Raw genomic sequence first — 144179 nt, 5'->3', positions numbered from 1 at the left:
GAAAACTGGCGGGCATTCCGGCAAAAGTTTGAAATCTTCCTGCTGGCAGCCGAACTAGAAGACCTGGCTGATCCTGAAGAAACAGAGCTTCTCCTCACCATCGCCGGTGCCAGAGCAGAAGAAATCTTTAAAAATTCAAGTTCTCCAAGGAGCAAAACAGGAGCGATTTCCATACATTCCTGGATAAATTCGGCAAATACTGTGAGGAAAACACACTCCAACCAGCAAGGAAAGGTAAGAGAAGCGCCAGTACTCACCTCGAGGCCGAAATCCCAGAGCAGAGAACGATTTTGGTCAGCGGCCATCTTTCTAAAGGGACTGTACTTGCGCAGTTGTGCGACGCCGCGCATGCGCAATCACAAAAACGGCCATCAGTAAAGGAACTCCGATCTGCGCATATGCAAATGCATCCTACGTGCTACGTCATACACATAATCAGGTACATTCACTACACGATATTTATTGTCACACAGGCACATATTCTTTATATAAAGGGGGGATGTCATAATATACACCAGTATATCATGGTGCAGACACACACACACACTGATGGACATGCAGTGGGACCAATCAGCATACACAACACCGCAGCCAATCAGCAGTGAGAGCACATGCACTATAAAGACAGGGGACAGGAGAATTCCCATTCATTCTAGTAGCAGCCAGCTCAGAGCACAGAGCTCACAGCCTGCAACACAGACATTCACCATGTGCTGAGTGCATCACCTGGTTAGGACTAGGCAAGGGTTAACAGTTAAAGCTGGTATTGCATTTTCCCACAGTTCAAGTATGTTAATATAGTTAATTTTATAATAAAATAGAGTTGCACCACTTCCAGTGTTGGTGACCTGTTTGTGATCCAGAACACCCAACACATCAATTCACTCAGCACTGTTAACTCCAGCTTTGCCAGTGCCTTAGTGATGTTCCTACGATGACGACCAGCACTATCCTCATTCACTGTGTACAAAACATACAGGCAGGTTTGTCCTCCAATTCTTTGCTGCTACCTGCCGTTATGTATCAACTTCTCCAGCGAGGAAGAGGGAAGTCCATCAGCTAGTGTCCGGCATTATACTTTGGTGATGTGTTTCTCACTAACTGCCAGGGCTTGTGAGTTGTAATTTGTGGATATGAGGCTTGCAATAGTCCTAAGCATGGCAATGATAAATGAAATGAAATGAAAATCACTTATTGTCACGAGTAGGCTTCAATTAAGTTACTGTGAAAAGCCCCTAGTCGCCACATTCCAGCGCCTGTTCGGGGAGGCTGGTACAGGAATCAAACCATGCTGCTGGCCTGCCCTGGTCTGCTTTAAAAGACAGCAATTTAGCCCAGTGTGCTAAACCAGCCCCTGTTAAAGTAAAGTATATGAATTTTAGGGCTGATTACTTATTTATCTAGATTTTTGGCAGGTATGTGATGGGGCACAGTGAATGGTGGATTTGCCTTTGGGCAAATCTGATTACCCAGCGGCTCTCCGAGGTGAAACTTCCTTCCGTCAATTGGTAGAAGTCCAGCCTTCTATTAATCAAAGAGCATGAAGTGGCATGGGGCCAGCTGGAGTCAGCTATTCTGGCCCATGTAAAAGAACAAACAGCTCCGATTAAACATTCTGCTATGAATGGTGCCAGTTTAATCACATACCACAACCTCCATGCCCAATTTCAGGAGTGGAGAGGTTCACTAATTTCTGGTCACCATCGCTTTATGTGATGAATGATAACTGTACGCTTAATGTAATGATCCCTTTAAGACCGGGCTTGGAAGCCTAGGGGACTCCGGCTCCGGCTCCGCCCCCCCATGGAGCCATATATCAGGTAATGTTCAGTGGGCAGCGTGCAGTGAGCACACTCCTCGGCAGCTGTCTGGTTCTCTGCTAATTAAAGCCTTTGTATTACCAATCATCTCTCTCGAGTTGTAATTGATGGTATCTCAATTTAATTAGCAGATTACTTCGAGATGGACAGCGGTCTAAAGCCGGAGAAGCTCAATCTGGACGCTCAGTCGCCGGAGTCTGCTGAAATTTTGAAATACTAGCTTCGGTGCTTTGAGGCCTACCTGAACTCCTCAGAGACTGCAGTCGACGGACCTCGCAAGCTGAGCTTACTACATGCCCGGGTGGGCCACAAACTCTCCTCCGTGATCGAAAAGGCTACTACGTACGAAACAACGGTCAAAATCCTGCAGAAGAGCTTCGCTAAGCCGATAAATGAGGTACACGCCCGGCATTTGCTCTCGACCTGCCGGCAGCACTCCGGGGAAATGTTGGACGAATACTTGGAGAGACTCACCGCGCTCGCTAGGAACTGCGACCATAAGGATGTGACGGCAGAAGTCCATATGAACTTGCACATTTGAGATGCTTTTGTGTCCGGTATACGATCCACATACATCAGGAAGCGACTCCTAGAAGACAGAGCAAAGGATCTCCAAGGCACAGTAACGCTCGCCTCTTCTCAGGAAGCGGCTCACCATAATCTCCGCACGTACTCCGCGGACCTTGCGAACCCCTCTCGATCCCCTCCAGACTCGGCCACGCTACAGGCCTGCACTGCACGGCGACCCGCTCACACCGACGGCACATCATGCTATTTCTGCGGGCAAGGTCAGCACCCACGCCAGTGTTGTCCAGCTCACTCCACTATCTGCAATGACTGCGGAAAGAAGGGACACTTCGCAAAGGTCTGCCTGGCTGGGCGCAAAGGCCAGAAACAAAACTCTCATCAAGCCCAAAAATCGAACTCCCGGGCCCACAGGCCCCGCAACGTGGCTGCGTGCAGGCCGGACACGCCCACTTCTGACGTGTCATCGGCCTCGTGCGAGTCATGGGGTGGCCATCTTGGTGGCGGCCATCTTCAACATCCGACACGTGCGACTGATGGCGGTGGACATTTTGTGACTCCCGATGGCCATTTTGTGAGTCCGACTCAACTGAAGACTCTGACTACCCGCAACTGGGAGCGATCACTCTCCATCAATCACGGCCGAAGCATCTGCGGAACTCAATGATGCAGGTCCAAATCAACGGTCGCGACACCCCCTGCCTTTTTGACTCCGGGAGCATGGAGAGCATTATTCACCCAGACGCAGTAAGACACTGCTCATTGCGCACCTATCCCGCCTCCCAAACTATCACCCTCGCATCTGGGTCCCACTCGGTCCAAATCATGGGGTATTGTGTCGCAAACCTTGCTGTCCAAGGTGCCAAATACACCCGTTTTAAACTTTATATCCTCCCTCACCTCTGTGCCCCCCTGCTGCTTGGTCTGGACCTTCAGTGCAGCCACTGGAGCCTGACACTGAAGTTCGGCGGACCCCTGCCCCCACTCACGGTATGTAGCCTAGCAACACTTAAAGGTGCACCACCACTGTAAGCCCGTCGCCACCAGGAGTCGGCGGTACAGTGCCCAAGCCATGACTTTCATCAAGTCAGAAGTTCAGCGGCTACTAAAAGAAGGGGTCATAGAGGCTAGCAACTGCCCTTGGAGAGCACAAGTATTGGTAGTCTGGTCTGGGGAAAAGCAATGAATGATAGTGGACTATAGTCAGACCATAAACCGTTTTACGCAACTCGATGCATACCCCCTTCCCCGCATAGCAGAAATGGTGAAAATGTGTTCAGTCGAGGGAAAGATCATTTTGGCTGACATGAACAACTCATTTGAGACAGGTCATCTAGGTGAAGGGACAGTGGATCCTCAACTCTGTGGCACAGGCCAACCTCAATGTCGATTACTGTTCTATCCTCGGTCAACCCAACAATCTCCAGGGCCAGTTCCTCATAGGGAATGAAAACTCTGATGTCTGGAACTCTGATGCCTGTCTGGGCCCTTTCATGCCCATTATGGGTTAACTTCTCCTGTGGAAAAAAAGAGAGGGCATTGTCAGCTGCACAATTGATACATCATGCAGGCATTGGCAGGTGGCATGTGTGAACACCACTCCTGGGCATGGAAGGGTTTTGCTGGTGCGTGCCAGGGTGTGCTGAGTGCCAGGGTGTGCTGGGGCACAGGCATGGTAATATGCTGAGGGGGTTGCGAGGTGCCAGCTGGCGACTTGGGAGGGGTGGGGGGCTAGTGCAGAGGTCAGGGTGGTGGCAGGCAGAACTGATGCCATGCGGCCGGTGATAACTTACCCTTGCAGCCTGGTTGAGGGCATGGTCTTCTCCGTGCACTGGACGGAGGTCCTCCTGGTCACGCTGCCCGAATTGATGACCGATGCCACTGCCCCCCCAGGAGGCAATGACGGCCCTGAGGCTGGTCTTCCGATCTCTTCGGTGGAACAGGATGTCCCTTCTCACCTCCATGGCATCCTGCAGCCTGGCAGGGATAACTTCCCTGAAGCGTGGAGCAGGTCCACTTGGTGGCGTGGCTGTGTGCAGACTGGAGTGTGGTCGGAGGGAGCGTTTATGAGCAGCTCCTCATTGTTAGTGTGGTGGTGCCGGGCGGGGTCCAGGTGAATCAGCTGGCAGGACAGCCATTTCCGCCATGGAGCCCAACGGGATCATTTCCGACAGTAAGTGCCATTAAATACGGACCATGTTGGACGTCGGGAAGCACCTGGAAAGTGGTGACCGCGATAGCACTTACAACTTTTCCAGTTAAATCGTGCCCAATGTTTCCATCATTCAAAAATCAACACTTCCCAAACACTCGGAATAAAACGTTTTGATTTCTTGTCAATAATGTTCTGCAATGCTACCATTCTCATCTCTGGTCAAATTCTCCATCTTTTTAGCCCATTTTAATCTAACATAAAACATGTAAAACTTTTGGAGTGGAATCAACACTGAACTGATTAAAACATGAGGCAAGACAGCTTGAAACTTAAATTGTATTTTCAGCATGAAAGACTCGGGGATTCGTACCTGCTTACTAACCAATCAAATATGTACACATTTGCTCTCCGCTAATTTATTGTAAAATGATATCTGAATGTCGAGGGATGAAGAATTCTATCATTTAGAAACATATAAGGCACAAACATATCTGACAGTGCATTTAAACCAGTGACTTTCTCACTGATACCATTCCCCATTCGCCCTCTCTTCTCCACATCAAAGCAAGAATTTTCATCAATGTTTTCTGTCAACTTGCACAGGAATTAAAATTAATCTGTTCAGATAAATAAGGTCTCATTGCTCAGCAGAGCATGCTAACTGGAGATCACTGGCATAAATTAATACTCTCAAAATTAATTAGGTAACTAACATTTTTCACCTGCATCACCTTTTCCCCTGTCATAATTAATACTGAATTAGTCTTTGTCAACGTTATACATATACAACCATCAGTGCATTATAAATTCCATTACAGTTCCATTACAGGTACATGAGGAATAGTGATCTATTTTATAAAAAGGATGGATATGTACAAGTAAGGATAATGGAGATGTAGAAAATACTGATGTCTGAATGTGTTCATCTTCGATAAAGAATGATTCGGTGTTAATTGGGGTCACTACAACAAAACAATGGAGAACGAGCAGGTTAGTGGAATTAATTTCACACAGTTGGTGCAAGTACAGTGGGCCAAATGGTTTCCTTCTGCTACTTGACAATTCTATGATTCTCTGGGCATGCTGGGAAAATACATATACTTGAAAGTTTATTTGCTGATAAACAATATTTGAAAGGAAAGCAAGTATGCTTTAGATATCTTTGCATCACATTCATTGTAGCTATATGTGATAAAGAGTATAATTTCAAATTTTGAAGTTGACTTTATGTTTAAAAAATGGCCCTTTATCTGTTAGAGATCACAGGTGGAATCTTGTGGATATGACTGGGGCCGACCTGAAGAGCTGGTGAGAGCATCACGTTGCCTCTTTTAGGGAAGGCCAATCTTACCTTGTTCCACTCAGGCACTTCTCAAGGTCAGCTGTAGGCCTTCTCCTGGGGTCAAGGATTCTGGGTGTGGAAGTCCTGCCTGCTGAAGAATGGCAGGCAATCAGAGGTGGACATCGCTATTGAATGACAGAACCAACAAGGAGTTGGCAGTTGCTATCAGTGCAAAACACAGAGAAGGCCTAGCATCATTGCTGGGTCCCAGGCCAGAGGTGAGTGATGGTGAGTGGGGGAGGAACGGGGTATGGTTCTCATGGCATGCGGGTCAGCAGCAAGGACATTGAGGTGGCTATTACCTCCCACTGAATGTGTTTGAAAGAGGGACCCTGCCTCTCCCACCCCCACCGCAGGGAGACCTCAATCCAACATACCAGCGTTTACTTGTTGTGCTCCCTGTATAGATGCTCCAATGTCTGCCCTTCAGTTAATACAAACACCAGTAGGATTAGGCACTTAAATGGCCATTAATTGTACACGTAAGAGCTTTAATTGATGGTGGGGCAGGAAGGCCATCCAGGGACCTGACTGCAACTGATATAATCAGAGTGGATAGGAAGATGGCTGGTCACACTCCCACCAGATTAAATTTGCCCACCACCAAACCTGCCGTGGGGGAAGGCACCTGATCCCAGGCTACATTTCAATGTGTAAAACAGCGCTGCGATGAACAGGTTTGATGGAAATGTGCTCAGCATTCAGACGGCTGGTGGGTGCATTTTACCATTGTAGGCTGACTATAATAGGGACCTGATTTACTTTGTAAGGTACTGTTCCAAACATTGGCATTCCTGCCCAATTCGCTCATTTAAAATAAGTCCTTTTCAGCACTCTGAAAAATCACCTCATGTGCTGAGCAAACTTCAAACCAAGTCATTATAAAGAAATAACTACATTTATAAAAGACGTACATTTTGATTAAAATTTATTTAGTGAATTGAAATACCCTGCAAGTAAGTCAATCTATTTCTATTGAAGTGGCAAAGGTATGCTTAAATTAACAATCTTAAAATATAAAGATGAGGAACAAGAACAAAGAGAACAAAGAAAATTACAGCACATGAACAGGCCCTTCGGCCCTCCCAGCCTGCGCCGATCCAGGGGCGGAATTCTCCCTAATAGGCGCAATGTCCGCCGACGGGCGCCAAAAACGGCGCAAATCAGTCCGGCATTGCACCGCCCCAAAGGTGCGGAATCCTCCGCACCTTGAGGGGCCAAGCCCTAACCTTGAGGGGCTAGGCCCGCGCCGGACTGATTTCCGCCCCGCCAGCGGGCGGGAAAGGCCTTTGGTGCCCCGGCAGCTGGCGCGGAAATGACATCTCCGGGCGGCGCATGCGCGGGGGCATCAGCGGCCGCTCATGGCATCCCCACGCATACGCAGTGGAGGGAGTCTCTTCCGCTTCCGCCATGGTGGAGACCGTGGCGAAGGTGGAAGGAATAGAGTGCCCCCACGGCACAGGCCCGCCCTTGGATCGGTGGGCCCCGATCGCGGCCAAGGCCACTGTGGGGGCACCCCCCGGGGCCAGATCGCCCCGTGCCCCCCCAGGACCCCGGAGCCCTCCCGCGCCGCCTTGTCCTGCTGGTAAGAGAGGTGGTTTAATCCACGCCGGTGGGACAGGCATTCTAGCAGCGGGACTTCGGCCCATCGCGGGCCGGAGAATCGCCAGGGGTGGCCCGCCAACCGGCGCGGCGCGATTCCTGCCCCCGCCGAATATCCGGTGCCGGAGAATTCGGCAACGCCGGGGGCGGGATTCACGCCAGCCCCCGGCGATTCTCCGACCCGGCGGGGGGGTCGGAGAATCTCGCCCCAGATCCTTTATCGAAACCTGTTGCCTATTTTCCAAGGATCTACTTCCCTCTGTTCCCCGCCCGTTCATATATCTGTCTAGATGCATCTTAAATGATGCTATCGTGCCCGCCTCTACCACCTCCACTGGCAAAGCGTTCCAGGCACCCACCACCCTCTGCGTAAAAAACTTTCCACACACATCTCCCTTAACCTTTTCCCCTCTCACCTTGAAATCTGGTCTGAAACATCACTCGTGAGCAATTAAAATAGAATAATGGCACAAAAAGGCTAAGTTAAACTACTTCTCGATAATACTGCTTTGGAATTAACCCAGTAAAATTTCCTGAAAAGTGACATCAAATTAAGAAGGAAGGATGATTAAAAACAGTAAATCGCCTTTTTTTAAAATTCATTCAAGGGATGTGGGCTTCATTGGCTGGGCCAGCATTTGTTATCCATGCTTTGAGTCAGAATACTATGTACTTCAATCCTCTACATGTACTTACATGAGTTTTCAGCATAGAACAGGTTATTAGGCCACATCAGTCTGTCCAGCCTTTATGCTCCAAATGAGCCTCCTCTTCTCACTCTATACTGAACATTGTATCTATCCTTCTATTCTTTTCTCCTTCATCTAGCTTTCCCTTAAATATTATCTTCCTCAACCACACTATGTGGACTTTGATTCTTCATTTCTTCACGCCAACGGGATACTCCGTTCCCACTGCAGTGAATGGATATTTGGCTGTGCGCCAAATTCTCTGTCCTCGCTAGCAGGGGTAGCGAGGCGGGTTCACAATGGAGAATCCCGCTCGTGGTAATGATGTTCACATTCTGACTGCTCTTTGGGTTTACTTTTATTTATTCTACGTATGCTAACAATGCTGGTGAGGTCTGTACTTATTGCCCATCCCTAATTGTCCTTGAGAATGTGGGGACGTAGTGAAGGAAAACCCTCACAATGCTGGAAGGTGAGAAGTTCCAGGCAATAAAACAAAACTGCAATGGTTTAAAAGAAGAAATTAAGATTTAAAAATGTTTTAAAAATCAAGTCTCCCAGCAAAGCATGGGAAAGCTCAGCTAACAACTGAGTGAAAGCAGAACAGTGACAGCCTGAAAGAAGAAATACTCTGAAAAGTGGCAACACATTTAAAGAAGCAACTACAAGAAGTAGCAAATGTCAATGGTGAAGAAAATTAAAGACGACTGCAGACAGAGGGCATCTCTCAATGAAGCTCCATAGACAATGAAGACCTCGAAGGAGGCAATGAAGACCTCAAAGAAGAAACAATAAAATATCTCAGAAAGGAGGAAATAGGAGACCCCAGAAAGCGCACAACAGGAGACCTCAGATAGGAGAACAATGTAAGACCTTAGATAGGAGAACAATCAGAAGAACAGAAACCCCTAGAAGGAGGGCAATGAAAGATTCCAGAAGGTGGGCAGCATGGTGGCAAAGTGATTAGCAATGCTGCCTCACAGTGCCTTGGATGACTGTCTGTGTTGAGTTTGCACTTTCTACCCGTATGTGCTCTTGTTTCCTCCCACACTCCAAAGATATGTAGGTTAGGTGGATTGCTCACGCAAAAATTGCCCCTTAGTGTTCAGAGATGTGCAGGTTAGGAGGATTGGCCATGATCAATTGCCCCGAAATGTCAAATCGGTTAAGTGGGGTTAGAGAGATAGGGTGAGGCATTGGACCTTAGTAGCATGGTCGTTTGAAAGGTCAGTGCAGACTTGAGGAGCCGAATGGCCTCCTTCTGCACTGTAACAATTCTATGATTCTATGAGGGTAATGAAAGATCCCAGAAGGAGGACAACAAATGATTCCAGAGGCAAGGGAGAAAGTTAATGCAGAAAAGGAAGAAATTTAGAGTTTAAAGACTTTCAGAAGAAACATGATATTATTGAATATTACGAGGAATCAGCTATGGGTACAGATAGAATTAAAGCTCTGGAGAAGACATTACAACAATAAGATGAAATGGCTGACTGCAAACTTGGAGAAAAAAGAAGAAAGTTCAAAAAAGTTACAAAATTAAGTTAAGAAGAAAAATTGATGAAGGCAATGAACTCCATGAAAAAGCAATTTGAAAATAAGAACAACTTCAGTGAAACATTGAATCAGGAGAATGAGAACTTGAAGAAGAAGACATTTATAAAAAGAATTAAGCAGCGCAGTTCTTATACAGCTGAAATAGAACAATTGAGTTTGGAAATGTCAAGTCTCAACAAGCAATCTGAAGAAACTATGCAAGCTTGACAATTGAAAGTTAACTGAAAAGGTAAAACATTGAAATTCGCAGCAGGATCAGCAATTCGGACACAGAAAGAAACTGAGATTCTGTGCAAGAGCAAGATTGCTGAAATGGTCACACTAATAGAAAAACACAAGAACCAAAATGATAAAATGGTCAGTGAAAAATATGCTGAATCAAAATGCTGGAAAGAAAAAGATACAAATGTCAATGTATCTAAGAAACCTTTGGAAATTGAACAATTTTCTTTCAAGAAAGTAACTGAGGAAAAGGAAGTTTTGCTTGGCAAACTAAGGCAATGAATGATTCAGTCAAATCTTAGAAAGATGATTTAAAGAAGAGAAAGGCTAACTTCAGTTTACAAGATCCCGTTAATAGAGAAAAACAATGGGATTCTCCACCGGCGGGATTCCCCGTTGCGTCGACAACGCACCCTTGTCCACGTCCATTGGTAGATGGTGGAAACAGATAATCCCGCTGCCGGCGAGGGCGCGCAGCCCAGGAAAATGCGGCTGGCGGACCGGATAAGTATCTTTCTCACACAACCTCAGTACCAGGAATACCGAGTACTACTACTACTCCTTATCATTGGACAGACTGAGGTGTGAAAGAGCTATTAAGACTTCAGACTGTATTTCATTGTGATGGGAAGTAACATTCTATTATATTCTCTGTTAGAAGGGAGGAAAGATTTTGAAAAAGAAAGTATGGTGACATGTGCCTGCATGCATTATAATGTAAAGGTGCTCGGCAGACCAACGGTTAACGTGGAATTGGAAACTAGCACTGCCAAAAGTGTGATGTATGTCATCACAGGGTCAGAAAACAGTCGACAAGAAAATCTGCAAACAGCTAGCCTACATGGTGGAAGCATCATCATGAATAACTATACTTAGAACTGCAAACAATTAATCCCTATGACAATGGTGTTTATGTTTAAACACACAAGTCTCAAGACCTCATCAATGAGCCGCCATCAGAGCACACAAATAACTCATATTATTCTAAAATGGCAACTGGGCTTCTGTCTCCCAATTTGTTATCAAAAGGACAACTGAGAACAGGCTGTTGCTTTTGCCCAATGGTAATCCCACATAAAAGTGGGAGAATTAAAGTAGCTCAATCAGATTCTCAGGGTGCTGAGTGCACTGGCCTTATATTACACACATAGAAACATAGCAAATAGGAGCCAGAGGAGGCCATTTGTTCCTTCGAGCCTGCTCGGCCATTCATTCTGATCATGGCTGACCATCCAAATCAATAGCCTAATCCCGCTTGTAGCCATGTAAAATGGCTAACTCTCGATTAGAATGGCCAAACCCCGATTTAAAATGGTGAATGAAAGAGACTGATGGGAAAATCAGTCAACAGGACTCAAACAGACAGCTGCAGGTAAAACAGTGTATTCGCCTCTGGGGAAGCCAGACGGAATCGATACCTGCAGCCATCAACACAACAACACCACCAGCCATCTGCATAGTAAGTAGCAATCCCGGGAACAATATGCTACAAATTAGTAACACAAAGCCGACCCAGACATTTCGGCGCCAGCAGGAGCTTACACAAAGAGAGGTGAATGACCACCCCTCTATCAAGGAATAGCTCCAGCATTGGAGAATAGCGAACCAAGTGATTGGGACCAAGCCCAATCACTTGGAACCAGGTACAAGGTCTGCCCCGAGAGTCGGGGAGCCCCTGGGGACTATAAGAATAGGGGCCAAGTTCAAATCGAGCCTTCGTCCCTTCGTCTCCTCTCCGCACCCTTGGAGACCCTTCTGCTGACCCTCTACAACAGCCGCAAGAAACAGTAAGTCTTACTCCAACGCTCGCTACGAGATAGGCACTCCTGACTATCGACCTGTACCAGCTTTGAATCCCGCAGGCTCAGAACCCATATGAAAGGCCATTCGTTTCCCTGACCTGGTGGGCCATTTCCAAAGTTAAGTATCGGCCTGTTATTTGTAGGAAGTAGCTTAGAAGTAGAATTAATGTATAAGTATTGACTGCTGTATGTAATAAATGTGCGTTGATTTAACTCTTACTAAGCGGTGTGTTGGATTATTGATCATTACTCGGACTTGAACCACGTGGCGGTATCAGAAAGATACCTGGCGACTCAAGAGCAAAGGTGATAGAACAAGAGCAATTAAACTAAGGCTAAAACGAGCAACATTTTGGCGACATCCTGACTGGACCCGATCTAGAAGTGGAAAACCACTCCGGGAGAACCCAAGAAATTTGAATTAGAAACCCAATTGGAAACCGAAAACCGCAAGTGTTCAAGCAGTTCTGACCAATAGTCATAATTCGGAAGTGTGCGTATGCATGCGTAACTAACAGGGCTATAAGGTAAAACTGATAGAGTTTTGTTGCGTCAAAACTGTCGGAAGTCTGCATTTTCGGAAAATAGCGAAAGCCGTACCCGCATTTACAACACCGCCTTAGCCCCCTGTTCCAAATTTAGAAGAAGCAGTCGGATAGGAAAGATGGCAATGCAGCGCCTCATGAATCCTGAGGAATTTGTGGTCGCAGCGACCAGCAGCAGTAGAGTGGGATAGTGTCCCATTTGGGAGGAGGAAATCCGGAAATATCTCAAGGGGAAAGGGTGTTCCTTGTGGAATGATTTCTGTAATAATGAGGAATCAGGTCCCGGAAGTATAGGGCATACTTGGTGGGAGAACCTGAGCGAGATAAAGAGCTTGGGAAAAGCTTGCAAGCCGATGGCAATCATGTCCTGTTTGGCAAAATTGCGAGGCACAGAGGACGCTCCGGAAAGAAGTTGAGGGCATACATCGGATGAGTAATGTCGATGTAAGCAAAGTTGAAAAAGAGAATTTAGAATTAAGGAGGAAATTGGCAGCAAAGGATGAAGAGGTGGCTGACGCCAAACGGGGTCACCAGCCTTGTCTGGCGCATTTAAGCAGTTTCCAGTCGCAGTATGAAAAGGCCTACCAGGACACGCAAGTCCAGAACGTGCAGTCCTGGTAAGAGAAGAGACAGAAAAACAGGTAGAGATGCTACAGAAACAGTGTAGTGATCTCAAGGCAGCATTAAGTGCACTCCACGCTGCCACCACAGAACAAAGACAGAGCACCATAGATCATGCAAAGTGCCGGAAGCAGATTGCAGAGCTGCAATCACTGCTTTCTGTTCAGAAAGGTTTTCAGGAAACCTTTGGGGAAGTTAGATCAGGAAGACGGCCCTGATTGGGAAGAGTTACAAGAAACAACGCAGAGATATGTTCAGGGAACATGTGCGCAGGGAACGACCCAAAAGAGAAAAGCACCCCAACCCACCACACAGCAGGTAGTTCAGGCTCCAATGAACCCTGTAACCACCCACCGCACAGCCACATCGGACGATGCGGAATATCTATATTCCACCCCCTTACCAGTGACCCAATTACAGGACGCATGCGAGAAGATCACACCGTTCCTCCCCGCTTCAGACCCCCACCATTTCTTTGCCACAGTTAGACATCAGGCGAACATGTACGGCCTGCATGAGAGAGAGCAGGTAAAGCTCATGGTTTTAAGTTTAGATCCGTCAGTAGCAGCAACCCTTCCCGACCCACAGAACGTAGGAGGAGGCACCCTTGCAGAAATGCATCCTGGATGCGATCGGGTATAACCGGGGTGACCCCATAGATGGCAGAAGAAATCTGAGCACCCCACAGCGTTCGCTGGACGCCTGTGGATTCACTTCGCAACAGTCTTCGGAGACGTAGACCGTGCCCATTTGTCCCCAGGCAACATGGCCAAATGGACCCGCACCATGGACCTCTCATGCCACAGATGCAGGACAGAAAGCCTGTACGAGTTATGATCCCTCAGAGGAGGCCCATAACGAGAAGTGAGTAGTTAAAAGATTGTCTCGCGTTTGGGAGCAATCTGTTCAGAGCAAACCCGACCGTTAAAAATAGCGAGGAAAAGCAGGCCACCGCAGACATGCAGGCAGTAAAAACAACACACCAGAAACCCGCGTGGGTAAATGAGGAAAAGAACAGCCCCCCACCCAAGTCACAGGAGTGTTACAACTGCGGACAGTTGGGACATTTCGCAAAAGAGTGCAATGCCCCTAAAAAGCCACAGAGAGCCGAACAGACAGGCACTCTGAGTAAGAAAAAGACTGAGCCCATTCATAGCGTTAGCGCCCGTTCGGATCAGACGGACTTGACCGGAACGGACTGACGGTGTACGGGCTCCGCCAGTTGGGTCTGCGACACCCTTTGGGATAGGTCAGGACGACCCGTAGTGGCAGCGAACATTCAGGGACAGCCGATCGAATTTCTCTGGGACACAGGAGGGTCCCGCACCACCATAAATTCCTCCACCATGTTCCAAAAAGACACGTGGCCCACTACAGCCACTATCACCCTCAGCGGCTTCACAGGCCACTCACAGCAGGGACACATCACAGCCCCTGTACCCATTCAAATTGGTAACATTACCACCAAGCACCCTGTGGTTTTAGTTGACCTGCTCCACACAGCAGAACACATTCTGCGAATTGATTTAATGAATTCCCACCACCTTTCATTCGATCCAGTCAACCAGTGTGTCTGGAAGATGGCGAAATCCGCTAGAGCCCCCGCAACGCTCAACATAGGCGAATATATGAACAAAATTAGCGCCGTAGGCGAATTTTGGTTCAACCCAACCACGCTTAGCACGGACAAGCAGGTTAGGGCAGTCCTGCAAAAGAACAGGGCAGCATTCGCGACCCACAAGCACGACTGTGGACGGATGACTGGCTCCGTACAGGTACCAGGACCTGATCCTAGACCCCAGAAACAGTACGGATTTCCCCAAGAGGCAGAGGGAGAAATCTTAAAAGTAAGAGAGAGCTTATTAGAGCAGGGCGTACTTCGATCAGTAGCCTCCACTAATAATGCCCCGATTTGGCCAGTGAGAAAGCCCGATGGATGATGGCGACTGACCATTGATTATCGGGAACTCAACAAAGTCACCCCTGCAGCAGCCCCCACCGTAGCAACAAGTCCCGAGACCATGCTCAAGCAGGGACTCAATTCCCGCTACTTCACGGTTTTGGACATCAGTAATGGATTCTGGTCCATTCCATTGGCAAAGGTGTGCCAGTACAAATTTGCCTTCACCTTTAAAGCACAGCAGTACACATGGACATGCCTGCCACAAGGATTCCACAACTCCCCCTCCATTTTCCACCGACAGCTGGTAAATGGATTAGCAAACTTTTCTCGGCCCGAATGTCTGGTACAGTATGTAGACGATCTACTACTGCAGAGACACCAATGAAGAGCACATTGAGCTTCTGTCCAAACTCCTGGAATTGTTACATTCAATTGGTTGTAAAGTCAATCCCAAAAAGGCCCAGATTTTGGAAGAAAAAGTGACAGGCTGAAAATAGATAAGTCCCCGGGGCCTGAGACAGGCTGAAAATAGATAAGTCCCCGGGGCCTGATGGGATTTATCCTAGGATTCTCTGGGAGGCCAGGGAAGAGATTGCTGGACCATTGGCTTTGATTTTTATGTCATCATTGGATACAGGAATAGTGCCAGAGGACTGGAGGATAGCAAATGTGGTCCCTTTGTTCAAAAAGGGGAGCAGAGACAACCCCGGCAACTATAGACCGGTGAGCCTCACGTCTGTAGTGGGTAAAGTCTTGGAGGGCATTATAAGAGACAAGATTTATAATCATCTAGATAGGAATAATATGATCAGGGATAGTCAGCATGGCTTTGTGAAGGGTAGGTCATGCCTCAGAAACCTTATCGAGTTCTTTGAGAAGGTGACTGAACAGGTAGACGAGGGTAGAGCAGTTGATGTGGTGTATATGGATTTCAGCAAAGCGTTTGATAAGGTTCCCCACGGTAGGCTATTGCAGAAAATACGGAGGCTGGGGATTGAGGGTGATTTAGAGATGTGGATCAGAAATTGGCTAGCTGAAAGAAGACAGAGGGTGGTGGTTGCTGGGAAATGTTCAGAATGGAGTTCTGTCACAAGTGGAGTACCACAAGGATCTGTTCTGGGGCCGTTGCTGTTTGTCATTTTTATCAATGACCTAGAGGAAGGCGCAGAAGGGTGGGTGAGTAAATTTGCAGACGATACTAAAGTCGGTGGTGTTGTCGATAGTGAGGAAGGAAGTAGCAGGTTACAGAGGGATATAGATAAGCTGCAGTGCTGGGCTGAGAGGTGGCAAATGGAGTTTAATGTAGAGAAGTGTGAGGTGATTCACTTTGGAAGGAAAAACAGGAATGTGGAATATGTGGCTAATGGAAAAGTTCTTGAAAGTGTGGATGAGCAGAGGGATCTAGGTGTCCATGTACATAGATCCCTGAAAGTTGCCACCCAGGTTGATAGGGTGGTGAAGAAGGCCTATGGAGTGTTGGCCTTTATTGGTAGAGGGATTGAGTTCCGGAGTCAGGAGGTCATGTTGCAGCTGTACAGAACTCTGGTACGGCCGCATTTGGAGTATTGCGTACAGTTCTGGTCACCGCATTATAGGAAGGACGTGGAGGCTTTGGAACGGGTGCAGAGGAGATTTACCAGGATGTTGCCTGGTATGGAGGGAAAATCTTATGAGGAAAGGCTGATGGACTTGAGGTTGTTTTCGTTAGAGAGAAGAAGGTTAAGAGGAGACTTAATAGAGGCATACAAAATGATCAGAGGGTTAGATAGGGTGGACAGTGAGAGCCTTCTCCCGCGGATGGAAATGGCTAGCACGAGGGGACATAGCCTTAAACTGAGGGGTAATAGATATAGGACAGAGGTCAGGGGTAGGTTCTTTACGCAAAGAGTAGTGAGGCCGTGGAATGCCCTACCTGCTACAGTAGTGAACTCGCCAACATTAAGGGCATTTAAAAGTTTATTGGATAAACATATGGATGATAATGGTATAGTGTAGGTTAGATGGCTTTTGTTTCGGTGCAACATCGTGGGCCGAAGGGCCTGTACTGCGCTGTATTGTTCTATGTTCTATGTTCTATATATTTGGGAAAAATTATCACGCACGGTAAACGCGAGATCGAGCATAAAAGAATTGACTCGATTGCTAAATTGCCCCTTCCCCAGAACGTTTCAGCCCTCCGGTCATTTTTAGGACTGGTCGGCTACTGCCGAAACCACATTGATGGTTTCGCCAGCAAGGCAGCGCCCCTCTCAGACCTCCTAAAGAAAGGAGACCCCTGGGAATCGCTTCCGCAGCATACGGATACTGTGGACTCTTTAAAACAGGCACTCATAGCAGCCCCCGCACTACAAGTTCCAGACCCGTTTTTCCCTTACTCCATAGAGGTAGCGACCACAGACCCCACCCTTTCAGCCGTGCTCCTCCAGGAACGGCACGACCAGTTAAGGCCCGTAGCTTACGCCTCCCGACTTTTAGATGCTGTGGAGCAGGGATTTTCAGCCTGTGAGAGGCACCTGCTCGCAGTTTTCTGGGCAGTCCAGTGCTTTTCATATATTACCGGACTGAACCCCATCACAATTCTGACCGAACACACCCCCACCAAACTTTTACTGGACGGACGACTCAAGGACGGTACAGTAAGCCAAATAAGAGCAGCCAGATGGACCCTTCTCTTGCAGGGACGGGACATCACTGTTAAAAGGACAAAGATACACACCTACTTAGCCGACAATTTGCAATACCCCGGAACCCCCATGAATGTGAGATTATCTCTCCACACCACAACACAGGCCCCTTTATCGCTAAACCACCCCCAGAAAGATAGGTAATTCAACTCAGAGCCCCCCGCACACGGACACGTGTGAGCCCATAAAGATTTATGTGGATGGATCTTCCACAGTCTTGGATGGGAAGCGCATAACAGGTTGCGGGATTTATGTCGAGGTCGCGCAGGGGCGCGCCCTCGAGGAAATATCGTTGAAACTACCCGGACACTTAGGTGCGCAGGCAGCAGAGCTTGCGGCCATCGCGTATATAGTTGAGCACCCAGATTCCTTCCCCAGCCAAGCAGACATATACTCGGACAGCCTCTATGTCTGTAACAGCCTTACAGAATTTCTGCCCCTGTGGGAAGCAAGAGGATTTGTTTCCGCAGATGGAAAACCCCTCCCCTCAGCCCCATTGCTCCGCCATATTTTAGAAAAAGCCCAGAACTTTTTGGCATCATCAAAGTCCGCAGCCACCATCGTTCCTCCCCCCCCGGAAATGTAAAAGCTGACACGCTGGCTAAGGCAGGTTCCAGGTACGGGTATTTTTGGAAACCCCCCGAAAGCGCGCAAGTGTTCAGGTCAAACAGACTAGGATCGAGGATCTAGTAGAAGCCCAGAAGCAGGACACCAATCTCAAGGAGATTGTGAAGGGAAACTATCCGGCTCCCTATGAGAGATTTAGAAATACACTGACCACACATGACGGTGTGGTGTTAAAAGACACCCTTTATGTGGTTCCTGAACAGGACAGGAACCAATTGATTTGTTTGTTCCATGACGGTCATGGACATCAGGGAATCAATCCCACGACAGCCCATCTCAAACAGCTTTGGTGGTGGCCAAATTTAAAGGAAGATGTAAGCCATTACTTAGAAAATTGTCTTATCTGTGCGCGGAATAACCCCGACAGATATGCCAAAAAGGCCCAACTCAGCCACACCCGACCAATGGCCCATGGACTAACCTCCAGATTGATTTTATAGGTCCATTGCCCCCTTGCAGGAATGGCTATAAATATGGACTTGTGGTCATAGACATATTTACAAAATGGGTGGAAGCATTTCCAGCCCGCACAAACACTGCAAAAACCACAGCCAAGATTCTAACCCACCACATCTTTACAAGATGGGGACTCCCCCGCAGCATTGAATCCGACCAAGGTTCCCATTTTACGGGACGTGTCAGGCAGAACGTCCTCACGATATTTGGCATCACCCAAAAATTCCACATAGCATACCACCCACAGTCTAGTGGTATCGTGGAGCGCATGAATCGGACCCTAAAAACCACCCTCAAAAAAATGGTCCAGCAGAACAACACCACTTGGGACTCAGTCCTCCCTTTTGCGCTGATGTTTTTGCGTAACACTATTTCTACATCCACAGGTTACACCCCACACACTCTCATGACCGGACGCCCCATGAAAGGCACAGAATACTTGTTAGGTTTAGAACTGACCAGCCCCGAAGTAACGGCCCTCACACACGAGAAAGCCATGGAGCAATTAGTTGCAAATGTTAAAACGGCTCAGTTAGCAGCGGCAGTAAAATTGGGCACCAGAAAGAAAGAGAGCAAGGCTTGTTTCGACAAGACAGTGCATGCGACTGAGTATGATATTGGACAGCAAGTGATGCTGTCTGTATATAACCCCAGCACATTCCTGTCACCTAAATACTCGGGTCCATATTCCATTGCGGACAAAGTAAGCCCATCCGTTTACAAAATAAAGTACCCCAATGGCAAGACTGCGTGGTTTCATATAAACCAGTGAAAGGTTTATGGAACACCGTCGAACCACGTGCACCACATCATGCTCGACGCAGCACACCACACCACAGCCAACATAACCCTCCCAACCCCCACCACGTCCAGCCCACTCGACCTCGACTCCACCGCCGAAATGTACACTCCGCCCCGGAATGCCCACAGACTGCAGCAGCAGAGACAGCAACTGTGACTCGGACGATAGCCACAGCACGCCTCCCTACTATCCCCATGCAACCGGACCCACACCCAGCGACTCCGCCTACGATCCAAGTGATCCCCCCCTGATCAGTTTTCTAAATAAACCTCACCACCGACCACCGAACCACACTGACGACCCCAATTTTGTCCCCACCCAACTAGACACCAATTACTGGCACCATGACAGCTCATACCGACTCGTCCGCAACGACGAGAGCAACCCCAACTCACACCATGCAGCCCTTTCAGCCCTAATCCACTCCAGAGTTTGGCACCCGGGAGAAGAGGACGACCTTGGGTCTGACTCCCAAGCCACCAACCCCTTTGCGACCCTGTTCGCAACTGAGAACTGAGGGGTCCAGATGATGTTTTAAAAGGAACCGCTTGGGAAAAGTGTTGTCCTTTCTGATGGAACCTGCAGAATGTTTTATGTTTGTAAGCTTGTTCAATGTTGTATGTCCGGCAGGAGAATTTTTCTCACTGCCACACGCGTGGGTTTCCTCCGGGTGCTCCGGTTTCCTGCCACAGTCCAAAGACATGCAGGTTAGGTGGATTGGCCATGATAAATTGCCCGTAGTGACCAAAAAGGTTAGGAGGGGTTATTGGTTTAGGGGGATAGGGTGGAGGTAAGGGCTTACGTTGATCAGTGCAGATTCAATGGGCCGAATGGCCTCCTTCTGCACTGTATGTTCCACGTTTTACGTTCTATTTAGAATCGAATTCCTTCAGTGCAAAAGGAGGCCAAAGGCCCATCGAGTCTGCACCGAATCTCTGAAAGAGAAACATACCTGGGCCCACACCTCCATCCTATTCCCGTAACCCCTAACCTACATATCTTTTGACACGAAAGGGCTATTTAGCATGGCTAATGCACCTAACCTACACATCTATGAACTGTGGGAGGAAACCGAAGCAGCCGGAGGAAATCCACGCAGACACGGGGAGTAGTGTAAACTCCACAAAGACAGTCACTCAAGGCTGGAATTGAAGGTCGGTCCCTGGCGCTGTTAGACAGCAGTGCTAACCACTGTGCCGTGGTGCCACCCTAAAGAGACAGTGGACATGTGGTTACTGAAAGGGAAGGATCATTTTGCCTGACATGAACAATTCACTTGAGACAAGACATCTGGGTGAAGGGGCAGTGGATTCACACCTCTGTGGTGCAAGCCAACCTCACTGTCAGTGACCGCCCTCTCCTCAGACAACCCCGATTTCCAAGGCCCATTCCTCATAGGGAGTGAAGACTCGGATCTCCGGCAAACTGCCTCCCACCTTGGCCCTTTCCTGCAATCATAGTTAAGTGAACACTTCACACATCCTGGGCGGAATTCTCCCGAAACGGCGCGATGTCCGCTGACTGGTGCCCAAAACGGCGCCAATCAGACGGGCATCGCGCCGCCCCAAAGGTGCGGAATGCTCCGCATCTTTGGGGGCCGAGCCCCAACATTGAGGGGCTAGGCCGGCGGCGGAGGAATTTCCGCCCCGCCAGCTGGCGGAAACGGCCTTTGTTGACCCGCCAGCTGGCGCGGAAATGACATCCCCGGGCGGCTCATGCGCGGGAGCGTCAGCGGCCGCTGACAGTTTCCCACGCATGCGCAGTGGGGAGAGTCTCTTCCGCCTCCGCCATGGTGGAGACCATGGCGGAGGCGGAAGGGAAAGAGTGCCCCCACGGCACAGGCCCACCCGCGGATCGGTGGGCCCTGATCGCTGGCCAGGCCACCGTGGGGGCACCCCCTGGGGTCAGATCGCCCCGCGCCCCCCCCAGGACCCCGGAGCCTGCCCACGCTGCCTTGTCCCGCCGTTCAAAAGGTGGTTTAATCCACGCCGGCGGGACAGGCAATTTATCGGCAGGGCTTCAGCCCATCCGGCCCGGAGAATCGAGCGGGGGGGCCCGCCAACCGGCGCGGCGCGATTCCCGCCCCCGCCGAATCTCCGGTGCCGGAGACTTCGGCAACCGGCGGGGGCAGGATTCACGGCAGCCCCTGGCGATTCTCCGACCTGGCGCAGGGTCGGAGAATGACGCCCCCTAAGTGGATTCCCATGGGTGGGCATGTGGGAGTTATTGCCTAGCATCCCAATCAGACAATAATGCCTGGACACTGTATCTGAACACTGTGGGAAGCAATATCACACATGCAACAGCCAGCATCCAAACACCCAGGTGATGGGCTTCAGATATTGGACGGCGCCACCTGGGAGGCAGTGACAATGGCTCTCAGTTTGTCCATGGCCCGAGGGTGGGTGAGTGCAATGGGAACGGGAACAGTGCCCGGTCCAGGTAACGTTATGTGCAGATGTCAGGGGTACAGGGTATGGGGTCCGATGAGCACACACCCATATGGCCTGGTACGCATGGGCAAGGCGTTCTGTCTGTGGGCGAGGGGGCGATTAATGGAGGAATTGAGGGCCCTGAGGTGGAAGACATTGCTGTTTGTCAGTCTCACACCCCTCCTAATTCCTTCCAGATATCGAATAGTATGGAAAATATGTTGGACCCCGCGAAACGTGCCCTAGTGGAGCTGCTGGCAGGCCGGGAGGCCAGGCACCGGAGACGACCGCAGCAGCAGCATGGACAGAGGCTCGAGGCAGCATCCCATGTGCAGGGCCCCACCCCACACCCTGAGGACCCGGCCGCCCATGAAGCCAGGGTGAGACCCAGAGGCGGAGGCCCACGATGGCCTAGGGCGTACAAGCGTCACTGGTCTTTCGAGAAACTGACGGGCAGCGGATGCCGCAGGAGGCTCCGCATTGACAAGCAGATGGTGCAGCCCTTGTGGCATGTCCTTGTGGACGTGGCACCACTGGAGGAGGAGGACACCAGCTCTCAGTGGCCGTAAAGGTCACTGCAGCCCTGAACCTTTATGTCTCAGAATTATTCCAGGGCTTGTGCGGCATCTCAGGTCACAGATACCCTGTTTGCCCACGCAGAAAATTATACGAACTTTGACACAGACCAAGCCCAACAAGATGCCCAGGCAGCAGGATTCTCCGCCATCACTGGGATTCCACAGGTCCAGGGGCTGATTGACGGCACGCATGTCGCCTTGCACTCACCGGGCCATCTGGGAGTGCCGTACATAAACAGGAAGGGGTTCCTCTTCCTGAATATCCAGCTCGTGTGCAACCACAACTTAGGATCATGCACGTGTGTGCACGCTTCCCAGGGCGTGTGCACAACAGCTATATCCTGGGGCAGTCAGACATCCCTGGCCTCTTCGCGGACCACCCCAGGCTGGCCGGCTGGTTCTTAGGCAATAATGGGTATCCACTTAGGACCTGGCTAATGACACCAGTACGGAGGCCGGCGACTGTATGCCCAACTGGGCTGTCATTGAGCGGTGCAACAGACTGCTCAAAAAGTGGTTCCGATGCCTGGACCACTCCGCTGGTACCTTGCAGTACTCCACCTGTATGGTTGCCCCCTTTGTCATGGTCTGCTGTGTGTTCCACAACCTGGCACAGCAGCGGGCGCCGTGCTGGATTTGGAGGATAAGGAACCGTGGCCACCAGTGTGGAGGAGAAGGATGAGGAGGAGGCATTAGACCAGCAGGGGCCGGAGGACGATCCCAAGGAGGTCCCCCATGCCTGGAGAGATGGGGCAAGGGTTCGGAGGTCGACCTGCATTGTGAAAGAAAGTGAGAGGCATCATACTGTTTGGGGTGAAAGATTTGTCATGAATCACACAAGTGTCCACCACTGGCCCCCTCTCCTGATGGTGCCACCCCACTCTCCCCACCAACCCCTCAATCCCTCCACCCCCTACCCACCCAACATACACTGACCGCCTAACCCCTCCCTACCTACCCCCCTCCCTCATTCCTCCTCCCCAGTGCCCTCTCAGAGATCCTTGATGTGCTTGGCCTTACTTGCTCTACCGCTGCGTCTAGCTGTTTCGCCATGATGCACATCATTGGTGGAGGAAGCCAGCTGCTTACCACATCCTGAGGCCTTCGATGCCTCTAGCAGATGTACTCTGGGGGCTCTGGACGCAGTGGGCCCTGGCGCATTTGACGGCAGCACATGCACAGCCGTGCCCTCCTGTCTGGGTGCTGACTGCGAGATGCGGTGGCATCAGAGGGATAAAACGCGGGGGAGATGGTGGCCACCGTCACCACTCCATGGGACAGGTCCGGGCTGGCTCCCAGAACCCCCTCCTCTCAGTCGGTGCCCATAGGGCCCTGGATTTCACCTCGGGCTGGAGGAGCAGCTGGATTGAGCCCCGGCTGCCCCTGCATCATCTGGCTCTGCCAGCCCTGGCAGCTCCCCAATGTCTGCACCATCGTGTCAATGCCCTCGACGATGCTCCTCAGTTACTGGGACATGCTCTGCAGTCCTTCAGCAATGCCAACTTGCGACTGGGTCAAACCCCACAGTGCCTCGGCCATTCCCATCTGAGACTGGGACACGTCCGGCAGCGCCTCATCAAGGTCCGCCTGATACTGGGCCACATCCCGCAGTGAGTCTACCGAAGCCTTTATCCATGATTGTCACTGACTGCATCATGCCTTGGACACCTCTACTCATGCTGCTGACATCGCACACCAAGCTCTCCACTGTGAATGCCACCTAGCAGTGTTGGCCTCAGTGCCACGTATTGCTGACAACATCTTCGGCGCCCGTAGCCTCTGGGACTCCTCCAATCAGCTGTGGACCTGCTGGAGGGTTGTTGACTTCCCCCTCTGATTTTCAGGGCCGCTCCCTAATGTCTGCATCAGCTCTGGGATAGCCTGGTCAAGAGGCTCAACATCCTATTGGGGCCCAGCTCCGTCCTGGGATCCAGCAAACCTTCGACTGCTGTCCTTCCTGTGGTTACTGTCTCCACCTGATGTGCATCTGCAACTGTGTGGTGCTCACCAGATTGTACCCTAGAAGCCTGACCACTAACGTTGCCCATCGATGTGCATGTCTCTGCACTGGTGGAGGGTGGTGATGACAGCTGTGACACGTCGATTGTGGCATCCTCAGAGCTCTGCTCGGAGGTGTTCTCCTGGGAGGAGGGCGGGGAAACCCTAGAGAGCCAATGCCGTTGGCTGGAGGTCCTGTGGGAGAATTGACATTTGGTCAATGGGAGGGATGGGTCATTCAGTATGGCAATTACAACTGACGTTTGACAGTCCATCTGGGTGGCGCCCAGTGGATCCTCATCTCTGCGTCGTGTGCCCACCTCAGCTTTGGTGACTGCTCTGTCCTAGGGCCACCGCCATAACCTCCAGGGCCCATTCCTCGAAGGTGGCACTCCGCCGCCAGGCCTTCTCCCGACAATTGTGCGACAACATCTCCTGCGGAGATACAGAGAGGACATTGTTAGCCAAACAAATGGTTCAGCGTGCGGGGAGGGGGAACGGTTCTGGGAGGGGTGCTTGATAGGAGGCTTGGGGAGGGAGGGGGAGAAGAAGGTTTCGGGAGGGGTTTGGAGAAAGGCGACATGGGTGTGCCAGAGCTCAGCATGGTGCTGGGCGGATGCAGTGCCAGATGTAGTCTCTTAGGGGAGGGGGGTGGGGAGCTTTCCAGTGCCAACTCACCCCTGTGGCTTGACCTTCTTGCGTCACTGGGTGCCGGTCCTCCTAGTGATGCTGCCCGAGCTAATGGCCGCTGCCACTTCATCCCAGGTAGCACTGGCTGCCCTGTGACTGTCCATCTGGGACCCGCAGGGGAAAAGGACATCCCTCCTGGCCTTGACCACCTCTAGGAGCTTCCCCAGATTGGCATCTCCAAATCTCGTGGCTGGTTGTCTGGACGCTATGGCTGCGAGGTGAGTGGGGCTGGCTATGCAAGAGCTGTTTATGTGCTGCTCTACCCTATTAGTAGGGATCTGGCCAGCACGGTCCTGGCAAATCAACTGGCGAGCCTTCATTTACGCCGTGGAGCCGGTGGGGCCTCATTAAGTGTATCAATTCACGTTGTATTGGGATGACGGTCTTGCTGGGCCGAGCAGTGGGAAGCTCGCGGCAGTTCCCACTCACCACCACACTAAGAAATCTTTTGTAAGAATCATGCCCAGAGAGTAAAAGAAAAGAGGAATTTTCAGCGCGTTGAGGACAACGGATGGAATGCAGCAAGCGTCAGAGCTTAGGCCTCAGTTATTCATGATCTATATCAATGATTTAGATGAAGCGATCAGCTGTAATATATCTAATTTTACTGACAACAATCAAATAAAACCAGTTGGTAGTATAACCAGTTGGTTACAACTGCTCTCTGTTGGAATTAATGGGTCACATAGCGTTTCAACTGGGCACAGCTTGGATAACTGGAGCTTATAAACTGGACACCAGTTGGCCAGCTGACTTTAAATATGACCAATTGAATCTTACTGATGCTAGTTGGCTCCAGTCGGAAGAAGTTCTCAGCTACGTTGGAACAAGTGGGATAGATTTCAAAGAGGTCTGGCCACACAAGACTGAACATCTATGAGATGCAATGGACCATTACTAGCAGCAGAATTGTATCCAAACACAATCTGTAACCTCATGGCCCGGCATATTCCTCACTCTACCAATGCCACCCAGACGGGACTTCAACCACGGTACAAGAAAGAGTACAGGAGGACCTTCCAGCAGAAGCACCGGGTGTACATAAAAATCAGGTGACAACCTGATGGAGTCCCAACTCATGACTACTTGCATATCAAACAGCATAAGCAGCATGTGATAGACAGGGCTGAGAGATCCCACAACCAATGGATCAGACCTAAGCTGTCCTCATTCAGTTATGAATGATGGTGGACAACTAAACAGCTCCACAAATATCCCCATCCTCAATGTTGGTGGAGCCCAGCACATCATTACAAAAGATAAGGCTGAAACGTTTACTACAATGGAAGGGCTAATGCAGGTAGGGAATATACAGTGAATGGTAGAACCCTCAAGAGTATTGAAAGTCAAAGAGATCTAGGAGTACAGGTCCACAGGTCATTGAAAGGGGCAACACAGGTGGAGAAGGTAGTCAAGAAGGCATACGGCATGCTTGCCTTCATTGGCCGGGGCATTGAGTATAAGAATTGGCAAGTCATGTTGCAGCTGTATAGAACCTTAGTTAGGCCACACTTGGAGTATAGTGTTCAATTCTGGTCGCCACACTACCAGAAGGATGTGGAGGCTTTAGAGAGGGTGCAGAAGAGATTTACCAGACTGTTGCCTGGTATGGAGGGCATAAGCTATGAGGAGCGATTGAATAAACTCGGTTTGTTCTCACTGGAACGAAGGAGGTTGAGGGGCGACCTGATAGAGGTATACAAAATTATGAGGGGCATAGACAGAGTGGATAGTCAGAGGCTTTTCCCCAGGGTAGAGGGGTCAATTACTAGGGGGCATAGGTTTAAGGTGAGAGGGGCAAGGTTTAGAGTAGATGTACGAGGCAAGTTTTTTACGCAGAGGGTAGTGGGTGCCTGGAACTCACTACCGGAGGAGGTAGTGGAAGCAGGGACGATAGGGACATTTAAGGGGCATCTTGACAAATATATGAATAGGATGGGAATAGAAGGATACGGACCCAGGAAGTGTAGAAGATTGTAGTTTAGTCGGGCAGTATGGTCGGCACGGGCTTGGAGGGCCGAAGGGCCTGTTCCTGTGCTGTACATTTCTTTGTTCTTTGTTCTTTGTACAATCTTCAGCCAGAAGTGTCGAGTGGAAGATCCATATCGGCACCTCAGACTGAAGGAACGATCCTTTCAAACTGAGATAAGGAGGAATTTCTTCAGCCAGAGGGTGGTGAATTTGTGGAACTCTTTGCCGCAGAAGGCTGTGGAGGCCAAATCATTGAGCGTTTTTAAGACAGAGATAGTTAGGTTCTTGCTTAATAAGGGGCTAAGGGGCTATGGGGAGAAGGCAGAAGAATGGGGATGAGAAAAATATCAGCCATGATTGAATGGTGGAACAGATTCGATGGGCTAAATGGCCTAATTCTGTTCCTACATTTTATCGTCTTATTTTCCGGAGGTCCCCAGCCATCACAGATTCAGTCTTCAGTCAATTCGATTCACTCCACATGATATAAAGAAATGGCTGAAAGCAATGGATACAGCAAAGGCTACGGGCCCTGACAATATTCCAGGAATAGTCTAATAGACTTGTGATTCAAAGCTTACCATGCCTCTAGCCAAGTAGTTCAAGTACAGTTACAACACTGGCATCTACCAGGCAATGTGGAAATTTGCCAGGTATTTCCTGGACACAAAAAGCTGGACAAGTCCAACCAGGCTAATTGTGTCCCATCAGTCCACTCTTGATCATCAGTAAAGTTATGGACGGAGTCATCAACAGTGCTATCAAGTGACACTTACTTAACAAACACTGTTCGCTAATAGTTTGGATTCCCCCAGCATCACTCAGCTCCTGACTATAATGGTATGTATAATCTAAGGAGGGTAAAGGGTTATGTTCATGTATCTCAACACTAGATGGCATCACTGAGTAGTCTTATAAAAGGCTGCGTCTCTAAGCATTCTGGAAGAAGCTTATGGAGAAGGATATTGCGAAGTTGAGATAGAGTGTTGGTTGTATTAGAAAGGCATAATAGATTACTGTAGCATAGATTTAATTTGTTTTGTTAGCTATTACTCAGTAGAGTGTGCTGTGCGAACAATTTAAAGTATGTAAAATAGACCAGCTTTGTTTTAAACACATAGTTTGATGTTCTTTGTGAACACTATGACTTTTAGCGATCTTAGAGAACTAGACTGATGTGTTGGGTGCTCTGGATCCGTGGAACACATACAGGTCACCAACACTTAAAATAGTACAACACTATTTTATTAAGTTAGAAACTGTTGAACATACTTTCACTGTGGGTTAACACGATGTTAGATTAAACTAAAGACCTATGCCTGTCCTAACCAGTCTATGCACTCAGCACATGGTGAAGATCTGTGCTGTAAACTGTAAGCTCTGTCCTTCTGAGAGGCTGCATCCCGAATGAGCGGGAACTCTGATGCCCCCCTGTCTTTATAGTGAGTGCGCTCTAACTGGTGATTGGCTGCACTGTTGTGTGTGTTGATTGGTTTTGCTGTGTATCCATCAGTGTGTGTCTCTGCACCATGATATACTGGTGTATATTATGACATCCCCCCTTTTATAAAATAATGTATGTGTGTGGCAATAAATAATGTGTGGTGAGAATGTTCCTAACTACGTGTGGGGTGCGAAGACATATTTACAGGACTACAGAGATGAGAACTAAGCTATTTACATGGGAAGGTGCCTGGTGCAGAGAAGCAGTATGCAACAAGAGTAACGAACTCAACACTATATACAAACCAGGGAAACGATCAAACAAAGCAACGAAACAATTCAGAGAGTCCATAAATGCGAAAAGTTCATAAATTTAGTCTCTGAGGTGGGCGACAAATTCTGGTTGACTATAAGGGTGGCACATCACTCATCATCCGGATCGATGCTGTATACCGATAGAGGCTGGATTCTTTGCTTCGGGGAAACCCTGTTTTTTGTAATGATACCGACTCGAAAAGGCGCCTTCGGGTCCTCGGTGTCAATATCGGGTAGCAGGTCCGAATCGGGCTCGGTGACCGTGGGTTGAATGGCCCGGACATTCCTGCGAGACTGGCTGGAGTGACGAGAGTTGGCAGGCTGAGCTGATCTGCATAAAGTAGCATAGTGGCCAAGTTTGCCACATCTTAGGCATCGTCGGGATTTGGCAATACATTGTCGCTTTAAGTGGGCGGAGCCACACTTGCCACACATTGTAGCGTCAGTACGTTCACTGCGGTAGTACGTGGTGCGCACTTGCGCAGTACGTTAGTCGACGTCGCCGTCCCTTCGTACGGTGCGCACAAGTGCGGGAGTCCGCGAAAAGCGCGCAAAATGGCCGCCCTCATCCAGGCTGAGGCCCTGGAGTTGCTCGATTGCTTGGACCCATTCTACCTCGTGGGGACCTTGCCGCGCTATTTCAGCTGCTTGGATGTGGGAATACCGACTAGTGGCGTGTTCATGTAGCAAGCAGGTCTCGATGGCAATCGCTAGGGTGAGCTGCTTTACCTTGAGGAGCTGATGGCGTAGGGGGTCCGACTGAACACTGAAAACGATCTGGTCGAGTATCATCGAGTCGGAGGTGGACCCGTAATTACAGGACTGCGCAAGGATACGGAGGTGGGTGAGAAAGGACTGGAAAGGTTCATCCTTACCCTGCAAACGCTGTTGGAATACATAGCGTTCAAAACTTTCATTCACCTCAATGTCGCAGTGACTGTCAAACTTAAGGAGGACCGTCTTGAATTTTAATTTATCTTCACCATCAGCAAAGGTGAGTGAATTGAAAATGTGGATGGCATGTTCCCCGGCCATGGATAGGAAGAGAGCTATCTTCCTGGTGTCTGAGGCAGCTTCCCGGTCTGTGGCTTCAAGGTAGAGCTGGAAGCGTTGTTTGAATATCTTCCAGTTGGCCCCTACGTTACCGGTGATGCGGAGTGGCGGCGGCGGGCGGACGCTGTCCATTTTGCAGGATGGCTGTATGCTGGTGGAAGGCAGATCACTTGCAGGTAGGTGTAAGAAGTTCTAACATCCCTCAACTACGGTACCATGATGTGTTGGGTGCTCTGGATCCGTGGAACACATACAGGCCACCAACACTTAAAATAGTGCAACACTATTTTATTAAGTTAGAAACTGTTGAACATACTTTCACTGTGGGTTAACACGTTGTTAGATTAAACTAAAGACCTATGCCTGTCCTAACCAGTCTATGCACTCAGCACATGGTGAAGATCTGTGCTGTAAGCTGTAAGCTCTGTCCTTCTGGGAGGCGGCATCCCGAATGAGCAGGAAATCTGATGCCCTCTGTCTTTATAGTGAGTGTGCTCTAACTGGTGATTGGCTGCGGTGTTGTGTGTGTTGATTGGTCTTGCTGTGTATCCATCAGTGTGTGTCTCTGCACCATGATATACTGGTGTATATTATGACATAGACAAGGAACATCACACTGACCTCATTACAGTCTTGGTGCAAACATGGACAAAAGAGTTGAACTCCAGGAGTGATGTGAGAGTGACTGCCCTTAACGACAAGGCAGCGTTTGACCAAGTGTGGCATCAAGGAGCCCGAGCAAAAGTGGAGTCAATGGGAATCAATTGGTAAACTCCGCTGATTGGATCATACCTGGCACAAAGGAAAATGGTTGTGATTGTCGCAGGTAAATCATCTCAGCTCCAGGAAACCACTGCAGGAGTTTGTCAGGGCCCAGCCATATTCAGCTCTTCATCAATGACCATCCTTCCATCATAAGTTCAAAATGGGGAGGTTCACTGTTGAAAGAACAATATTCAGCACCATTCATGACTCTCAGATAGTGAAGCAGTCCATGCCCAAATGCACACAACACCTGGACAATATCCAGGCTTGGTCAGAAAGGTGGCAAGTAATATTCATGCTACACAAGTGCCAGGACCATCTCCAACAAGAGAAAATCTAACCATTGGACCTTTGCATTAAATGGCATTACCATCACTGAATCTCCCACTATTAACATTCTGGGGTTTACTATTGACCAGAAACTGCACTGAACTAACCACATAAACACTATGGCTACAAGAGGCTCAGAATCCTGTGGCGAGTAACTCACTACTTGATCCGCCAAAGTCTGTCAACCACCTACAAGGCACAAGTCAGGAGAGTGATCAAATACTCTCCACTTGCCTGGATGAGTGAAGCTCCAACAACACACAAGAAGCTGGACACCATCCAGGAAAAGCAGCCACTTGATTGGTAAGCCATTCACAAGCATTCACTCCCTCCCTCCTGGCACAAAGGAAAATGGTTGTGATTGTGCCTGATGCACAATGGCAGCAGTATGTACCATCAACCAGCACTGCAGGAACGTTCCAGTGCTCCTCAAACAGCACCTTCCAAACCCACGACTGCGACCACCCCAAAGGACAAGGGCAGTAGATACATGGGAACTCCACCGCTTGGAAGTCCCCTCCAAACCATACACCATCCTGATGTGGAAACATACCGCATTTCCTTCACTATCGCTGGGTCTGAATCCTGGCACATCCTTTCTAACAGCACTATGGCTGTACTTACACAACATGGACTACAGTGGTTCAAGAAGACAGCTCACCACAAGTGCAATTAGGGATGGGCAATAAACACTGGCCTAGCGCCCACATCCCAAGAATGAACTTTTAAAAAGTTGCTGGTACTATATAAATACAGTGGGAATTTTAATTCTCTGTGGACAACTCCAGTAATCACAATAATGATTCATCCTCATCCATTCAAAAAACATTCAAACTGTACAATGATGAACATTGTGAAGGCTGGTTACTGATGTAAGTCAGCACAATTCAAATATCAGCATGCATTGACTATTTTTGGGTTTACCATGGTGGCATTGTACTTAAAATTGAATCAATCTTCAATTTAATTTTCTTTAAAACTACTCTATTCCTCTTTTATGCAGCCAATCAAATGCAACTTTAATGCTTTCAGAATTGATAAGAATGCATGTTTCAGTCAGTCATTCCTCATAATTTAACTGACTGTTTGCTTTCAACGTAAATCTCAATTCATGAGATTCTTGTCCCTTCTACAAAACGAGATGGATCCTAATGACGGAACAAAAAAAGATATTTATGCTCCAATTATCACAAAGCTCTCAAGAAAACAGAGCTGATCTATTGTATTTGACCTCTTATTTTACAAATGTGTGTCAAGTTTTGTTCATGGACATCATTGAGAAAACGAAAAGCCACTCAGCAGAATCACATGAAAAGAGTGTCATTAGTCTATTCCTTTGTTCATTATGCATGGTGGATCCTGGGTTGAGGATGATGAGCCCAAGAATGCCAAAATAAGAAGGGCTAAATAGTTTTGTCAGTTGCCCATCTAGTTTGTTGACTTCTTAGGCAGAAGAATGATCAAAGCTCAAAATAGCCGTCAAATATATAAATTTGACTCTTATAGGGTGCGATCCTCCAGCCACGCTGTGGTGGAAAAGCATCTAGCTGGCGCAGCGTATCCGATGAAAGCCGGGAGACCCTGCTTCCGGGATCTACCCGGCTCACAATGGCTCACGAGATTCAACGCGATTTCGCGAGACGTTGCAAAGGGAATCACGGCCACAATGGGCGGGATTACATTTTTATTAGAGCGAGACAGTAAGCCTTACTCTAATGTGCAGATTCCCAAGGTACCTGAGGTTCAATCCCTTCACCTCGGGCAAGCACCAGTTGGTACTGGTCCCCACAAATAGGGTCCAAACGGAACGGCACTCGTAAGGTTTTCCAATGGGATCGGAGGTCCCCAACTGAATGCCCTTTCAGCAGGGTGGTTTTCTGGTACTGCTGGTGTTATGTGGGCACCCTGGCAGTTCCAGCCTGGCATCCTGGCATGGCCAGACTGCCACCCTGGCAATGCTGCCTGGGTGCCAGCCTGGCACTGGCAAGGTGCCAAGCTGGCATTTCTTGTGTGCGTGCAATCGGGCCGGGGTTGCCTGCTGTGGTGTTGGGGGTTTGGGGAGGGGAGGGGGACCCTCTCATGTTATGTTCGGGCTGGAGGGCTGGGCGAGGGTTCTTTTAGGGGCATCGGCGATTGGGACACTGTTTTTAAATGGCGTCTCAATTTCTCGCTGCAACAGAGAGTTCCGGCGAGCGGAGCTCCCCATTGTAAAAAGCGGGACCATATGCGGCCTCTGCCGCGCATTATCCATTTAGGCCCCTTATTCAAAGCGAGTCACGTTGAATAGCCATGTGTTTCTCGGCACTGTGATTGCCGGGAAACACGCGGCTAAACGCGCTTTCTCAGGGACCTTGTTCCCTTTTGGGAAGATTGCACCCATAGTCTTGCTGATACATTAAAATACACGTATAAAAGCTGATCTACGCAATGTTTAATCATATATGATAACTATAACTACAATGCTCAAAAAGCAGGTTAACTTCGAAGGTAATGACATCCTGGAACTATACAAAGGACCCCCATTCTCTCACATAGAATTAACATATACATTTTCCTGTAGCCCTGATATTTGAGACATAGCTTTTATTAATTAAGAGCTGAACAAGTCAATTACAGCTGAGGAGATCAAATTACTCATTCTTATTTGTCCTATCAAAAAGGGTTTCTAGTCAGAATGTCAGTATGATCTGATTCTTTAAAACATTGTACATGCCCAATGGTCTTGTAGAAATTAGTTTAAACCTGTACTTTCTTGTTGATCCACTCACCTACCCCTCCCCCCCACTTCAATGAAAAGTTGCAACAAGGAATATAAAAAGACAATTTGGATGAGGAACAAGATTACCACATACGTTTTAGCAGTGATATCAGAAGAAAAACAAGAGATATGATGAATATGAGTCCAGTAAACAAGGTTGATTCAGGTTAATAGCATAAAAAATCATGAAATCTTTTGAATAATTACTTTGGCTCAATCTTCATAGTTAAGAAAGAAGATTATGGGCAACATCTTCTCGCTGTTCACGTTGGCAGGATCATCCAGTCCCACAGTTGTCAATGAGATATCCAGGACCCTGAAGATGAGGGATCGGTGCGGTACCCTGAACTGCAGGGTGTTAGTGGGGAATTGAACCAACTGGCCAGCTCCTCCAAATTGTTGGATTTCTGGTGAAATCTCCATCCCAACTTCTCTTCCCTGTTCATGAGTTCTGGAGATGTATGGTTGGGGGACTAATAGCCTGTTGGGTTCTAAAGCATGGCTGTGAGATTAATGATTCAGTTCCTCCAAGCCCTGTACTCATAGATTTCATAAAATTTACAGTGCAGAAGGAGGCCATTCGGCCCATCGAGTCTGCACCGGCTCTTTGAAAGAGCACCCTACCCAAGCCTACATCTCCACCCTATCCCCATAACCCAGTAACCCCACCCAACACTAAGGGCAATTTTGAACACTAAGGGCAATTTGTCATGGCCAATCCACCTAACCTGCACATCTTTGGATTGTGGGAGGAAACCGGAGCACCGGGAGGAAACCCACGCACACACGGGGAGAATGTGCAGACTCCGCACAGACAGTGAACCAAGCCGGGAATCGAACCTGGGACTCTGGAGCTGTGAAGCAATTGTGCTAACCACCATGCTACCGTGCTGCCCTGCTGACTCCCCCTTCTTGTATTTGCTGGGAAGAAATCAGAGTGTCGATAAACCACTTATGGGTCTGCTCTTCAATAATGGACCCTTGGTCTCTGATTCTGAGGGCATCAGTGCCGAGGCCCAAGACAATTTGTGGGCAGCACGGTAGCACAAGTGGATAGCACTGAGGCTTCACAGCGCCAGGGTCCCAGGTTCTATTCCCCGCTGGGTCACTGTCTGTGAGGAGTTTGCACGTTCTCCCCATGTCTGCGTGGGTTTCCTCCAGGTGCTCTGGTTTCCTCCCACAGATGTGTAGGTTAGGTGGATTGGCCATGATAAATTGCCCTTAGTGACCATAAACGGTAGGAGGGGTTGTTGGGTTACGGGGAGGGGTGAAAGTTAGGGTGTAAATGAGTCGGTGCACACTCGATGGGCCGAATGGCCTCCTTCTGCACTGTATGTTCTATGTTCTATGTAATTACTGGCTCTCAAGAATAAAGCTCCTGGAGCTGAATGGGCTAACTATGGAGTTCCACAGGGCTTTCTGAGGCCAAGCCTGATGACTGGGAAGATGCCCCTCTCCTGGCACAGGACCAGTATTATTCTGCTGCCAAAGAGAAGCAATTTCCATTTGCTTAAATACAAGTGTCAGTCTCTGTCCTTGGGATGATCTACAAGATCATTGCCAGGGCCATGTTTGTTCACCTTGGTGCCCCCCACATGACCAGTCCTACATAGTCCCAGGCAAAACAAATCATGTCAACCACTATTTGGTCCAGGATTGTATCCACCATTCTCAGATGGCTGGTCTGGCAGCCACTTTCCTTTCCTTGAATCAGGACAACATGTTCAACAGGGTGAATCATGAATCCGCATTCACGACTCTGCGGGGATTTGAATTCAGGTTGCAGATTAGCCTTTACAGAAATCAACGATTGTTTCATTCCTGAGACCATTTTTCAGTGGCAGTTTATTTCTGAAGCAGGTGAGTATGTTTATTAATTGAATTTGCACTCCACCAACTGCCTTGATGGAATTAGAGCCTATGCCCCAGTAGCGAGGCCTCAGAATTATTAGTCCAGTAACATTACTATGATGCCACCGTTAAGTTGTATGCAAACTTCATCTCAATCTCATTAGAATATGTCCAGACTTATAAAGGACATAATGCAGCAGTAAAAAAATCAAAGCCCAAGAAAACGCCACACATATTTCTTCTTTAGGCATGAAAATTTAAGTTACAACTCACTTCACTATCATTTATACACATCAGGCACAAAAGCTGCAATTGGAGAAGCTTTTCCATTTTTAATGAGACCATAAAATTGCATTTAAAGAAAGAGGAAATGCAGAGCAGGTCTCAGAGAGGATATATTAATTTTAAAAGATCAAAGAAAATGCAAGAAAAACACCAGAAGGATGTCTTTCTTTACTGCTGCTCATAAAAATCTGGTCTTAGTTTTGAGAGAACAAACCCCTGAACAATTGCTAGGATGAGAGTTTGTGGTGTGACCAGTCTTGTGGACACAGATTTGTTTGAATGGGTGTCTACAAAAGGTCATCAAGTTTGTAATTATGCGGATAACTCACATAGGTCTAAACTCCCACAATTTTTTAATGTCACCTGATTGGTTGGTGCTGAGACCATGTATGCCCCTGGGTGCAACTGCAGAATAAAGTTTGGTCAGTTGTACATAATGTGCAGTATTAATGGCTATTACTTCAAGTAATAATCTGCAGTGTGTATGTTCATATGTGTGAGTTCTCAGCCTTCTTTGGCAGTTTTGCTTCTGATGATTTCCATTTGTTTCATTGTTTTTTATATTTCAACATAATCTAATGAGGAGTGGGGTTCTCCGGACCCCGGCGCCGTGTTTCCCGGCGGCACGCTGACCGTGGGTAGTGGGATTCTCCACTCCCATCGCTTGTTAATGGGATTACCATTGAATCCACGCCACCAGGAAACCCATGGTCATGGATGCACTGTTGGTGGGAAAAGTGAATCGCGATGGCTGGAGAATTCCGGCCGAGGTTTGTAGTAAATTAGGGTGAAAATTGGCCCCAAAAAAGGGTGTTAAAATGTGTATTATATCCCAATTGCATCTTCACTTGGAATTCAACCACAAATGAAATCTATGTTATGACAGCCGCAACACTTCAAATAGCACTTAATTGGCAATAAGCTGGTTTGAGGTTGTGAGAGTGCAATATAAATACAAATTAATTTACTTTTGTGGATTAAATCGGCGTGATGACAATATTAAAGGTCTGATGGGGTCACTTGTTCTCATGATACATATTTATGGGTTTTCTCTGGAGATCCTTTCTGGTAATTAGACAGTGGTGCTCTCTGAGTCATTCCCATGCATATGCATAACATATTCTCTTCATTTTTATATTTTTGTGCGCATTGCTGGCAAGGCCAGTATTTATTGCCCATCCCAGTTTACCCTTCAGACGGCAGTGGTGAACCGTAGCATTCCATGTGGTGTAGGTACACCCAAGTGAAAAAAAACCAACTTCTTCAGTGACAAGTCTTGCATGAAAGCACCAATCAAACTCACCCAAAAAATGATGAGAATTAAATTTAACATGGTCGCCCCCTCACCCATTTCTCCTTGAGAATGCTCAGAGAAATGGAAATCAATTTTCAATTGTTGCCTGCCCTCTTTTTCAGCAGTGGGTGGAGGAAGATATTGGAAGGTGATGAAAAGCTTAGTTTAAAAAAAAATGGATCTTCAGGAGTTGTTGAAGAGGAGTAGGGAAAAACTTGAGATAGAGGATATTCTATCTCACTGGAGGGATTCTATTATTCTATTATATCTTCCTATTCCCATACATAGGAACAAAGCCTTTGTTGAGCTTTGACAAAGAGTCATCTGGACTCAAAATGTTAGCTCTTTTCTCTCCCGACAGATGCTGCCAGACCTGTTGAGACTTTCCAGCATTTTCTCTTTGGTTTCAGATTCCAGCATCTGCAGTAATTTGCTTTTATCCAGTACTCTTTCAAAGATGCAGTGTCCAGAACTGTACGTAGAAATCCAGATGTGATTTAACAAGGGCTTTACAGAGCTGTAACAAACTTCCTGCCCTTTATATTCTAACCCTCTAAGCTACAAAGGTAAGTATTCTCTTAGGCTACTTCTTTGCACAAGACACCTGCATTCTAGTAACCAGTGTGTATGGAACACTGGGCGAAATTCTCCCCCAACGGCGGGATGTCCGCCGACTGGCGCCAAAGCCGGCGCCAATCAGACGGGCATCGCGCCGGCCCAAAGGTGCGGAAGGCTCCGCATCTTTGGCGGCCTAGCCCCAACATTGAGGGGCTAGGCCGACGCCGGAGGGATTTCCGCCCCCCCAGCTGGCGGAAATGGCGTTTGTTTCCCCGCCAGCTGGCGCGGAAATGCGGCGCATGCGCGGGAGCGTCAGCGGCCGCTGTCAGTTTCCCAGCGCATGCGCGGGAGCGTCAGCGGCCGCTGTCAGTTTCCCGCGCATGCGCAGTGGGGAGAGTCTCTTCCGCCTCCGCCATGGTGGAGGCCGTAGCGGAGGTGGAAGGGAAAGAGTGCCCCCACGGCACAAGCCCGCCCGCGGATCGGTGGGCCCCGATCGCGGGCCAGGCCACCGTGGGGGCGCCCCCCGGGGTCAGATCGCCCCGCGCCCCCCCTAGGACCCCGGAGCCCGCCCACGCCGCCTGGTCCCGCCGGTAAATACCAGGTTTGATTTACGTCGGCGGGACAGGCAATTCCTGGGCAGGACTTCGGCCCATCCGGGCCGGAGAATCCAGCGGGGGGTCCCTCCAACCGGCGCGGCCGGATTCCCGCCCCCGCCCAATCTCCGGGAGCGAAGACTTCGGCGGGGGCGGGGGCGGGATTCACGGCGAATGACGCCCACTATCTCTTCAAACCTCCATTGATCCTCACATTTCACCATTTAAAGTACTCTGGTCTTTCTTATTTAAAATTCAATATGGGTGACACAAGCTTCCCTGCCTTGTCCCATGGCATTGCTTCACTCACTTTATCTACCAGTGTCTTTTGTTATTTTATGCTGCCCGCTACATGTCTTGCTATGACACCAACCTTTGACAAGTTTGGATGCATGGTTCTCTATTATGTTATCCAAGTCATTAATAAATATAGTGAGTAGTTACGGCCCCAGCATAGATCCCTGTGGGACAACACAAGTAATTTCATTCTATTCCAAGTGCTTCTAATCCATTCTTCATATGTTCTTTTTGTGTCTGATCAAGCCTCTTGTTAACTTTAATTTTAAAACTAACAATCCCTTCGGTGGACATTCCCCTGTCTACTTCTTTAGTTACTGACTTAAAAAATGCAATTAGGATAATTACGCATGACTTACCCAGTAAAACCGCATGCTGGCTCTCTCCAAACAAATTAGGGCTCTCTAATTGATCAGTCCACCTGCCCTTAATTATGGATTTTAAATTTCCAAAAACAGATGTTGGTTAAACGGGTGAATAAATTTTGGTTTTCTCTCTCACACTTTTTGAAAAATTTGAGAGATATTTGCAATTTTCCAAATTAAAGAGGACACTTTCTGAATTGAGAGAAATTTGGAAAATTATAGTGAAAGGACTACAAGTTCTCCCTTACTTTCTTTACAACCTTGGTTTGGAGAACTTCAGATTTTCAAAATTTGGGTCAATATTTTTTCTTCTTTTTTGTTTTTGGTATCATTTTTGAATTCCAGTCCTTGATTCATTGTAAATTTCACTGGCATGTCAGCTATATTGGGCGAGATCTTCCAGCTGGTCGTGCTGACGGAATCTTCTAGTTCCGCCGATGGCGCATTCCCACCAAGGATGATGCACTCACAGGTGTCAATGGAGCCAAGAGGAGTGCACACTTCTTCAAGCTTACATAATTACTAGGTGAAGTGGCCCGTTTCCCCATTTTGAGGTGAAGTTAGCAGCCTGGCACAGACCCCTTAACTGTCAGATCTTAAACTGTAAATGTGGGCTGGCAAAATAACCACCCGCCTATATTGGAGACGATTTAGACACCACCTTGCCACTCCTGTGTCACACGGCCTTGCCTCCCCAAAAGATATGAGCTTCTTGCAGGAAGCACATCACATTATTGCCCTCCTTAAGGAGCGAAAAGTTAAGAAATCAATGGTGTGTCTCTCTGCGGTTATTGATGTTCAGGCTGGCTACAGTTTATTCTTTATTTCTTTATCCTGCAGGGTGTATGGGCTTGGAGGGCGATAGTGGTTCTACTCGTGCTCCATCACAGCGCCACACGGTGACTCTGGAAAAAGCTCCAGCGCCAATACCCCCGGTGTTGGGAATAGAAAGCATCAGGGTGTCAGAGCTGGTGAAAGGGATCCTTCTTCTCCCCCTTCACCATCCAGTCACCCAGAATATTTTACCTGAATCCTTCAAGAATGGGGCGGAAGGCTATCAGGTCCTTGGCAGGGTCAGCAGGCTCAGACATGGTTCATGGGACAGGACTGGAGTCAAAGGACTGGGAAAAATACAGGGCATCAACCCAACTCAGAGGGGGACTGCTATCGTGTGGGAGATGATCCCTAGGAAACCTGTCATGTTTGGGAGTCTGTGTGTTTCCTGTATAACCAAAGGGAGGACATTCAAGCATGTTGCCACACACGCCAAAGCAAAAACAGATAACAGCAGTGCTCAGCACCACTGAATATAGTGGAGAAGCATTCTGAAGAAGAGCATGCAATGCATCGGTTAGACGCAGCCCAATTGAATAAGAGGGGGTGAATTTAAATTGTCTTTAGTGGAAATGGTAAACCGCTAAAACAAAAGTCAACACCGGGGCTTCAGTGACCATAGTGAACTGTTGTAACAGTACGACAACCAAGCTTTCCGTGGATACGGGGGGAACTTTGAAGATACTTTGAACCATCAATAGACCAGTGGCGTACAAAGGTCAGGGCGTCAATCTGCCCTTGGTTATTGTGAAAGGGCATGGATCCAGTATGCTGGGACATGACTAGTTGGCGAAGATTAAGTTCAATTGGCTGGAAATTTTCAAATCATCCAATGGCGTCCCCCAAGATGTCCAGTGCCACAGACCCTGGAGTCCCAACACAAATGAATTAACCAATAATTCTTAAAAGGTTCAGGGATTCTTTGGCCCTTGACTGCTCCACTGACTTACAGGCACCAGGGGCGAGATTCTCTGACCCCCCGTAGGTCGGAGAATCGCCGGGGGCTGGCGTGAATCCCGCCCCCGCCGGTTGCCGAATTCTCCGGCACCGGATATTCGGCGGGGGCAGGAATCGCGCCGTGCCGGTTGGCGGCCCCCCCCCCCCGCGATTCTCCGGCCTGGATGGGCTGAAGTCCCGCTGCTAAAATGCCTGTCCCGCCGGCGTAGATTAAACCACCTACCTTACCGGCGGGACAAGGGGGCGCGGGCGGGCTCCGGGGTCCTGGGAGGGGGCGCGGAGCGATCTGGCCCTGGGGGATGCCCCCACGGTGGCCTGGCCCGCAATCGGGGCCCACCGATCCACGGGCGGGCCTGTGCCATGGGGGCACTCTTTTCCTTCCGCCTTGGCCACGGTCTCCACCATGGCGGAGGCGGAAGAGACTCCCTCCACTGCGCATGCACGGGAATGCTGTCAGCGGCCGCTAACGCTCCCGCGCATGCGCCGCCCGGAGATGTAATTTCCGCGCCAGTTGGTGGGGCACCAAAGGCCTTTTCCGCCAGCTGGTGGGGCGGAAATTAGTCCGGCGTGGGCCTAGGCCCTTAAGGTTGGGGCTCAGCCCCCCAAGATGCGGAGCATTCCACACCTTTGGGGCGGTACGATGCCCGTTTTGGGCGCCAGTCAGCGGACATCGTGCCGATACCGGAGAATTCCGCCCCAGGTGTGTAAATGAAACACGACAACTGATTATTTATAAAAAAATAGAGATAAGACATGCAATAATTATAATTGGATAACAGTGAGCAACATTACTACTAAGTACCCCCCCCCCCCCCAGCCTTTTATCATCTCATTCCCTATCCAAATACACACAAGACAAATGCACAGAGACGAAAGGAGAGCAGTAAAAATAAAGTGCATTAATATGAAATGGAAGATGAGTGTCCTTGCTTTGGATGTTGAAATCGTTGCAGCAGTAGGCTGTCCTCCCAGGATGCAGAGTGATTGTAACGACCGGTTTGATTGCCAACAAGGACCTTCTGGCAAGTGCATTCAGTCAGAACCCCCAGTCTGTTGTTTGTTTCTGGGGAAATTACTTTAAATTTTACTACGCTGGGCTTTCACACAAAATAACAGCCTCAAGCCTGTGTAATTCCTATTTGCTTCCAACACCACCAGAATGGCAAACAGCTGTTTTGAGATAAGAACAGAGTTCCCCCCACAGGATTTTAAAAAGGGGTTTTAAGCAACTGACATTGACTGTTGTTGGCTGAATTGGAATTTCTTTGCAATTCAATCATGCTGTGCGGAGAGAAAAGTCTTTATAGGTGAGCGAGAGAGCAATCGGGGCTGTGACCCTCCAGCTTCTGTTCAAAATGAAACTAAAAACAAGCTGAAGCCTTGCTGCCTTGGCAGAGCATTCCAGAATTGTCAGCACCAATTAGATAGATTATCAGCTAAGCCCCGGCAACCTGAAACAGTCGATTGGCTATAGCCAAGTCCATCAAGAGGTGTCATCACTGATGTCAGACCAAACAGTTCATCTTAAAGGCTTAGGTTGTGGTTAGCACTGCTGCCTTACGGCACCGACGTCCCAGGTTTGACCCGGATCTGGGTCACTGTCCATGTGGAGTTTGCACATTCGCCCCGTGCTTGCTTGGGTTTCGCCCCCAAAACCCAAAGATGTGCAGGGTAGGTGGATTGGCCACGCTAAACTGTCCCTTAATTGGAAAAAATGAATTGGGTACTCTAAATTTATTTAAGATTTTTTTTTTTTAATCCCCTGGAAGAAAGGGTAAAGGATATAAGCATAGTCCCTGCACCAAAAAATGTCAGTGAGCTCAAATCCTTCCTCTGTATGTAAAATTATTATAGAATGTTCATCTCAAATTTAGCCGCAACATTGGATTCATTACACCGACTGCTAAAGAAGCATCAGTGGTGGCAATGGAGGGAGCCCGAGAGAAAGCCTCTCGAGTTGTGAAGCAAGCCTTGCAGTCCTCGAACCTCTTGGTGCATTTTAACCTGAGGAAACCGATCATGCTTACATGTACTGTGTCCGCTTATGTTATAGGGGCAGATTTATCCCACAAAATGGGAGATGGTTCTGAGCGCCCTATCTCTTTTGCTTTGAGGACACTTTAAGAAGTGGCACATGTTACGACACCCTGGGCTGGTGCGCACTCAATTCCAGCCACACTTGACCTGGGCAGAAACCCAGCCAATTAATCAAACTTAGCCTCACCCGATCTTGTTCTGAGAAACACAAGGTTTAGGTGAGGAACTGAAGGAAATTAGTTTTAGTAGAGAAATGGTTTGGGGGAAATTAATGGGATTGAAGGCGACTAAATATTCAGGGCCTGATAATCTTCATCTAAGAGTACTTAAGGAAACAGCCCGAGGAATAGTAGACCCATTATTGGTAATTTTCCTAAATTCTTTGGACTCTGGAATGGTTCCTACAGATTGGAGAGTAGCTAATATAACCCCACTATTCAAAAAGGGAGGTAGATAGAAAACAGGAAATTATGGGCCAGTGAGCCTAACGTTGGTAGTTGGGAAGTTGTTAGAGTCCATTATCAAGGATTTCATAGCACAGCATTTGGAAAGCAATGGTGTAATCAGACCAAATCAGCATGGATTTACGAAAGGGAAATCATGCTTGACCGTTCTATTGGAATTCGTTGAAGATGCTTTGTCAAGCGGAAGTCATGTCTGACACATCTGTTGGAGTTCTTTGAGGAAGTAACAAGGAAGATAGACAAAGGAGAACCAGTGGACGTGATTGATTTAGATTTCCAGAAGGACTTTGACAAGGGGCCGCATAGGCGACTGTTAAATAAGTTAAGAGCCCATGGTTTTAAGGGTAAGATCCTGGCATGGCCAGAGGGTTAGCTGACTGGCAGAAGGCAGAGAGTGGGGATAAAAGGGTCTTTTTCAGGATGGCAACCGGTGACGAGTGGTGTACCTCAGGGGTCAGTGCTGGGACCACAACTTTTCACAATATACATTAATGATCAAGAGGAAGGAACTGAAGGCACTGTTGCTAAGTTTGCAGATGATACAACTATCTGTAGAGGGGAAAGTAGTATTGAGGATGCAGGCAGGCTGAAGAAAGACTTGGACAGGCTAGGAGAGTGGGCAAAGAAGTGGCAGATGGAATACAATGTGGAAAAGTGGAGGTTATGCACTTTGGAAGGAGAAATGGAGGCATAGACTATTTTCTAAATGGGAAGATGCTTAGGAAATCAGAAGCACAAAGGGACTTGGGAGTCCTTGTTCATAATTTTCTTAAGGTTAATGTGCAGGTTCAGTCGGCAGTTAGGAAGGCAAATGCAATGTTAGCATTCATGTTGAGAGGGCTAGAATACAAGACCAGGAATGCACTTCTGAGGCTATATAAGGCTCTGTTCAGATTCCATTTGGAGTACTGTGAGCAGTTTTGGGCCCCATATCTAAGGAAGGATGTGCTGGCCTTGGAAAGGGTCCAGAGGAGGTTCACAAAAATGATCCCTGGAATGAAGAGCTTCTCGTATGAAGAACGGTTGAGGACTCTGGGTCTGTACTCGTTGGAGTTTAGAAGGATGAGGGGGGATCTTATTGAAACTTACAGGATACTGCATGGCCTGGATAGAGTGGAAGTGGAGGAGATGTTCCCACTTGTAGGAAAAACTAGAAGCAGAGGACACAATCTCAGACTAAAGGGACGATCCTTCAAAACAGAGATGAGGAGGATTTTCTTCAGCCAGAGGGTGGGGAATCTGTGGAACGCTTTGCCGCAGAAGGCTGTGGAGGCCAAATCACTGAGTGTCTTTAAGACAGAGATAGATAGGTTATTGGTCAGTAAGGGGGTCGGGGTTATGGGGTGAAGGCAGGTGAATGGGGATAAGAAAAATATCAGCCATGATTGAATGCCGGAGCAGACTCGATGGACCGAGTGGCCTAATTCTGCTCTTATGTCTGATGGTCTTATGCAACTAACTTCGAGCAGCCTCCTCGAAGGTCAACCCACGGAAAGCCACTGGCACGGATGGGGTACCCGGACTGAAGTTCATACTGCCCATATCCTCGGCGAGGCTGCAACGTTGAGCCTTGCTGCCGTTGATGGCCTACAACAATGCTTTCCAGCACCGGCCAGGTATGCAAATGACCAATACGGATGCATTCATTCATCCCCCCTTGCCAAAGGTCATTCTGCTGCCAACAGTACCCCAGGAGATCATACTGGCTTTGAACCTTCTAGAAACTCTGCCAGTGTCCGCTGGACACATTCGTAATTGGATGCAGAGAGAGCACATAGTATCAAAGTTGACTGGGTGGTGCTGCGAGAAGTCTGAGCAACTAAGGCCCTATTTCACTCATCAGGTCTGGTTGACCTGCGAAGATGATGTCATTCTGTGGGGATCACAAGTAGTCATTCTGCCTCCAGCCAGGGAGACCTTCCTACATAAAGTAATATTGAATCTGTCTAGCAGTAATCAATAATCTAGGTAGTCACTAATAATAACCTTGTGTAACTCTCTCTAACCTAATCTTCGTCGAATGCTGTTCTCTTGCTTTCTCCTTCACGAACACTCTTCTAACTACCCAGTATTCCCTGAGGTCTGATTTATATACAGAGAAGTGGTGGTGCCTGCTAGTGTTTGAGTTACACAGAGATGTAATAATTAACCCTTCACTGACTTGCCTATATACATATCATTACAGGCAATCCCTTTACTGGCGATGATTTTCAGGTTTTTGCACGAGTAAATGGCATACGACACTCCAGGCTGGCTCCGTATCATCCAGTGTCCAACGGATTGGCTGAGAGGGCCATTCAGACCTTCAATGATGCAATAAGAAAGCAATCTGATAAACCATTTCACCAGCAGTTGACTCATTTTTATTGTTGTACATTTCAACCTCCCACTCCACCACCAGGGGCGAGATTCTCCGACCCCCCGCCAGGTCGGAGAATCGCCGGGGGCTGGCGTGAATCCTGCCCCCGCCGGTTTGCGAAGTCTCTGGCACCGGATATTCGGCGGGGGCGGGAATCACGCCGCGCTGGTTGGTGGGCCCCCCCGCGCGATTCTCCGGCCCGGATGGGCCGAAGTCCCGCCGCTAAAATGCCTGTCCCGCCGGCGTAGATTAGACTACCTACCTTACCGGCGGGACAAGGCGGCGTGGGCGGGCTCCGGGGTCCTGGGGCGGGCGCAGGGCGATCTTGCTCTGGGGGGTGCCCCACAGTGGCCTGGCCCGCGATCGGGGCCCACCGATCCGCGGGCGGGCCTGTGCCGTGGGGAGGTCAACAATTCCCACCAGTATCGTGAACACTCCTGTAACTCTATCTGGCCAAGGAGGGACTCCTGAATCTTCTCAACTAGTAGCACCTGTCGAGGACGGTGAGGCCAGTTCAACTGTCGCAGAGGTGGTGCCTTCTGAGGTGACACTGACTGTTGGTAAATGGATTACCCAGAAGGGTGCCGAGTTTGTGACAGGGCTGCGAAGGTTCAGTAGGACCTGAAAATTTCCAGACCAATTGACTTTTTTGATGGACTCTGTTTCCCCTATTATAACGTTTGTAAACTTAATATATAATTCTTTTGGGGTAGTTGTAATAAGGGTCCTATGGGGGAGGTATGTGGTAGCGCAGCCCCTTTAAGCGGTTGGGCTCATGGACCACATGACAGGTAAAAGGCTATTTTAATGTAAATATTAAAGCCCAGTTTTAATACCCATTTTAAAGGATTATAAGGATTTCAGTACTCATAACCTTAGGTCATGACAAAACACATAACTTAAACAGAAGCACAAAAGCCTGACACATCCACAAACTAATTGGAGATAAAAACAACATTTTTGCTGACAATATGAACAAACTATTGTTCTAATGAACAAATTTCAAAGTGAGTTTCATGTTAAGAAATTAACTGTACCAGTAATCAAGATCAAGGTCGAAATAAGCACCATAACAATATTGAAGACACCATTGTTCAGAAGAGGCTCAGTAGAGGCTCGTTCATCAAATGTTTTTAAGATAAAGATAGATAGTTTTTTGAAGAATAAAGGGATTAAGGGTTATGGTGTTCGGGCCGGAAAGTGGAGCTGAGTCCACAAAAGATCAGCCATGATCTCATTGAATGGTGGAGCAGGCTCGAGGGGCCAGATGGCCTACTCCTGCTCCTAGTTCTTATGTTCTTATGTTCTAATATGGATAAAGAAAAGTCAGCAGAACACCAGTAAAAAACAGTCTTGATAACAGCACAAAATCGCATTCCATAACATACACAAATATTCAAACATGAAACATTCAGAACATATGCTGCACATTGAGGATTGGCAGTTAACTATTGAATCAAATGTATTTGATTCTCACCCAAACCAATTAGGATGACATAGAGGTGTAGACAGATGGCTTCAGACTGATAAAATTCTTAACGGTCCGCACAGCCATTTTACTCCGGGATCACTCTATCCTTTGATCTAGCTACTCGCTATCTTTATTTTCATATTTTCACTTTTCCACTCGAACTCTTGAAGTTCATGCAAGATGTTTTGCCGTAGGCAAGAAACCATGGCGGGATTCTCCGACACCCCCATCGGGTCGGAGAATCGCCAGGGAGTGGCGTGAATCCCGCCCCCACAGGCTGCCGAATTCTCCGGCGCCGGAGATTTGGCGGGGGCGGGAATCGCGCCGGCGATTCTCCGGCCCGCGATGGGCTGAGTGGCTGCCCGTTTTTATGTCGGTCCCACCGCCGTAAATTAGAGTAGGTCCTTACCAGTGGGACCTGGTGGCGTGGGCGGCCTCCAGGGTTCTCGAGGGGGCGCGGGGGGGATCTGGCCACGGGAGTTACCCCCCACAGTGGCATGGCCCGTGATCAGGGCCCACCAATCCACGGGTGGGCCTGTGCCGTGGGGGAACTCTATTCTTCCGCATCGGCAGCTGTAGCGGTCTGCCACGGCTTGTGCGGAGACGAAGCCCTCTGCGCATGCGCTGGGTTGACGCCAGCACACGCTGGCGTTCCCGCGTATGCGCCAACTCGCGCTGGCCGGCAGAGGCCCTATAGCGGTGGTTGGCACGGCGCCAAGCCGCTTCCCCGTCGGCCGGAGCGGCGCAAACCACTCCGGCGTCGGCCTAACCCCTGAAGGTGCAGAGGATTCTGCACCTTTGGGGTGGATCGACGCCGGAGTGGTTCACGCCATTCCTTCCCGCCGGAGTTGCCAGCCCTGCCGATTACGGCAGAATCCCGCCCCATTACTGTATTATTTTGAAAGTTAAAAGGCGGGATTCTCCCAACGGGCGGCCAAGTGCCGACGCCAGAGTAAAAACGGGATTCCGGGACTCCATTCTGCAGCCCACACGGGGCTTGGACGGCGCTGGAGCGGCCTACACTGCTCCAACTGCCGATCCCGGCCTGAACCCGGCTCCGCGGGGTCCGCGCATGCGCAGTGCCCTTTTTCCCCGCGCCGGCCCGACGCCAAATGGCGCAGGGTTACAGGAGCCGGCACGGAGGAAAGGAGGCCGGGGGGCAGTGAGGCTGGCTCACCGATCGGTAGGCCCCGATCGCGGGCCAGGCCAGTACAGGGCCCTCCCTCCCGGGGTCGGACCAGCCCTCCCCCAACAGACCACCCCCGGACCCTTCACCGCCGAGGTCCCGCCGGCTGAGAGGATGCTAGAACAGCGCTGGCGGGACTCGGCTTTTTGTTGACGGCCACTCGGCCCACCCAGGCCAGAGAGTCGCCGCATCCTCCGACCGGCACCGCGCCAACCACACCAGCGCCAAAGGTGGCAATTCTCCAAACTGCGGAGAATTGCTTCCCGGCGACGGGGCGGCGTGGTGCGATTCGCACGGCGCCGCGCCGACGCTGGGTCGGAGAATTCCGCCCAAATTGTTTTATAAATTACTTCTCTTTAAGTCCTTTGCTAGCAGGGCTTTATTGAGAATAGATTTAAGTTTCTCTCAATTGTAATCAGTAGAGGCAATAAAAGACTCTTATTTGCATCCGAGAAGTTGAACTCAAATTTCTACTGCATTTTAGTGTTGCAAGACTTCACTAAATCCGCATGGTAGATCTCTACACCTGCATCACGCCGCCCCAAATGTCGCAAAGTCTCCGGCCCGGAATGGGCTAGCAGTGACGTGACGCGATCCGCGCTGGCTCACGTGGCTCACGCCGTGCAGCGTCATACGGCGTGACGGCTCATTAAGGACGCGCTGCTCCCCCCACCCGACCAGAACACCCGACCGGATGGCCGCCCGCCGCTCAGCCCCGAGGTTCCAGTCTCGTGACATTGAGGCGCTCCTGGACGCAGTGGAGCAGAGGAGGGACGGCCTGTATCCCGGGCACGGCCGCAGAGTTGCCCCACGCCACAGCCGGCGTCTGTGGAGGGAGGTGGCAGAGACCGTTACCGCTGTGGCCCTGACACCACGGACAGGCACCCAGTGCCACAAGAAGGTGAACGACCTCGTCAAAGCAGGCAGGGTGAGCCTCACCCCCCTGCCCGATATCCATATCCCCCATATCCCCCATATTCCCCCTCCCATATCCTCCCTCCCCCATATCCCACATACCCCCCTCCCCCATATCCCCCCTCCCCCATATCCCCCTCCCCATTTACCCCCTCCACCATATCCCCCATATCCCCCTCCCCCATATCCCCCCTCCCCCACATCCCCCCTCCCCATATCCGCCATATCCCCCCCCCCATATCCCCCATATCCCCCTCCCCCATATCCCCCCTCCCCCATATCCGCCTTCCCCCATTTCCCCAAGTGAATCCAGCCCTAACCTTAACCTCTGCAATACACGCGCAACCGATGGCGTGTGTTCATATACCTGTCTAACACTGTTGCCTTTTACCCCTGCCCCCACCCCCCACAGGAGAAGCGCGCACACAACACCAGGGAGCATGTGAGGACTGGAGGAGGCCCCGCTGATGAGAGGCCACTGACCGAACATGAGGGAAGGGCCCTGGAACTGGCTGGCGGACCTGAGGACCGGGAGGTTGCAGATGCAGAGGTCGGGGGCGTACTGGCCACCGACAGCCCGTCCCCACATCCCCCCTCCCCTATATCCCCCTCCCCAATATCACCTGATCACTGCCTGCGTGTCTAACCATGCATGCTTCATTGTGTATCGCAGGAGCAAACGTCGAGGCACCCATCCCCGCAGATGCAGACCGCCCACATGATGCCCCTCTGAGACCACGGGGGACGGAGAGACCCGGACCCTCTGTCATGCGACGCCCCCAGGATGCCCCTTGGAGACCACTGGAGATGGAGAGACCCGGACCCCAGGACACCACTACCCAGGAAACTGAAATACAGGACAGTGACACAGATTGGATGGGCGGTGACGAACTGCCACCCCAAAGTGCCATGGACTCAGAGTGGGACGATGCGCACGACACAACGCCACTGCTGTCACCAACACCCTCCACCATCACAGAGACGCTCACCTCGGTTGGGCACTTTAGTGATGAGGCGTCTGGTACACTCACTGGTGCGCACAACACAGTCGTCCCGGTACAGCAGGTGGAGGTAGGAGCAGCAGAGGGGCCGGGCGGTCGGAGGGCAGCCCAGCCCAAGCGAACATCTGCCGCCCAGATGGATCCCGGGTTCCTAGAGTTACCACACCCACACATAGATCCGATGCAACCGCCGAACCGGAGACGAGCGAAGAGGGTGACGGCCGGCTTGCGGCGGCTGCAGTCGCAGGTGGAGGAGTCCACCCACGTCCAGGAGCTGGGAGTGGTGCCGGTCATGTGTGCCACCCAGGCCGACACCGCACGGGTGGCGTCCGCGGTGGAGGCAATGGGTGCGACGGTGTCTGACATGGGGAACGGTTTGCGAGGCCTGGGGCTTTCCGTGCAGGCGGCGTCTGTGGCCCTGGACATGGCTGCCCTCTCACAGGAGGCCATGAGCCAGCGCCAGCGGCAGATGGCAGAGGCGCTCAACGCCATGGCCTAGTCTCAGCAGGCCATCGCTGAGGGCATCGGCGCCATTGCCCATGTGCGAGCCGGCATTGCACAGTCACAGACAGGGGGCGGAATTCTCCCAAAACGGCGCCAATCAGACGGGCATCCCGCCGCTCCAAAGGTGCGGAATGCTCCGCAGCTTTGGGGGCCGAGCCCCAACATTGAGGGGCTAGGCCGGCGCCGGAGGGATTTCCGCCCCGCCAGCTGGCAGAAACGGCGTTTGTTGCCCCACCAGCTGGCGCGGAAATGACATCCCCGGGCGGTGCATGCACGGGAGCGTCAGCGGCCGCTGACAGTTTCCCACGCATGCGCAGTGGAGGGAGTCTCTTCCCCCTCCGCCATGGTGGAGGCCGTAGCGTAGGCGGAAGGGAAAGAGTGCCCCCATGGCACAGTCCCGCCCGCGGATCGGTGGGCCCCGATCGCGGGCCAGGCCACCGTGAGGGCACCCCCCGGGGCCAGATCACCCCGCGCCCCCCCCAGGACCCCCGAGCATGCCCACGCCGCCTTGTCCCGCCGTTCAAAAGGTGGTTTAATCCACGCCGGCGGGACAGGCAATTTATCGGCGGGACTTCGGCCCATCCGGGCCGGAGAATCGAGCGGGGGTCCCACCAACCGGCGCGGCCCGATTCCCGCCCCCGCCGAATATCCGGTGCCGGAGACTTCGGCAACCGGTGGGGGCGGGATTCACGGCAGCCCCCGGCGATTCTCCAACCCGGCGGGGTGTCGGAGGATGACGGCCAGGGTTTGCCAATCCCCTGAGCTCCATGGCTGCAAACCTGCAGACCCCTGTCGATACCAGCACGGGCCTCCAGGACTGGCAGTGCCAGATGTCGGGGGGGCGTCGGATGGCCAGTCCGCTCGCATCCCCCACCCATGTAGAGGCCTGGGGGCCATTGGGCACCCCGAGGGAGGAGGAGGTTCTGTGGTCCGTCCCGGGTCCCCCTGTAGGGGAGGTCCCGGAACACCATGACACCTCGGACTCCCCCCCTTCCGTCCCAGGTGCATTGGGTGGGCAACAGGCAGGACAGGCTGGCAGCTCGCCATCCCAGTCATCCGGGCCGCAGCCTGGCCCATCTAGGCCAGGACGCCCCAGGAAACGGCCGCCAAAGGGATCCCGTGTCAGAGGGCAGGAATCACAGGAGTCCACCTCCAGTTCTGCTGTACCATCTGGGGAACCACGTAGACGTAGTCATAGGGTCCGTAAGGCCAAACAATTAGACACTGAGTAAGTTGGCATGGGTGCAGGGCACAGATGGGTTTTAGGGGCTAGGGCACGTGCATGAACTCCTTTCGTTATTAAATTCAATGTTACACCTACCGAAGCTGCCTTTGTGCTCTGTCCAAAGCGTGCGGGGGTGTCATGTACGTTGAGCGCAAGTGTGTGTGTGAGAGGTGGTCTTACCTCAGCCCCAGGTGAGTCTGCCCCCTTCCCCCTGGGCCGCCATCAACATCCCCCCGGGCAGAGGACGGGACCGTGCGCTGCAGTGTCACAGCCGCATGCAGGGATGGTCCGGGTGGATGGTGGTACTGTGGCCATGGGTCAGACATAGTCCAACGATGTGGAACCAGGAGCTTATCGCAGGGCGGGTTGTCATCATCCTCCATGGCCTGCAATAGACACGCGTCCACCGGCAACTGTGTGAGCCCGGCCGTTGTGCCGCAGGTGGATCGGCAATGGGGGGGGTGGTGTGCATGCAGGTGGGGTGGGTGGGGTTGGGGAGGGGGGGTGAGGGTGCTGGGTGGGTGGATGGGTGAGGGTTGTGGGTGGTCGGCTGTTGCCATGGTGTGCGGTCTGTGGCCATACTACCCGATTCCCACGCCCATCTAGTCAATGAAGCGGGCGGCTATCAGCCTGTCCCGTGCCCGCTGGTAACGGTGGACAGCCACCCGCCCGTGTCTAGCCCGTCTGCCCTGACCATTGCCCCCATCCCCCTCATCTGGAGAGGACTGCGCCTCTTCCTGCTGCTCCTCCACTCCGCCCTCTTCTGCCTGCGGCACATCGCCCCTCTGCTGGGCTACATTGTGCAGGACGCAGCACACCACAATGATGCGGCCGACCGTATCTGACCGATACTGGAGGGCGCCCCCAGAGAAATCCAGGCACCTGAAACGCATCTTCAGCACGCCAAAGCACTTCTCTATCACTCCCCTTGTCGCTACATGGGCATCATTGTAGCGGTTCTCAGCCTCATTGCGTGGCCTCCGTATAGGCGTCATCAGCCCCTGTCGCCAAGCAACCAGCCACTCAGCCGGGGATGGCGTCCCTCGTACATGCCGGTGATGTTTGACCGCGACAACACTTATGAGTCGTGTACACTGCCCGGGTAACAGGCGCAGACGTGCAGGATCATCATGCGGTGGTCGCAGATCACCTGTATGTTCATCGAATAGGTCCACTTCCTATTGGTGAACACGGCCCTGTTATCTGCAGGTGGCCGCACGGCGACGTGCATCCCATCAATCGCGCCCTGGACCATGGGGAACCCGGCCATGGCAGAGAAGCCCACGGCCCGGGCATCTTGGCTGGCCCGGTCCACAGGGAAGCAGATGTAGCGGTGCGCCATGGCATATAGGGCATCTGTCACTGCCCGGATGCACCGGTGCACCGATGTCTGCGATATGCCGGACAGGTCCCCACTCGGTGCCTGGAATGACCCCGTTGCATAAAACTTCAGGGCCACCTTAACCTTGACGGACACGGGGAGAGGGTGTCCCCCGCCAGTGCCATGCGGTGATAGGTGCGCCAGCAGGTGGCAGATGTGTGCCACGGTTTCCCGGCTCATCCGGAGTCTCCTCCTGTATTCTCGGTCCGTGAGATCCTGGTATGACTGCCGGGGCCGGTACACACGGGGCGCCCTCGGGTGCCTCCGTTGCCGTGGGGCCACGACGTCCTCCTCCCCTCCTCGTCCTGTCGGTCAGGTGTCCCTCCAGCCTGGTCGGCTGCCGCCTGCCCCTCTGCGGCAGCCTGCGCCGCCTCTCTGGCATGCTCCTCCTCCTCATCCAGGGCAACATGGACATTACATTAGCGGCTGCCACTACGGCGGCCAACATCGCTGGCTGATCAGAAAACATGACGGCCTGGGGCGGGGGGGGGGGGGGGAAACGACGGCATGTCATCATTGCCCATACCCCCTCCTCCCCCCAGCCAGGTGGCATGGACCGCATGGGTCCGACTGTTGGAGGCTGGCACCTGGCCAGGTGGACCAACTCACTTGCCCCCCCCCCCCGCCACGTCCCTCCCCAGCACGGACCCCGTCCCCCCAATCCCCTCCCCGGCACGGACCCCATCCTCCTCCCCGGCACGGATCCCATCCCCCTCCCCGGCACGGACCCCATCCCCCTCCCCGGCACGGACCCCATCCCCCTCCCCGGCACGGACCCCATCTCCCTCCCCGGCACGCACCCCCCCATCCCCCTCCCCGGCACGGACCCCATCCCCCTCCCCGGCACGGACCCCATCGCCCTCCCCGGCACGAACCCCCCCCCCATCCCCCTCCCCGGCATGGACCCCATCCCCCTCCCCAGCACGGACCCCATCCCCCGCCCCGTCACGGACCCTACCCCATCCCCCTCCCCGGCACGGACCCCATCCCCCTCCCCGGCACGGACCCCATCCTCCTCCCCGGCACTCACCCCCCCTCCCGGCACTCCCCTGGAGCCCAGCCCACTCTAACCACCCCCCCCCCACGCCGCACACACACACACACAACCCTACACACACCTCTCCCCCACACATTCAGACTGCGGCCACGCCATCGCCTCTCCAGCGGCCAACCCCCCAGGCCGTCACCCACCTCCACGCTGGTCGGCTTAAACCTTGAGCACTGGTTGACGCCGATTGAAAGGTAGATTGATTTACGCCGACGTGACCCGTCATCACGTCGGCGGGACTTCGGCCCATCCAGACGGGAGAATGTCGGCAGCCCCAAAATCCATTGCCTTGCGCCCACCCGTGCCATTCTCCGAGGTGTGCGGCGCCATTGACGCCCAGCCGACTTTTCTCCCTTCGGAGACTTCGGCGGGCGGCGGGGGCGGAATTCACGGCGGCCAACGGCCATTCTCCGACCCACTGGGGGGTCGGAGAATCTCGCCCCTGTTGTACAGTGTTCTGTGTCTGTAACTTAACTGCCTTTGTCCTTCATCAATAAAACCTTTTGTTAACTACGGGAAGCCTTCAGTGTCTTTCTCGATCTACCTCAACCTATTTGGATGGATTCAGCCTTGTCGATCTCATTCACTTCAATCTCCAGGTTGCCTAACCTGACATCGAATGATTTGGTCAATTGGAGTAGGCCCTCCACCTCTCCCATCACCAGGCATCGGCTTCACTGCCAAATTTCAATCGCCTAATGGAGACAAGGGGTTCTCCGACCACCCACCGGGTCGGAGAATCGCCGGGGGCCGGCGTGAATCCCGCCTCAGCCATGTCCACCGGAGATTCGGCGGGGGCGGGAATCGTGCCGCGCCGGTCGGCGGAAATCCCCCGGCGATTCTCCGGTCCGCGATGGGCCGAAGTCCCGCCGCTGTCAACCCACACCAGCTGGCGTGCATTGAACCACCTTTCAAACGGCGGGACAAGGCGGCGCGGGTGGGCTCCGGGGTCCTGGGGGGGGCGCGGGGCGATCTTTCCCCAGAGGGTGCCCCCACGGTGGCCTGGCCCGCGATCGGGGCTCACCGATCCACGGGCGGGCCTGTGCCGTGGGGGCACTCTTTTCCTTCTGCCTTCGCCATGGTCTCCACTATGGCGGAGGCGGAAGAGACCCCCTCCACTGCGTATGCGCGGGGAAGGCGTGAGCGGCCGCTGATGCTCCCGCGCATGCGCCGCACGGCAAAGTCATTTCCCCGCCAGCTGGTGGGGCGGAAATCAGTCCGGCGCGGGCCTAGCCTCTCAAGGTGAGGGCTCGGCCCCTCAAGATGCGGTGAATTCCGCACCTTTGGGGCGGCGCGATGCCAGACTGATTCACACCGTTTTTGGCGCCGGTCGGCGGACATCGCAGCGATTGCGGAGAATCTCGCTCAAGATCCACAAGGGGCCCAAATTCCTCTTTTGCGGGGAAGCATCATTTCAGGCTGTCCCCCACTTCTGAACAATGGCACCTTCTTTATTACTGGGAGAGAGGTGGTGGAAGTGACATCTCTGTGTCTGTTGAGGCCTCTGACTCCAGACCGTTCCTTTCTCCCTTGTTGCAGCCGGGAGGTAGAAAAGTATTTCACACGTACCTCACTTCCTTACAGACGTGACACACTGTCTGACATATGGAAATGCAGTAGATAGCCTAATCCTGAATGGAAGCACAAAGTCTGAGACCTCCTCCCACACCATCTCTAAAATCATTTGTCCCAAAAAGAGAAGAGAAGACTGGTCGCCCTGATACCAAGCCGGATTGACACTATTGCAAACCTCACCTCCTTTGGTTAGTGATGATGGGGATGAGGAGCTCACCTGGGATGTTTGAAATGACAATGCACAGCCCGGAAACGATTCATTGGCAGGAAGGCCCCATCACTGTGAACTCGCCTCGAGGGCAAAGATTGCAGAAAGAACACAACCTCCAATCTCTAAGCGCACTGTGGGTGTACCTGCATTACATGTACTGCATCAGTTCAAGTCTCACTGCCACCTTCTCAAGGGTAACGCAGAACGGGCAACAATTTCTGCCCGAACCAGCAATATTCACACCACAAAAATAAAGCATTTTGAAGGTTGAAGGGACGACAACCTCAGCCATGGTTTTGATGCACACTTTGATTGTCATGTTGGGCTGCGTGTAGCTCTTCACCCCATGTTTTTGGTGCTTAACGTGATTAGTGATCGGGTTACAGGAGCTGTGGGGACAGCAGAAGCAGCCACTCCTGTGTCGGTCCCCGCAGACCCCCCCCCCCCCCCTCCCCCACTGGTAATGGTGGAATTATAGCAACTTTAGAAATAAGAGCAGGGGTGGGCCACTTGGTCCCTTGAGCCTTCTCCGCCATTCAGCTCGAACATGACTGATATTCTACCTTAACGCCATTTGATTTGCACTATCCACATAATCCCTTGATATGTTTAATAACTCAAAAGCTATCAATCTCTTGATTGAACCTCCACAGCCCTCAGGGGTACAGAAATCCAAAGATTCATCAAAGATTTCTCAGCTGCACTCACTCCAAGGCTTAGGCCTGTTGACAGCCTTTGACTGCCAGAGCAAAAGGAACAGGAAAAAAATGTTTCTCCCTTAGATTGGCATGAGATTGTGGCTCCCTCCATTCTGTGCAATTCAAAGGTACAATAGTAATTAGTGAGGCTGCAGCCAGTTGCCTCTCAAAGTGGGGTAAAAGGGGAAGGGAGGAGAAAGGTTCTAGGATGGTGTCACCATTCAAAGTCAGGCCGGGTGGGTGGGTTGATGCTGGGATGCACTTTAAGTCTCTTGGTAGTGAGCGAGAGATTTATTTCACTGGGCCAACCAGACTGTCCAGGCACTGTCATCTATCAGGCCTTTTCAAGGCAGTTTAAAGAAGAATTCATCCAGAAGATCCAGCTGTCCCAGGCCAGGCAATGAGGGAGGTGAGGCTGGGGGAAGGGGTCTTTATGTGCCAGCTAGACGATTTTCTGGAGAAATCAGTTTACTCACCCTCTCATAATTTTCTGACCTCTATATCGTTTTCGCCTTGCACCTACTAGTAACAGTCTCTGTTGAAATGTGTGCCAAACACCCATTTCGTTTTGTAAAAGTCGGACTCTCTCACTGTGTCTTCTTCCACCATCTAAAACAGATATTTTTAATTGTTGATGTTGCATTTTCTTCACTCACCCTCACTCCAATATAGTGTCAAAGTAACTCAAAAATATTCCATTGGACCAGGCTCCTTCATTCTTGCTCCTCCAGGTCCCTTCAGGCCACATCTGCAGCAATTCCCCTCCTCTACTCTCGCCAGCATAGAACATAGAACATAGAACGATAAAGCGTAGTATAGGCCCTTCGGCCCACGATGTTGCACCGAAACAAAAGCCATCTAACCTACACTATACCATTATCATCCATATGCTTATCCAATAAACTTTTAAATGCCCTCAATGTTGGCGAGTTCACTACTGTTGCAGGCAGGGCATTCCAGAGCCTCACCACTCTTTGCATAAAGAACCTACCTCTGACCTTTGTCTTATATCTATTACCCCTCAGTTTAAAGCTATGTCCCCTCGTGCTAGCCATTTCCATCCGCGGGAGAAGGCTCTCACTGTCCACTCGATCTAACGCCCTGATCATTTTGTATGCCTCTATTAAGTCTCCTCTTAACCTTCTTCTCTCTAACGAAAACAACCTCAAGTCCATCAGCCTTTCCTCATAAGATGTTCCCTCCATACCAGGCAACATCCTGGTAAATCTCCTCTGCACCCGCTCCAAAGCTTCCACGTCCTTCCTATAATGCGGTGACCAGAACTGTACGCAATACTCCAAATGCGGCCGTACCAGAGTTTCGTACAGCTGCAACATGACCTCATGACTCCGGAACTCAATCCCTCTACCAATAAAGGCCAACACTCCATAGGCCTTCTTCACCACCCTATCAACCTGGGTGGCAACTTTCAGGGATCTATGTACATGGACACCTAGATCCCTCTGTTCACCCACACTTCCAAGAACTTTACCATTAGCCAAATATTCCGCATTCCTGTTATTCCTTCCAAAGTGAATCACCTCACACTTCTCTACATTAAACGCCAAGCAGTGGTATAGTGGTAATGTCACTGGACTAGTAATCTAGGAGAAGAGCCAGTTCAAATTCCACCATGGCAGACTCTGAAATTTGGATTCAATACAAAAGATTCTGGAATTAAGAGTAATTGTTGTGCTTTGTACTCTGGGATAACACAGGTTGCAACTGGATGCAGCTTTAACCAAAAGATACTCCAGACCTTGCAGTTAGTTCAATCTGATTTATTGAACCAATAGCACAGTTAGCACAGTTCTCTATGAGTTCAAGTCTCTGCTAACCTAAGTGTGGTTACTCTGTCTGACTGAACCAGACTAGCTCTTAGCCACGTGCTGGAGGTGTGATACTGTAAATACACCCTGACTCACCCTGTAGATGTTCATCAGTGGAAAGAGGCGGAGTTGAGTGCCTCGTGCCTTTTATAGTTAGATACCACCCCTGAGTGTCCTGCCTGCTTATTGGTCATGTCCTGTTCTCTGTGTTCATTAGCTGCCTGTCTGTGCCTGTCTGTATATCATTATCTGCATGTCTGCATATCATGGCAGTAATGATGACCACGGAACAATTGTCGATTGTGGTAAAAACCCATCTGTTCACGAATATCCTTTAGTGAAGGAAATCTGGCATCTTTACCTGATCTGGCCTACATGTGACGCCAGATCCGCTGCAATGTAGTTGACTCTCAAATGCCCTCTGAAATCGGCAATATGTGCTTGCCCCAGCCAGTAATGCCCACATCCACTGAATACAAACAAATAGGCAGGTTAGCAGCAAGATTTGTCTTCAACCGAGCCTCAATAAACATAACCCATGAGGGACAGTAGACATTTCTCTCAGTTCACTGCAATTTTGTGCACCGCTGTCATTCCTCCCTCGACTCAGTTTCTGACGTTGTCCACCCATCCAGCCCTTTTCTGACCTGGCCTTTTCTTTCTTAATGCTTCAGCTTCTGTTGTCGCCAACACTAATTTCTTAGCCAGCCTTTTCCAGGTGTTGTACTATCTCAATTTCAGGGGCGGAATTCTACCGAAACGGCGCGATGTCCGCCGACTGGTGCCCAAAATGGCGCCAATCAGACGGGCATCGCGTCGCCCCAAAGGTGCGGAATGCTCCTCATCTTTGGGGGCCGAGCCCCAACATTGAGGGGCTAGGCCGGCGCCGGAGGAATTTCCGCCCCGCCAGCTGGCGGAAACGGCCTTTGTTGCCCCGCCAGCTGGCGCGGAAATGACATCCCCGGGCGGCGCATGCACGGGAGCGTCAGCGGCCGCTGACAGTTTCCCACGCATGCGCAGTGGAGGGAGTCTCTTCCGCTTCCGCCATGGTGGAGACCGTGGTGGGGGCGGAAGAAAAAGAATGCCCCCACGGCACAGGCCCGCCCCCGGCGATTCTCCGACCCGGCGGGGGGTCGGAGAATGACGCCCCAGATCTTCACTTCAGTTAAAAGCATGAGATTCTGATTTTCCTGTGGACAAGGCCACTGGTTATTCACTCATTCTAGCTGTTTTTGAGGTCCTTTCATGAGAACTGCAATTCAAAAGCTGTCACCTTTTCATCAGCCTTAATGAGTACCTGATCTCAACCAATATAGCGCAGATGCTCTATCCCGCAGACTTTGCAAGTGGCATTTACAAGTGCAGGTCGATGTTTACTCTTCTCCACCTTTCATTAGCTGTTAAGTTGTAAAGTGAAAAATTGCAAGCCTTGGCTTGATTTCAGTGCTGCTGTTCCTACTTGTGGCCACTAACGATCTTAGTAATTGAAATTAAGTGATGTTCGCAATGGTTGCGGACTGAAACACCACACCATGAATTGCCATTGAGTATGTTTTGTTGCTGTTAATGTTCAACACAAACCTCAGATTTACCTCTCCTCACCAGCCACTCTTCTCTTCTGGAAAGCCAGTTGGTGAAGTGTGGAATTGGAGTCAATCGTTGTACACTCTAATAGAATTGATCTGCAACCTAGCAACCACAGTTTCAGTCTGTGTCGACTTATACTTCACTGGATCCCTACAGTGTAGGAGGAGGCAATTTGGCCCATTGCATCTGAACCGACCCTCCAAAAGAACACCCTGCCTCATCCCACTCGCCTGCCCTGTCCTCAAACCCCTGTAAGCCCACATAACATTTGGACAATAAGGGACAATTTAGCATGGCCAATCCTCTCAACCTGCACATGTTTGAACTGTGAGAGGAAACCGGGGCGCCTGCCTGGAGGAAACCCACGCATTGCTAATCACTATGCCACCCCTTCTTTTGCAATATCACCAACAAGCCAGACCAGGGGCGAAATTACCCGGAAAAGGCGCGATGTCCACCGACTGGCACCCAAAACGGCGCAAATCAGACGGGCATCGCGCCGCCCCAAAGGTGCGGAATCCTCCGCAGCTTTGGGGGCCGAGCCCCAACCTTAAGGGGCTAGGCCGGTGCCGGACGAATTTCCGCCCCGCCAGCTGGCGGAAACGGCCTTTGTTGCCCCGCCAGCTGGCGCGGAAATGACATCTCCGGGCGGCGCATGTGCCGGAGCGTCAGCGGCCGCTGACGGCATTCCCGTGCATGCGCATTGGAGGGAGTCTCTTCTGCCTCCGCCATGGTGGAGACCGTGGCGGAGGCGGAAGGGAAAGAGTGCCCCCACTGCACAGGCCCGCCCGCGGATCGGTGGGCCCCGATCGCGGGCCAGGCCACCGTGGGGGCAACCGCCGGGGCCAGATCGCCCCCCCCCCCAGGACCCCGGAGCCCGGCCGCGCCGCCTTGTCCCGCCGGTAAGAGAGGTGGTTTAATTTACGCCGGCGGGACAGGCATTTTAGCGGCGGGACTTCGGCTCATCCGGGCCGGAGAATCGAGCGGGGGGGGGCCCACCAACTGGCGCGCCGCGATTCCCGCCCCCGCCGGTTACTGAAGTCTCTGGGTTTCCCATCGGTGTGAGGTGGCCATAATGGGAAAACACATTGGCTAGCTGTGCGAACGGAGAATTCCGCTGTCGGGGGGGCTGCACCATGCCGGAACACACGGCCGGCCAATCGGAGAATCCCACCCATTGCTTCTTGAAGCACATCAGTGAAGAACATTTTACAGTATTCCAGTAGTTGCAATCCTGATTAATTTAATGAATTAAATTCTCTCACTGATATGTTTGTGGATGTGAACTTATGGTTGTGGATCATTAGTTCAAACCCCTAATTTTCTAGCCCTGTGAAAAACCACAATGCTTCTACAACTCATCTAGGAGCACATACAAATCCCCAGTTAATATCCACCATGTCCCGGCAATTGAACATTATTAATATAAAATTAACATTTCTCCAATAAAATTGCATTCAAAGAAACAGAAAATTGACTGATAACACAGTCTAATTTCTTGGAATAATATACAGGTTCCCCTTGGAGCTCTATGCAGAAAAATAACGATTTAAATTGATGAAATTCTAACAATAGCCAGATAAAATTGACACTTTCATTAAATGTACAGCATAGGCAAATGTTTCTAATCACGGTGAAATCCAAATAGATGCATGTGCAACCACCTGAGGTCGAGAAACCATTTGTTTTAACTCAAATGTATTGACACATCTCCTATGAAATTAAATTAAATCTGGCCCAAAAGTTTATTTTGTCCTCTCCCACAGGTTTTTTATATGGGGAAGTGGCAGAGTACATTATGTTTTATAGACCACAAAATTTTGTTCTGTAGCCGCTGTCATGATATTCAGATGAACATCACAGCACATACATACACACATAATGATGGACAGATCAACGGACCAATCAACACACAGAACACGACAGCCAATCACGGACAAGAGCATACACAGTACAAAGCAGGGAACACGACACTTCCTGGGCACTCGAGCAGGACAGGACTCAGGGCACAGATCTCATTGCCAGCCACTCAGAGGTTCACCATGTGCTGAATACCAGAGTTTAATATGTTAATAGTTCATTGAAATAAAACTGCGTTGGACCATTCACAACCGTGTTGGTTCGTCTGTGTATCGGAGTACCCAACATTTCATGATACCAGGAGTGATTTGACATCTACCCACAAATCTGCCATCCTGCGCCATGGACACCGTCAACACACTGCAGCCACTGCAAGTCACTGGCATAAATTGGAAGTTGTTCAAGCAGCGCTTCCAGCTCTTTCTGGAAGCCAACGAAAGAGAGAGCGCCTCCGACACCAGAAAGATCGCCATCCTCCTCACCACCGCAGGGCAGCACGCCATCTATGTCTACAACTCCCTGGTGTTCGCGGAAGGTGAGGACAAATCCAAATTCAATACGGTCCTTCTCAAGCTCGACCAACACTTCAACGTCGATGTCAACGAAAGCTTCGAGAGATATTTCTTCCAGCAGCGCCTGCAAGGTAAGGATGAGCTCTTCCAGTCATTCCTTACCAATCTCCGCATCCTCGCGCAGTCCTGCGGTTACGACACCACCTCGGACTCCATGATTCGGGACCAGATCGTTTTTTGGGGTTGCCTCAGGCACCCTATGCCAGCAGCTTTTAAAAATAAAAGGCCTCACCTTAGCCTCCGCAATCGAAGCCTGTACCCTGCACGAAAACGCGACTAGTCGCTATGCACGATTTTAGGCGACCGAATTGGCGCGGCGGGGGTCCTACGCGGCCGGATCGGCGAGCCAGGTGCCCCACGAGGCCGAATGGGTCCAGGCGATCGGGTTCCTCCCGGCCCGCGGCCCGGACGACGTCGGCCATTTCGCACGCTTTTCGGGGCCTCCCGCGCTTGTGCGCGCCAAAACCTACGGCACCACTGAGGGCCATGATGCGCAGGCCACCCGACGCAAGACCAAACTGCGCATGCGCAGTGGCGCAACGAACGTCATGATGTCACGACGTGCGGCAACTGTGGAGCTGCACATTTAAAGCGGCAATGTCCCGCAAGAACCCGACAATGCCTACGCTGTGGCAAGGTGGGCCACTACTGTTGAGCAGCTCAACCTGTCAATCTTCCACAATTCCGACAACCTCACAGGGATGTGCGGACCATTCAGCCTCCCCATTACGAATCTTGCCCAGGCGACATCCAGACCGGTGACACAGATGACCGAGACGCCTTCCGTGTTGCGCTCATTGATGGGAATCGAGTTAACACGATCAATCCAGGTGATGAATGGTGTGCCACCCTGACGGTCAACCGATCGGCGATAACTTTCCGCCTGGACACTGGAGCCTCCGCCAACCTCATAGCATGGTCAGCCTTCTACGCCATGAAGTGCAGACCACCAATTCGGCCGTCCCGGTACAGGATGGTCGACTACAACGGGAACGTTATCCCGGCTATGGGATCCTGCCAGCTCCAGGTGACATACAACACCCACACGGCCAAACTCTCATTCGAGATAGTCGGCTCATCAAAGGATTCCCTGCTAGGCGCACAGGCATACAAGGCTCTCCACCTCGTGCAACGAGTCCACTCTCTCTCTCCAGACGGAACGTCTGACTTCCCGGATGCAGAGTTTAACGCACAGCTCCAATCGCTCCTCGCCCACAACCAGGAGGCATTCAAGGGCATGGGAACACTGCCATACACCTATAGAATTCGGCTCAAACCAGACGCCACCCTGGTCATTCACGCACCTCGCAGGGTCCCTGCGCCACTCAAAGACCGCCTCAAGCAGCAGCTGCAGCATCTCCAGGACCAAGGGGTCCTATCCAGGGTCACAGAGCCCACGCCGTGGGTCAGCTCCATGGTGTGTGTCAAGAAGCCCTCCGGATCAGTATTGACCCAAAAGACCTCAATAACAATATTATGAGGTAACATTACCCCATACCCAAACGGGAAGAGATCACGAGTGAAATGGCCCAGGCAAAAATATTTACCAAACTGGATGCCTCTAAAGGCTTTTGGCAGATCCAACTAGATCCGTCCAGCCGAAAGCTGTTCACTTTCAACACCCCTTCCGGCAGGTTCTGCTACAACCGAATGCCATTTGGCATCATCTCGGCATCCGAGGTCTTTCATAGGATCATGGAGCAGATGATGGATGGCATCGAAGGGGTGCACATCTACGTGGACGACGTCATCATCTGGTCCACCACACCACAGGAGCACATTTATCGTCTTCAACGCGTCTTTGCACGCATACGTGAAAACGGCCTGTGCTTCAACCGAGCCAAGGGTTCGTTCGGCCAAACCGAGCTGAAGTTCCTGGGGGACCACATTTCCCGGTCAGGGGTCCGTCCGGATGCAGACAAGGTGAGCGCCATCACAGCCATGCCGCAGCCGGCAGACAAGAAAGCAGTACTACGCTTCCTTGGCACGGTCAACTTCCTGTGAAGGTTCATTCCCAACCTTGTCTCCCACACGACAGCTCTGCGCCACCTCGTCAAAAAATCCACGGAGTTCCAGTGGCAGCACACACACAAGCAGGAATGGGAGGAGCTCACATTCAAGCTCACCACTGCTCCGGTACTGGCGTTTTTCGACACGTCTCGTGCCACTAAAATCTCGACTGATACCAGCCAGTCTGGCATTGGGGCAATGCCCCTGCAGCGGGATGACACTGCGTCATGCGCCCCGGTCGCCTATGCCTCGGCCATGACCCCCACAGAGCAACGCTACGCGCAGATCAAAAAGGAGTGCCTGGGCTTGCTAACCGGTTTAGACAAGTTCCATGATTATGTGTGTGGTCTTCCCCGGTTCACTGTTGAAACTGACCACTGCCCCCTGGTCAGCATCATAAACAAGGACCTGAATGAGATGACCCCTCGCCTCCAGCGCATCCTACTTAAACTCAGGAGGTATGACTTCCAACTGGTCTACACCCCGGGGAAGGACCTTACCATTGCGGATGCCCTATCGAGAGCAGTGAGCACGCCACCAGATTCGGAGGGGTTCGTATGTCAGGTCGAGGCGCAAGTGGCCTTCACATCGGCAAATCTGCCAGCTGACGAAACCAGTCTGGCCCGCATTCGCCGAGAGACTGCGGCCGACCCCCTTCTACAATGCGTGATGCGCCACATGACGGGAGGGTGGCTCAAAGGGCAGTGCCCGCAGTTCTGCAATGTCCGAGACGACTTGGCCGTCATTGATGGTGTCCTTCTGAAGCTGGACCGGATTGTGATTCCGCACAGCGTGCACAAGCTGGCTCTTGACCAACTACACGAAGGCCACCTGGGGGTCGAGAAGTGCAGAAGGAGGGCCCGAGATGCGGTATACTGGCCGGGCATCAGTGACGATATTGTCAATATGGTGCTCAACTGCCCAACCTGACAAAGGTTTCAGCCGGCTCAACCTCCTGAAACGCTTCTGCCCCATGAGCTGGTGAGGTCCCCATGGGCGAAGGTGGGTGTGGCCCTCTTTCACGCGCTCGGCAGGGACTATGTCATCATCGTTGACTACTTCTCCAACTACCCAGAGGTCATACGCCTACACGATTTGACGGCGTCCACTGTCATAAGGGCCTGCAAAGACACCTTCGCTTGCCACGGCATTCCGATGACTGTCATGTCGGACAATGGGCCCTGTTTCGCCAGCCAGGAATGGTCATCGTTTGCTGCCTCGTATGGCTTCATACACGTGACGTCTAGCCCTCTGCACCCCCAGTCCAAAGGAAAGACGGAGAAGGGCGTTCACATTGTCAAGCGGCTCCTCTGTAAGGCTGCTGCTGCAGGATCGGATTTCTGCTTCACCCTGCTGGCCTATCGCTCGGCCCCACTAGCCACTGGTCTATCACCAGCCCAGCTGTTGATGGGTCGCGCCCTCAGGACTACTGTGCCTTCCATTCTGGCACCAACATTCGACCATGCTCCGGTACTGCACAGGATGCAACTGCAGCGCGGACGCCAGAAGAGGTCACACGGGCACACGGGCAACTGATCTTCCCACCCTGGCCCCTGGAGACGAAGTCCGCATCTACCTACCAGAAGGTGGCTGGTCAGCACCTGCCGAAGTTCTCCGACGCGTGGCTCCCCGCTCGTTCCTGGTTCGCATGCCTGATGGATCCGTTCGTAGGCGTAATCGCCGGGCTCTTCGCCTGATTCCACGTTCGCTACGAGACCTTACACCGACACCGTGCCCTCCTGTTGTTCCTGATTTCGACTTCGTGGAGCTGCCTCCTACCATGCCCCTTCCGTCATCACCCGTGGCCAGGCCCGTTCCTCAGCCGGTGGTTCCAGACCTACCCTTGAGGCGGTCAACCCGAATTCGTCGCCCACCTACTAGACTGGACTTATGAGACTGTTTATACATTGAACTCATGCAGCCATTTTGTTAATATGTTTATGTTCTTATCGTTACAGGAATTCTTTTTATCGTTCAACATTTCCCCGTTCTTTGTTTATGTTACAACCTCGTTGTTATGTCACACCCAACATCGCCCCTTGTATACAGTTAAGCCCCAGGTACATGCTGTAAATATTGCACACACACACATTTAGCTACACTCAGTACACATCTCTATTTATAACCACGTAGGCACATAATCCTGTAGAAAAGGGGGGATGTCATGATATTCAGATGAACATCACAGCACATACATACACACATAATGATGGACAGATCAATGGACCAATCAACACACAAAACACGACAGCCAATCACGGACAAGAGCATACACAGTACAAAGCAGGGAACACATCACTTCCTGGGCACTCGAGCAGGACAGGGCTCAGGGCACAGACCTCATTGCCAGCCACTCAGAGGTTCACCATGTGCTGAATACCATAGTTTAATATGTTAATAGTTCATTGAAATAAAACTGCGTTGTACCATTCGCAACCGTGTTGGTTCGTCTGTGTATCAGAGTACCCAACACTTCAGCCGCCAGTGTCTCAGTCTTAAAGACACCATTTTGGAATTAAAATGGTGCCCACGTTGTATGACACACCGGTGGCATGGACACCATCTTGGTCAGGTCATTAGCACTAGCATTTGGGGCACGGTCTGCAAGTACATGCAGAAGGCAGATTGTGACATCAGGCAGTATGTAAAGCTAGTTTGATGCTAGGGCTGCCTTTAGAAACATATAAAATAAAAGCAGAAGCCGGCATTTTGGCCCTTCGAGCCTGCTCCACCATTCATTATGATCATGGCTGATCATCAAGTTCAATACTCTGATTCCGCCTTCCCCCATATCCCTTGATCCCTTGAGCCCCAAGAGCTATATCTAACCTCGATGCTCTAGCTAACAGCCTCCCTTAAATACACATAGCTAAACAACTGCCAATAGTGCTTAAAGAGGTCATCAACAACTTGCAATTTGTTTTTGAATAATCTCTTGTTGCTGAATAAACTCACACTTCTCACAGGACGTTGCCACCTCTTACAACCAGAGCTCCAGTTTAAGAATTGAATAATTATGTTCCGGTCAGCATCTGCAGGCGTCCATGGCCCGTACTCTCAACATGTTGCAATATTCTAGGCTGGAGCAAGCAATGTATTTAACATATCTCTGATTGCCGTCCACTGCTGCATCAGAGAAGTGACAGGTAGTCCTTTACCCTTAGAGGAAAATTCACTGTTCTCCCTGAGTAGACAGAAGCAGGTGGAGTATCATAGATTATCATAGAAATTACAGTGCAGAAGGATGCCATTCGGCCCATCGAGTCTGCACCGGCTCTTGGAAAGACCACCCTACCCAAGGTCAACACCTCCACCCTATCCCCATAACCCAATAACCCCACCCAACACTAAGGGCAATTTTGGACACTAAGGGCAATTTATCATGGCCAATCCACCTAACCTGCACATCTTTGGACTGTGGGAGGAAACCGGAGCACCCGGAGGAAACCCACGCACACACGGGGAGGATGCATGTGGTTTGCCTGGACAGCAGCATCCACATGGTGCCGGATACCATTTAATACACGCAAGGGGTGGGAGGGAACACCATAATGTTGATACATATCTCAACTGCAATGGATACTGTTGTGATGTCGCTTTAAGAGAAAATATGCTAATGGGCAAGTAGTCAGGATGTAAACTGTGTGACCAGCGGGCATTGTTCTGAGGAACTTTTATTTCAGCTGACAGCACGTGGTGTGCAGCTGCACTTTTCTGTTAACAATAGCTGATGAATATAGTAAATCTGTCTGCCGAGCATCTTACAAATGAACATAGAACTTAGAACAGAGAACATTACAGCACAGTACAGGCCCTTCGGTCCTCGATGTTGCGCCGACCTGTGAAACCAACCTAAAGCCCATCTACACTATTCCCTTATCATCCATATGTTTATCCAATGACCATTTCAAGGCTCTCAATGTTGGCGAGTCCACTACTGTGCACACTGGGCTAAATCGCTGGCTTTGAAAGCAGACCAAGGCAGGCCAGCAGCACGGTTCAATTCCCGTACCAGCCTCCCCGAACAGGCACTGGAATGTGGCGACTAGGGGCTTTTCACAGTAACTTCCTTGAAGCCTACTTGTGACAATAAGCAATTTTCATTTCATTTCATTTCACTGTTGCAGGCAGGGCATTCCACGCCTTTACTGCTCTCTGAGTAAAGAACCTACCTCTGACATCTGTCCTATATCTATCTCCCCTCAATTTAAAGCTATGTCCCCTCGTGCTAGCCATCACCATCCGAGGAAAAAGACTCTCACTGTCCACCCTATCTAATCCTCTGATCATCTTGTATGCCTCAATTGTATGCCTCAACAGAATTTACATTTAGTTTACCAGCCCTGTGTGAGATTTGTAAGATTGTATTGAGGAAACATAGAGGTACTACAGGAACTGTTTTGTGAATGCCGGTTAATGGATGGCACGCTCAGCATGTTATAGCGATGAAATCCCACATCCTGGAAGCAGTCGTTACTGCTTTCATTCTGCACCAGTCCACTCATCCATCAGCCTTTCAGTATATCAAACTGGAGGGCTCTGCACCGGGTGACAAGGGCTATCCGTTTTATAGCTGACTCATAACTCTGCCCTGCAACACAACCACACTATTATGTTCTAGTGCATGGATAATGATTGAGTCAGTGCACCAAAGAACATCAGGGGCGAAATTCTCCTACCCGCCCCGCCACATTTCTGCCCCGACCCGCCGGCAGGAGTCTCCGTAACACTGGCCGGTCAATGGGGTTTCCCATTGTGGGGCAGCCCCACGCCGTCGGGAAACCCCCGGGCGACGGCAAAACGGAGACTCCCACCGGCGGAGAATGACGCCCCTAGTTCTAAACTAGTCAAATTTATTATTGTATGACAAACTGTGAGTTGGAAACTAATACTAACAAGCTGGAATAATATCAAACACATCTAACCACCACAACGTCTCCTACAGACTCCCCCTCGGTTGCAGTGTCACATGGTATAACATGCCTGCAATCTAGTGGTCAGAGGGCAAACATATTTATATGTACAAGTGCTTATGCATAACATGCATCCCCTTTCCTTGAGACTTTGAACAAAAATATACATACCTGGTGCGAGATTCTCCGACCCCCCGCCGGGTCGGAGAATCGCTGGGGGCTGGCGTGAATCCCGCCCCCGCCGGTTGCCAAAGTCTCCGGCACCGGAGATTCGGCGGGGGCGGGAATTGCGCCGCGCCGGTTGGCGGGACCCCCGCGCGATTCTCCGGCCCGGATGGGCCGAAGTCCCGCCGCTAAAATGCCTGTCCCGCCGGCGTAAATTAAACCACCTACCTTACCGGCGGGACAAGGCGGCGCGGGCAGGCTCTGGGGTCCTGGGGGGGCGCAGGGCGATCTGGCCAAGGGGGTGCCCCCACGGTGGCCTGGCCCTAGATCGGGGCCCACCGATCACCGGTCTCCACCATGACGGAGGCAGAAGAGACTCCCTCCACTGCGCATGCGTGGGAAGCTGTCAGCGGCCGCTGACGCTCCCGCGCATGCGCCGCCCGGAGATGTCATTTCCGCGCCAGCTGGCGGGGCACCAAAGGCCTTTTCCGCCAGCTGGCGGGGCGGAAATTCGTCCGGCGCCGGCCTAGCCCCTCAAGGTTGGGGCTCGGCCCCAAAGATGCGGAGCATTCTGCACCTTTGGGGCGGCTCGATTCCCGTCTGATTTGCGCCATTTTGGGCGCCAGTCGGCGGACATCGCGCCGTTTCTGGAGAATTTTGCCCATTTCAATAAATATTGGGCGGAATTCCCCCCCCCACGCCGGGTGGGAGAATTGCCGGGGCGATGTGCGAGCCCCGCCTCACTGCCCCGGCACCCACACGCGATTCTCCCCCCCCCCCCCAAACTGGCGAGAATCACGGCTGGCCGCTGGGAGAAACGCCGCTCGCCGGTTGTAATGGGCGAGCGGCGATTCTCCGGCCCGGATGGGCCGAGCGGCCTGCCCAACACGACGGCTTCCCGCCGGCGCCGTCCACACCTGGGGCGAAATTCTCCGGTATCGGCGCGATGCCTGCCGACCGGTGCCCAAAACGGCGCAAATCAGTCGGGCATCGCGCCGCCACAAAGGTGCGGAATCCTCCGCATCTTGGGGGGCCGAGCCCCAACCTTAAGGGGCTAGGTACGCGCCGGACTGATTTCCGCCCCGCCAGCTGGCGGAAAAGGCCTTTGGTGCCCCGCCAACTGGCGGGGAAATGACATCTCCGGGCGGCGCATGCGCGGGAATGTCAGCGGCCGTGGAGGGAGTCTCTTCCGCCTCTGCCATGGTGGAGACCGTGGCGAAGGCGGAAGGGAAAGAGTGCCCCCACGGTGCCGATCGCGGGCCAGGCCACCGTGGGGGCACCCCCCGGGGCCAGATCTCCCCGTGCCCGCCCCAGGACCCCGGAGCCAGCCCCCAGCGATTCTCCGACCCGGCGGGGGGGTCAGAGAATCTCGCCCATGATATGCACAGCAAAATAATTTATGTCATGTACAGCTATATTATCCAATTACAGATTCAGGGGGCGATTCTCCGAGCCCCGCGCATGGCCAGAGAATCGCCGCAACCGTGCCACAATGCCCGGACACTGGCGCTCGATTCTCCAAGGTGTGGAGAATTGGCGCCATTTGCGCCGGCGCGTTTGGCGTGGCGCCGGCCGCAGGCCGTTGGAATCGGCGGGGCCGCTGATTCTCCGGCCTGGATGAGCCAAGCAGCCTCGCCGATACGACAAAGTCCCGCCGGCATCATTCACCCCTGGTCGCTGCAGGCGGGTACTCTGCGGGAATGGTCGGAGGGCGGCCTGTGGGGGGGGAGGGCGGCTCCTTCGCTGGTGGGAGGCCTCCGATGGGGTCTGGCCTGCGATCGGGGCCCACCGATCGGCAGGCCGGCCTCTCCCCCCCCCCGGGCCTACTTTCTGGCGCGACCGCCCCCTGAACACCGACCCCATGTTGGGTCCGGGCCGGCGCGCTAAAGAAATCCCCTGCGCTGCGCAGGTTGCCGTGGCCCAACTGCACATGCGTGGGTTGGTGCGGCGCCCATTTGGTGCCGTGTAAGGAGGCTGGGGCGGCGTGAACCGCTACCGTGCCGTGCTGGCCCCCTATGGGGGCCAGAATCCGTCGTGCCTGGGCCCGGTTCGCGCCTAACACTCGGGCCTAATATTGGAGAATCGTCCCCTTGGTCTTTCAGGTTTCTTTCTATGCCTTGTTTATCTTCTTAGCTTCGGTAGCTCTGATTTATTTTAAAAATAAATTTGGAGTACCCACTTAATTTTTTCCAATTAAGGGGCAAATTAGCATGGCAAATCCACCTACCCTGTACATCTTTGGGTTGTGGGGGCAAATCCCAGACGAACACGGGGAGAGTGTGCAAACTCCACACGGACAGTGACCCAGAGCCGGGATTGAATCTGGGGCCTCGGCGCCGTGAGGCCACAGTGCTAACCATTGCACCACCATGCTGCCCTTCGGGAGCTTTGATGAATCTGCTTGATGGTTTTGCATTTCTGTAGGTGCAACTGGTATGACAACATCACTTTTCAGAACTTCAGACTGTACAATGATATTTGATTCGTCCTCTGCTTGTATTGGTTTTGAAAAATATAAGTTTTCATAGATATCGTCCGCCTACAGTTGAGCAACAGGTTGTTTAACTTTTAGGAGTGTCCGTCTGTTTCTCCTTAGCACCAGTCCTTGCCCCATGATTACAGTGTAAGATCTTGGACCTATTTTCAGTAAAGCTGTTGCATATTTTGAGCTGCCAACAGGATATTCCACCCTCGCTACATCATTTGGATTGAAAGGTTTCCGAGCCTGGTTGACTTGTCACAGTAACTCTTCTGTTTCTTTTGAGATTGCAACTGATTCCTTATCATGTTATTTACTTGCTGCTTGGTGTGGCATGGCAGAGCTGTCGACTCACAAACAGTTCTGATAGCAACAAATCACTACTTAAAGGAGATGTTCGACAGCTGAGCAATGCTTGGTATGGATCATCTTGACTGTCCATGGATTTTTTTCAGCAGTAGTTTAATTATCTGCACACATTTTTCTGCCTTTCCATTAGTTTGAGGATACAATGGACTCAATGTTACATGTCTGAAGTTATTATGCTGTGCAAATGCCTTCCATTCTTTACAATTGAAACACGGATCATTGTCACTCATGACGACCTGAGGAAAGCCATGTCGTGCAAATATTGCTTTTGTGTGCCTTGTAACACAATTGGCTGATAAGCTTGCAACAGTGCCACTTCAGTATAGTTTGAATAGTAGTCGACGATTAGCAAATATTCTTTACCTTCAAGGTAGAATAAGTCTATCCCCACCATTTTCCAAGGAACTGACACAATTTTGCCCATCTCCATCGGTTCCTTTGCTTGTCGATATTGGTATCGTTGACAAGTGGTAGACTTATCCACCATTGTCTGTATATCTTTATTTATTCCTGGCCGATATACCGTATCTCACGCTCTTCTTTTGCATTTCTAGTTTCCAAGGTAACCCTCATGCATCTTTTGCAGTATTTCTTTGCACAGAGACTGTGGAATAACATTTCTCTGTCGTCTTAGTATCAAAGCATTGGCTACACTTCGCTCCGATAGTATATTATGATACTTGGAGCATGTACCTTTCGGCCATCCATTGTTGAGATTATGTATCATCATTTGCAGAACTTCGTCTTTTTCTGTTTCTGCACAATCAGTTTTGACTTTGCATCTGACACTGGTAGTGTCTCTGTGATCATATCCACATGAACTTGCACATCCTCTTCCATGGAATTGTCATCCAGTGCTGCTGTAGCTCTGGATAGCGCATCGGCTACCACAGTGTGCTTGCTCGGTGTATAGATCAAGTCAAAGTCATACCTCTGGGGCGAAATTCTCCCCCAACGGCGGGATGCCCGCCGACTGGCGCCAAAGCCGGCGCAAATCAGACGGGCATCGCGCCGGCAAAAAGGTGCGGAAGTCTCCGCATCTTTAGCGGCCTAGCCCCAACATTGAGGGGCTAGGCCGACGCCGGAGGGATTTCCGCCCCGCCAGCTGGCGGAAATGGCGTTTGTTGCCCCGCCAGCTGGCGCGGAAATGCGGCGCATGCGCGGGAGCGTCAGCGGCCGCCGAAAGTTTCCCGCGCATGCGCAGTGGGGAGAGTCTCTTCCGCCTCCGCCATGGTGGAGGCCGTAGCGGAGGCGGAAGGGAAAGAGTGCCCCCACGGCACAGGCCCGCCCGCGGATCGGTGGGCCCCGATCGCGGGCCAGGCCACCGTGGGGGCACCCCCCGGGGTCAGATCGCCCTGCGCCCCCCCCCCAGGACCCCGGAGCCTGCCCACGCTGCCTGGTCCCGCCGGTAAATACCAGGTTTGATTTACGTCGGCGGGACAGGCAATTCCTGGGCGGGACTTCGGCCCATCCGGGCCGGAGAATCCAGCGGGGGGTCCCGCCAACCGGCGCGGCTGGATTCCCGCCCCCGCCCAATCTCCGGGAGCGGAGACTTCGGCGGGGGCGGGGGCGGGATTCACGGCGGCCAACGGCCATTCTCCGACCCGGCGGGGGGTCGGAGAATGACGCCCCTGAAGTTTCATTATCATCCTTTGAATGCGAGGTGACATTTCATTAAGGTTTTTCTTGAATATGGCTACCAACGGTCTGTGATCTGTCTCTAAAATGAAAGTAGGTAGTCCATACACGTAACTGTGGAATTTCTCTAATCCGTTGACTAATCCGAGACATTATTGTTCAATTTGTTCATAGCGACACTCAGACTCTGTCATTGATCTGGGTTAAACCTGGGACCTCGGCACCATGAGGCAGCAATGCTAACCACTGCGCCACCATGCTGCCCTTGTTAGAGCTGTTTTTAATGTGATCCACTCTTCTTCATGTTTCCGGTCCATGTGAAGTTATTCACTTTATTTCGAACTTCTCTAAGATATGCTGTCTTCACTGAGAGGTTTGGAATAAATTTACCATTAAAATTAATCATGCCCTGTACTCTCAGTACTCTCTTTTAGTCTGTTGGTCGAGGTATATTCATAATGGCTTGCAATTTCATGTCATCAGGCTTTATTCCTTGAGCAGACAACCTGCCTGCTCGAACATTGGGCGAAATTCTCCTGAAACGGCGCGATGTCCGCCGACTGGTGCCCAAAACGGCGCAAATCAGTCGGGCATCGCGCCGCCCCAAAGGTGCGGAATGCTCCGCATCTTTGGGGGCCGAGCCCCAACCTTAAGGGGCTAGGTAGGCGCCGGATGAATTTCCGCCCCACCAGCTGGCGGAAAAGGCCTTTGGTGCCCCGCCAGCTGGCGCGGAAATGACATCTCCGGGCGGCGCATGCGCGGGAGCGTTAGCGGCCGCTGACGGCATTCCCGCGCATGCGCATTGGACGGAGTCTCTTCTGCCTCCGCCATGGTGGAGACCGTGGCAGAGATGGAAGGGAAAGAGTGCCCCCACGGCACAGGCCCTATCGCGGGCCAGGCCACCGTGGGGGCACTTACCGGGGCCAGATCACCACGCGCCCCCCCCAGGACCCCGGAGTCCGCCCGCACTGCCTTGTCCCGCCGGTTTAATCTATGCCGGTTTAATCTACGCCGGCGGGACAGGCATTTTAGCGGCGGGACTTCGGCCCATCCGGGCCGGAGAATCGCCGGGGAGGGAGGCCCCGCCAACCGGCACAGTGCGTTTCCCGCCCCTGCCGAATATCCGGTGCCGGTGAATTCGGCAACCAGCGGGGGCAGGATTCACGCCAGCCCCCCGGCGATTCTCCGACCTGGCGGGGGGTCGGAGAATCTCGCCCATTATTTCCTTCTCACGAAATTGACATTTGGCCTTGTTAAGATGTAACCCCTTTTTCTAGACATTCTGCAATAGTTTTATTGGCCTCAATTCCAAGGTAATCCTTGTCACAAGTCACACGGGATCAGAGGTGAGCTGGCAAGATGGATACAGGACTGGCTAGGTCATAGAAGACAGACAGTAGCAATGGAAGGGTGCTTTTCTGATTGGAGGGAGGTAACTAGTGGTGTTCCGCAGGGATCAGTGCTGGGACCTTTGCTGTTAGTAGTATATATAAATGATTTGGAGGAAAATATAACTGGTCTGATTAGTAAGTTTGCGGACGACACAAAGGTTGGTGGAATTGCGGATAGTGTTGAGGACTGTCAGAGGATACAGCAGGATTTAGATTGTTTGGAGACTTGGGCGTCGAGATGGCAGATGGAGTTTAATCTGGACAAATGTGAGGTAATGCATTTTGGAAGGTCTAATACAGGTAGGGAATATACAGTGAATGGTAGAACCCTCAAGTGTATTGACAGTCAGTGAGATCTTGGTGTACAGGTCCACAGGTCACAGAAAGGGGAAACACAGGTGGAGAAGGTAGTCAAGAAGGCATACGGCATGCTTGCCTTCATTGGCCGGGGCACTGAGTATAAAAATTGGCAAGTCATGTTGCAGCTGTATAGAACCTTAGTTAGGCCACACTTGGAGTATAGTGTTCAATTCTGGTCACCACACTACCAGAAGGATGTGGAGGGTTTTGAGAGAGTGCAGAAGAGATTTACCAGGATGTTGCCTGGTATGGAGGGCATTAGCTATGAGGAGAGGTTGAATAAACTTGGTTTGTTCTCACTGGAACGAAGGAGGTTGAGGAGCAACCTGATAGAGGTATACAAAACTATGAGGGGCATAGACAGAGTGGATAGTCACATTAAAGGACAGACAGACTCTCATACAAGATGTTAAGCCAAGATAGTAACAGACACTATACTTGTTTCCACAGAACCCCAGAAGCTCCAGGACAGGAGGAGAGAAGAGAAGAGAAGAGAAAGAAGAAGAACCATGAGGACATCCTCCGCGTGGTTCATCGTTATAATGGACATTTGGTTGCGCGCGAACGCGAACCCCATGACCTCAAGCCCCCCAGCCGTTAATGATTCACTTCCCCACAGTACCCAGAGCCCAGTCACCAGCGACACCACACCATCTTGGTGTGACAGGTTTATAACCTGGTACTCCCTGTCCTACTTGATAGAATCCCTATTGGTATTGGCGATACTCTGCTGCATCGTGCAGACTAAGCATCTGAGAAAATGGAGAAGGAGAGCCAACCGCGCTCGCACCCCGGTACATAGGATCAGATCCCCTATTTTTGGATACGACCAGACCCCCGACACCCGCGATCTATAATAAAGAGCCTTCGTTTGCGTTTTTGTTGTAAATAAAGAAATGTTCGTGAGCAATTGTACAATCCTGAGCTTGATTGCCAGGAAAAATGTGTATAAACTGCTATGAGTTTGTTTGAATGGTTGAGGAAGTTAGAGTGATGAAATTTTTAAGCGAGTGTAGTGTATTAAGGATAGTTAGAGGTTCCCATTTTCTTGTTTTGTAATGCATGTCCCTGTTTGACATAGTGCCCCTGAGAATTGTCAGTAAAATTTTTTTGCATAGTTATGGTCAGTGTAGAGGCCATGAAAGAAGTGCTCACCGGGTCAGGGAATGAAAACAATGCAGTTATGTGATCCTTCACGCTTCGCGTTAGGATCAGAAGGAGGGAGTGTAGCCACCTAAATTGGCCAACTCCCGATTTAAAATGGCGAACGGCAAAGGCTGAAGGGAAATTCAGCCAACACAGGCAGAAACCAGCAGGTGCAGATTTGCTGTGTATTTAACTCTGCAAAAGCCCAGACAGCATCGATACCAGCGACCATCAGCATAATAATGTAGCAGCCATCTACATACTAATGAGCAATCCCCAGGAACAATAGCAACATTTGGGACACACAAAACTAAGCCAGACTCCCCGGCGCCAGCAGGAGCCAACACAAAAGAGATTAACGAACACCTCAAGACCGCCCATCGATCAGGGAACCGCTCCAGTATTGGAGAAATCGAACCAAGCGATTGGAACAAAGTCCAATCACCCTAGAACCAGGTACAGGGTCTGCCCCAAAAGGCGAGAAGCCCCGGGGACCATAAAGTTAAGCCCCCAAGTTAAACTCGCTCTGTTCTTCCTGCCCGGGTCACCCAGCAACGTGAACCAACCTTGACCATGACCGGTGCAGTGACCGCCGAAAGACCGTAAGTCTCAAGTCTTCGTTTAACTTGAGTTGCCAGAATCCCTGCGAAGCATCAAGTTTGCTGAAATATGTTGCACCTGACATCTAACTTGTGACCTCCTGTCGCTTAGATATTGGATACTGTTCCTTTTTTATGTTTGCATTGAGGTCTTTGGGATCCATGCATATCCAGAGATTAATATTTTGTTCATACACACCATTGATTTGTCCTAATCTGCCAGCTCTTCAATCTTTATGAGCACCAAGAAATGTCATTCTGTCTAATTCAGCTTTTAAATGGTCATGTAATGGTGCTGAAACTCTCCTCAGAGCATGTATCGCTGGTTGAACATCATTTTTGAGTTGAATCTTGTAGGTGAAAGGCAAAACATCAATATCCTTAAAAACTTCTGGAAAAGCCTGCACAATAGATTTCACCGATCCGCTGTGTATGCTCAGTGCACAGTCAGTACTATACACTCTTTTTACCAGTTCCAGTGCTTCACATGTTTCAACGCCTAGCAACAACTCACGATCTTTAGCTACCATGGAGGATTTGACTTGGAGAACAGGAGGGGATTCTCCCCTACCCAGCGGAGCGGGCGGTCCCGGGGCCGAGGAGGCCTGCACCGGTGGGGTTGGTGCCGTGCCAACCAGCACAGAAGGGGCATGGTGCCACGCTAACCAGCTCCGAAGGGCCTCCGCCGGCCGGTGCCAGTTGGCACATGCGCGTGTGCTGCCGTCATCCCAGCGCATGCACAGGGGGGTTCGTCTCCGCACCGGCCATGGCAGAGGTCCACAGCAGCTGGTGCGGAGGGAAGGAGTACCCCCATGGCACAGGCCCACCCGCAGATCGGTGGGCCCCGATCGCACCCCATGGGACCAGATTCCCCTGCAGACCCCCCGAGGATCCCGGAGGCTGCCCGCAGAAGCCGGTAAGTAACAGGTCTAATATACGCCGGCAGGACTGGCCTAAAACGGGCGGCCGCTCAGCCCATCGTGGGCCGGAGAATCGCCGGGAGGGGGCCCCGCCAGCAGCCACCGACCGGCGCGGTGTGATTCCCGGCCCCGCCAAAACCCCGCCGCCGGAGTATTCGGCAGCCAGCGAGGACGGGATTCACGCCTCCCCCCTGGCGATTCTCCGGCCCGGCAGTGGGTCGGAGAATCCCGCCTCTTATCTTTAACTTGGGAATCCCCAATGTGCCAATTTTCTAACCATTATAGTCCTTCAAGAAAACTGGCTTGTTTAATATTCTGGGTTTTAATTTAATAGCTTCAATACCACTGCTGCTGATGAGATTCACTCTCATTCCTGTGTCTAGTTTCACATTGATCAGTGATTTATTTATTAACAATGAAACTGTCCAGTTATCGTTTGATACTGCTGCAATATCATTTTTATAACTTTTTGTTTGTAGAGGTGATATTTTACTCTGGCTTCGCTGGCCATGTCTTCATTCGAGACTACACCGATGAAAATGTGCCCTCTAAGTTCATATCATCAACAGAACATAGAACATAGAACGATACAGCGCAGTACAGGCCCTTCGGCCCACGATGTTGCACCGACATGGGAAGTCAAAAAGCAAAAGCCATCTAACCAACACTATGCCATTATCATCCATATGCTTATCCAATAAACTTTTAAATGCCCTCAATGTTGGCGAGTTCACTACTGTTGCAGGCAGGGCATTCCACGGCCTTACCACTCTTTGCGTAAAGAACCTACCTCTGACCTCTGTCCTATATCTATTACCCCTCAGTTTAAGGCTATGTCCCCTCGTGCTAGCCATTTCCATCCGCGGGAGAAGGCTCTCACTGTCCACCCTATCTAACCCTCTGATCATTTTGTATGCTTCTATTAAGTCTCCTCTTAACCTTGTTCTCTCTAACGAAAACAACCTCAAGTCCATCAGCCTTTCCTCATAAGATTTTCCCTCCATACCAGGCAACATCCTGGTAAATCTCCTCTGCACCTGTTCCAAAGCTTCCACATCCTTCCTATAATGCGGTGACCAGAACTGTACGCAATACTCCAAATGCGGCCGTAGCAGAGTTTTGTACAGCTGCAACATGACCTCATGACTCCGGAACTCAATCCCTCTACCAATAAAGGCCAACACACCATAGGCCTTCTTCACAACCCTATCAACCTGGGTGGCAACTTTCAGGGATCTGTGTACATGGACACCGAGATCCCTCTGCTCATCCACACTTCCAAGAATTTTACCATTAGACAAATATTCCGCATTCCTGTTATTCCTTCCAAAGTGAATCACCTCACACTTCTCTACATTAAATTCCATTTGCCACCTCTCAGCCCAACTCTGCAGCTTATCTATGTCCCTCTGTAACCTGCTACATCCTTCCGCACTGTCGACAACACCACTGACTTTAGTGTCGTCTGCACATTTACTCACCCACCCTTCTGCGCCCTCCTCTAGGTCATTTATAAAAATGACAAACAACAACGGCCCCAGAACAGATCCTTGTGGTACGCCACTTGTAACTGAACTCCATTCTGAACATTTTCCATCAACCACCACCCTCTGTCTTCTTTCAGCTAGCCAATTTCTGATCCATATCTCTAAATCACCCTCAATCCCCAGCCTCCGTATTTGCTGCAATAGCCTACTGTGGGGAACCTTATCAAATGCTTTACTGAAATCCATATACACCACATCAACTGCTCTACCCTCGTCTACCTGTTCAGTCACCTTCTCAAAGAACTCGATAAGGTTTGTGAGGCATGACCTCCCCTTCACAAAGCCATGCTGACTATCGCTAATCATATTATTCCTATCTAGATGATTATAAATCTTGTCTCTTATAATCCCCTCCAAGACTTTACCACAACAGACGTGAGGCTCACCGGTCTATAGTTGCGGGGGTTGTCTCTACTCCCCTTCTTGAACAAAGGGACCACATTTGCTATCCTCCAGTCCTCTGGCACTATTCCTGTAGCCAATGATGGCATAAAAATCAAAGCCAAAGGCTCAGCAATCTCTTCCCTGGCTTCCCAGAGAATCCTAGGATAAATCCCATCAGGCCCCGGGGACTTATCTATTTTCAGCCTGTCCAGAATTGCCAACACCTCTTCCCTACGTAACTCAATGCCATCTATTCTAATAGCCTGTGTCTCAGCATTCTCCTCCACAACATTATCTTTTTCCTGAGTGAATACTGACGAAAAATATTCATTTAGTATCTCGCCTATCTCTTCAGACTCCACACACAACTTCCCATCCCAGTCCTCTACTCTTACCCTAGTCATTCTTTTATTCCCGACATACCTATAGAAAGCTTTTGGTTTTCCTTGATCCTACCTGCCAAATACTTTTCATGTCCCCTCCTTGCTCGTCTTAGCTCTCTCTTTAGATCCTTCCTCGCTACCTTGTAACTATCCAGCGCCCCAACTGAAACTTCACACCTCATCTTCACATAGGCCTCCTTCTTCCTCTTAACAAGAGATTCCACTTCTTTGGTAAACCACGGTTCCCTCGCTCGACGCCTTCCTCCCTGCCTGACCGGTACGTACTTATCAAGAACACGCAGTAGCTGTTCCTTGAACAAGCTCTACATATCCAGTGCGCCCAACACTTGCAGCCTACTTCTCCAACCTACCCCTCCCAAGTCATGTCTAATGGCATCATAATTGCCCTTCCCCCAGCTATAACTCTTGCCCTGCGGGGTATACTTAACCCTTTCCATCACTAACGTAAACGTCACCGAATTGTGGTCACTGTCCCCAAAGTGCTCACCTACCTCCAAATCTAACACCTGGCCTGGTTCATTACCCAAAACCAAATCCAATGTGGCCTCGCCTCTTGTTGGCCTGTCAACATATTGTGTCAGGAAACCCTCCTGCACACATTGTACAAAAAACGACCCATCTAATGTACTCAAACTATATCTTTTCCAGTCAATATATGGAAAGTTAAAGTCTCCCATAATAACTACCCTGTTACTTTCGCTCTTATCCAGAATCATCTTCGCTATCCTTTCCTCTCCATCCCTAGAACTATTAGGAGGCCTATAGAAAACTCCCAACAGGGTGACCTCTCCTTTCCTGTTTCTAACTTCAGCCCATACTACCTCGGAAGAAGAGTCCCCATCTAGCATCCTCTCCGTCACCGTAATACTGTTCTTGACTAGCAGCGCCACACCTCCCCCGCTTTTGCCTCCTTCTCTGAGCTTACTAAAACACCTAAACCCCAGAACCTGCAACAACCATTTCTGTCCCTGCTCTATCCATGTCTATGAAATGGCCACAACATCGAAGTCCCAGGTACCAACCCATGCTGCCAGTTCCCCTACCTTATTTTGTATACTCCTGGCATTGAAGTAGACACACTTCAAACCACCTACCTGAACACTGGCCCCCTCCTGCGAAGTCAAATAGTATTGATGGACTTTTCTAGATTAACTTTTGTGTTTGTAAAACATTGTTTGGCAAAATGGTTTTTGCCTTTGCAACATCGTGCAAATGTTTCCATGTGTTGGACATTGCCGCAGTAGGTGCCTGTTTCCACGGGCGTCATTCTACGACCCCCCAGCGGGTCGGAGAATGGCCGTTGGCCGCCGTGAATCCCGCCCCCGCCAGTTGCCGAAGTCTCCGACGGGAGAAACGTCAGCGGGGCGTTAATGTCGCCGCTGCCGTCGGAGAATGGCACGGGTCTACGCAAGGCAGCCGATTTTCGGCCTGCCGATATTCTCCCTTCCGGATGGGGAGAAGTCCCGTCAACGTGATGACCGTTCACGTCGACGTAAATTAAGCCTCCTTTTCATTGGCGTGACCCGGTGCTCCAGGCTCACGCCGACCAGCGAGGAGGTGAGTGACGGCCTGGGGGCTTGGCTCTGGGCAGGAAATGGCGTGGCCGCAGACTGATTGCGTGAGGAGAGGTGTGTCTCGGGTTGTGTGTGTGTGTGCGTGCGGCGGGGGGGGGGGGGGGCGGGGGGGGGCGGGGGGGGGGGGGGGGTTAGAGTGGGCTGGGCGCCGGGGGTGTGCCGGGAGGGGGGTCCGTGCCGGGGAGGGGTTGGGGGGTCCGTGCCGGGGTGGAGGTTGGGGGGTGTCCATGCCGGGGAGGGGGGTGGGGGGGGTCCGTGCCGGGGTGGAGGTTGGGGGGGGGGGTCCGTGCCGGGGTGGAGGTTGGGGGGGGGTCCGTGTCGGGGTGGAGGTTGGGGGGGGTCCGTGCCGAGGAGGGGGATGGGGGGACCGTGCCGGGGTGGAGGTTGGGGTCCGTGCCGGGGTGGAGGTTGGGGGGGGGTCCGTGCCGGGGTGGAGGTTGGGGGGGGGTCCGTGCCGGGGAGGGGGATGGGGGGTCCGTGCCGGGCTGGAGGTTGGGGGGGGGCCCGTGCCGGGGTGGAGGTTGGGGGGGGGTCCGTGCCGGGGAGGGGGATGGGGCCGGGTCCGTGCCGGGGAGAGGGATGGGGGGGTCCGTGCCGGGGAGGGGGGTGGGGGGTCCGTGCCGGGGAGGGGGATGCGAGGGCATGTGAGTTGGTTCACCTGGCCAGGTGCCAGCCTCCAACAGTTGGACCCATGCGGTCCATGCCACCAGGCTGGGGGGAGGAGGGGATATGGGCAATGATGACATGTCGTCGTTCCCCTCCCCCCCACCAGGCCGTCATGTTTTCCGATCATCCAGCGATGTTTGCCGCCGTGGCTGCAGCCGCTAATGTCTATGTTGCCCTGGATGAGGAGGAGGAGGAGGAGGAGGAGGAGGAGCGTGCCAGAGAGGCGGCGCAGGCTGCCGCAGAGGGACAGGCGGCAACCGCCCAGGCTGGAGGGACACCTGACCGAAAGGACGAGGAGGGGGAGGAGGACGTCGCGGCCCCACGGCAACGGAGGCACCTGAGGGCGCCCGTGTGTACCGGCCCCGGCAGTCATACCAGGACCTCACGGACCGGGAATGCAGGAGGAGACTCCGGATGAGGAGGGAAACTGTGGCACACATCTGCCACCTGCTGGCACACCTGTCACCGCGTGGCACTGGCGGGGGATACCCTCTCCCCGTGTCCATCAAGGTAACGGTGGCCCTGAACATTTATGCAACGGGGTCATTCCAGGCACCGAGTGGGGACCTGTCCGGCATATCGCAGACATCGGTGCATCGGTGCATCCGGGCAGTGACAGATGCCCTTTATGCCATGGCGCACCGCTACATCCGCTTCCCCGTGGATCGGGTCAGCCAAGATGCCCGGGCCGTGGGCTTCTCTGCCGTGGCCGTGTTCCCCATGGTCCAGGGCGCGATCGATGGGATGCACGTCGCCGTGCGGCCACCTGCAGATAACAGGGCCGTGTTCACCAATAGGAAGGGGACCTATTCGATGAACATACAGGTGGTCTGCGACCACCGCATGATGATCCTGCACATCTGCGCCTGTTACCCAGGCAGTGTACATGACTCATACGTGTTGTCGCGGTCATCCATCCCCGGCATGCATGAGGGATGCCATCCCCGGCTGAGGGGCTGGTTGCTGGGCGACAGGGGTTACCCATTGCGATCGTGGCTGATGACGCCTATACGGAGGCCACGCAATGAGGCGGAGAACCGCTACAATGATGCCCATGTAGCGACAAGGGGAGTGATAGGTGCATTGGCGTGCTGAAGATGCATTTCAGGTGCCTGGACCTCTCTGGGGGCGCCCTCCAGTCTCGGTCAGATAGGGTCGGCCGCATCATTGTGGTGTGCTGCGTCCTGCACAACATAGTCCAACAGAGGAGCGATGTGCCGCAGGCAGAGGAGGGCGGAGTGGAGGAGCAGCAGGAAGAGGCGCAGTCCTCCCCAGATGAGGGGGATGGGGGTAATGGTCAGGGCAGACGGGGTAGACACAGGCGGATGGCTGTCCACCGTTACCAGCTGGCCCTGCGGGCACGGGACAGACTGATAGCCGCCCGCTTCACTGACTAGATGGGCGTGGAAATTGGGTAGTATGGCCACAGACCGCACACCATGGCAACAGCCGACCACCCACACCCCCCACCCATCCACCCACCCAGCACCCTCACCCCCTCCCCAACCCCACCCACCCCACCCGCATGCACACCACCCCCCCCATTGCCGATCCACCTGCGGCACAACGGGCCGGGCTCACACAGTTGCGGGTGGACGCGTGTCTATTGCAGGCCATGGAGGATGTTGACAACCCGCCCTGCAGTGAGCTCCCAGCTCCACATCGTTGGACTATGTCTGAGCCATGGCCACAGTACCACCATCCACCCGGACCATCCCTGCATGCGGCTGTGACACTGCAGCGCACGGTCCCGTCCTCGGGGGATGTTGATGGAGGCCCAGGGGGAAGGGGGCTGACTCACCTGGGGCTGAGGTAAGACCACCCCTCACACACACACTTGCGCTCATCGTACATGACACCCCCGCACGCTTTGGACAGAGCACAAAGGCAGCTTCTGTAGGTGTAACATTGACTTTAATAACCAAATGAGTTCATGCACGTGCCCGAGCCCCTAAAACTCATCTGTTCCCTGCACCCGTGCCAACTTACTCAGTGTCTAATTGTTTGGCCTTACGGGCCCTTTGACTATGTCTACGTGGTTCCCCAGACGGTACAGCAGAACTGGAGGTGGACTCCTGTGATTCCTGCCCTGTGACACTGGATCCCGTTGGCGGCCGTTTCCTGGGGCGTCCTGACCTAGATGGGCCAGGCTGCCGCCCGGGCGACTGGGATGGCGAGCTGCCAGCCTGTCCTGCCCGTTGCCCACCCGATGCACCTGGGATGGAAGGGGTGAGTCCGAGGTGTCGCGGTGTACCGGGACCTCCCCTACAGGGGGAGGCGGGACGGACCACACCACCTCCTCCTCCCTCGGGGTGCCCGATGGCCCCCAGGCCTCTGCATGGGTGGGTGATGCGAACGGACTGCCCATTCGACCCCCCCCCCCCCCCGACATCTGGCGCTGCCAGTCCTGGAGGCTCGTGCTGGTATCGACAGGGGTCTGCAGGTTTGCAGCCATGGAGCCCAGGGGGTTGGCAAATCCTGTCTGTGACAGTGCGATGCCGGCTCGCACATGGCCACTGGCGCCGATGCCCTCAGCGATGGCCTGCTGAGACTGGGCCATGGCCTGCTGAGACTGGGCCATGGCCTGCAGAGACTGGGCTATGGCGTTGAGCGCCTCTGCCATCTGGCGCTGGCACTGGCTCATGGCCTCCTGTGAGAGGGCAGCCATGTCCTGGGCCACAGACGCCGCCTGCACGGAAAGCCCCAGGCCTCGCAAACCGTTCCCCATGTCTGACACCGTCGCACCCATTGCCTCCACCGCGGACGCCACCCGTGCGGTGTCAGCCTGGGTGGCACGCATGACTGGCACCACTCCCAGCTCCTGGACACGGGTGGACTCCTCCACCTGCGACTGTAGCCGCCGCAAGCCGGCCGTCACCCTCTTCGCTCGTCTCCGGGTCGGTGGTTACATCGGATCTATGTGTGGGTGTGGAAACTCCAGGAACCCGGGATCCATCTGGGCGGCAGATGTTCGCTTGGGCTGGGCTTCCCTCCGACTGCCCGGCCCCTCTGCTGCTCCTACCTCCACCTGCTGTACCGGGACGACTGTGTTGTGCGCACCAGTGAGTGTAGCAGACGCCTCATCACTAAAGTGCCCAACCGAGGTGAGTGTTTCTGCGATGGTGGAGGGTGTTGGTGACAGCAGTGGCGTTGTGTCGTGCTCTTCGTCCCATTCTGAGTCCATGGCACTTTGGGGTGGGGGCTCGTCTCCACCCATCCACTCTGAGTCACTGTCCGGTATTTCGTCTTCCTGGGTAGTGCTGTCCCGGGTAGGCGTGTCCTGGGCAGTGCTGACCCGGGTAGTGGTGTCCCGGGTAGTGGTGTCCTGGGTAGTGGTGTCCTGGGTAGTGGTGTCCTGGGTAGTGGTGTCCTGGCTCGGATGTGACGGGGGCCTGTGGCTGCCCCCCTCGTCGCTGGGTGGTCGCACCCGCACGTGACGGAGGTGTCGTCTCCCTGTTGCTCCAGGTCTCTCCGTCTCCCGTGGTGTGCGAGGGGCATCCTGCGGGCGTCGCATGCTGGAGGGTCCGGGTCTCTCCGTCTCCTGTGGTCTCCGAGGGGCATCCTGGGGCGGTCTGCATCTGCGGGGATGGGTGCCTGGACGTTTGGTCCTGCGATACACAATGAAGCATGCATGGTTAGACACGCAGGCAGTGATCAGGTGATATGGGGGAGGGGGATATAGGGGAGGGGGGATATGGGGACGGGCTGTCAGTGGCTCACTTGCTAGTACGCCCCCGACCTCTGCATCAGCAACCTCCCGGTCGTCAGGTCCGCCAGCCAGTTCCAGGGCCCTTTCCTCGATTTCGGTCAGTGGCCTCTCATCAGCGGGGCCTCCTCCAGTCCTCACATGCTCCCTATTGTTGTGTGCGCGCTTCTCCTGGGGGGGAGGGGGTGGCAGGGGTAAAAGGCAACACTGTTAGGCAGGTATATGAATGCACGCCATCGGTTGCGCGTGCATTGCAGAGGTTAAAGGTTAGGGCTGGATTCACTTGGAGATATGGGGGATATGGGGGAGGGGGGATATGGGGGAGGGGGGACATGGGGAGGGGGGATTTTGGGAGGGGGGATATGGGGGAGGGGGGATATGAGGGAGGGGGGATATGGGGGATATGGGGAGGGGGATATGGGGGATATGGGGAGGGGGGATATGGGGGAGGGGGGATATGGGGGAGGGGGGATATGGGGGAGGGGGATATGGGGAGGGGGGATATGGGGGAGGGGGGATATGGGAAGGGGGAGATGGGGAGGGGGGATGTGGGGGATATGGGGGAGGGGGGATATGGGGAGGGGGGATATGGGGGAGGGGGGATATGGGGGAAGGGAGGATATGGGGAGGGGGGATATGGGGGAGGGGGGATATGGGGGAGGGGGGATATGGGGGAGGGGGGATATGGGGGAGCGGGATATGGGGGAGGGGGGATATGGGGGAGGCTCACCCTGCCTGCTCTGACGAGGTTGTTCACCTTCTTGTGGCACTGGGTGCCTGTCCGTGGTGTCAGGGCCACAGCGGTGACGGCCTCTGCCACTTCCCTCCACAGACGCCGGCTGTGGCGTGGGGCAACTCTGCGGCCGTGCCCGGGATACAGGGCGTTCCTCCTCTGCTCCACCGCGTCCAGGAGCGCCTCCACATCCCGTGACTCGAACCTCGGGGCTGAGCGGCGGCCAGCCATCCAGTCGGGTGTTCCGGTCGGGTGGGGGGGAGCAGCGCGGCCTTATGAGCCGTCACGCTGTGCGGCGCGTATGACGCTGCACGGCGTGAACCACTGCGCAAGCGCGGATCCCGTTACGTCGCTGCTAGCCCATTTCGGGCCGGAGACTTTCGACCCATTTTTCCGACGTGACGCAAGTCGGATTTGCGCCGTTTTTTGCGCCGATCGGCGGACTTTCCGCCGATAACGGAGAATTTCGCCCCACATCTTTTACACGTAATAGCTGCTTCTGCCAAGTACTTAAAATTGCCATTACTGCTGAGAGCATGTTTTACTTTCAAGTGCGTCATGACATCAATAGCATTGGCATCTCTCCCGATTTGCATACCAAAACTCTGCATTTGGTGTGTTTATATGCTGCGCAGCTAGTTCACTCGCAGGTAAATCTTAATTGTGTCTTCTAACTGAAGCTCATTCTCCCGTAAGACGTTCACACACCTTGGCTGGGATTCTCCCCTACCCGGCGGGAGGGAGTGGCGTGAACCACAACGGTATCGGGCCGCCCCAAAGTTGCGGATTTCTCCACACCTTTAGGGGCCAAGCCCTCACCTTGGGGGGCTAGGCCCGCGCAGGAGTGGTTGGTGCGCCGCTAGGCGGCGGGAAAGGCCTTTGGCGGAAGTCCGCGCAAGCGCGGGAGCGTCAACGGCTGCTGATGTCTTCCCCGCGCATGCGCAGGCAGGGGTCACTTCCGCATCGGCCATCGCGGAGGCCTTGGCCGTGGCGGAAGGAAAAGAGTGCCCCCACGGCACAGGCCTGCCCGCGGATCGATTGGCCCCAATCACGGGCCAGGCCACTGTGGGGGCACCCCCCGGGGCCAGATCGTCCCGCGCCCCCCCCAAGGCCTCGGAGCCCACCCGCGCCGCCTTGTCCCGCCGGTAAAGTAGGTGATTCAATTTATCGGCGGGACTTCGGCCATTCGGGCCGGAGAATCGGGCAGGGGGGCCCGCCAACCGGTGCGGCGCGATTCCCGCCCCTGCCGAATATCCGGTGCCGGAGACTTCGGCAACCAGCGGGGGCGGGATTCACGCCAGCCCCCGGCGATTCTCCGACACGGCGGGGGGGGTCGGAGATTGTCGCCCCAGGGGCGAAATTCTCCGGAAACGGCGCGATGTCCGCCGACTGGCGCCCAAAACGGTGCCAATCAGACGGGCATCGCGCCGCCCCAAAGGTGCGGAATGCTCCGCATCTTTGGGGGCCGAGCCCAACATTGTGGGGCTTGGCCGATGCCGGAGGAATTTCCGCCCCACCAGCTGGCGGAAACGGCCTTTGTTGCCCCACCAGCTGGTGCGGAAATGACATCTCCGGGCGGCGCATGCGCGGAAGCGTCAGCGGCCGCTGACAGTTTCCCACGCATGCGCAGTGGAGGGAGTCTCTTCCACCTCCGCCATGGTGGAGACAGGCCCGCCCGCGGATCGGTGGGCCCCGATCGCGGGCCAGGCCACCGTGCGGGCATCACCCGGGGTCAGATCGCCCTGCGCCCCCCACAGGACACGCCCACGCCGCCATGTCCCGCCGGTAAGGTCGGTGATTTAATTTACACCGGCGGGACAGGCAATTTATCGACAGGCAATTTATCGGCGTGACTTCGGCCCATCCGGGCCGGAGAATCGAGCGGGGGGGCCCGCCAACCGGCGCGCCGCGATTCTCGCTCCCGCCGAATATCCGGTGCCGGAGACTTCGGCAACTGGCGGGGACGGGATTCACGCCAGCCCCCGGCGATTCTCCGACCTGGCGGGGGGGGGTCGGAGAATGTCGCCACTGGTATTCACTGCAGTGCTCCCTTTATAGTGTCCAGCTACAGGGCCTACCTGTGCCCTTATGTAAGAGAACCTTTCCCCTTCTATCCATCTCCTGCAGAAAGACACACGGCACTACACCAGAAAACCTAGGCCAAGCTTTTTCTTCATTGCAAATGATTTGATTGCATTCAGGAGGTGCGATGTGTTGAGGGCTTACCTGTGCTCATGTTTCAAAGAGCAACCTGAACAGTGATTGTTGGATTGGAAATCCATGATATGTAATATGTTTTTCTTTGTTCATGATGGTATGATCCTGGAATAGACGCCAAATTCTTGTTATGATCCGGTGAGCCACCTGCAGTGTCTTGTTTAAAATAAACAAAGTTTGAGATTCAAGAGACTTATTTAGAGAATAAAGCCACAGGCCAAAACCTTATGGCCCTTCCCGCTTGAGGGATGGAATCCCTCCCATGCAGAAGGCCATTCAGCCCATCGAGTCTGTACTGACCCTCCAAAGGAACACTTTACCTAGGTCCACTCCCCACCCTATCCCCATAAACCTGTACATTGTTCATGGCCCATCCACTTAACCTGCACATCTTTGGACTGTGGGAGGAAACCGGAGCACCTGGAGGAAACGCATGCAGACACGGAGAGAAAGTGCAAACTCCACACAGAGTCACCCAAAGCCGGAAATGAACCTGGGTCGCTGGAGCTGTGAAGCAGCACTGCTAACCACTGTGCTACCGTGCCACCCGGTCCTGCCAATGGCCCCTAGTCTGCACTCAAGCACCAACTCACAAGCACAACTTCAGCTCTTCAACTGCACTGAACAGAATTACACTGCTTCAAAGACGTACCTTTGTCTCAACGGTCTGCAGCATGAAATCACCATCCTTCTGCTGCCTTCTTTAATCACCAGGGCTTCTCCGGAGCCCTGTCCACTTCAGGTCTACCAACTGCAGCTATTTGTCTGTTCGCAGCCTCTTTGTATGCTCCTCTTTCTTTTTAACTGGGACATCTTCCCTGTTCCCTCTCATCAACCTCCTTATGGCCCTCGACCTGTCACCTATCCCTGTCCATGATCTGGGAATCTCGACTATGGTGATTCACTGCTGGTCACATGATCTTGTTTTGTGCCAATTTTATTTGCACAGGGCCCATGTCCTTGGCCTGAGGGGCTACATATGATGTATTGTGCATGCACCACCTATTCCCCGATCTGGGTGTGCAAGAAAACTCCTGAGGCATACTGGGAGCTGAATATCCCAAACTCCCACAATGAGGTAGGTTTGGCTCTCATAACAACAAGGTGTGGGCTTCGCTGCTAGAAAAGCAATCATTGCCTATCTGTAATTGTCCTTGAGAAGGTGAATATCCATGTGGGTATATACACCAAGAGTGCTGTATGAAGTTAGTTCCAGGGTTTGAACCAGCAATAGTGAAGGAACGGTTATATCGAGCACGATTTAATGGACGCATTTCTAAATGTCATTTTGGGCCTGATTGGAAGGGTATTTCTCGATGGCCACATTGGTGAGATCACGGCTCGTATTTAGAAGCACATAGTGCCAAACGTGAGCACCCACCAGCTTCTCACCATTACTGGCTTTCTTGCATGTAAGAGACCTTCCTGATGATTCCCTTATTTCCCCTTTCTTTATTTTTGCTGTTATCATTTTGATCCATGGGTGATTAATGGACATGCATCTTTAATCCAAGCAGCAGAGAGAAGAAGGAATTCAAGAAGTTGCAACATAGCTAGCTTTGGATAACAAGACACAGACTTCTCAACATCCGAGAGATGGGGATGGACTCAGTTCGTTTGCGTGGCTAGTGCCCAATGAATTGATCGAAAGGCCGTATTCTGCCCAGTAACAAGTGGTGATGATTTCCAGGGATCTAAGGAAAGCAGTTTGAATCCTGGACACTGAGGAGAAAGACCTTCTCTCTCTCTTCTCTCTCTCTCTCACTTTCTGTTTCTCCAGAAAGGATGTGTGTTGATGTACATCTGGACCCACAGAGAACTTCATTGTAGTGTTCATGTAAGCCTACTTTAAAATAATCTTTATTGTCACAAGTAGGCTTACATGAACACTACAATGAAGTTACTGTGAAAAGTCCCTGTCGCCACATTCCGGCGCCTATTCGGGGACACAGAGGGAGAATTCAGAATGTCCAAATTACCTAACAGCTCATCTTTCGAGACTTGTGGGAGGAAACCGGAGCACCCGGAGGAAACCCACGCAGACACGGGGAAAACGCGCAGACTCCACACAGACTGACCCAGCTGGGGATCGAACCTAGGAGCCTGGAGCTGTGAAGCAACAGTGCTATCCACTGTGCAATCATGCCTGCCTGAATGAATGAATCTACTGTGAAACCATTACAGGCTGAAAACAGAGACTTGGGGCGAAATTCTCCAGGAACGGCGTGATGTCTGCCGACTGGCGCCCAAAATGGCGCAAATCAGACGGGCATCACGCCGCCCCAAAGGTGCGGAATGCTCCGCATCTTTGGGGGCTGAGCCCCAACCTTAAGGGGCTAGGTCGGCGCCGGACTAATTTCCACCCCGCCAGCTGGCGGAAAAGGCCTTTGGTGCCCTGCCAGCTGGTGCGGAAATGACATCTCCGGGCGGCGCATGCGCGGGAGCATCAGCGGCCGCTGACAGCATTCCCACGCATGCGCAGTGGAGGGAGTCTCTTCTGCCTCTGCCATGGTGGAGACCGTGGCGGAGGCGGAAGGGAAAGAGTGTCCCCACGGCACAGGCCCGCCCGCGGATCGGTGGGCCCCGATCGCGGGCCAGGCCACCGTGGGGGCACCCCCCGGGACCAGATCGGCCCGCGCTTCCCCCAGGCTGGGGCGAGATTCTCCGACCCCCCGCCGGATCGGAGAATCGCCGGGGGCTGGCGTGAATCCCGCCCCCGCCGGTTGCCGAAGTCTCCGTCACCGGTGATTCGACGGGGGCGGGAATCGCGCTGCGCCGGTTGGCATCCCCCCCGTGCGATTCTCCGGACCGAATGGGCCGAAGTCCCGCCGCTAAAATGCCTGTCCCGCCGGCGTAGATTAAACCACCTACCTTACCGGCGGGACAAGGCGGCACGGGCGGGCTCCGGGGTCCTGGGGGGGCGCGGGGCGATCTGGCCCTGGGGGGTGCCCCCACGGCGGCCTGGCCCGCGATTGTGGCCCACCGATCTACGGGCGGGCCTGTGCTGTGGGGGCACTCTTTTCCTTCCGCCTTCGCCACGGTCTCCACCATGGCGGAGGCAGAAGAGACTCCCTCCACTGCGCATGCGTGGGAATGCTGTCAGCGGCCGCTAATGCTCCCGCGCATGCGCCGCCCGGAGATGTCATTTCCGCGCCAGCTGGCGGGGCACCAAAGGCTTTTTCCGCCAGCTGGCGGGGCGGAAATCAGTCCGGCGCGGGCCTAGCCCCTCAAGGTTAAGGCTCGGCCCCCCAAGTTGCGGAGGATTCTGCACCTTTGGGGCGGCGTGATGCCCGACTGATTTGCGCCGTTTGTGGCGCCGGTCGTCGGACATCGCGCCGATACCGGAGAATTTCGCCCCTGGATCTGAAAACCTACTTTGAAGGAAGGTCTGCTTAAAGACAACCATCTGGAACAAATACTCTTTTTCCTTTTACTTATCATTTTCACCCCTCTCCTCCTCTATGTGTTTGTCTATCTTGTGTGTGTGTGTGTGTGTAGAGGTTGGGGGGCAAGTTAATGTGGGAGATTAGGAATTAGTTGATTTTCTGCATATTTCATTGTAGTTCTTGCTATAAATAAACTGTAATTGTGTTTAAATTTACAAACCTGGTGACTGAGCAGCCAATGACTTGGGGTATTGTTCGAAGAATTATTAGTTAATTCACTTGTTTTGTGACAATGGTTAAATGGAGCTGGAATTGCCTGTGTACTAACCCAGGGTGTTGGAACACACCATCTGATTCATTGGACTTGCACCGCAGCTTTTTACTGCTAACAAGATCAAGCTGCTTTTTAATGCTCCCTCACCACTCATTCCGAGTCAAAACACAAGCATGGCAGTGTGCAGACCAGCTCTCCGCTTTTGCAATGCCAACTGAGCCAGGTTTCTTGATGCCATTGACACGAGATGGGAAATCCTGTTCCCCCGAGGTGATTGGAGGACCAGCAGCAGGCCGCTCACAGTCAAAGGGAGTTAAAGTGACTTTCAGCATAGAACCAAGAACAAGGTTCTGTCCTGGAGGAGTTTGGTAGGGCAGACAGGCTGCAACTGTGGTTGCCTCTGTTATGGGTCTCCACAATATTTAAAGATTGGTTGAAGGCCTCACAGACACAAAACCTCTCGCCCCCAACCCAAGGGAAACCCCCAACCTAGAAAGTTTCAGCCCCTGACCAAGCCCAAGCCCCCGAGAGGTCCCCCTCCTCCCTGAGCACCAGGCCTGCTGATGCAGTGCACTTGAGCTGCAAGCCAGAAAATGGATATTTCTACTCCCCTCTTCACTTTCCCTCAGTTGCCATTGCACAAGCTTCACATTTTGAAAAAGGAGTACTAAATGATGTGTGATTTCTTACTGGGGAGGTGGGTAATTCCTAGGAGGCCGCTGCATGCAACTTCAATTTTGCTAATGAGATTGAAATGAATGCAAATGAGGGTTAATGATATGCTCACCATTTTCGTGTGAGATTTGGAACTTGCCCTCGGGAGCGGGCTGGGTGAATTGCAAATTAGTTTGCGCCCAGTGCTAATCTTAGTTTTGGCCTTTCCCGCTATTTACCTGGTGCATCCACATCCATGTCAACACAACGGCCAAAGTCCCAAGTCAGGATGGTGCATGACTTAGAGTGGAATTTCCAGATGGTGGCATTCCCATATATCTTCAGCCCTTGTCCTTTTGGTGGTAGGGTTTGTGGGTTTGGAAGATGCTGTCAAAGGAGCCTTGATGCATTTCTGCAGTGTATCTTGTAAATGCTACACATTGCTGCCACTGTGTATCAGTGGTGAAGGAAATGTATGTTTAAGGTGGTGGATGAAATACCGTTCAAGCAAGTCGTGGATGGTATTGAGCCTTTTGAATGCTGTTGGAGCTAAACTCATCCACGTCAGTGGAGAATATTCCAACATACTCTTGATTTGTGCCTTGTAGATGATGGGCAGGCTTTGGGGTGTCAGGCATGAGGTATTCACGTCCAAATTCCAAGTCTCTGACTTACCCTTGCAGCCATAGAGGTTATATGACTAGTCCAGTTCACTTTCTGGTCAAATGGAACCTTAAGGATGTTGATATTTCATAGAATTTACAGTGCAGAAGGAGGCCATTCGGCCCATCGAGTCTGCACCGACTCTTGGAAAGAGCACCCTACCCAAGGTCCACTCCTCCACCCTATCCCCATAACCCAGTAACCCCAGCCAACACTAAGGGCAATTTTGGACACTAAGGACAATTTATCAAGGCCAATCCACCTAACCTGCACATCTTTGAACTGTGAGAGGAAACCGGAGCACCCGAAGGAAACCCACGCACACACGGGGAGGATGTGCAGTCTCCGCACAGTCAGTGACCCAAGCCACAATCGAACCTGGGACCCTGGAGCTGTGAAGCAATTGTGCTATCCACAATGCTACCGTGCTGCCCAAATATTGGGTGATGCAATAATGGCAATTGTATTTTTTTTTAAATTTAGAGTACCCAATTCATTTTTTCCAATTAAAGGGCAATTTAGCGTAGCCAATTCACCTACCCTGCACATCTTTGGGTTGTGGGGCCGAAACCCACACAAACACGGGGAGAATGTGCAAACTCCACATGGGCAGTGTCCCAGAGCTGGAATCGAACCTGGGACCTCGCTGCAGTGAGGCAACAAATCTTACCACTCTGCCACCATGCCAATGGTTGTTGTATTGAGTGTTTAGAGAAGATGGTTGAATTCTCTCCTGTTGGAAATTATCATTGCCTATAACTCGTGTGGCGCAATTGGTATTTGCCACTTATCAGCCCAAGCCTGACTATTTTCCAAGTCTTGCCTTATATGGACACTGATTGTTTCAGTGTCTAGGGAGTCAGAATGGTGCTAAACATTGTGCAAGCTCCACTTCTGACCTAGATGAAGGGAAGGTGATTGATGAAGCAACTGAAAATAGTTGGGCCGAGGTCACTACCCTGAGGACTGAGATAATTGACCTCTAACATCCATAATCAGCTTCCTTTATGCTCGGTATGACTCCAACCAGTGGAGAGATCCCCCGATGGGCCGAGTCCCCAACGGCATGGAACACGTGTGCTCACAACGTTCGGAGACCTCGCATGGCGGCTGTGGACCACAGTCCGGGGGGGGGGGGGGGGGGGTAACCATTCCACTAGCAGGGCAGGGCTTTGGCAGGGGCTGTGGGGGGGGGACGGGGGGGGACTGGTGGGGGGTGGTCTGGGGATGGCGAGGCTGGTTACAGTGGGGCAACTTTTGGCAGGCTGCCGTGTGCATGCGCGGCCATGGACCCGGCCATTTTCCGGCTGTATCCGCAGATAAAGCTGGGGCATTTACGCTGCCCGACTGCTAGCCCTCCACCGGACGGAGGATCGGTGCGGGGCGGCAACGATTTCGGATCATGCGGACACAGCCGCAGGATCGGAGAATCCAGCCCAGGACATGCGATAACTACACAGTGTAAATACTTAGACATAGACATCGGGTGAAGCATACGGAGTGTAGTGCTACTCAGGGGAGAAGATGCGTGGAGAGATCAGTTCAATCCATAAGAGGTTCATTTCGACATCTGGCAACTAGGAAAGAAGCTTTTAGCTTGAGAGTTTGGGAGCATGCAGATGCAAAATCAAGGCATCAGAGTGCACAAACCTCAACTCCTCATCTGAGCAACCTGACTCACATCTGTCAGTCTGCAAATCATGCATTCAACTTTTCAGCCATCTTGCACCTCCTAATCCATCAAATTGGAGTTGAAGCAAATCATCAATCCTGAGGTCCAGCCTGGGAAATGATCTTGGAATCAATGAAAGTTTGTTTCTCAGCATTTTGTCCCATTCCTTCAATTTATTAAATTCCTCTGCAGAATTGTAAACCCTTCTGTTCTAACAACAAGCTCAATATTTTAGTTTTTTTTTCTTGTGTTTTCCCATGTCATCCCATGTCCCATGTCATTCCCATGTCTCATACAATGGGATGAGAGAAGAACTAGCTAAGGTAGACTGGGAGCAAAGACTTTAATAGAACATAGAACATAGAACAATACAGCGAAGTACAGGCCCTTCGGCCCACGATGTTGCACCGAAACAAAAGCCATCTAACCTACACTATGCCATTATCATCCATATGTTTATCCAATAAACTTTTAAATGCCCTCAATGTTGGCGAGTTCACTATTGTAGCAGGTAGGGCATTCCACGGCCTCACTACTCTTTGCGTAAAGAACCTACCTCTGACCTCTGTCCTATATCTATTACCCCTCAGTTTAAAGTTATGTCCCCTCGTGCCAGCCATATCCATCCGCGGGAGAAGGCTCTCACTGTCCACCCTATCCAACCCCCTGATCATTTTGTATGCCTCTATTAAGTCTCCTCTTAACCTTCTTCTCTCCAACGAAAACAACCTCAAGTCCATCAGCCTTTCCTCATAAGATTTTCCCTCCATACCAGGCAACATCCTGGTAAATCTCCTCTGCACCCGCTCCAAAGCCTCCACATCCTTCCTGTAATGCGGTGACCAGAACTGTACGCAATACTCCAAATGCGGCCGTACCAGAGTTCTGTACAGCTGCAACATGACTTCCCGACTCCGGAACTCAATCCCTCTACCAATAAAGGCCAACACTCAATAGGCCTTCTTCACAACCCTATCAACCTGGGTGGCAACTTTCAGGGATCTATGTACATGGACACCTAGATCCCTCTGCTCATCCACACTTTCAAGAACTTTACCATTAGCCAAATATTCCGCATTCCTGTTATTCCTTCCAAAGTGAATCACCTCACACTTCTCTACATTAAACTCCATTTGCCACCTCTCAGCCCGGCTCTGCAGCTTATCTATATCCCTCTGTAACCTGCTACATCCTTCCACACTATCGACAACACTTTAGTATCGTCTGCAAATTTACTCACCCACCCTTCTGCGCCTTCCTCTAGGTCATTGATAAAAATGACAAACAGCAACGGCCCCAGAACAGATCCTTGTGGTACTCCACTTGTGACTGTACTCCATTCTGAACATTTCCCATCAACCACCACCCTCTGTCTACTTTCAGCTAGCCAATTTCTGATCCACATCTCTAAATCACCCTCAATCCCCAGCCTCCGTATTTTTTGCAATAGCCTACCGTGGGGAACCTTATCAAACGCTTTGCTGAAATCCATATACACCACATCAACTGCTCTACCCTCGTCTACCTGTTCAGTCACCTTCTCAAAGAACTCAATAAGGTTTGTGAGGCATGACCTACCCTTCACAAAGCCATGCTGACTATCCCTGATCATATTATCCCGATCTAGATGATTATAAATCTTGTCTCTTATAATCCCCTCCAAGACTTTACCCACTACAGACGTGAGGCTCACCGGTCTATAGTTGCCGGGGTTGTCTCTGCTCCCCTTTTTGAACAAAGGGACCACATTTGCTGTCCTCCAGTCCTCTGGCACTATTCCTGTAGCCAATGATGACATAAAAATCAAAGCCAAAGGTCCAGCAATCTCTTCCCTGGCCTCCCATAGAATCCTAGGATAAATCCCATCAGGTCCCGGGAACTTATCTATTTTCAGCCTGTCCAGAATTGCCAATACCTCTTCCCTACGTACCTCAATGCCATCTATTCTATTAGCCTGGGGCTCAGCATTCTCCTCCACAACATTATCTTTTTCCTGAGTGAATACTGACGAAAAATATTCATTTAGTATCTCGTCTATCTCTTCAGACTCCACACACAATTTCCCATCCCTGTCCTTGACTGGTCCTACTCTTTCCCTAGTCATTCGCTTATTCCTGACATACCTATAGAAAGCTTTTGGGTTTTCCTTGATCCTTCCTGCCAAATACTTCTCATGTCCCCTCCTTGCTCGTCTTAGCTCTCTCTTTAGATCCTTCCTCGCTACCTTGTAACTATCCATCGCCCCAACCGAAACTTCACACTTCATCTTCACATAGGCCTCCTTCTTCCTCTTAACAAGAGATTCCACTTCCTTGGTAAACCACGGTTCCCTCGCTCGACGCCTTCCTCCCTGTCTAACCGGTACATACTTATCAAGAACACGCAGTAGCTGATCCTTGAACAAGCCCCACTTATCCAGTGTGCCCAACACTTGCAGCCTACTTCTCCACCTTATCCCCCCCAAGTCACGTCTAATGGCATCATAATTGCCCTTCCCCCAGCTATAACTCTTGCCCTGCGGTGTATACTTATCCCTTTCCATCATTAACGTAAACGTCACCGAATTGTGGTCACTGTCCCCAAAGTGCTCTCCTACCTCCAAATCCAACACCTGGCCTGGTTCATTACCCAAAACCAAATCCAACGTGGCCTCGCCTCTTGTTGGCCTGTCAACATATTGTTTCAGGAAACCCTCCTGCACACATTGTACAAAAAACGACCCATCTATTGTACTCGAACTATATCTTTGCCAGTCAATATTTGGAAAGTTAAAGTCTCCCATAATAACTACCCTGTTACTTTCGCTCATATCCAGAATCATCTTCGCCATCCTTTCCTCTACATCCCTAGAACTATTAGGAGGCCTATAAAAAACTCCCAACAGGGTGACCTCTCCTTTCCTGTTTCTAACTTCAGCCCATACTACCTCGGAAGAAGAGTCCCCATCTAGCATCCTCTCCGCCACCGTAATACTGCTCTTGACTAGCAGCGCCACACCTCCCCCTCTTTTGCCTCCTTCTCTGAGCTTACTAAAACACCTAAACCCCGGAACCTGCAACATCCATTCCTGTCCCTGCTCTATCCATGTCTCCGAAATGGCCACAACATCGAAGTCCCAGGTACCAACCCACGCTGCCAGTTCCCCTACCTTGTTTCGTATACTCCTGGCATTGAAGTAGACACACTTCAAACCACCTACCTGAACACTGGCCCCCTCCTGCGACGTCAAATCTGTGCTCCTGACCTCTATACTCTCATTCTCCCTTACCCTAAAACTACAATCCAGGTTCCCATGCCCCTGCTGCATTAGTTTAAACCCCCCAAAGAGCACTAACAAATCTCCCCCCCAGGATATTTGTGCCCCTCAGGTTCAGATGTAGACCATCCTGTCTGTAGAGGTCCCACCTTCCCCAGAAAGAGCCCCAGTTATCCAGAAATCTGAATCCCTCCCGCCTGCACCATCCCTGTAGCCACGTGTTTAAATGCTCTCTCTCCCTATTCCTCATCTCACTATCACGTGGCACGGGCAACAACCCAGAGATAACAACTCTGTTTGTTCTAGTTCTGAGCTTCCATCCTCGCTCCCTGAAAGCCTGCCTGACATCCTTGTCCCCTTTCCTACCTATGTCATTAGTGCCAATGTGGACCACGACTTGGGGCTGCTCCCCCTCCCCCCTAAGGACCCGGAAAACACGATCCGAGACATCACGTACCCTTGCACCTGGGAGGCAACATACCAAACGTGAGTCTCTCACGCTCCCACAAAATCTCCTATCTGTGCCCCTGACTATAGAGTCCCCAATTACTAATGCTCTGCTCCTCTCCCCCCTTCCCTTCTGAGCAACAGGGACAGACTCCGTGCCAGAGGCCCGTACCCCATGGCTTACCCCTGGTAAGTCCCCCCCCCCACAAGTATCCAAAGCGGTATAATTGTTTCTCAGGGGAACGACCGCAGGGGATCCCTGCACTGACTGCTTTTTCCCAGTCCCTCTTACAGTTACCCACCTATCTCCAATCTTTGGTGTAACTAATTCCCTGAAGCTGCTATCTATGACCCCTTCTGCCTCCCGAATGATCCGAAGTTCTTCCAACTCCAGCTCCAGTTCCCTAACTCGGTCTTGGAGGAGCTGGAGATGGCAGCACTTCCTGCAGGTAAAATCAGCAGGGACACTAACTGCATCCCTCACCTCAAACATCCTGCAGGAGGAACATTGCACTCCCTTCCCTGCCATTCCTCTAACTTTCTACCAATTTATAGTGAAAGTGTTGCGAAACAGTGGAGAACCTTCCAAGTGATTTTTCACAGTGCCCAGCAAAGGTTTATACCAACAAAAAGGAAGGGCGGTAAAAAGAGGGAAAATCGACCGTGGATATCTAAGGAAATAAGCGAGAGTATCAAATTGAAGGAAAAAACATACAAAGTAGCAAAGATCAGTGGGAGACTAGAGGACTGGGAAATCTTTAGGGGACCACTAAAAAAGCTATAAAGAAGAGCAAGATAGATTATGAGAGTAAACTTGCTCAGAATATAAAAACAGATAGTAAAAGTTTCTACAAATACATAAAACAAAAAAGAGTGGCTAAGGTAAATATTGGCCCTTTAGAGGATGAGAAGGGAGATTTAGTAATGGGAAATGAGGAAATGGCTGAGGAACTGAACAGGTTTTTTGGGTCGGTCTTCACAGTGGAAGACACAAATAACATGCCAGTGACTGATGGAAATGAGGCTATGACAGGTGAGGACCTTGAGAGGATTGTTATCACCAAAGAGGTAGTGATGGGCAAGCTAATGGGGCTAAAGGTAGACAAGTCTCCTGGCCCTGATGGAATGCATCCCAAAGTGCTAAAAGAGATGGCTAGGGAAATTGCAAATGCACTAGTGATAATTTACCAAAATTCACTAGACTCTGGGGTGGTCCCGGTGGATTGGAAATTAGCAAACGTGACACCACTGTTTAAAAAAGGAGGTCGGCAGAAAGCGGGTAATTATAGGCCAGTGAGCTTAACTTCGGTAGTAGGGAAGATGCTGGAATCTATCATCAAGGAAGAAATAGCGAGGCATCTGGATGGAAATTGACCCATTGGCAGCATGGGTTCATAAAGGGCAGGTCGTGCCTAACTAATTTAGTGGAATTTTTTGAGGACATTAACAGTGCGGTAGATAACGGGGAGCCAATGGATGTGGTATATCTGGATTTCCAGAAAGCCTTTGACAAGGTGCCACACAAAAGGTTGTTGCATAAGATAAAGATGCATGGCATTAAGGGGAAAGTGGTAGCATGGATAGAGGATTGGTTAATTAATAGAAAGCAAAGAGTGGGGATTAATGGGTGTTTCTCTGGTTGACAATCAGTAGCTAGTGGTGTCCCTCAGGGATCAGTGTTGGGCCCACAACTGTTCACAATTTACAGAGATGATTTGGAGTTGGGGACCAAGGGCAATGTGTCCAAGTTTGCAGACGACACTAAGATAAGTGGTAAAGCAAAAAGTGCAGAGGATACTGGAAGTCTGCAGAGGGATTTGGATAGGCTAAGTGAATGGGCTAGGGTCTGGCAGATAGAATACAATGTTGACAAATGTGAGGTTATCCATTTTGTAGGAATAACAGCAAAAGGGATTATTATTTAAATGATAAAATATTAAAACATGCTGCTGTGCAGAGACACCTGGGTGTGCTAGTGCATGAGTCGCAAAAAGTTGGTTTCCAGGTGCAACAGGTGATTAAGAAGGCAAATGGAATTTTGTCCTTCATTGCTAGAGGGATGGAGTTTAAGACTAGGGAGGTTCTGCTGCAATTATATAAGGTGTTAGTGAGGCCACACCTGGAGTATTGTGTTCAGTTTTGGTCTCCTTACTTGAGAAAGGACGTACTGGCACTGGAGGGTGTGCAGAGGAGATTCACTAGGTTAATCCCAGAGCTGAAGGGGTTGGATTACGAGGAGAGGTTGAGTAGACTGGGACTGTACTCATTGGAATTTAGAAGGATGAGGGGGGATCTTATAGAAACATATAAGATTATGAAGGGAATAGATAGGATAGATGCAGGCAGGTTGTTTCCACTGGCGGGTGAAAGCAGAACTAGGGGGCATAGCCTCAAAATAAGGGGAAGTAGATTTAGGACTGAGTTTAGGAGGAACTTCTTCACCCAAAGGGTTGTGAATCTATGGAATTCCTTGCCCAGTGAAGCAGTAGAGGCTCCTTCATTAAATGTTTTTAAGATAAAGATAGATCGTTTTTTGAAGAATAAAGGGATTAAGGGTTATGGTGTTCGGGCCGGAAAGTGGAGCTGAGTCCACAAAAGATCAGCCATGATCTCATTGAATGGCGGAGCAGGCTCGAGGGGCCAGATGGCCTACTCCTGCTCCTAGTTCTTATGTTCTTATGTCAGACAGTATCATATTGAATCTACGCATGTGAAACCCTCCTTCGCATGCCATCTCCTTCAGCTGATAAATGATTTAACAATGACTTCCACCACTTGCTGCAGCCAGAGTACACTTCACTTTTAAGCAGTATAGGCTGCAGTTCAATAGTACAAGCTGGTTTTAAGTGTTGCTAGTCATGCACAAACTTCACGCAGGGTGCAGCCACTCAGCAGCACTGTCACAATAATTAGTAGACAACACAACATTTGCATGCTGCCAATATTACAATGAATGGGCACAGTTTAATCAAAGATGGCAAGGCAGGAGAGGAAACATCTGGTGGGTAACCAGGAAGTACATTTTACACGTTAACTTATCTGAAGAGCAATGTCCTGAGCAGGTTATAACTGAGGTATGTCACCTGCTGCAACAAGTCTTGCCTGAGTGCATGGGCAGCATTGTCTAAGGTTGTCAAGGCCACTGTGACCTTCACTGGTGTGCCATAGATTCCTTTCAAAGTGGGGATACTTTGTTGTTTGCTGTCCACTGCAGCACCAGCGAAGTCGCCAAGGCTCTCTACACTGGGATGTACATGTATATAATTTTCCTGATGCATTTATCTTAATCAATCTCTGCTAAAAGAAAGTTTAACTTCATGTCACCTGATTTAATGTTCATCTGAGATCAAATCCTATCACGCAATCAGCACCATTGTGAGAAAGATGTTTGCACCTGAGGGAACTTTCCCTTTAGAAAATGACCTGGATGCATCAGTCCATCACGCAAGCCAGCCTCCCATCCATTGACTCTGTCTATAATTCCCATTGCCTCGGAAAGGCAGCCAGCATAATTAAGGACCCCACGCACTCCGGACATACTCTCTTCCACCTCCTTCCGTCAGGAAAAAGATACAAAGGTTTGAGATCACGTACCAACCGACTCAAGAACAGCTTCTTCCTGCTGCGATCAGACTTTTGAATGGACGTACCTCGTATTAAGTTGATCTTTTCTCTACATCCTAGTTAGGACTGTAACATTACATTCTGCAGTGTCTCCTTTCTTCCCTATGTACGGTATGCATTGTCTGTATAGCATGTAAGAAGCAACACTTTTCACTGTATACTAATACATGTGACAATAACAAATCAAATCAAATCAATCAAATCAAAGTTCTGAACAAAAAGTATCCAGCACAATAATTTCTTTTGCAAGCAAAAGGTTGAAGCCTGGACTGCTCATCTCTGTGAAAAAGGTCAATTTCTTGACTCTGTTTAGAAGCCAGCGGTAGTGGAACAAGGACTTATTGAACTATGTGCAATACTCTGCCCACGGCAGGAACTCTCTCCCAATCCACTACTTGTTGGGGCAACTAACAACTCCGGGCTCTGCTTGGGCAGGTTTTATATGTAGGTTTGGTGAGCTCCGGCTTGGTGGCCTACGTCCTCTACCTGGGAAGCTTGCACTCCACGAGTCCCACTGGGAGACCGACAATTGTTTCCGTGTGGTCCTCACGGGGGTTGTGACACTCTGCAAGCTGTTTTTCATTTTGGAGATTCATGAGTGTTTGTTGTGGGCAAGGCACAAAACCGCTGAAGTCCAGCGAGAGAGAAGTAATTGCAACTGTAGTCAGGTAAAATTGCTTTCCTTGTCTTAGGGCATGTCTGGGTGAAAAATACAGTGTGTACCCTTGAGTGGAATTACTCTGTAACTGTCTGATTAATTTTGGAACTCCTCCAAGTCTGGTCCTTGTTCAAATCAGCAGCAGGTGAGGCCGAAGCCATTTTAAAACCAGTGTAGGAGACATTTTCAGCAGGTGAGGACTTTAAAGTGCGAGCTACTGCACCATCTCACCATGGGTAGAGACAACCTGACCCAGATGGATGTGTGATACTTCAAGATCACAGGCTGAGCCGATAGTAGATGAGCAGACTCCTTTTTTCCTGATAGAGAACAGCAAAAGCCTTTCCCATGAAGTCAAGGGACCGGATTTTCAAAGAGCTTTAGGAGTGGTCATGGATGAGGGTGCAGATTGAAAATCACGATTCCTGAAGGCGTTTTTGTGGATCCCGATATTTCTGGTTTGCATTCCAATTTTCAAAGTGAGTGTCAGGGGGAGGGATTCAGAAATCCAGTCACCTCCAGTTATTGGCCTGTTAAGCTCTGTGTTAATAGGCAGGGGAAGGTGAAAATGCAATTGTAATTTTGGAAATTGGTGAACCCGAATAGTCTGGTGCACATTAATGCAAAGCTTCTGAGTTTCATACGGGGAGACGTAATTGCTTCTTTTAATAAGGTAAAAATCTCAGGATCAGAGGGATCTTGCATGTTGCCTCTCATTTCGCAATTGGTCATTTTTGTATCTGGTGAAGCTATTAACCCCCGAAGTCCTGCCTCCTCTTTTCAGCAAGGCCGCAGCAGGCCCCATCATGGCTGCTATCTGTCTTTGCCACTCTTGCATTGCAGGCTGCTCCTCCCTCCTGGAAAAGCAAAGTGCCACTAAATGGGTCTTAATTTGGGTATCTACATGTCAAAATAGTATTCTGTGAAGAAAGAAAACGTATCATGGGATCAGGACATAAGAAGTATCCAAAGTCAGATTCCTGACCACTAAGGGGGTTGGTGTAGCTCAGTGGGCTAGACAGCTGGTTTGTGATGCAGAACAAGGCCAGCAGCATGGGTTCAATTCCCGTACCAGCTGAGAATCCTGAATTCTTCCTCTGTGTACCTGAACAGGGGCAGGAATGTGGCGACTAGGGGCTTTTCACAGTAACTTCTTGCAGTGTTAATGTAAGCCTACTTGTGATAATAAAGGTCATTTATTTATTTATTTTACAAATTGAGAAGCAAACCCTTCGTCACTCACCTGGGGTTGTGTCTTAGCACTCTTGCTGCTCTGTATGAGCACAGAGTAGCATAATGTTGTATTACTCTGGAGGTTTCTATTAACACTGGCACCGAAAACAAATATGGTATTCACCTGGACTTACAGCCGTGTTATATTGTACATTTTATATATCTCAGGTCAATGTAGAGATGATGCTAGTTTTGAAGTGTGCAACAGATTTATTTACAAAATTTGAAAAATCTCTGCCTCGCATTATGCCTACAATCATGCTTACAGCTCCTGTTGCTTCTGTGGTGTCCGTTAACTTTGTTCTAAGTCCACACACAGCATAACCAATCAAGCACAGTGAGCACAGATTAGTTACCAGACTCCCATAATTAAACAGAGTACAAATGTATACTATAATGCAAACTTGGTTCCTCCATCTATGTTGTTCTCTGCTTTGCTTTGCCTGGGTGGCTTGGATGCGTAGTGTTGAACAAAGAATAACAAGCTTTGTTAACAAACAAAACTAAAATTTAGTTACATTACTTACTATAATTCATTCACATCCTAAAGTAGAAGGTTACCGTATTAAACTATGCCATCTCTAACTGCAGAACTCTCAAGTACATGACTACGCTCTCTCTCTCTCTGGCATGCCTCACCATCTTTTCTAGCCTTCTTCTTCTTTCTGTATCTTTCCTCTGACCCACAGGGCTCAGCAGCATCCCTTATGTACTCATTGGAATTGCTCTCTATAGTGGCTGTCCATATACATTTCATTAACCCTTGCATTGCCTTTATGTAAGATAATACCACATCCCCCTTTCTTTCTAAAGAAAAATTATTACACATTGTTTGAAACATTTTTATTTCACTCTTATGTCATGCAGTATAAATCATAAATGCATTATCCTGCTCCACTACTAATGACTGCACATACCATACTATCCCCCATTCTTCCTGTTTCTTGTCTTTAAGATAATTGGAGATTGTTACAAACATGTATTGTTCCAAATCATTATCTGTTCATCACAAGCAATTGAGCACTAGTTAACAATTGTTTAAACTGTTCTAACTTTTTTTTACAGTCGACAAATTTGAGATTGTTACAAACATGTATTGTTCCAAATCATTGTCTGTTCATCACAAGCAATTGAGCACTAGTTAACAATTGTTTAAACTGTTCTAACTTTTTTTACAGTCTACAAATTTGAGTATGCAGTCAGTCGTCACTGTGCTTGTGTGTTACAGTACCAACAAGTCATCAGTCCAATCCATCAAATGTTCGAATGGTTGAACCATGTTCATTATCTGATGTGGTTTCTCGCTGTGCTTGTGATGTTGCTTTTGATTTTCCTTTGCATTCAAAACTTGTTTGGTGTCTTTTTTTGGCAAGAACCACCACTTCCAGATCATTGGAATGTCGGTGTTTCTTTGCAAACAATGTCCTGTTCCTCCTGACATTGGTGCCATTATGTGTGAACTTGGCATTGTCAACACACACATCGGTTTGTTCTACCTTGAATGGTAATTGTGTTTCACACACTGTTCTGTAGTCCCTTGCTCTCTTGCCACCTGGATTACTTTCCATAGTGTATGGTCTGTCAAGTGTGACTGAAGTTCAAACACTTTCTTGTCATTGCATTGGACTGTGCTGTTCAGTTGTCCTTCGATTTCACAGCCATACATTTGTATACAGTCTGTTGTTCCATAGTTGCTCATTGTGTGCTCAAGATCCTTGAAGACATCTTGTGGGGTGTCTCTGCTGGGGGTCACTGTAATGGGGAATCTCTTGTGGGGCTCTCGGTAATTGGGGTTCTCTGGTGGGGTTCTGCCCTATGGGGGTTTCGGTGGAGGATCAGTCTGGGTGGGGGGGGGATCAGGTCACCCACATACTGTGGGGTTGACCCAGAAAATTCCGTGGTGGGGTGCAGAATTGTGTTGCAGGGGAGGGAGGGTGACCGACCTCTGGGATTTGTTATCAGGCCGCCCGATAGCAGTATTCGCAACATCTTCCCCACAATCATGCCATATAAACTTGCATAGCAAAGGATAGGAAATTGCCTCTGGATTTGCGCCCCCAACGTGAGTGCAAATCAGTGATGATTCATCTCCGGGGGCAGAACATAGTCTCCCAAATGGAGTTTCCTATCCAATACCTGAGGTGCTCAATGTGGAGTCAAATGGGTCTATTCACCCAAAGGGAGGAATATATTTTTTTCATTTTTCTCAGACTTCGATTACAACAGGATACTCAAAGGTGCGAGACCAGAGGCAGTGTCAGGATAATGTACCTTCGTCGCCAGATGTAATAATGCACTTTCAGAGACTACATGAGTGAACAACAAAGGATTTGTTTGGTGATCTACAAGACCTCAGCTTCGGAAAACTCTTCTCCCCAGGGTGATTCTTCGATCTGAGTCCCGATTTGTCACCCAAGGCAGGTGACCCTTACTCTGCTGTGTTACCCTTAAAGGGACAATCACCACAGTACCATAGAACAATAGAATTCCTACAGTTCAGAAGGAGGCCATTTGGCTCATCGAGTCTGCATGGCAGCATCGAGAGAGCATGGTAGCATATTGGGTAATACTATGGCTTCACAGCGCCAGGGTCCCAGGTTCGATTCCCGCTTGGGTCACTGCCTGTGCGGAGTCTGCACGTTCTCCCCGTGTCTGCATGGGTTTCCTCCAGGTGCTCTGGTTTCCTCCCACAGTCCAACGATGTGCAGGTTAGGTGGATTGGCCATGCTAAATTGCCGTTAGGTTGGATGGGGTGGCTGGGTTGCAGGGGTGGGGTGGAGGTGTGGGCTTGGGTGGGGTGCTCTTTCCGGGAGCCGGTGCAGACTCAATGGGCTGAGTGGCCTCGTTCTGCGATGTAAATTCTGTGACCCTCTGAAAGAGCATTCTACCGAGGCCTACCCCCCTGCTCTACCACTGTAACCCAACTAACTGACACATACTTGGTCACTAAAGGACAATTAAGCATGGCCAATCCACCTAACCTGCACATCTTTGAACTGTAGGGGAAAACCGGGTGCAAACTCCACGCAGATAGTCACCCAAGGCAGGAATTGAACCCGGGTCCCTGGCGCTGTGAGGCAGTGGTGCTAACCACTGTATCACTGTGCCACCCCTGCTAATTTTCTTCTGATGGAATGAAACTTCACACATGCAAAATGTATTCTTTTGTTCAGCAGTAGATTATCGATTATAGAATTTACAGTGCAGAAGGAGGCCATTCAGCCCATCGAGTCTGCACCAGCTCTTGGAAAGAGTACCCTACCCAAGGTCAACACCTCCACCCTATCCCCATAACCCAGTAACCCCACCCAACACCAAGGGCAATTTTGATCACTAAGGGCAATTTATCATGGCCAATCCACCTAACCCGCACATCTTTGGACTGTGGGAGGAAACCGGAGCACCCGGAGGAAACCCACGCACACATGGGGAGGATGTGCAGACTCCGCACAGACAGTGACCCAATCGGAATCAAACCTGGGACCCTGGAGCTGTGAAGCAATTGTGCTATCCACAAGGCTACCATGCTGCCCTACATCACTTTGCTATGCTGTCCAAAACTCAATTACGTCTGATTAAACAAGTCTTAACTTTTGCAGTCTGGGTTTGGCCGACAGCTCTCCAAGGCAGGGCTTCCTTCCAAGGGCAGATGGAAGTCCCATTCATGCCAATCAGAGCTCAACTGAGCGCGAAATGGCATTGGCCCTCGGAGAGCTGGTGGGAACAGATTATGCGCAGACTCTCTGGATGGCAAGCATGCAAATAAAACTTGGCAGGCATGACCTTTTTTGAAGCAATGTTAGATGTTTTTAATACAGCCTTCTCTATCCTAGTGATCATATATTGCATCCATGATTCCCTCAATAATCTTTTTTTTTATTGATGTTGAACTAATAGCCCTGTAGTTACCGGATGTTTTGTCTCCTCATTGAGGAATGGAGACTACACTAGCCTGCTTTGAGACTGTGGAAATCATCTGTGCGCAGTGAGTAATTAAAAATATGTGGAAGGAGCTCCCCCAGCAAAATCTCATCTCTCTGAGGACCCTCAATCAGATATCGTCTGTCCTGTCTGCTCTCTCTACTTTCAGGCTAATAATTCTTTCTGAAGCAATATGTTCATCTATTTTAATGTTATTAGTTTTATTATTACATTTATTATTATTAAATTCTATCAGTTGAGCATTGTCTTCAAAAGTGAAGAGCAATTTAAGGTATTCATTTGATATTTCTACAATATCCAATGAATGTTTTGTGTCTTGCCATTGAGTATTTTTCAATGGCTTTGAAAAGTTTTGACAGTCCTTTGATTCTTTTGTTATGAAGATGTACAAAGTAAAATATTAATTTGTAACGTCATCTGCTGGATGTGTACAAATATATTGAACATTTTGAAAAGAACATTTTCTGCCACACAAAAGGACACTCTCCCACAGCAGCTACTGAGATGCATTTGTGAAGGCCACAATCTGTTTTATGGAGACACAGCTCTCAGGGATAATTCCAGGATTTTCCACTCCTGATAGGGATGGATGTTATGGCGGCTGCAAAGTCTCATATGAAAGCCCGAAGCAAGATTTCCGACAAAGTGAAAAAGGAAGCAATTTATTTTTTAAAATTTTCATAGAATTTACAGTGCCATTTACAGTGCCAAGGAGGCCATTCGGCCCATCGAGTCTCCCATCAATGGTGGACAGCGTTTCCCGCCGCCGAACATTGCGAATGTCATTAGCATACATTTTGCATCTACTCGCTGGAATCATCCATCCATGTTGGATTGAACTCCCATGTGGTGTGTAATTAGAATGACGTGTTTCACCGCATGATTTAAACAATGTGCAGCTGGTGACCTGCATGTTGTTTGGGGCTCTGAGGTTTGTTCGCAAAGGTTTGTTAGTGCAGGGCTTGCGGGGAAAGGCATCAGAGGATGCACCACTCAGGCAGGTCTCTACAGCAACCAGATCAGGGTTCAGGTGTGGGTGCAGGGCAAGGGCTACACTGGGGAAAGGGAGGCAGGACTGAGTGAAGAGAAAGGGCTGGAGGCAAGGGCTCCATTTGGACTGTCGAGTGGGGAAGGTTGCACAGAAATACACAACTGGGAGTGGGGCACTAAGCGGATACCTACTGTTGCTAACTTTTGGTTGGTTCTTAATTTGGCTCTATTTAATCATGTTTGCTCAAGAGTTGCTAGGTATCTTTTGACATCACCACAAGGTTCAGAACCGAACACTGATCAATGACTCGATACACCAGTTAGTAAGTTCAAAAGCAATGCTCATTTATTTACACACAGTCAAATCTACTCATGCATAAACTCTACAAACTAAACTACCACTATTGCTAAGGCCTATACTTAGCTTTGGGTGCCCACTCAGTCAGAGGAACAATGGCCGTTGCTCGGTTCTGAGGCTGCTGGGTTGAGCAGTTTACAGGGTAGCAACTAGGAGCCTCTATCTTGTAGCGTGCGTTGACTTGGAACTTACTTGGTCTGCTGGAGCTGCTAGGCTGGTCTCTCTCTTCGCAGAGAGCCAAAGCCAAAGGAGGAAGATTCTCCCTTGGATGATACCTCTTATCCTGCAAAGGGCTTCGCGCTCTTTTGGGTGGGCCTTGAATTTGGCCTCAACTAATTGGGTCTTTCCCAATCATCGGGATTGATTTTCCTCCAATAGAGGGGTGGTTCCCTGATCGCTGGGCGTGTCCTGGTGACTGTCAGTCTGCTTTGTCTTAGCTTCTTCTGGCGCCGGGAAGTCTGTCCTAACATTGTGTATCTAAATGTTTCCCTTTTGACCCCGGAGATGGCTCATTAGTATGTAAATCGTTTGGTAGTTTCTGTCCTGTCTGAGCATTTAAGGTCCTAATCAACAGACAGAGCTTGCCGGTACCAGCTTGTTTCTTAGCATTGTCCAATTTTCCCTGCATTCTTTGCGGGTGTCCATTTTGTAATCGGGATGTGGCCATCCCAGATGGCTACATCTCCCCTTGTGATCCTCAACATGAAGCGTGAAGGATTACATTCCCACGGCGTCTCCATCCTCTGATCCCCGGGGCACCCATGCTTAGGCTCTACACTGTCCTACCCTATGCAACACAATTTTACCTAAACCATTTCAAATACATTCATTATCAAAAAATTCTACGGGGCACTGTGACATTAATACATGCATTACAGAAAAATAAAAAAACTGGAACCTCTAACTATTCTCAATAAACCATCCTTGTTTAAACAATCCAAAAATACAAACCATCCAAAAATAATCTATACATCTTAAACTGTACAAAATAGCAGCACACAAATTTCTCTGGCCTGGCAGTCAGACACAGAAGTTTACATCTCTTTATTCCATAGAATACATTAAACAAAATGGATGCTCTTTAATCCGTCCCAATGGGTTCGGGGGTCTGGTGAAATCCAAAAATGAGGGACCTAAATCTGTATACTGGGGTGCAAGAGCGATATGCTCTGTTTCGCCATTTCCTGACTCTAAACGTTTGCACGACACTGCAAAGTATCGCCAGCACCAAGAGTGCTTCGACTACATATGAGAGTGAGTACCAGGTGATAAACTTATCACACCAGGTGGGGGTATTGCTAGCTGTCGCTGGGCTAGTAATCTCGGGGTTCCGTGTATTACAGGGGTGAGAGTCATTTACGCTTTGTGTGGTAGGGGTCAGGGGGGTAGCGTCCGCGCGCAACTGAAGGGATCCCGCTAAGATCCATGTGAACACGAAGGCTGTCCTCATCTTAGTTGGACTTCTTCTTTGTCTTCCTCTGGGGTTGCTGGGTTTCTGAGTTCTGTGAACACAAGCATAATTTCTGTTATTATGTTGCTTAAGATCTCGTATGTCTGTCTGTCTGTCCTTTACTGCCAATTTCCCTTTATAATTGGCCACCATCTGTGACTCCCTCATTTTTTTTTAAACCGAATATTTGGACAAGACATCTAACAAATTTACTGCGGTACTGCGAGCCATCTCGCAGCCTGTGTGATTTACCATTCCAGTGTTTGAGGATGTAAATAGCATAGGGCAGCAACCTAAGGGTTGCCAAAACAAAACAAAAGAATTTTGAACGTAACGAGCCAAAATGGGGTGTGTATGGGCCGCGGCTGGTAAGAAATGGGTGGAATCCCCGGGTAGGACGGTGATCAATGCTATATGTGCTTTACCCGAGCGTAGCTGACTAGAGGGGGGTCCTCTGGCAGGGCGGGGACCAATGCCGTTTCTCCACTGCCTGAGCAACCGGCAAGAACGGGTAAGAATGTGGTCGTCGTGGGAGGCTGCCTCTCGAATTAGGAGAGCAACTATGAGTCGTGTTCTGTCGACAAACTAGTTCCTCTGAACTATTGTCTGGGACAAACTTGTTCCATTAACAAGTTTCTGGGGACAAACTAGATCCTCTAAAAGCCATTGGCCGTCAAAGGGAGGTGGTGACGTGGGGCCGTGAAAAAACTTTCCGAGTTTACACACAACACATAACACTAACGAACAAACATTCAACAAACATGGTGCAGGTTCCATCAGAAAGGACACCATATCTCTCCATCGGTTCCTTTTTCTGCATCATCTAGACACCTCACTGCTCAATAGCGAACAGGGTCGCAAAGGGATTCGTTTGGTGGGAGTCAGACTTTAAGTCATCATCTTTTCCCGGCTGCCAAACTCTTGTCTGTAGGAACCGTGCTAAAGCTGCTTGGGGCGAATTGGAGTCCATCTCATCATTCCGGATGAGCCTTAACGAATTGTCTCGGTGCCAGAATCGTGTGTCGAGGTTGGAGCTACTATGCTTCAATCCGTAGTCGTCGGGCGGTGGGTCTGGGTCAGGGGCTTTGATATCGGTGATTTCAAATGGGTCGGTAGAATCGTGCTCAGATTCACGGGGAGTGGGACCTAGTGCAAGGGTGTAGTCGTATCGTGGTGTGCCGTGGCTGTCGTCATTGTGATCGCTATCACTGTCGCTGCTGGTTGAGGGAAGGGAGAGGTGGAGTCGTGCCTCTGGGGGCGGAGTTGAAGTCGTGTCTGAGGGTGGGCTGGAGTGGTTGAGGGAGGGTAGGAATACGTCATCTGTGGGTGGGGCGTGATCGTCTGCTGCTGCGAGCAGGATGTGGTGTGTATGGTTATTCTGTGAGCCTTAAGCCTTGAGCTGGTTCATATGAAACCACGCAGACTTTCCATTGGAATAGGTAATTTTGTATACTGAGAGGCTGACTTTGTCCGAAATGGAGTACGGTCCAGAAAATTTTGGGGAGAGGAATGAACTGGGGTTGTAAAGGGAATGCATAACTTGTTGCCCTACTGTAAACTCAGTGGCATGTACTGTTTTGTCGAAACAAGCCTTGCTCTGTTTCTTCCTGGTTCCAAGTCTCACTGCTGCGGCGAGTTGGGCTACCTTTATGTTCTGTACTAGTTGTGTAACCGCATTTTCATGCGTGAGGGTTGTAACTGCGGGGCTGGCCAAATCCAGTCCTAGTAAACACTCAGTGCCTTTCATGGGGCGTCCGGTCATGAGGGTGTGGGGGGTGTAACCTGTGGATGTAGATACTGTGTTTCTTAAAAACATCAAAGCAAATGGGAGGACTGAATCCCAGGTGCTCTTATTTTGCTGAACCATTTTCCTGAGGGTGGCTTTCAATGTCCTATTCATTCGTTCTACAATACCACTTGACTGGGGGTGGTATGCGATATGGAACTTTTGTGTAATGCCGAAGATCGTGAGGACGTTTATCATTACACGTCCGGTAAAACGGGAGTCTTGGTCGAACTCTATACTGCGTGGGAGGCCCCATCTTGTAAAAATGTGGTGTGTTAATATTTTAGCCGTTGCCTTGGCCGTATTAGTTCTTGACGGAAATGCTTCCACTCATTTTGTGAAGGTGTCTATGACCACCAACACATACTTGTAACCATTTCTGAACGGGGGTAGGGGTCCTTATAGTCCATCCGGAGATTTGTCCAGGGTCCATTAATGGGACAAGTATGACTAAGTTGAGCCTATTTAGAATATCTGTCCGGATTGTTCTGGGCACAAGTTAAACAATTCTCTACGTAGTGTGTGACATCGAATTTTAAATCAGGCCATCAGCAAAGCGGTCTGAGGTGGGCTAGGGTGGGTTCAATTCCTTGGTGTCCATGATTGTCATGGAACTGACAAATGATCTGGTTCCTGGCCTGGCTGGGGACTATATAAATGCCATCCTTTAAAATCACACCGTCGTGTGTGGTGATTGTGTTTCTAAACTTGTTGAATGGGGCATCCCTTTAAAACTTCCCTGAGTTTCTCGTCCTCTTTCTGGGCCTTCGCTAAATCCTGAATGTTGGTCTGTGAGACCTGAACTGCATGTACTGGGGTGCTTTCGGAGGGGTTCCAAAAATAACCATGCCTGGAGCCTGCCTTCGCTAGGGCATCTGCTTTAACATTTCCAGGGGGCGAAGAACGGTGATGACTGCGAACGTTAGTTATGCCGTATTTCCTATCCTTCGCTATCTCTAAGATATGGCGGAGTAATGGGGCTGAGGGTTGGGGTTTATCATCCGCGGAAACAAATCCTCTTGTTTCCCAGAGTGGTAGGAACTCTGTCAAACTATTGCAGAAATACAAGCTATCTGAATAGATGTCTGCTGGGGTCGGGAACGAGTCTGGGTGGTCTACAATATATGCAATTGCTGCCAGCTCTGCTGCCTGCGAGCCTAAGTGTCCTGGTAACTTCAAAGAAATTTCATCTAGGGCACGTCCCTGCGCGTCCTCTACATATATACCGCAACCGGTAATTCTCTCTCCGTTTAACACTGTGGATGAGCCATACACATATATCCTTAGGGGTGCGCACGTCTCTGTGGGCTGGGGTCTCTGGGGTGTATTACCTGTTTTCCTGGGGTGCGTTTTGGGAATAAATGGGCCTGTGTTGTGTTTAGTGGTGATGATCTCACATTCGTGAGGGGTCCCTGCTTACTGCAGATTATCGGCAAAAATGTGTGGGTTTTGGTTCTCTTTACCGTGATGTCCCGTCCCTGTAAAAGAAGGGTCCACCGGGCTGCGCGGATTTGGCTGAATGTGCCATCTTTAAGTTGGCCGTCGAACAATAGCTGTGTCGGTGTGTGTTCTGTGAGGATGCTGATGAGTTTGAGTCCTGTACTGTTGGCGAAGTATTGCATTGCCCAAAAAACTGCGAGCAGGTGCCTTTCACAGGCAGAGAAACCTTGCTCTACAGGGTCTAACACGCGTGGGGCGTATGCTACGGGGTGTAACTGGTCGTGGCATTCCTGGAGGAGCATGGCCGAAAGGGTTCGGTCGGTGCTTGCTACCTCGATAGCGTACAGGGAATGTGCTGAGTGCTCTTTTTAAAGCGTTCACGGCAGCCGTATGCCGTTCCCAAGATGCCTGCTTCTTGAGAAGTTCGGTAAGGGGCACTGCTTTAGTGGCGAAACCGTCAATATGGTTTCGGAAGCAACCAACTAGTCCTAAAAATGACCAGAGGCTGAGACATTGTGGGTAAGGGGCAATTTGACGATCGAGTCAATTCTCTTGTGCTCGATCTCGCGTTTACCATGAGTGATCACTGTTCCTAAGTAAATCACTTTTTCTTTCAGAGTCTGGGCCTTCTTGTGGTTGACCTGACAAAGAATTTCTTTCAGAAGTGCTAGGAGTTCGGCGAGAAGCACAATGTGCTTTGTGTCTGTCTGTAGTAACAAGTCGTCTACGTACTGGACCAAACAACTGGGGCCGGAAAATTTTGCTAATCCATTTGCCAGCTGTCGGTGGAAAATGGAGGGGGAGTTGTGGAAGCCTTGTGGCAGGCATGTCCACATGTATTGTTGCCCTTGGAATGTAAAGGCGAATTTGTACTGGCATGCTTAGCCAATGGAATGGACTCATGTCCAAAACTGAAAAAAATGTTGACTGGAGTCCCTGTTTGAGCATGGTCTCGGGACTCGTGGCTACGGTGGGGGCTGCTGCTGGGGTTACTTTGTTCAGTTCCTGGTAATCAATGGTCAGTCATCATGATCCACCCGGTTTCCTGACGGTCCAAATCGGTACGTTGTTTGTGAAGGCTACTGATCTGAGTAAGCCTTGATCCAACAAACTCTCTATTACTTTGGAGATTTCTCCCTCTGCTTCCTGGGGAAATCCGTCCTGCTTCTGGGGTTTAGGATCGGGACCTGTAATGTTCACAAAGCCAGACAAACTGCCACAGTTGTGCTTGTGCTGTGGAAATGCTGCTTTCTGTTCCTGCAGGACTGCCCTAACCTGTTTGTCTGCACTAATGGCTCGAGGGTGAACCAGAAGTCTCCTACTGAGCTAATCCTATTTACTTATTCTCCTACTGTGAGCGTGGCGGGGACTTGTGCTGCCTTTGCCATTTTCCAAACACATTTGTTCACTGGGTCGAAAGAAAGGTTATGGGAGCTCATGAAATCGATCCCAAGGATGTGTTCAGCTGTCTGGAGCAGATCAACTAAAACTTCGGGGTGCTTGGTCGTGATGTTCCCTATTTGTATTGCTATAGGGGCTGTGATGTGTCCCTGTTGTAAATGGCCTGTAAAGCCGCTGAGTGTAATGGTGTCTGTTGTGGGCCACGTGACTTGGTGGAACATCGTGGAGGAATTGCGTGTGGTGCGCGACCCTCCTGTGTCCCAAAGAAATTCTACGGGTTGTCCCCGAACTTTGCCTGCTAATACCGGTCTACCAGACTTGTCCTAAAGGGTGTCGCAGACACAAGTTGGGGAGCCCGAACACCGTCAGTCGGTGCCGTTCATGTCCGCGTTCTCTGAACGGGCGCTAATGCTATGGATCGGCTTTGCCCTATTCTTATTTAGGGTTCCTGTCTGTTGGTTTCTCTGCTGCTTCTGGGGTGCTTGGCACTCTCGTGCAAAGTGTCCAAGATGTCCACAATTATAACATTCCTGAGCTTTGGGCTGGGGTTGGCTGTTCCTTCCCTCATTTACCCATGCGGGGTTCTGGTGTGCTTTAACTGGGTTCATCTCTGCCTGCTCTTCATCGGGTGTTATAAATGCGGTTTTGCCTGCAATTGATTGCTCCCAAGTGCGGGACAATCTCTTCAAAACCCATTTTTCATTGTGGGCCTCACCTGAGGGGGTCATAATTTGCACAAGCTTTTCGTCCTGCTTCTGTGGCGTGGGAGACTAGAATTCGGGTCCATTTGGCCATATTATCTGGGGACAAATGGGCAAGGGCTAACTCTCCAAAAACTGCGGTAAAGTGAATCCACAAACGTCCAGCAAACGCTGTGGGGTGCTCTGTCTTCTTTTGCCTACACTTATTTAGGCCTTCTACGGGGTCTCCTCTGTTAAAGCCGATCGCATCAAGGATCGCTGTGTGCATCTCTTGGAGTGTGCCTCCTCCTACATTCTGTGGGTCGGAAAGGGCTGCTACGACTGACGGGTCGAGGCTCAAAACTGTGAGCTTCACTTGCTCCTTTTTGTCCAGGCCGGACATGGTTGCCTGTTGTCTGACTGTGATGAACGGTTACTGTAACACTTGTCATCATGTAAGGTGATGTCCCCTTTAAGACCGGTCTTGGAACCCTGGGAACTCCGCCTCTGGCTCCGCCCGTCTGTGAGCCGTATATAAGGGGCCGTCTTGTGGGAAGTGCAGCAGTTAGCACACGTCTCGGCTCTAGCCTAGTTGTTAGTTTATTAAAGCCTTCTTTACTGTTTACACTCTAAGCGTCGTTATTGAGGGTACCACAATTTAATAAACTAAACTACATCAGGATGGACGCAGGCCTAAAACCAGAGAAGCTCAACCTGGAAGCACGAACGCCGGAGGCAAAGGAAATTTTTAAATACTGGCTCCGATGCTTCGAAACCTACCTGGACTCCTCAGAGACTCCCAACCTGGGGCCGCGCAAGCTGCGTCTGCTCCACGCCCGGGTGAGTCACAGAATCTCCACCACGCTCAAAAAGGTGACGACTTATGAAGAGGCGGTCGAGGTACTCCGCAAGCGGTTCGTCAAACCCATCAACGAGGTGCACGCCAGGCATCTGCTCTCTACCTGCCGGCAGCGCTCGGGGCAATCGCTAGACGAATTTGTCGAGAAACTCATCGCACTTGCCAGGGACTGTGACCATCAGGATGTGACAGGGGAATTTCATATGAACCTGCACATCAGAGATGCTTTCGTGTCCGACATCCGCTCGACCTACATCCGGCAGCGGCTGCTCGAAAAAGGGGGAAAAGACCTCCAGGACGCGCTAACGCTCACCTCCTCGCTGGAGGTGGCCCGACATAACTTGGGTACGTACCCCACGGACCCTGCGAGCCCACCCCGGACTTCCTCAGACTCAGCCATATTGCAGGCCTACGCCACGTGGCGACCCGCTCATCATGGGGGCACACCGTGTTACTTCTGCGGGCAGGGCCAGCACCCACGCCAACGCTGCCCAGCCCGCTCCGCGATCTGCAGCGACTGTGGGAAGAAGGGGCATTTTGCGAGGGTCTGCCTGGCCAGGCCCAGGGGCCAGAAGAACAACGAACAGCCGGCCCGAAAATCAGGACGTCCGTGCCCGCCGCACCACCTCCCGAACTGAGGAGGTCGATGAGGATGATCCAGCCACCGAGACGGATGGACCTATGATGGCACTTCACCCCCGCCGGATTCTTTTTTAAACAAGGGATGAATGTGATGAACGGTTACTGTAACACTGTACCCTTGTCATCATGTAAGGTGATGTCCCCTTTAAGACCGGGCTTGGAACCCTGGGTTCTCCGCCTCTGGCTCCACCCATCTGTGAGCCGTATATAAGGGGCCGCCTTGTGGGCAGTGCAGCAGTTAGCACACGTCTCGGCTCTAGCCTAGTTCTTAGGTTATTAAAGCCTTCTTTACTGTTTACACTCTAAGCGTCGTTATTGAGGGTACCACACTGACTTTCGCGAAAAATTGGTGGGGGTCTGAAGTGGTAAGGAACGGTGTAATTTTTCCACACGCATCCCGTAATTGGGTCACGGTTAATGGAGTTGTGTAAAGGAAATCTGCTTCTCCTTCTGCTGTGGCCCTGCGGTTTGTGGTCACAGGATTCATGGGGGTGTGATCGGCCACTTCGGTTGGGGGTTGGGGCGCTTTCCTTTTCTGGGGTTTTTCCTGCATACATGTCTATGGGCAGTCTTGTTCAATTCCTGCCAATCGGGGCCATTTTCTTGATCTAATTGGGGTCCGAATGTACTCTGAAATCCATTTTGCACGGACAGCAGAGATTGCAATTCTGCAATTTGCTTCCGGCACTTTGCATGGTCTACTGAGCTCTGCCTTTGTTCCTTTGTGGAAGTATGGAGTGGTCGTAGGGCTGCTTTTCAATCATTGCACTGTTTCTGCAATTTCTCAACTTGCTGTTCTGTTTCTTGGCTTACCAAGACCGCACGTTGCATGCCCTGGTAGGCCTTATCGTATTGTGTCTGAAAACTGCTCAAATGCGCGAGACAAGACTGATGAGCCCTGCCGGCATCATCCACCTCTCTGTCCCTCGCTGCTAACTGCTCTTTCAGATCTCGATTCTCTTTCTCGACCTCACTCACGTCTACCTCACTCGTTCTGTCTCTCTCCTCTATCTCTCTATGGAGTGTCCTAATGACCTGCTGTGTGCCTCGCAATTGTGCCAAACAGGACACGATTGCCATCGGCTTGCAAGCTTTTCCCAAGCTCTTCTTGTGGATCTCTGACAGGTTCTCCCACCAAGTATGTCCTATACTCCCGGGTCCTGTTTCCTCATTATCACAGAATTCACTCCAAAGGGGCCATCCTTTCCCTTTGAGATATTTTCTGATCTCTTCTTCCCAAACGGAACACTATCCTACTCTACTGGTTGCTGCGACCTCGAATTCCTGGGGGTTCATAAGGCGTTCCATTGCCTTCATTGCCACTCTCTCTACGAGGATCTCTACCGAATTTGGAACAGGGGGTGATAAAGTGGTGATGTAAACACGGGTACGGCTTACTCTAACTTCCGGCCTACAAAACTCCCGACAGTTTTACGCAACAAAATCTCTCAGGTTTACCTTATATCCCTGTTAATACGCATGCATTAACACACTTCCGAATCTCAGAGGCTTGATCAGTACTGTTTTGACGCTTGTGGTTTTTCTGTTCCCAATTGGAATCTCAATTCAAATTTTGTGTTCTCTCAGAGTGGTTAGGCCACTTCTAAGTCGAGTCCCGTCAGATGTCGCCAGTAAATGTTGCTAACTTTTGGTTGGTTCTTAATTTGGCTCTATTTAATCACATTTGCTCAAGAGTCGCCAGGTATCTTTCGACACCACCACAAGGTTCAGAACCGAATACAGACCAATGACTCGATACACCAGTTAGTAAGTTCAAAAGCAATGCTCATTTATTTACACACAGTCAAATCTACTCATGCATAAACTCTACAAACTAAACTACCACTATTACTAAAGCCTATACTTAGCTTTGGGCACCCACTCAGTCAGAGGAACAATGGCCGTTGCTCGGTTCTGAGGCTGCTGGGTTGAGCTGTTTACAGGTTAGCAACTAGGAGCCTCTATCTCGTAGCGGGCATTGACTTGGAACTTACTTGGTCTGATGTAGCTGCTAGGCTGGTCTCTCTCTTCGCAGAGAGCCAAAGCCAAAGGAGGAAGATTCTCCCTTGGGTGATACCTCTTATACTGCATTGGGCTTCGCGCTCTTTTGGGCGGGCCTTGAACTTGGCCTCAACTAATTGGGTCTTTCCTAATCATCGGTATTGATTTTACTCCAATGGATGGATGGTTCCCTGATCGCTGGGCATGTCCTGGTGACTGTCAGTCTGCTTTGTCTTAGCTTCTTCTGGCGCCGGGGAGTCTGCCCTAACATTGTGTATCTAAATGTTTCCCTTTTGTCCCCGGAGGTGGCTCATTAGTATGTAAATCGTTTGGTAGTTTCTGTCCTGTCTGAGCGTTTAAGGTTCTAATCAACAGACAGAGCTTGCACCTGCTTGTTTCTTAGCATTGTCCAATTTTCGCTGCATTCTTTGCGGGTGTCCATTTTGTAATCGGGACGTGGCCATCCCAGATGGCTACACTACTGGAACATGACTTCCAAAATGAGGGGCGAAATTCTCCCCCAACGGCGGGATGTCCGCCAACTGGCGCCAAAGCCGGCGCCAATCAGACGGGCATCGCGCCTGCCCAAAGGTGCGGAAGGCTCCGCATCTTTGGCGGCCTAGCTCCAACATTGAGGGGCTAGGCCGACGCCGGAGGGATTTCCGCCCCGCCAGCTGGCGGAAATGGCGTTTGTTTCCCCGCCAGCTGGCGCGGAAATGCGGCGCATGCGTCAGCGGCCGATGTCAGTTTCCCAGCGCATGCGCGGGAGCGTCAGCGGCCGCTGTCAGTTTCCCGCGCATGCGCAGTGGGGAGAGTCTCTTCCGCCTCCGCCATAGTGGAGGCCGTAGCGGAGGCGGAAGGGAAAGAGTACTCCCACGGCACAGGCCCGCCCGCGGATCGGTGGGCCCTGATCGCAGGCCAGGCCACCGTGGGGGCACCCCCCGGGGTCAGATCGCCCCGTGCCCCCCCCCCCCAGGACCCCAGAGCCCGCCCACGCCACCTGGTCCCGCCGGTAAATACCAGGTTTGATTTACGTCGGCGGGACAGGCAATTCCTGGGCGGGACTTCGGCCCATTCGGGCCGGAGAATCCAGCGGGGGGTCCCGCCAACCGGCGCGGCCCGATTCCCGCCCCCGCCCAATCTCCGGTACCGGAGACTTCGGCGGGGGCGGGGGCGGGATTCACGGCGGCCAACGGCCATTCTCCGACCCGGCGGGGGGTCGGAGAATGACGCCCGAGGACTTTGGCATGGCTGAGACAGGTTAGCAGCAGGTCAATTGACATGCATGGAATCAGACAAGTGAAGCAAATATGCCAACTGTGGTGAATTGGAATTTAGACCCGGTAAAAATGGGACACTAAATTAAAATTGGACATTTTAAATTGAACTACAGTCTACTCCAGGCAGGTCAATGTATATTCAAACTTGATCAAAAAATCCAAATACATTGAACACAGACATACAGCCAGGACATGCTTGGGCCTGCCTTGTTAATCACCTAATCAGGAGATAACTGGCTCCATTCATAAGCATCGATTTGTTATGGGTTGCCCAGATCAAGCCAGACTTTCTGGCACCCAGAGTTCCCACTGTTACTTTATATGGAAACCAGCTTTGTGCAAATAACATTACTGGATATGGACCTGGGATAGGTCCCTGGTGGACAGTAAACGGTCACCATCAAGTCCATTGGGTGTTGGGACACACTCCCAAGACCCAATTGGATGAGGACCAGAGAAGGTTCTAGAAAGGCGCAAAGCAAGGGGAATAAAGGTAGACACCCAAGCCAGATGCTCGCGAAGACTTGGCATGAAGATGATCTTGACGATTTGGAAGACTGACCGTAAATGGAAGGAAGCAGCCAGCAAGATCCACCTTCTCAACAATAACCCTGAGGAACAAGAGACTCAGAGAATCGGACCTGCGGCACGACTGAGTCCGTCAGCATGGTTAGTATTCTGAATCTTGGGACCTTGTATGAACTATATTGTGTTAATTTAAGGGTTAATACTATTGTGTTAAATAAACTTGACTGAACTATATACTTGTGTTGTCCTCTCTTTGCCCCATCTATAAAGATATCTGGGCAAAACCTTTGATTAATACACTGGTCGAACTATCTGAGATTTTACAGCTACAACACCATTCAAGCCCCATTGATCCCTCAAAGAGGCAATGATTGCTACCCTCATTTTAACCCCTCGTGCACAGCCTTCAAATTCACCAGAGTCTCATCAAACTACAGAACCATTGGGCGGCTGGACAAGCTTGAGGAACACCTTGGAAACGTAGCCATGGAACATTCATGGAGGAGAACCTTTCAGAACCCATCAACATTTGTAACGTTGACACTGAACATTCACCTTCAATATCAATCAAATTGTGCAGTTTAGAATTACAGTTTAGGATGATGCCAGAATCTGAGCAGAATGAAGGATATCCAGCTGACTTTCAAAAGCTGCCGGCGGTCAGTTTGGTTGGGTGGAGAGGGCGGGGCAGCGTTAGAGGTGAAGATTCATGCGCACCCTGCATTCGGCATCATTTTAGGGACCAGGACTCTTTGGCATGCGTGAAGAACCCTCGAGGCCATAAACACATTTGATTCCTTGACTGAAAGTGGACTTTTGGAAAGAAATGTTGATTTATGGGTCTCTCTCTTTGAAACTGCAGCAAGGAGACCATCAGAAAGATGGTGCCTGGTGTTATCACTGCCTGCATTATTGCTTCAAGGCAGGAGAGTAGAAGGAGAAGATGTGACGGAGGCACCTAGCTCACAAACGAGAGGAGCAGAACCCTCAAGACTCAACAGGCAGCTGGACCTCTGCCAGACTCAGAAGATGATCCCCAGAGAGCTGTTATTCATAAGCATTTTGCTGGACCCAGTGTGTGGACATCGTGTGAGTTATCTGCAGATGAGAGAGAACCAGTGTTGTGGTTGCCTGTGCATATCAAAAGAGGTCACTCACATTTTTTATTATTCATTCAAAGAATGCAGACTTTGTTGTATAAGTCAGCATTTATTAGGCATCCCTAATTACCTTTGAAAAGATGGTGGTGAGCTGTGTTCTTGAACCACTGCAATCCATGTGGTATAGGTACACGAACAGTGCTGTAAGAGAGGGAGTTCCAGGATTTTGACCCATCGACAGTGGAGGAATAACGATATATTTCCATGTCAGAATTGTGAGTGATTTGGTGGAGAACTTCCATGTTGTGGTGTTCCCAGGTATTTATTGCTCTTGTCCATCTGGATTATTTACAAGAGTACTGTGAGTTCCTACAGTGTAACTTACAGATGGTACACGCTGCTGCCACTGTACATCGGCGGTGGAGGGATTGAATGTTTGTGGAAAGGGTAGCAATCAACTGGGCTGCTTGTTCTGGATGGTGTTGAGCTTCTTTAGTGTTGTTGGAGTTGCACTCATCCAGGCAAGTGGGGAGTATCCCATTACACTCCTGACTTGTGCCTTGTAGATGGTGGACAGGCTTTGGGGAGTCAGGAGGGCAGTTACTCGCCACAGGATTCCTAGCCTCTGACCTGCTCGTGTAGTCACAGTAGTTATGTGGCTAGTCCAGTTCAGTTTCTGGTCAATGGTAACTTACAGGATGGTGATAGTGGGGATTATGTGATGGTAGTGCCAATGAATGTAAAAGTCCAATAATGAGAATCTCTCTGTCCTCACAATCCTCATGACTAGGAAGCCTGCAGTGAGTACCCACCTCCTGCCAGGCCCCCCCCCCCCCCCCCCCCCAAAGTCTGTCGACCATCTACACGGCGCAAGTCAGAAGTGTAATGGAATACTCCCCACTTGCCTGTTTGAGTGCAGCTCTAAAAGCACTCAGAAAGCTCAACACCATCCAGGACAAAGCAGCCGCTTGATTGCTCCCCCTTCCACAAACATTCACTCCCTCCGCCACCGGCAAACAGTGACAGCCATGTGTACCATCTATAAGATGCACTGTTGAACTCACCAAGGATCCTTAGGCAGCACCTTACACACCCATGACCGCTACCATCCAGAAGAGCAAACACAGCAGATACCTGGGAACACCACACTTGAAGGTTCCTTTCAAAATCACTCACCATCCTGACTTGGAAATATATTGTCGTTCCTTCACTGTCGCTGGGTCAAAATGCTGGAATTCCCTCCTAATAGCACTGTGCGTGTACCTACACTTCAGGGACTGCAGTCGTTCAAGAAGGAAGCTCACCAACATCTTCTCAAGGGGAATTAAGGTTGGGAAATAAATACTGGCCTAACCAGCGATGTCCACATCCTGTACATGAATTTTTTAAAAGATCAACCCAGGAATGGGGCAAAGAGAGGAGTCAGCTAACCTGGTTGTAACATTTCACATAACTAAACATGAATTTTCCATTTGTTCCTTCTATAATTGTCTACTGGCCTCCTATTCCTCTTTTGTCTGCTCGAATAGGAGCATTGGTTTTCTTTAGCCGTTCATTGTGTTTAACTTTGTTGTGGATTAGATGGCTTTATTTTGTAAGGAACATTTGCGTCTGCATTTTATTTATCTTTGTACTTGATATTTCAGTCACTTTTTCTGAGTACATTCCCTTCATGCCACATTGAGTACATATTTGTCTTTGACATTTTTATCTCTTTCTTAAAATATTCCCATTTATATTGCACATCATTCTCCTCCTGGTCCAGCAGGTTTAGAAAATGAACCCATTCCAAGTCATCTGCCACCTTAATGAGGTTTGCCTTTTGGAAATTTAGGTTGACTCATATATTTTCAGTACTTTTCGTTTGAACAGCCAATTACAATTGTGCAATGTTGTTGTCACTGTCCCCAGATGTTTCCTCACATGGAGGAACGATAAAAGACCACTAAACACCAGTTTCAATAAGCAATTTAGCCTAGTTATTTAACTGACATGTTGAGTCAGGAAAATAGTTTTGTACAGGATGAAATGTGATGCAGTGATCTTTCGAGAGGGAAGTCAGCACAGGCGGAGCCAAAGCCTTGCTAGTAGTGAGCCTGGAGATGTGAACAGAGACTAATTATTTTCTTGATATCTTTGGTGAGGTCATTACATATTTTCTGACCTTGAAAGTATGTGCACGGAGTAAGGTCCTGGCATTGACCTCCTCAAATGCCTTTTCTCACTGGTCACAAGCAGTCATGTCACTGAGGTATGAACGGGATCATAAACTGCTTATAATTGAACCTTACTTAAACTGGACTCTGTTGTACCAAACAAATTGCTGCTGCAGATCACATGACTCACAAAATTGGCCACAGGTTCTGGAAATTTCTAAATAACAGTTACAAGAAAAAGCAACCCTCATCGGTGTAGAATCAAACTCCTCTCTTTGTGAAGACATTATAGTAAACAAAGCCAGGGGAGTGACAGACAGTCGGTCTTGTAATGATATGTAGACAGACACGTAACTAACGGGTTAATCACAACACTTAGCTGTGACACTAACACTAGAGGGCACCACTAAACCACACTATATAACCGAGCTCCCAAAGGCTCTCTTTCCACACAGGAGTAGCTTGATAGCTGTTGTGTAGCAGAGTCAGGTCACAGCCTACCCGTGTAGTTCAGGTACAGTTTGTGCAGTTATTTCCCATTACTTTATTTCTACAGTTAGTTCAGTAGAGTGTCAAACTCATTTATTAGTTTCATCGTTACTTAATAAATTTGTTTACTTAACATCGTGTACTCTTCAAGATCATCTGCAAGCAGTAACGACAGATATTACTTTAACCAAGTAATACAACATGCTACCAGGAGTAGCAATATAATATAACATGGTACTAAGGAGTGTCTACTGAATTTACCTAGTAAAATTTAGTAAATGTAGAGAGAAAATTAGATAGCAATTCGGCAACAGAAGCATCGCCTTCAGAAAAAACCCTTTGATGATTCCCTGCACGATGGACAGAACACAAGCTCCTTGTCACCTCACTGTTAACTGGTGGCTGTTTAGACAACAATTTCAACTGTATTTAGAAGCGTCTGATTTAACAAATGCGACAGATGCTCGAAAAATAGCTCTGTTACTAACTAGACTGGTCCAGATGTGATAGAGATCTACAACTCATTTAACTACACAGAAGATCAAGACAAGTCAACGTATGAAACAATCCTTAAATGTTTTTATAGCCACTGTAAAGTACAGTCAAATGAAACATTTGAGCGCTACATCTTGACAAAGAGATTGCAAGGGAAAAAGGAATCCTTCAACAGCTTTGCAACAGACCTTAAGCTGCTAGCACAATCCTGCAATTTTTTAATGCTGCATGATTCTAAGATTTGTGACCATCTGTAACCACTCACGACAGATATCACTTTAACCAAGTAACACAACATGCTACCAGGAGTATCAATATTATACAAGTCTCTCCAGCCTAAACTATACCAAAGGGAGAGCCATTAAAATGTCGTAGGAACTATTTATATCACATAGTGGACAACGCATTTGACCAAAGGAACTGAAATCACGTATTAACCTGCAATTGCCTCATTCATGGGCCACACCACATGATCCAAGCTTCTAGCCTTTGGAACATATCCAATATTGCATTTCAAGACTTATAAACCAGTGTGCTAATGTACCTCCAACCTGCAAGATTCAACTGACAAAGCAACCCACAAGTCTTAGCATTTTGAACCCGATTTAACTTGATATGCTGGTCATTAACTACCAAGAAGAACAGGTCTATGCACAGCAATTGCATCTCGTTGCATTACCATCCATTTTCAGGCAACTCTGTGTTGCTGTATTCAGTCAAGAACTCACCAGAATTCAAACTTCTCTGAATAGGAAACCCCCTCTGGACTTTGAACTGAGATACATTTCTGTGGTTCCTTTACTGTTAAGTTATTCATAGTTGTAAAACTCCTCTTTTCCATCATCCTTACTCTGCTAACTCCAGCATGATGGCACCACTAAACACATCTTCCCCTTACCAGCGACCACTTCCCGCCATGCCCCTTACAAGACCACTTCTCCGTGACACCCTGTTCTACTCCTCCATTGCCTCACACCCTTCGTCCCCTTCCCACGGCACCTTCCTTTGCAATCGCAAAAGGTGCAACATCTGCCCCTTTACCTCTTCCCTCCTCACCATTCAAGAACCCAAACACGCCTTTCAGATTCAGCAACATTTCACTCGCCCCCATTTAATTTAGTCTACTGCATTCATTGCTCCCAATGTGGTCTCTACATTGGGAAGACTAAACGCAGGCTGGGTGACTACTTTACAGAACATTTTCATTCCGTCTGTAAATTTGACCTCTAACCTTCTGGTTGCTTGATATTTCACCTCAGCATCTTGCTCTCATGCCCACATGTCCATCTTAGACTTGCTGCATTGTTCCAGTGATGCCAAACGCAAACCAGAAGAACAATATTTAATCTTTCGATTCGGCACGTTGCAGTCTTCTGGACTCAATGTTGAAATCGACAACTGTAGACAATAAACTTCTCCCTTCATCTTAACCCACCTCCCTTTTGTCGCATATTGTGAGTTGTTTTTCAGCTCTCTGGCCTGTCGCTGCACAAACCCATCCTCCCCCTCCACGTTGGCCACTTGTCCCTGGCTACTCAGTTACTCCCATTAACCCATTCTGCTACCTTACCTTTTTCCACTGTCAACACTCTTCATCTCTCAATGGCACTGTTAGCATTCCCCTTTGTCTTATGTCCAGAACTAATTAGTCCATATCTTCTTTTCCCTGACTTATCCCCGGCCTTCTATTCTCCCCACCTCTGCCCCCTGACCCCCATTATCCAACTATATAATTCTGCACATTTCTACCTTGCTTTAGTTCTGAGAATGTATAATTCAGATCCAACATGTTAAATCTCTTTCTCTTCACAGATGCTGCCAGACCTGCTAAGTTTCTCCAGCATTTTCTGTTTTTATTTTAGATTTTCAGCAACCATTTTATATGTATATTTGGATGTGTGTGTGAGAAGTAGTGATCATTTCTCTAGGCCAGAATAGATTAAATAAAAACAATTACAGACAGATGGTGCAAGGCTAAAGGAGTTTTGTTTGCTTCTCCCTGGTCCATGACAATAGCACAATGGTAATTTTACTGGGCCAGTGATATAGACGTGTGGACTAATGCCTGGGTTCAAATCCCACCACGTCACCTGGAATTTAAATGTAATTAATACACATGCAGTAGAAGCTAGTTACAGTTATCATGCACAAAACTAGATTGTTGTCAAAATCCATCAGATTAGGACACAGAATGTACTCTGGATGTCTATCACTAATTTCACTGCAAATTCGACTTATCACAACAATATCAAGAACTGGCTGAAGCCATTGGATATGGTGAAGCTTAGGCACATAACATAATAATACGATAATAATCTTTATTGCCATAAGTGATGTGTTGGGTGCTCTGGATCACAAACAGGTCACCAACACTGGAAGTGGTGCAACTCTATTTTATGATAAGGTTAACTATATTAACATACTTGGACTGTGGGTAAATGCAATACCAGCTTTAACTGTTGACCCTTGCCTAGTCCTAACCAGGTGATGTACTCAGCACATGATGAATGTCTGTGTTGCAGGCTGTGAGCTCTGTGCTCCGAGCTGGCTGCTGCTAGAATGAGCAGGAACTCTCCTGTCCCCTGTCTTTATAGTGCGTGTGCTCTCACTGGTGATTGGCTGCGGTCTTGTGTATGCTGATTGGTCCCACTGCATGTCCATCAGTGTGTGTGTGTGTGTGTCTGCACCATGATATACTGGTGTATATTATGACATCCCCCCTTTTATATAAAGAATATGTGCCTGCGTGACAATAAATATTGTGTAGTGAATGTACCTGACTATGCGTGTGCGTGTTATTTATATGACTATGCACATGAGGCTAATCTATTTACACAGGAAGGTGCCTGGTGCCGAGAAATAGGGTGTCACACCAACAACGAAATGAACATTATATACAAACTACTGGAACGATGAAACAGGATAACAGAACAGATCAAAGAGTCCAACATTGTAAAACTCATAAGTCAAGTCTCTGAGGTGGGCGATGAATAATGGTTGACCGCCTCAAGGGTGGGTCAGGAGCCACCGGCTGAGGAACGGACTGGGCCACGGCAGAGTGAGGAGGATGCAGAGTATTCGGAATCTCCACATAGTCCAGGTTGGGGACAACAGGAGGGCGTGGCACCAGTGGAGGATCACATAGCGAGTGTGGAACAAGACGAAGGGCACGCCGATTGCGGCGGCGAATGGAATCTTCTGGCAGACGAACCAGGAACGAGCGGGGAGACACCTGCCGAAGAACCACAGCAGTTGCCGACCAGCCACCCTCCGGAAGATGGATGCGGACGTTGTCATCTGGCGCCAGAGCAGGGAGATCAGTCGCTCGAGCGTCATGCGCCGCCTTGTGTTGTGCACGAGACTGTTGCATCCGCTGAAGGACCGGAACGTGGTCGAGGTCTGGGACGTGAATGGATGGCACTGTGTAACTGAGGGTGCGACCCATGAGCAGCTGGGCTGGTGACAGGCCCGTGGAGAGCGAGGCCGAACGATAGGCCAGCAAGGCGAGGTAGAAGTCGGATCCTGCATCAGCAGCCTTGCAGGGGAGCCGTTTGACAATGTGGATGCCCTTTTCCGCTTTGCCATTGGATTGGGGGTGCAGGGGTCTGGATGTCACATGCACAAAGGTGTACCTGCTGGCAAAGTTGGCATTCCTGGCTCGCGAAGCGGGGGCCATTGTCCGACATCACAGTGAGTGGGATGCCGTGACGAGCAAAGGTCTCCTTGCAGGCACGGATGATCGCCGATGATGTGATGTCGTGCAGGCGTACGACCTCCGGGGAGTTCGAAAAATAGTCTACAATCAGAACATATTCCCTGCCAAGCACATGGAACAGGTCAACGCCTACCTTAAACCAAGGGGACGTGACCAACTCATGGGGCTGTAGGGTCTCACGTGGTTGGGCCGGCTGGAACCGCTGACAGGTGGGTCAGTTGAGCACCGTGTTGGCGATGTCCTCATTGATGCCGGGCCAGTAGAGAGCCTCTTGGGCCCTCCGTCGGCACTTCTCCACGCCAAGGTGGCCCTCGTGTAGCTATTCCAAAATGAGCTGGCGCATGCTGTGCGGGATCACAATGCGGTCCAGCTTCAGGAGGACACCATCGACCACTGCCAGATCGTCTCTGATATTGTAGAACTGCGGGCATTGGCCCTTGAGCCACCCGTCCGTCATGTTGCGCATGACACGCTGTAGTAGGGGGTCAGCCGCAGTCTTGCGACGAATGTGGATAAGGCGTTCATCCGTGGCTGGCAGATTGGAAACCGTGAAGGCCACATGAGCGTCAACCTGGCAGACTAACCCCTCTGGGTCACACGGGGTGTTGACTGCCCTGGACAGAGCGTCGGCTATGATCAGCAGCACGGTAGCATTGTGGATAGCGCAATTGCTTCACAGCTCCAGGGTCCCAGGTTCGATTCCGGCTTGGGTCACTGTCTGTGCGGAGTCTGCACATCCTCCCCGTGTGTGCGTGGGTTTCCTCCGGGTGCTCCGGTTTCCTCCCACAGCCCAAAGATGTGCAGGTTAGGTGGATTGGCCATGATAAATTGCCCTTAGTGTCCAAAATTGCCCTTAGTGTTGGGTGGGGTTACTGGGTTATGGGGATAGGGTGCTCTTTCCAAGAGCCGGCGCAGACTCGACAGGCCGAATGGCCTCCTTCTGCACTGTAAATTCTATGATTCTATGATCAGGTCCTTGCCCGGGGTGTATAGGAGCTGGAAATCGTACCGCCGGAGTTTAAGCAGAATGTGCTAGAGGCGAGGGGTCATATCATTCAGGTGTTTTTGTACAATTTTGACCAGAGGGCAATGGTCGGTCTCGACAGTGAATTGGGGGAGGCCGTACACCTAATCATGAAATTTATCGACCCCAGTCAACAGGCCCAGGCACTCCTTTTCGATCTGTGCGTAGCGCTGTTCCGTGGGGGTCATGGCACGTGACACATATGCAACGGGGGCCCATGATGAGGCTTCATCACATTGCAGGAGCACCGCCCCAATGCCGGATTGGCTGGCATCCGTTGAAATTTTTGTTTTCTTCGTGGGGTCAAAAAATGCCAATACCGTGGCCGTGGTAAGCTTGGTCTTAAGCTCCTGCCATTCGCGCTTGTGGGCGGGAAGCCATTGGAAGTCTGTCGTCTTCCTGACCAGGTTCTGGAGAGCTGTGGCATGGGAGGCGAGGTTGGGGATGAACTTCCCCAGGAAGATGACCATGCCCAAAAATCGGAGGACCGCCTTCTTATCCGCTGGCTTCTGCATGGCCGTGATGGCTGCCACCTTTTCCGCATCCGACCGCACACTCACCCGGGAGATGTGGTCCCCTAGGAACTTGAGTTTCGTCTGGCCGAAGGAACATTTGTCAACATTTGGCACTGTTGAGGCCAAGGCCTTGGTCCCGTATTTGATTGAAAACGCGCTGGAGGCGACTGATATGCTCCTGCATATTGGGTGATGGACCAAATGATGATGTCATCAACATAGACGCGCACACCCTCAATGTCCTCCATCATTTGCTCCATGATCCGGTGGAATACTTCTGATGCCGATATAATCCCAAACGGCATCCTGTTGTAGCACTATCTGCCAAACGGGGTATTAAAGGTACACAGCTTTCTGCTGGTCCTGGCTAGTTGAATTTGCCAGAATCCTTTTGAGGCTTCAAGTTTGGTGAACATGTTGGCCCGAGCCATCTCGCACGTGATCTCCTTGCGCTTAGGGATAGGGTAATGCTCCCTCATTATGTTGTGATTCAGATCCTTTGGGTCAATGCAGACCCGGTGCTTGCCGGAGGACTTCTTTACGCACACCATGGAACTGACCCAGTCGGTTGGTTCCATCATTCTGGAGAGCATTCCTTGGTCCTGGAGGTCCTGCAGCTCCTGCTTGAGGCGGTCCTTGAGGGGTGCTGGGACTCTGCGAGGTGCATGAACCACAGGCATGGCGTCTTGTTTGAGCACGATTTTGTAAGTGTATGGAAGCGTGCCCATGCCTTCGAAAACGTCGCAGTGCTGGTCGATGATGGCATTGAGTTGCGCCCTGAAGTCTGCATCCTGGAAGGTAGACATGTCCTATGGAGAGAGAGAGTGTACACGTTGAACGAGGTTTAGGAGTTTGCACGCCTGTGCGCCTAGCACAGAGTCCTTCGAGGAGCCCACGATCTCGAAGGGAAGGATGGCTTTTCGCGATTTGTGCGTCACTTCGAGTTGGCATGAACAGGTAGCAGGAATGACGTTGCCATTGTAGTCCACTAGTTGGCAGGTCGACGGAAGAATGGTTGGTTTAACCCCAAGGGTCTGAAAGGCTGACCACGCTAGGAGATTAGCGGAAGCACCAGTGTCCAGGTGGAATCGTATCTGGGATCGGTTGACCGTCAGGGTGGCACACCACTCGTCGTCTGGATCAATGCTGTGCACCGACAGCGGCTGGTGGTTTTGATGCGGGGACAGCCTGTTCTTTATTATAACAGCGACTGGAAAAGGCTCCCTCGGGTCCTCAGTGTTACTGGTCTGTGGGAAGTCGGAATCGGACTCGGTTTGGGGGTAGGTAATTGCTTGTTGTAGGTTTCTTCGGAGGTGTATTTCATTTCCTGGTTCAATTTGAGGCATTGTGCTGTCATTCCAGGTGAAGGAAGGATGTTTTACAGATTGAAAAGATTTTTTTTCTTTGATTTTGGACGTTTCCCCTTTAAATGGGCATGGTCCCAAATTGTGGGAGGAAACCGGAGCACCTGGAGGAAACACACGCAGACACAGGGAGAGCGTGCAGACTCCATCATATGGTGACTGAAGCCGAGAATCGAACCTGGGACCCTGGAGCTGTGAAGCAACAGTACTACCCACTGTGCTACCGTGCTGCCCGTCATCACAACTATTGTACTGAAGGCTTGTGATCAAGAACTAGCCATATCCTGAGGGACACTGTTTTAGCACAGCTACAAAATAAGCTTCAACTCAGCAATGTGGATATTTGCCCCAGTATATCCTGTGTACAAAAAGTGGGGCAAATCTAATCTGGCCAATCACTGCGGCATCATTCTACTCTAAAAGCGATCAAGTGGCACTTATACAGCAAGAATCTGCTCACCTTGGGTTCCGTTGGGGCCATTCAGCTTCAGACTTCATTGTAATCTTAGTCCAAATGTGAACAAAAGAGCTGAATTCCATATGTGAGGCAAGAGTGACTGCACTTGACAGTAAGTCAGCATTTGGTCGATTGCAGCATCAAGCAGCTCTAGCAAAATTGAAGTCAGTGGGAATTTGGGGAAAATCGTTACCGGTTGGTGTACTATCTCGTACAAAGGAAGATACTTGTGGTTGTTGGAGACCAATTGTTTCAGTCCAGGACATCGCTACAAACGTTCCTCAGGGTAATATTCTGGGCCCAACGATTTTCAACTGCTTCAGTATAATTTCTCACCATAATCTCAGACGTAGGGATGCTCACTGATGGCTGCATCATGTTCCATGCACAACTCCTCAAATACAAAAGCAGCCCATGCCTGCATGCAACAAGGCCAGAACAAGACTGAGACTAGGGCCATAAGTGTCAACAAAAACACACAAGTGCCAGGCACTGACTGTCTTCAACATGAGAGATTCCAACCATCTCCCTGTGACATTCAACATCATTGCCATCACTGATTCCCCTCAGCGAGTCACCATTCTAGGGCTTGCTATTGATCAGAAACTGAATTGGACAAGCCATATAAATACTGTGGCTATAAGGGCAGGCTGGAATTCCACGGCATGTAACTCACATCCTGACTCCCCAAAGCCTGTTGACCGTCTATGAGGAACAAGTCAAGAGTGTGATGGAATACTTTCCACTTTGTCCTGGATGAGTGCAGCTCCAACAGCATTCATGAAACTCAACAACATCGTTGAAAAAGCAGCCCTCTGGACCATCCATCACCAAACATTCACTCCCACCACAACCAATGCACAGTGACAGCAGTGTGTGCCATCTATATCATTGCAGAAACTCACCATGCATTCTTCAACAGCATCATCCAACCCTTCAAGCTCTACCATACAGCAGGTCAAGGGCAGCAGATGCATGGGAACACTGTGACCGCCAAGTTCCCCTCCAGACCATTTACCATCCTGACTTGTAACTATGTTGCCATTTCTTCATTGTCGCTGGGTCAAAATGCTGGAATTCCTTCAGTAAGGTGGTAGTACCTGCGGCAGATAGATTGCAGCACTTCAAGGAGAAAGTTCACTTACCTCCTTTTCAAGAGCTGTTATGAATAGGAAATGTATGCTTGCCTTGCCAGTGAAGCTCACATCCCATGAATGGATTTTTATAAAATGTTGTCTGGAGCACTTTCCGCCGCCTGGGTGAATAGGATTGCCCCCTCCTGTTCATTGGCAGCACCCCACAGCATGAGAGAACCTGGAGACTCAATCTCCAGGCCTACAGCTATTGTTTGGTTGTGCAATGTTCCCCTCGGTCTGCCATTAAGTGTCATCAGAGGTGCCTGATTTTCAACCCACCAAACAGACACTGGAATAACTGAATAATGAAGGGTGCGGTGGCAAAGCTTTTTAATGTGGTTCTAGCACAAATTTAACATTCTGTTTGGGACCACTTGAATAAACCCACTTACACACTCAGTAGATTGCTCATCCATAAGATTTTGACTATTTATTTGTTAACTGTGGCAGGAAGTACATTATCATCAAGGAGTGGTTGGGAGAATATTTTTAATTCTAAGGTTTCTAGGAAACAATTGCAGGAGCGAAATCACCAACAGGTTTTAAAGGTAATCAGATAAATCATTGAAAAGTGCAAAAGAATCTGAGGAAGAACAAGCAAACAAGGCTTGTAGAGATAAATCTTTCACATCTGATGGGCTAATGGTGACCTTTTGCTCACTTGTGTACTCGTTTACGATGATGAAGTGGCATGAATAGTACTCAGTGCCAAGAATACAAAATGGCAGTGGGCAGCAGCCAGCAGTAACAGGTGCTTACATCACATTGCTGGATCTGTTTTCACAGGCAGCATGTGTGAACCCATAGCTTTTTTTTGGGGGGGGGGTGAATTGTGTCACCAGTGGCAACAGACAACCTGACTTGCCACACAGCTAATACTAAAGTTGAGACAGCTGGAGGTAGAAGAGGTAATAAGTTAAAATCAACATATGTTAATCTACATTCAGCAGAAAATCCTGCATTCCAGCACTGGTAGCAGGTGGAGGAATTTACCCGTCGCATCCTGTGGAGTCTTCGTGTCGCAAGTCAGAAAAACACCTTCCTTATCTTGTATCATTTGTGAGTTGATGAAACAACTGTACAATGAAACTCATAATTTAAAATGTGTTCGGAGTGCCCACAGCTGCTGTAGTAATTGTGAATTGTGAGGTTTCTTTTATTACACAGAAACAAATGCCTGTAATCAGCTAGCATCTTAGCTAATGTAAATAATAATTTAGCACGTTGGCTGCAGGTTTATTGGGAACAGAGATAATGTGAATTATGCTGACCAGCATGATTTCACCACTTATGCAATAGTGGAACTGTGCATCGGGGTGTTGTAAATTGCTTTTCAGTTTTTCTTTGAAAATGTGCACTGTGTCGGAGAAACAAAGCCTGTAGAAACACAGCACTATAATTTTTTTCACTTTTTAAATAGGTCAGAGATCTTTTACCTGGAGGTTAGACTGAAGCACTAAAGGCACAGGAGATTGTGCACAGCATACAAACATACTCCTCCAATCCACAGAACTAAATCGACAGTTCACATTAAAGCAACCCGTCTCAAGTAATGCAGTATATTGTAGCCTTTGAAAGGATGCACAAAGCCGCAATCTGCCACAAGGAATTTGCTATCATGTTTTCTGTTGTCTAATTTAGTCACAGTAGACACAAAATCTTATTATTTTTCTCCCCTCTGAGTCCTGCTGAGTAATTATTTATCTGCAACATTGCTAGCCATGGTCTTGTTTTTTTTCCCCCTCTCCATCCTCTATGTTCCATTGCTTCTGAAGTGTCTCAAGGGGTTCACGGCTCTCCTGTTTTTCTGATTTTCTGCAGTATTTGAGAATTTTCTGGGAAGTGAAATTTCCATCCAGCCCTTTTTAAAGGCAAATGCCATTTTGGATGTGACCAGGACTCCCTCAGCTGGGAGTTCTTAGTCCTGGTAATCAAAGGGGAATGGGCAATGCAATGGCACGTGTACATCTAGTGAGTTGCAGTGAGGTCTATTGAGTCCACAACAGTCAGCAGCTTGTTCCGCTAAAAACAAACTGGAATGTCTCCCGCATGTGGGGGCTTATCGAAGTAATGCCAGCCAGTCGATATTTTTCCTTTCTGTATGGGTGGGCATCAATCCTAACTGAGCATGTGGCATAGGTAGATGCCAAGGATGTGCCTGAAGTGGAACTGAAAATTGCCTCCTCATGGTACGTGACGTTCCCACCCACTGATCATATAGGCCTGGATTCTCTTGAATCAAATCTAAGTGCTGTCGCCAGTGGGAAAACAGTTCAAGCTTCTTTGGAGACGGACGGGTTTAGTGCTGGCCTTGAAAGGGGTGGGCCCATAACTCGCTGACATGCCCTGTTTCTCAGAGATCAGGGCACCATATTTTGAAACAGTGCCCTAACCTCACAATACCATGGCAGCCCCTCACACCTGAATTGCTGGCGAGCCCCATCCCAAGCCAAATCGCTGGCAACTCCCCCAATCGCTGGTAAGGCACCCACAAGTGAGTAACACCCCATTATAGGCTCGCAAAATGCCCTCCCATTTAGTGTTCTCACTTCAGGCCCCTCCCCCTTCAGGCCCCTCGCCCCTTCCAGGCCACCCCACCCCCCCCCCCCCCCAACCCATCAGCCCCGTCCCTCAGTTCCCCCCTCAGGCCCCTCCCTACTTCAGACCTCCCACCAGGCCCACTTAATGTCCTGCCTCGCAGTTCCCCCTTTCAGGCCTCACCTCAGTCCCACTCTTCAGGCCCACCTTTGGCAGTGTCAGCCTGGCACCGACAAAGGAGTGTGTATCCTCTTTACACTTACCTCCAGGGTGCTGCGGAGGGTCCTTCAGGGGAACTGGGTGTTGGGGAGGCTGGGCTGGGCTGGGCTGGCTCAGGTCATGGTTCTTTCCCGGATGGGGGTCATATGGCAGGTCTTCCCTCTGGAGGTTGGAAAATCACTAAACTGACTTTCAACACGTCAAGTTGTTGTTAAAAGTATTCCCTATGATGGGTTGGAACCTTTTGTGGTCTCTCCCTGCATGTCATTATCAAAAGATCTGTCAGGTGAAGATGAAGTCTTCCCTTTCATGTGTTCGAAACCTTGGAAGTGCTTTTTTCACAGTCAATTTCATTCCCGTATAACTTTTCCAAGCTTCTGAATATGCTGAGAAGCTGAAAAGCTTTTAACAGCATTGTTTACGTTCAATTTCACAGTCCATTACCTTTTACAATCCTCTTGATTGACACGTCCTGGTTATTTCAAAGGAGGAATTAGCTTTGTTTGCTTTTATAGCATTTTATGGTCCATTTCCAACTGGGGGGATGGGAGCATACAAGGAGGCCAGAGCAGCTGGCCTTATACCCAATATTTATATTTAAATTCACTGACATCAGTTATAATCATGATCTCGCTCAGGAACCTGATTGGGCCAGGCACAGCGGGCCAGGAAACTAGCAATGCGTTTGACGTCCGGTGAGAATCCCGTTTTGGTGCTCAAGCCTGATGCAATGGGCCATCGGGAATCCCGCTTGGGGCAAGCAGCCTGGAGAATTGCGGCCATAGACAAGCACAATGTTGGTGCAACTACCGCGATCTCATTGAGGGCCACGGATCTATTCTGGTGGATATTATTATTATTACACTATACCACCTCATAGGTCTATCCATCATCTATGCATATGCCTTGATGTTGGTGGTTAATTCAGTATTATCCTCATATGCTGTTCCCAGCCTCTAGGTTTCAATCATGGATAGCAACCTGCACTAAATTTCTCCTTCCTGGCTCAGAAAGCCATTGATAACACTGCCATCGCTTCCTTTAGGCCTAGAATATCCAGATTGAGACTTTCCTGGTAAGATGCAAAAATATTACACCCACGAGCATGCTGCTAAATTTTCGAATTAGTAATTAAAAAGCATTTCTGTACAGTAACAGCAGTGAAATTACTTATTCTTCCCGAACATCAATTCCACGAACTGCTATTTGGAATACTTAGTGATAATTACCATCAGCATAAAAATAGAAATAAATCTGAATAAAATCCCAAGAAAGTTTTTTTGAAAAATACTGGCAGAACATGAACATATTTAAAGTAAAAACAGATTATGCTGAAAATACTCAGCATGACAGGCAGCATCTGTGGGGAGAGAAACAGAATTGACATTTTAGGTCAAAAAACATATGGAAGGTCATGGCCCTAACTTTGGGTTGCATTTTTAAGTTCACAAATCAGAGGCACAGTCAACAGCCCTGTCCCAGTGCCGGCAAAAAATTTGGCTGTGTGACATTGGGTCAGTAGGGTGGATATGACTGCGGAAAGTATATTTCCTCTTTTGCGAGAACCGAGAACGAAGGATCATGTCAGGTGGGGTTACTGGATTGCGGGGATAGGGTGCATATGTGGGCTTGGGTGGGGTGCTCTTTCCAAGGACCGGTGCAGACTTGATGGGCCGAATGACCTCCTTCTGCACTGCGGATCCTATGATTCTATGTCAAAAATAAGGCTCCGCATTCTCCGTTCCTGAGACTGAGTGTTGACACCGGGGCAGGATTAGTGGATTTCTTCGACAGCAAAATTGTTACCGCACCTGGACCAATTTACCAATAGTTAAGTGGCTAGAACCAGCACCACGTGAATCATGATCAATTTCAATGAGAAATGGTACGGGATTCACCGGGTTCGGGACTAACACTCAGGAGACTGACATACTTCATTCCCAATGCACACTCATCCCAGCCAACAAGATGGCAGCAAGGAGAGCGGCACCCCATTTCATGGACGCTGAGCTCAAGACCATGCTAGATGCCGTGGAGGAGAGGCAGGCGACCCTGTATCCAGGGGTGGGAAGGAGGCTGCCAGCTGCCGCTGATCACCATGCCTGGATGCAGATGGCAGATGTCATGAGCGCCGTTGGCAATACCGCCAACAGTGCCGAACAAAACTGCACAACCACTTCGGTGCGGTCGGGGTGAGTAGGCAGCACTGCCTCACTAGCACCAACCCCACTCCCACACACCTGCAAACCCACCCCCCACCCCCAACGAGGAGGGCGGCCGAACCATCACCCTGCACCACATACCAGCACCCATACCAGCCGCCATCGCCAGGTGCCCAGGCCACTGAAGCCACCAGCTACCCATCCCTTTAGCTGCATGTGTCAGACTGTGTAACACTGGCACTATGCGTTATCTGTCACCCCTGCTCCCCCTCAAATCCCGCCCCAGGAGAAAGCCACACATAATCCCCGATAGGGAGAAGAGGGGGAATGCCATTCCTGCGGCCCCTCACCACAGTGGAACAGAGAGCACTGGACATGATTGGTGGGCAGGGAGAGAGAGCAGTCGCTGAGGCAGAGGTCAGCATCGGGCGAGGAAGTGAGACTCTGCTGAGTTGCGGTTCCCCATGGCATGTTTGTCACCCCCCCATAACCACCCCCACAACCACCCCTCCACCCACCACCACACCCTCTCCCCCATCCCCACACAACCCCACTCCCCCCACACACTCACCACCCCCACGCACCCCCCAGTGCGTGATGCAATCATACGTCTTGTGATGTGTTTTGCAGAAGCTCCTGGCGATGAGGTGGGCCCTTCTGGTGTCCCCCACACTTGATCTGAACCACAACCATAACCACAGGTAGAGAACAGCGAGGACGTGGACATAGACATCAACGGGAGCCCTCGATCTGCATCCCGTGATACCCTGGAGCTCGGGTCTGGGGACGACACCGACTTTCCATCACAGCTGTCTCCGAAACCCTCTACCATCCCAGTGACACTCACCATTGTTGGGCACTTTAGTGAAGAAGCTCCTGGGACACTATCTGGTGCGCACCACACCCATGCCGCGTTACATCAGGTGGAGGTAGGAACCCCCGAGGGGGCGGACGGTCAGAGGATGGCCTGACCACAGGGACGAGCTGCTGTCCAGATGGGTTTTGGGTTTCAGGAACAGACAGTCCCATCGACAGTGGAGATGTGCTGAAGAGCCAGGGACAACATGAGGGGTTGTTGGCGAGCATCCAACAGTTGCAAGAGCAGGAGGTGGTGCCGACCATGTGTGCCACTCATGCCAACACCACATGGGTGGCATCCATGAAGGAAGCTTTGGGTGCGAAGGTGTCGGCCATGAGTCAAGATGTGCAAAGCCTGGGGCAATCTGTGCAGGCAGTGGCCGAGGCCCAGGATAGTGCTGCCCTCTCACAGGCAGCGCTGTACCGGAGCCATCTGGACATTGCATTGGCGCTCCTGAGCATGGCCCAGTTACAGTAGCGGGGCATGGCTCAGGGCGTCTGCAGCATTGTCTGCATGCTGGTCGTGTGGCACAGACATTTGGTGAGGTGGCCCAGTCCCAGAGGGAGATGGCCTAGTCTCTGGCTGATAGGACAGAAACAGAGAAAGCGGAAGCACACTCACAGCATGGTGAGGTGCAGTCCCAGGGGAAAGTGGTCCTCTCCCTGTGCTCCATGGCCATGGGCATGGAGACCCTAGTCGAGATGACAGCTGGCCTCCAGAATTGGTAGGGGTTAGCTCCGCTTGGACTCTCATCTCATGGAGTAGCCCGGGAGCCATCAGAGCTGATTTAGCTCAGTGGGCTAGACAGCTGGTATGTGATGCAGAACAAGGCCAGCAGCGTGGGTTCAATTCCCGTACCAGCTGAGAATTCTGAATTCTCCCTCTGTGTACCCGAACAGGCGCTGTAATGTGGCGACGCGGGGCTTTTCACAGTAACTTCATTGCAGTGTTAATGTAAGCCTACTTGTGACAATAAAAGATTATTTGCATTTTATTTACATTTACATCGGCACCCCAAGGTGGAGGAGGTGATGGGGCCTGTCCTGGTGATTCCTGCAGGGGAGGTGCCGGAAAACTGCAGTGCCTCAGAATCTTCCTTCCTGTCCTGGCCCATCATCACAAGGGCAGCGGGCAGAACAGTGCGGCACCATACCACCTGGGACACCCGAGCAGCAGCCAGGCCCATGCAGGCCTAGTCACCCCAGAGGAAGGCTGCCATAGGGGACTCAGGTCATAGGGCGGGAATTGGAGCAGGACGCCTCCACTCCTGATGTACCGCCTGGGGATCCACCTAGGCATAGCATGAGGGCACCTAAGGCCCGAAAGATAGACACCAGTTAGGATGGCATGGGTGTAGCACATGTGCACAACCTGCCTAGGTGCTCTGTCAGAAGGGTGTGAGGGATGGGGTAGGCTGGCTGCATGGGGGGCGCTCGGGGTGTGGGGAGTGCTGGACGTAGGGTCAGGGGTAGCTTGGGCAATGGACCCCAGTGCAGCCAGTGCTCACTGCTCTTGTGCCCCACCCCATCACCCACCTACCCCCCACCCCACCCCCTCAACCTCTACCACCCCAGGAGTTTGGTGGGACCGCATGGAGTAATGGCCAGATCGCATGCAGGGATCACTCAGGTGTATGGTGGAAAGTGCAACTGTAGGCAGGAGTCATATGTTGTCAAATGATGCAGAGCACGAGAGCTCATCGTTGTCTCAATGAGAGGGTGTCATCATCCTCCATCCCATGGACAAGACCCGCAGCTATTGCCAACCCACGGCTCGCACCCCATAGTGAGGCAGGTAGGAATTGTGGAGGGGTTTGCAAGGGGGAGGGGAGTAGTTCAATGGGGGTGTTCACTGGGAGGGGGATCAGACGGTGGTGCAGTGGGGGGCATGTGCTATCCGTGCCGCTGGCCAGGCCTCCTCGTCGGTGAACCTGGAGGCGATCAGAGAGTTCCGTGCTCCTCGGTCCAGCACACACATTGTGCGGCCTCCTGCGCCTGCCTGCCCATCCTCACCTCCTCTGCATCCTGCCGTTCTGTGGCGTACGGATAGGCATCACCAGCCACGAAGGCAACGGGTAACCCCTGTCACCCCGGAGCAAACCCCCTGCCGGGGCGCATCGAAGAGTCCATGAAATGGCACGTGTGCCAGGATGATGTGCACACTCCCCAGGTGTCGGGTGCAGATGTGCATGATGTCACACACCAGCTGCATGTTCATCGAGCGGAACCCCTTTCGTTTGGAAGACCGACCTGTCAACTGCAGGTGCTCGTGAGGCGACATGCATCTCATTAATCACCCCCTGGACCCAGGGCATCTTGGCGATGGTGGCGAAACCCGCAGCCTGTTCATCCTGATGGGCTCGGTCCACATTGAAATTGATGTATTGTGACGACTGACCATATAGGGCCTACATAATGGCCTGGATGTACCTGTGCACTGAGCTCTTCGAGATCCCGCACAGGTCCCCACTCGGCACCTGAAAGGACCACATGGTGTGTAAGTTCAATGTGACCATCTCCTTACCGGCCACTGGGGGCAGGTGGCCTGCGTCATTCCCCCGCAGTGCCAGGTGTGACATGATTTGGCAGGTATGTCGCACTGTCCCCTTGTTCAGCTGGAGCCTTCGGTGTTATGCCCGGTCCGCCAGGCCCTCAAGTGACCGGTGCTGCCGATACACACAAGGCCTCATGCGGGGCCTTCTTCCCATCTCATCTTTGGCCTTTTGAGTGGCCGGCTTTCCATCCTCACTGGCTGGCTCCTGTTTCTCTTGGGCAGGCTCCACTGATGCATGGTCCTCCTCCTCGAGCCACTCCCGCTCTACAACTGCAGTGCTTCCTCCAGGGCTGCGGCGACTAGGGAGAAG

Source organism: Scyliorhinus torazame, chromosome 9, assembly GCF_047496885.1.
Source record: "Scyliorhinus torazame isolate Kashiwa2021f chromosome 9, sScyTor2.1, whole genome shotgun sequence".
NCBI lineage: Eukaryota > Metazoa > Chordata > Chondrichthyes > Carcharhiniformes > Scyliorhinidae > Scyliorhinus > Scyliorhinus torazame.
The sequence above is the reverse complement of the archived record's forward strand: the minus strand, read 5'-3'. Positions refer to the sequence as shown.